The sequence below is a fragment of the Adiantum capillus-veneris genome, chromosome 17 (genome assembly GCF_014529385.1).
Source record: "Adiantum capillus-veneris isolate H3 chromosome 17, ASM1452938v2, whole genome shotgun sequence".
Taxonomy (NCBI): Eukaryota; Viridiplantae; Streptophyta; class Polypodiopsida; order Polypodiales; family Pteridaceae; genus Adiantum; species Adiantum capillus-veneris.
The window spans coordinates 151,351,339-151,495,517 of NC_140947.1; the positions used below are offsets into that span (position 1 = coordinate 151,351,339).

The 144,179-nt window shown below is 41.7% G+C and overlaps 1 protein-coding gene across 1 annotated transcript; it reads left to right on the top strand.

Moving 5' to 3' along the window:
* The first annotated feature begins 44,846 nt into the window (after nt 1-44,846).
* On the top strand, nt 44,847-107,315 carry LOC147438330 (clathrin heavy chain 1). The gene is made up of 30 exons (XM_086487622.1): nt 44,847-45,116; nt 45,471-45,675; nt 46,579-46,667; nt 46,772-46,850; nt 47,177-47,304; nt 47,387-47,485; nt 47,592-47,700; nt 62,657-62,736; nt 62,813-63,040; nt 63,143-63,208; nt 99,540-99,656; nt 99,747-99,944; nt 100,048-100,164; nt 100,328-100,387; nt 100,493-100,579; nt 100,684-100,767; nt 100,846-100,980; nt 102,674-102,736; nt 102,818-102,922; nt 102,999-103,111; nt 103,246-103,498; nt 103,584-103,720; nt 103,816-104,094; nt 104,175-105,177; nt 105,265-105,750; nt 105,844-106,014; nt 106,205-106,390; nt 106,483-106,605; nt 106,698-106,808; nt 107,102-107,315. Exons 1-30 carry the CDS (start codon nt 45,072-45,074, stop codon nt 107,255-107,257), a joined length of 5,112 nt encoding a protein of 1,703 aa, XP_086343748.1. The 5' UTR covers nt 44,847-45,071; the 3' UTR covers nt 107,258-107,315.
* Nucleotides 107,316-144,179: the final 36,864 nt, after the last annotated feature.

A 144,179-nucleotide genomic window follows, 5' to 3' on the forward strand; every position in this document is an offset into this window, starting at 1 on the left:
GTATTCTCTGGTTAACATAATTGGAATCTTGTTTTCCTAGTATCATAGTACTACCTTGGAAAGGTGCATTTATCATTGGTGGGAGGGTGGATTTCGAAGGGTTATATTGTTGTCCAGAAAGTTGATCCAAATTTTTATGTTGTATATTAAGTTACGAACGAGGAAAGGGATTTCAATTTACAGAGTAGGGGTCAAACCTGGGAACGTGGGATATGAGTAGTTGGTAATAGCCCTCATCTGAAGAGAACACATTGACGATTGTGCTCAGCCATGCCCAAGAAAAAATCATCGATGACCTGAACCAAGGGTGAATTAGAGAACTCTTGCCAGTTGGCCCTAGAATGTTTGAGTCAATTTAGCTTGATGACTTTGAATCTAAAGGTCAATTTGATAAGGAAGTATTTCTTGGCTTTAAGGGATCCATGTAGATGTCGCACATTTTTCCATTGGATGCATACTAACATAGCCAAGTGAGGGAACCATGTATTTTCTCATTTGCTATGCTAATTGTTACCGTATACATGTGGTAGTGATGTGTGTGAACACACTAGGACCGCCAGGGCATTTTTTCCCTCTTTAGGAGGTTTTTTCCCTCGTGCATTGTATATACGCCCATCACTCTAGGGCTATCCATCTTTCTATTGCACACTAAGTAACACACTCTCTATTGTGTGCCTTGAGCTTCCTTCGTCTTCTCCAAGATGCGTGTGTTTCTCTGCAACCCTAATTCCAACAATTGGTATCAGAGCAGGTCACGTCCTCCCGGGCTTAGTCGCCAGCTGCTCCAGCACACGCCTGCTCACTTTCTCCGATTTCAGTGAGCTTTGGCAAGCGTTCGCACGTCGAAAAATGTTTTGGGCGAGCTCGAAGAGCACGGTCTGCTCAGAATTTTGATTTGGGCTCATTTCGGCCTCCGTTTCCACTACAGGTAGTACTGCACAGGCTATTTCGTCATTTTGTGCAGAATTTCTGTCAGTGCCGTTTTCTGCATAACAGGTGCCTTACAGTCTTCTACGGTTTGTGCTATATAGCACAGGTTGTTCCCGCTCCGTTTCTCCTATTTTCGGGCAGTTTTCACATCAGGTGCAACATTTACCATGGCTGACAACAACAACACAGATGTGTTCAAGATGTTTGCTGCTGAGGACAGGTTGGATGGGGACAACTACCCTATGTGGGCTTATATGATGCAACATGTTCTTGTGTCATAGGGTGTCTGGAACATTGTGCAGGGCATTGATGTACGTCCTGGTTCTGAGGATGTAGGCGATGTTGAGGATGTTGCAGGTCTTGCTGCAAGGATTGCAGCTGTTAGAGTTGTTTTGCCTACGGTAGAACAAGCTCGTTGGGATGTTAAGGATGCGCAGGCTCATGCATTGATTGCGTTGTCTGTGAAGCGCACCATTGTTCCTCACATCCGTTCAGCAAAATCTGCGAAACAGGCTTGGGATATTTTAGCAGGTCTTTATGCAAGCCGCAATGAGGCTAAAATTGCTTTGCTGCGTAAAGAGCTCGAGTCGAAGATTATGCATGAGGAAGATGATATGGACACTTTCCTTGCTAGTTTCAAGGATATCAATGAGCAGCTTATTTCTGCAGATGAAGTCATTTCAGACAGTTCCCTTGTGCAGACTGTTCTTGATGCCTTACCAGATTCCTACCAGACTTTTGCTAGTACTTGGAGACTGATGACCCAAGGAAATCCAGAAGTTGTCAAGTTTGATGCATTATGCACATTGCTGTTGCAAGAGTCACTGTCCAGAAAAAACAGGACTAGACAGCGTGCAGTTGAACAGGATTTTATTGCTTCTCAAAGAAAGGGTGGTAACAACAATGCAGCCACTTCTTATGGTTCTGCTGCGAGTGGCAAAAATTATGTTCCTAATGCTTCTGCTGGCAGTACTTCGTCTGGCAATTCTGGTGATAAGGGTAAAAAGAAGATGAGTTGCCATTATTGTAAAGCCAATGATCACTTGATCAAGTCGTGTCCTAAGTTGAAGGCCAAAGAGGCTAAGAAGAAAGAGGGTGGTTCCACTGCAAATGCTGGTTCCACTACAAATGCAGCCATTGTTGAGTCTTCTGTGAAAGGAGACTATGTTGCTGATGTTGATGCAGAATGGGCTTTTAGCGCAGAGTGCACTTACAATCCTGTTGTCCATGATGCATGCTTGTCAGTTGCTGCAGATTCACATGTGTGGTATTTCGACAGTGGTGCTACAAAGCACATTACCTCACATCGTGAATTGTTTACCTCTCTCGAGTCTGTCCCTCATGGGAATTCAGTCACTTGTGACAACAACACCTCTTATCCAGTTCAGGGAGTTGGAAAGATTGTGCTCACTGCTGCTAATGGCAGTTCCTTCACACTTGTTGATGCACTTTATGTACCTGGGATCAAGAAGAATCTCTTGTCTGTATCCGCACTTGGTAGACTTGGACTTGTAGTCAAATTTGTGGATGACAGATGTACAGTTCATGATCTAAGTTTTGGTGATGAAATTGTTGCATCTGGGCTTTTGTGGCGTGGGCTGTATAAGCTCACTTTGTATGACAAGTGTGGACAAAATTTTGCAAATGTTGTTGCAGATTCAAGGGCTATTTCAGATGCAAAACTTTGGCATGCACGTTTTGGTCATCTGAATTTTGCCAGTTTGCTGCGTTTGCAAAAATCTGATATGGTTGCTTCTTTGCCGCCTCTTGAAGCACCTGTCAAACATGTTTGTGAAGGGTGTATTTTGGGTAAGATGCAGCATTCTAAATTTCCAAAGGATGGTTCAGTTCGGGCCACATGCAGGTAGCAACTTGTGCCTAGTGATGTTTGTGGGCCCATGCAAACTCCGTCCTTGGGCAATTACCTGTACTTCGTGACTTTCATTGATGATTACTCCAGGCATGCATGGGTATTTCCGATTAAAGCGAAGTCCGAAGTTTTTATGTGCTTCAAACAATTTCTGGCTATGGCTGAAAATGTCTCGAAATGTACTATGGGCACCCTCCGTTCCGATCGAGGGAGGGTGCCCATAGTATATGTCTCATGAATTTAATGCATTTCTGGCTAGTCGTGGGATAAAACACCAATGTACAGTGCCTTAGACACCTCAGCAAAATGGTGTTGCTGAGAGGAAAAACAGGTCACTGACGGAAATGGCACAATGTAAGGTCAAAAGTCAAGCTTTGCCGCATTCTTTTTGGCTTGAGGCCATCATGTGTGCCACTTACGTACTTAACAGGTGTCCTACGAAAGCTTTGCAGTCTATTACTCCATATGAAGCATGGCATGATAAAAAGCCTTCTATTGAGCACATGCGTGTTTTTGGCTGTTTGGCATATGCTTTGGTGCCACAAGTGCAGCGCAGAAAATTGGACGATAAGGCTGTCAAATGTATTTTTGTTGGTTATAGTGCTGAAAGCAAAGGATACAGGTTGTATCATCCGCAAACAAAACGTATTTTGGTTTCACGGGATGTAGTGTTTGTGGAAGATTCTATTCAGCCCTTGTTGTCATGTACTAGAGACAGTAATGTAAGCTCACAGGACATTTATGACACTTTGTTGCCTCTTTTCAGTGGTGGAAATACGAATGTAAGTTCTAATGAGGAAAATGTACATCCTATGGGGGTTTCTCAAAATGTTTTAGATCAACCTATTACTGATGCAGATGTACATGATGTACTTGATGAGGAAAGAGCTGAAAATGAGCAGGCTAGAGGTATGCCAAAATGGCTGGTGCACACTTTGCGTGATAGTAAATTGGATGCACCTTTGTCTAGTCGTACTCGTTCAGGCTCTCGCCATGCATCTTATGCATCAGATTGTTATGCTTTGGCTGTGTCTAGTTTACATGATGTTGAGGAGCCTTTGTCTTTTGACGAAGCACAGAATTCAGAAAATTGGATGGATGCCATGCAATCAGAATATGATGCACTTATAGAGAATGACACATGGACTTTATGTGATTTGCCTCCTGGCAAAAAGGCCATTGGTACAAAGTGGGTTTACAAGTTGAAACGCAAGCCAGATGGTGAGATTGATCGCCATAAGGCTCGACTTGTTGCAAAGGGTTATGCACAGCAAAAAGGCATAGATTATGATGAAACTTTTGCTCCCACTTTTCGTATGACTACTGTGCATTGGCAGCTCATTTTGGTTGGGATGTACATCAATCAGACATTGTTACTGCTTTCTTGAATGGTGACATATTTGAGGAAGTTTATGTAACGCAGCCTCGCGGTTTTGTCATAAAAGGACAAGAGGACAAAGTGTGCAAATGTAACAAGGCTTTGTATGGGTTGAAGCAATCTCCTCATGCTTGGTATGAGAAAGCTAACACTCATTTGGTCAAACAAGGCTTTCGTAGCAGTCCAACAAAGAGCACATTGTATGTAAAGCGTGAGGGTGATGTATTTCTTATCGTGGTTCTTTATGTTGATGATTTGCTGATCACTGGACCAAATGAGAGACATATTGCTGAATTTAAGGCTGATTTGAATGCTACTTCCAAGATGAAAGATTTGGGGCTGTTGCATCATTACTTGGGTATACAGTTTAAGCAGTGTGATGGTGGTATTGCCTTGTGTCAGAAAAGTTACATAGAGACATTGCTATGTAAGTTTGGACTTGAGGATTGCAAACCTATTGCCACTCCCATGGAAACAAGTTTGAAGTTGAGTTTACATGATGCTGGCGATCCTGCTGATGTCACTCTTTACTAAACTGTTGTTGGCTGCCTCATTTATGTATGCAACACGAGGCGGGATATTCAGTTTGCAGTCTCACAGGTCAAGAGATTTATGCATAGCCCAGGGTCTAAGCATTGGCAGGCTGTCAAGAGGATTGTCCGCTACCTTAGTGGCACTTTACATCTTGGCTTGTTTTATCCCAAGGGGGGGATCATTGCCGCCAGACTTACATGCTTTTTCGGACTCAGATTGGGCTGGTTGTTTTGACACGCGAGTGTCCACAAGTGGTTTTTGTTTCATGCTTGGCAATCCATGTATATCATGGTTGAGCAAGAAGCAACCTACTGTGGCTACTTCGAGTTGTTAGGCTGAGTACAGTGCAGTCTTCACAGCTACGGTTGAGTGTGTATGGCTCAGACGCCTTATGGTTGATTTGGGTGTTGGACAGGACACTGCCAACACTATCTACACTGACAGTCAGAGCGCATTGGCAGTTGCAAGGAACCCAGTTTTTCATGCTCGCACAAAGCACATTGAGGTGCATTATCACTATGTCAGGGAGAGGCTCTCATCAGGAGAGATCAGCTTGGCTTATGTGCCAACACAGGACAACCTTGCAGATCTTTTCACAAAGGCATTGTCTCGTGAGAAGCTTGAAGCTTTCCGCAAAGCTATGGGCTTACTCCCCTTTGTGGACTGATCCTGTCCTCAGGGCATGGCACTTCCCTTTACTCATGTGCCAGCTCTCGTTCACCGCATCACTCCAGGGGGGATTTGTTACCATATACATGTGGTAGTGATGTGTGTGAACACACTAGGACCGCCGGGGCATTTTTTCCCGCTTTAGGAGGTTTTTTCCCCCGTGCATTGTATATACGCCCATCACTCTAGGGCTATCCATATTTCTATTGCACACTAAGTAACACACTCTCTATTGTGTGCCTTGAGCTTCCTTCGTCTTCTCCAAGTTGTGTGTGTTTCTCTGCAACCCTAATTCCAACAGTAATAGATAGCTCAATACAATTGAGAAAAACTATATGGCCACCAAAAGAGAGGAGTTCCACATGATATATGCTATGAATAAATTCAAGCATTATCTTTTAGTAAACAAGTTCATATCTTTTGCGGATCACCAAGCCCTTCTTTATCTAGTGAACAAAAGCATTATCTTTTAGTAAACAAGTTCATATCTTTTGCGGATCACCAAGCCCTTCGTTATCTAGTGAACAAACCCTTCTTTATCTAGTGAATAAGCCCTACAAATGAGATGGATTGTTAGATGACTCATCATTTTTCTTGAGTTTGAATTTTCTTTTTTTTTCAAGAAAGGAACAAATCATGTGAGAGCTGACCACTTATCAAGAGCCAATGGATGAAAAAGTGATACTAGGGGATGATGATGATTTACCATATTCTTCTCTATGTAGATGGTCGAAACGAATACACACATTAATGACCATTGCACAATTTGATTTGCGTATTTCTTTATTCATTACACCCAAATTGATAGGAAAGATTGCTATGCATCAAGTACTAGCAGGAAGGCTATATAGAATAATGCATGAAGGAATTCTCCTTTTTTGCATAGAACCCCATGAATAGTTCAATTATTTTGAGCAACCTCAAAAGACTATTGTGGATCTTCATTATGCCAAAGACCAACCTATGGAAAGGTCAGATGGTTAGGAGTGTATTGGACTTCTATAATACAAGATGCAGTAGCATTTATAGACACCTGCAAGCATCATAAAAAATGAGCTCTATACCACATGTTACTCTATTCAAAGTAATGTTGACATCCTTCTGAAGTAAACATAAAGTAGAATTTCTATCAAATAGGACATTCTCAAGAAAAATGAATAAAAAATGTTGAAGAGAAATTGAAGAAACCCAAAGCTAACCTTAAACAATAAGAGCTTTTTTTTTTTGCTAAAAATGGTCAAAAAACCCAAAAAGTGAGAAATTTTTCAATGCCAATTTATGGCTGTGATTGAGTAATTGAAGCCAAGCTTGGTTTTTTTAGTGATTTTCAGTCATTTTATTTATACTACTAAAAGTCCAAAATAAATAAGTAATAAAGCAAAAAGATTGGAATCAAATTTTGACTTCAAACACTAAATTTTCAAATCCGATGAAATGGATAGAAAAAGTTTGGATCAATTTGGGTGACATCATTGAATTACAAGTATCAAATTTACATTTCCTTTATTACTATAACTTGATTTTTGATATATATATATATATATATTCCATCTAGAGTACAAAAAATTGATGAGAACTAGAATGACCTTTGAGTTGGAATCAAAGGTTTATGCCTTCCTTGTCGGTGAAAATAGTGGACCTACTTGCCAATGATGCTCTCAACTCCTTACTCGTGGGCCAATCCTCAAGTTTCAATATCTTAATGGCAAAAAATAGATTGAACTTATCTTGAAAAGTCTTCTTTGTTTCTTCAAAATCTTAAAATCCAACATGGTATTACTAATTTCTATTCAGCTACAAAAATCTGTTAGAAAAGCTCATTGGCTTGACTACTTTCAAGGGAGCTTTTCTTACTCTACCTTGCACTAAAATTTGTTCATCATTTAAGTCTTGGAAAGAAGAAGTCCCTTTTGTAGGAAAGATGAGGTAGAAACAAGTGAAAGGGTGACGCTGGCTTGCTAAAACAATAGAAAAGTGATAAAATCATTAGGTTGAGTTTAACTAAAATTATATAAGGTGAAGCATTGTTTGAGAATGTCTCTTTTATTAAGCAACTGAGTTTCCTCCTTGCAAAGAAGCAAACCGGAATTACTAGCAAAAATTTTGAAATTTGCAAGATCTTTGAACTAAGTTCTTACATGTTTCAACTTTTTTTCCCCCTTTACCATGGTTTTCTCATTAATGTGTGTGTGTGTGTGTGTGTGTGTGTGTGTGTGTGTGTGTGTGTGTGTGTGTGTGTGCGCCCGCGCACATAGAATTTACTAGAATTATGTAAGGTGAAGCTTCACTTTAGCATTCTAAAAGAATAGAATGCAACACAAGTCAAGCCATGTGAGGATGTGAAATGAAAGGTGCAATAAAAAGTTCCATTTATTATTTTTAAATAGAAGTAACATTTAAGGTAAGTCCAATCATCTTTGAAAACATTAAAAGTATGCATAGTTCAACTCTCCTCTAAGGCTTCTTTTAGAAATCCAAAAAGTTCTAACATTGCCTCATTTTGTTTTTTAGCATTGCTACCTCCATTTACTCTTGCACAATCAAATTATTTGCATGTTTTGGGTGTGGCCCTTCACATACTATTTTTAGTCATAACGTAAGCACCATTTTAAACTTTGAGAGTAGTTTTGGATAGAGCACAACATTAATAGGCTATAAAGTCTATTAGTTATTGAAACTTATGTGCTAAAAAATTAGTTCAACTATAAAAATTTATTTTTAATATGACATCCTAATGATGGATTGGAGATGCTAGGTAGGTTTTGCATGGTCTTGCCTTTCCATATAGAAAGTTTGGTTTTGATTGGATCACTTTGGCTTGGTGAAATACTTGTGTTTACCTTGTAGCCATAGTCTAGTTTTCATGATTTGGGGCTCACTTGAGCTTGGCACCAATCTTGTGACTCGTTTTTTTGAGAGCTTGATACCCTCTTGTAGCCTCCATGCACTAGTTGGGTTGGGTACGTCCTTCACATTGATCATTTTTGTAAAGTTAGGATCGATAGATTTATCTAACATTCATCATGCAATAATAATGATTATAGAGAGTGATTAACTAGATATTAACCCAATGCTCAATGAACTAGAGTGTAGACAAATGTAGCTTGATTAATCAACACACAAGAGTGATTACACGGCTTATTATATAGGCATAGCATGTAGTGCATATACCTCTCCCAAGGTAAATTGGCTCTGCTTGAAAGGATAAGATACTATATTGGCCCTTGAACCTTCTCCTTGACCCTTGACCTTTCTACTTGGCTCTTCAAATGACTCTTGAGGCATCACATGCAAACACATGGTTTGTCACATGGCTCTACACACATGGCAATCCACATGGAGAGGGGGAATCCACTTGTGGGTTTTGTTGCACTAATCACACACACTCCTCTCCTCAAAACTCACTAGGGGTAGGCACACATGGTCATAAAACCTCCCTTGAAACAAAATAGGATATGGAACACAAAATCCCACAAACACAAGGTGAGATACACAAATCCTCCCTTACAGCACAAATTAGGGAAGTGAAAATGATAATGCTTCACATCATTATAGACTATGCTAGCTTGATTGTCGACATCTGTATCACCATAATGTTTAGCAGCAAGGTTGATTTTAGCTTTTCCCTGGTCTTTGTAGCCTTCTTTATAGTTTCTTTTGTTGTTGTTGTTGTTGAAAAACTTGACTTGTCTGTCATTGAGCCTACAATATTTGGTGGCATGGCTCTTTTGACCACATGCTGCTTTACAAGGGTTTATTTCTCCTATTTTTGGAGCTCCTTTTGATGTCACTACATAAGCTCCATTGGAGTCGCTTGTATCTCCTTTTATTTTCTTCTTGTGTTGTTTAATATCCCCTAGAGGCCTTGGACACTCGCACATTGCACATTCTAACCTTAGGTATATAAGGTAGTGTGTAAATGAAATTAGGGTTCTCGGCCTCATTTGTTGAGAGCACCTCCACTGAGAGCTCATGTGGTGTGTGGCTATGGAGTCCTTGAGCTTCTCCTTGCTCGTGTGACTTAATTAATTCTAATCAATGCTCTAAATTCTCTTTCACTGTGCCTATTTCACTCTCTATTGATGGTCTTTGATGCTTTGATTAACCAAACCTTACCTAATTAGTGATTAATTGCCCTCTGATCTTATGTGATTGCCCTCAAAATATTCTTTGTGTGTGCATGTAGGTTTGATTGGAGCATGGATGCTTGATAGATCTATGTGTGTGCGCTTGTGATTAGTGATGTTGTGCATCATTGGAATCATTTAAGTGTGTGATTGAGTTTATTTAGGTGAGGAGAAGTGGATGTGGAGATTGCCAATCTCTTGGCTTAGCTCCTCCATAGGCCGAGAAGCTCACCTCATAGAGTTAACCATTTGTGTTACCGTGATTAGCTCACTAAACTTGTATGAGTGTTTCCATGTCCTAGTCGGGTAGCTCATCACTCTGGATCGGCATTTGTATGTTGGTCATTGGAGTTATGCTATGATGGATACCCCCACCATTCGACGCCGTTGCAAGGAATCGATGGCCTACGCTAGTGTAATCTTGGAATAGTCCAATAGGTTCCATCACTAATTTCTTGACTAATTTGATTTTTATGTTTGTTGATTTGTGAATTTTGGATGTGTTTACAAATGGGAACATGTTCAATATCCCCTAACTTGATACCATATCTCTCTAATTGTATGCATACACACTCCAATTTGTCACTAACCCCTTTCTAATTTCATCAAATTTTGCTAATTTACACACTGATTTCCTACTAATTGGACTAAAATTTGGTGTTTATGCTTTTGATATTTGCTTGATGAATTGGATCCTAGCAATGTCAATTTGTGCTAATCACCTATTGATTTTAAAATGCAAGATTAGGGCTTTAGAGCGTCAATGGAATCAACCTATGCATCGATAGTTGAAAATTATGTGGTGCCATTGGAATCAAGATATGTGTGATATGCAAGGTTATAGTTAATTTTATGATTATGGGCTTTTGATTTGTGTGTTTGCATGTCGTTGTAAAGCCAAATTTTTCTTAGAATTGGACGCACATAAATTGGCGATGTCACTTCATCATTTGCATGTTGATTGGTCAAATATGTGCTTGAATGGTTCAATTACAACTGTGTGCACTAAGATTACGTGTGTGTGCGCTCTAATTTATGTGTGTATGTATGCCTAATTTTAGATATGTGTGCCTTGATAATCAATGTGTAATTAGGGATTTGGAAAATTGATTGTTGATTTGTGGTATGGTTGTGTGCTTGATGTGCAAATTTGACAAGATTAACACGTGTGTGTGCACCTAGAAATTGGTTAAAAACTATCAATTATTTGTGTGTGCATCGCGTGCATAAAAGTTTATTAATGTGCATGCTTATTTGGATTTTTGATTGCAAAACTGATGTGTGAGATGCTTAATTGATGTGTTTTTGGGCTCAAAACAAGGAGTTTACATACTCTGGTGACACAAATTTTTGAGCTGATTTTGTCAATAGTAGTTGCCTAGTCTTGGTTTTCGTTGGTGAAATTAATTGATTGACAAATTGATGTACACATTGATATTTTATTCGATTGTACCATTCTTTTATGTGTGTGGAAATTTTTTTAAATGGTATTTTTTGATAATTTTTGCACCAATTTCTAATTAATCTTGCAAAAATTTGATACTTTATGATCTTGATGAGTTGTTTTCAATGCATAATTATAGCATGATTTGGAGCACTTTTGTGCCGTAATTGAGTGAGTTTTGTGCATTTTGGTACTTTCAGCAATCAATTTGATGATTTTGTTGTAATTGGCATTTTTTTATAAAAACTACTATTTTTGGTTTGCTTCTACGTGTTTGATGTGTGCAAATGTGATTGTTGATTTTTTTTTTACGTCTTTAATTAATTTATTTATTAATTTTTGGGTTTTTTTTTTAAATGGCTACTTTTGGGCTCATTTTAGCATTTTTGAATATTCTAAAAATTAAAACTAAAAATCCGTTACTTTGATGAGCACATATTTTGTCTTTTGACAGGTTTTGGCAAGAGATTTGACGCCTTCATGGATCCAACCGGCCAAATTTGCAAAAGCTCGACGGATTTGGAGTTTCTCTCGATGCAAGCCAACAAATTTTTACGAGCTTTAGTGTACGCTCCAGCAAGGAAGGTTTCTACGATCATTGCGAACTCAATGGTAAGTTTTTTTACTCCGGCTAGAAAATTTATTTTTTGGCTTGTCCGTGGTAAGAAACTCCTCTAGTTTCAATACAAAGGTCAAAAATCAAAACCCCCCTCTCTCTTCGCTTATTATCCCTCTCTCTTTCCCATCCACTCTCTCTCTCTCTCTCGTTTTGGAGCGATCATAATCTATATATATATATATATATATATATATATATATATATATATATATCTTTCTCCTCTTTCTCTCATCACTTACAATCTCTCTCTATTCTCTCTCCCCTCCCACTTGCTCACACACAACTAGTGCATTAAAATATATACCCTTTTATTGTTGGCTTAAAGCCACACACACTGTTAGGTGCAGTGGAGGCTAGGGAGGATGATGGCAAGGTGCCATGGCGAGAGGGAAGGCAGCAGAACGAGAGAAAGAGAGAGAGAGAGAGAGAGAGAGAGTCCGACACAATATTTTTAAAAAGCACACTATATTATATTTTGTGTTGAAGCCTTACATATATAAGAATTTGGCCATGCAAACTAGCTCTGCTAATTACGTGCGTTTGGGGCATTTCCCACGAGTTAACACCAAAAATTGAACGAGGGTTTGAACCCAACAATCCCCCCCTCAAGCCCGAACTAGACAAGCCACTCTCATGATACCTCGAGTTTTTGGTGTACTCGTCAACCGTGAGTTCAGGTTCCATGGCGAGAGGGAAGATAGCAGAACGAGAGAAAGAGAGGGAGGATGATGGCAAGGTGCCATGGCGAGAGGGAAGGCAGCAGAACGAGAGAAAGAGAGAGAGAGAGAGAGAGTCCGACACAATATTTTTAAAAAGCACACTATATTATATTTTGTGTTGAAGCCTTACATATATAAGAATTTGGCCATGCAAACTAGCTCTGCTAATTACGTGCGTTTGGGGCATTTCCCACGAGTTAACACCAAAAATTGAACGAGGGTTTGAACCCAACAATCCCCCCCTCAAGCCCGAACTAGACAAGCCACTCTCATGATACCTCGAGTTTTTGGTGTACTCATCAACCGTGAGTTCAGGTTCTCTTAGAACCAAGGATTTTGGTGTATTCATAACTTGGTGCTATGATAATAAAACCCCCCTTTGAACAAATAGGGGGTAGGTTGAAAAATTAGCTACCAATAATTGGAGTTTTTGGTTCACTGTGCCAAACCTTGGGTTTAAGGTGTACCCAGTAACCTCATGAGAAGCAAAACAAAATAGGACTTGAACAAAAAAATGATATTTTGGGAGGTCTTACCACTCATGTGCGGCAGTGTCTATAGCCCGTACAATTTATTTGACTAGGAAAAACATGAAAGGAGTTGATCCAAAAAGTATCATTGTCAACAGAAAAAAATGGAGATTCGGTGTCTCCCTCAATCACATGAATTTGATTTTTACCCTTTTAAAAGCATCTATTTGAAGGATGATTTGTTTTACCACAGTGAGCACAAGGATTCTTCTTGAAATAGTCCTTTGCCCGATGATTGTTGCACCCAAAAATGGCACAAGATCTGGTACTAATGGATGGTCGATATGAAGCTAGAAGAACTAATGGGGGATATTGCATAGGAGACAATATATGCACTAGGAATAATGGGAGAATTGGTACGGGATACCCTTATTTCTTCTTCCTGCAATGAATTGATGATACCATCCAAGGAGGGCAACGGATCTTTCTCCTTTAAAACGGTAACAATCTGATGAAATTTATCAGGTAAACTTTTTAACAAAACAGTTATGAGATCTTCTTCTGGCATTGGGGCTTCGACATAAACAAGTTGAGTTTTAATATTCTTTAGTCGGTTAACTAAAGATGTAATGTTTTCATCAGCATGCATAGCAAGAGACTACAACTCCGTCTTTAGACTCATCATTGAATACTTAGCTTTAGCACCAAAAAACTTCTCTACTTGTATCCATGCAGCGTTGGCAAATTGCATGTCATCCAGATAATGAATGAAATCATCTTCGAGAGATGTCAGAATAATAGCTAATGCTTGCTCGTCCTTGCATTGTTGCTTGGTAGATAGTGCTATGGTAACTGCAGCGGATGTACTTGCTTCATTGGTTGATAAAGGCTTCACAACACTCCACAGGTGCTTCCACATCAAATAACCCTTCACTTTGATTTGCCAGGTGTGGAAGCCAGATCCGTTGAATTTATCCTCTTTGGATGCCATGCTTGATACATTTTTTTTGGCTATAATCACTTTCGTTGAAGTCATAAAATGATGTCGAATTCTTGTTGCTCGCTACTATTGTTCATAAGTTGCAAACTTTATGTTGTCCTTCGAAGAGCCGATAATAGTTGAAAACAATCAAAAAATGTAGTTGAATATCCCTTTTGCAGCAAGTTAATCTCTGTACAAGCTTTTCACTAGGTTGAGGATTTCCAGCCTTGCAAATTTTACTCGTACCGACTTCAACCCTTGGCAAGTAGCAACGTTTTGAAAAGCTCCCGCCAACGCACTCCACACAACTACTATGCCATGCGTTTTGAAATACCTGCAGGGGCTGCATTTTGAGAAGCACACTGCCAAGACACCGTCTTGAGATGCTGCCAGGTCCCCTGCGTCTTGAGATGATGTCATCTGCATGCGTCTTGAGATGCTGCAAGATGCTACCTTTGCGCCTATGGCCTCTGCCCGCCTAGGAACAATTGCTTCTTGAGATGCCTGCGTCTTCACCGCTTGTAGACAATTACCCGGCCGCCTAAAGCTCTAAAGCTTTGTGAGGACGTGAGCATCTTGAGAAGTACCACCGCCTGTGGCTCTGATACCAGTGTTAGGTGTAGTGGAGGCTAGGGAGGATGATGGCGAGGTGCCATGGCAAGGGAGAAGGCAGCAGAACGAGAGAGAGAGAGAGAGAGAGAGAGAGAGAGAGAGAGAGAGAGAGAGAGAGAGAGAGAGAGAGAGAGAGAGAGTCCGTCACAATATAAAAAGAAAAACACGCTATATTATATTTTGGGTTGAAGCCTTACATATATAAGGATTTGGTCGTGCAAACTGGCTCTCCTAACTGCATGCCTTTGGGGCGTTTCCCACGGGCTGACACCAAAAACTGAACGAGGGCTTGAACCCAACACACACACACGTGTTCCCGCTTTCACTTTCTCGCTCTACCCCGCCTACGCTTTGACCTGGACCCGCCACCCAGCTTCGCCCAATCAGTTTCCCTCTGCATGACTCAATCAACGTTGCTGACGTGCACAATGCCCACAATCTTTGCCAATAGCCTACACCTCCTCACATTGCCATCCCCAGGTAAACGCTTCCATTTTAATTTTCATTTTTACTGTTTCTTTAGTGCTTTCATTTTCTTATTTAATTTAACTTGAATTTCATTTTAATTTTCTTTGACCTCATTCATTTCATTTTTTATTGATTTACTTTTCATTTTTTGTTTTATTTTTCTTCTATTTATTCAAAAACAAAAACAAAACAAAAAATTCATTAAAAAAAAGAAAATATTAATTCCCAAAAACTAAATAAAAACCAAAAGAAACAAAAAATAAATAAAAATCCAAAGAAACAAAAAAAACAAAATAGAAAAATTATCAAAAAGTAGAAAAAATTTAAATAATTTTTAGGAAAAAATAAAAGAAAATTCACAAAAAATTAAATACACTTAGATTTTTTTATAAAAAAATCAAGTAAAAGCTCAAGAAAAACTCACAAAAATCATAGAAAATTTTAGAAAATCATAAAAATATCCAAAATTTTAGAAAAAGGTGTAAATAAACATCGATGTATCCATGAGCAAAAAACAAAAGAAAAGCAAGAAAAAATCATGATTGAGCCGAGCCGTGAGCTGATAGAGAATTCATGAACGGGAAAATAAAAAAACTCATTAAAACCCAATAAGCCAAAAAAATCCCTCAAAATCCTCATACCAAAATAATTTTTCAGTAAAACCCAACCTTTGGTACATTTTTTAGGAGCAAAAATTGTGAATCAGGGGTGAGTTTTGAGCTTCTTTTGGAGAAAAATGGCAAAGTTTTAGTATCAACACTCATAAGAGCTTCAAATTTTGACCAAGAAATCTTGAAAAATCTTCAAAATTGGGTCATAATCCCTTCGTCTATGAAATGTCTTTATTCTAGCCCAATTTTGGAAAGAGCGTCACATTTCAATCAACGAACACTAGAGTGATCATGCATGCTACAACTTTGGAAAGAGCGTCACATTTCAATCAAAGAACACTGGAGTGATCGTGCATGCTACAACTTTGCGAGTGCAATCCTTGTGCATTGAGGCTTAGTTCATTCTAATCTAGACCAAGGACTGGATGAACAGGGGGCATTGATTAAAGCATTAAAAACCCAACTTTTCATCATTTCAAAAGGTTGCAGTCAATTCTAACTTATTTGAGGTAAAATCAACCAGCTCTTGTGAGTCTAAAAAGCATTCAACTGCAAAAATTGTCTAGGCCCAAGCAATCTATTTAAACTCAAGGAGGAGAATATCCCATGGAGCAACATCAAAATCTGCTAGGAAAAATAGAGACTGAGCATAGCGAGGACTCGATTTAGCAAAGAATTCAAGTAAAGCAGAACCAATTAGTAGTAGCAACAACATGGAGAATAGTGCATTAAAGATGATCCTACAAGTCTATAGCTACCATGAAGACAAAGTTTTGTTTGCTAATTTAGAAGGCCATAGGTATTTGATGTGTAGTAAAAGCAGTATAGAGCCAAAATCTTATTGATCGGAGCAAAGCCACATCCAAAACACTCCCAGATGTTTAAAATTTTTTGTGGGGCTAAGTATTGCAAGCCCAAAAATGAGATGCAAATATATGCTCATAAAATTGACCCAAATGGTTATCCAGATATTTATACAAGTCAATAACCATACGTCTGGTACATATGCAATCAACATCTTTGTACATGGACTACATTGGTCGAGTCTACAATCGAGAGCCATAATTAGAAAACCCAACAAATCAACCAATAGAAGCAAGCCTCATCGAAGAACAAAGCCAAAGGCAGCATAGAGGTCAACATTGAGCAGTCTATAGTTTGATGCTAAGTATAATGAAGGAGGAAACTGACAACTTGGCCAACACATAAGTGAAAACTTCTCAACAGGAGCTTTTTATGGACAAGCTGATTGAAGTTCCATTAATTATGGTGTACTGATCAAATTATGGAAGAAAAGGTGGACATTTCCCTAAGAATCGTCTTAAGAACCCCGACAACAAGGACATAGCACCTGCAATCGGAAATGTGAATTTTATTAAAAGTGCATCTAGCCCATCATTTTTAGTGCAATCAAATGCTTCCACATTCCCATTAGAAACATTAGGAAAAGCTTTGCAGTTTCAAAATATGCATAAAGATGCACATGTATTTGAAAGGTTTAATTTGGAACCACTAGACAACAAATTCATGCGTGAATTTAGCTAGAGCACTTTGCTACCACCAAAGATCACAAAAGAGTGTTAGGTTTGCAAATTATCCTGCATCCATTACCAGTAGTGTGCCATAATCTATGAGTAAGGGATACATCAAAGCGAATTTTTTAGCATTGTATGGCACACATAATTTGTAACAAGTCTGGGCACCCTCCTATTGTATATGGTTAATTACGATTGGGATAGCTAGCTAATGGTTAATTATGTGTTGTCTATTTGATTTTACTCTAATAGTGAGTTGATGATGATTTGTAGATTGAAATTTTGGGAGTTGAGAAGGAGGCACTGACAAATAATAACCCTCTCAGTCATTTTACCTTTGCACATTATTTTAGACTTTTATTCAATAAGCCACTATGGCTACTTGTAAATAGAATAGTGAGAACTCACCCTTAGGCAATAATTGATGTGCTCCACTCAAGTGCTAAAGTGAACTAGATGTAAAAGAGGGGCCTCCAATTTTGGCACTTAAAACTCAAATAATAAATTAACTACCAAACTTCACAAGAAGGGGTGTCGTGGAGTTTGGGCCTATGATTTTAGGCCTTTCTTGTGTAGATGCTCTCAATTTTTCCTTCCCTCTCTCATATGCTATGTTGTGTTATTCTGTGTACTCCCTAATTATGTCTACATCTCTTACACTCTCTCCTTGTCAATCTATTCTCTTGTGTGTGTTTGAATTTAAAATCCCATCATTCAGAATCATATACTGAGAGACTTAAATACTGTTTGCAAAACGTATTGTGTAAAGAACAAAATAAAGAAGAATTTCTTGATACATATAAAATTCATTACAAGATACTTTGATACATGACAAAGTAGGAGTTTTAGTCGGAACTCGTATCAGAGAAGAGAGGGGATCTTTACCTACCAACCAACCACAAGTACAATTAATTAGAACTAATTTGTACTAAATGGGTGACAGATATCCAAAACAATCCCCACTACTTGTTATCGTTGTCACATCTCAGACCCCAACCATACTCCTAAATATATATTATGTTTTCTTTAGCTGTCTATGTAAGTATGGTCTATTACAGTCTTTGAAAAATTTGTTTGGTTTACATGGTTTGGAGGTAGGGTCCCTAATTGCTATTGGCTTGGTTTTCTTTTGCCTACTATGTGCCATTGCTAGCTTGTCCCAAATTTGTTGTAGCTTAAATACGTCTCGAGTGATGCTCGTCCTAGCTGTCTGCCTGTAACCCTATTTATCAACAATAAATTAGATATATGTGGTTAATATCCTTATGTAATAGTCCTACCTCTTGCCCTCACTTTGTGAGTATTTTAGTATATGTGTATGCATCCCTCATTTGTTACATTCTATGGTATATTCACTTGTTTTTACCATCCAAAGTCAACATGTTCTTTGTTTACTTATGATATTTCTTTATAAATTTCTTAATTTATAAAAAAGTCGGCAGCATTTTGTTTGTAATATCACTCTTTTTTTCAAAAAAAACCCAAAGTAATCATTGACTTTCTTCCTTACAGGAGGTTGTCACAACTAATGCTTCATATTTTTTCCAACATTTATATTTATAATTTTCACTTAACATAATTCTTTAGGGGGTTTTTTTAATTTCAAACCTTTCTTTAAAAAAACACTTACTATAAAAAAACAGCCATGTTTAAGTACATGATCCCAACTTATTGTAAGTAGAGCTCATGTACCACAATACCTAGTTATTACTTGCCGTCATCATCTGTGCTATCTCTCCTTTATATACTTCTTGTCCAAGGTATTGAAATTCTGTCACATCTAAACCATCAAATGATATAGGTATTAGCTTTATGATGATAATGACTACTACATTTTCTCATTATCATCTATGCTTTTCTTTAATGTTGTATTATGCGTATGATTGTATAACTACTTTTGTATGTACATATGCATTAGTGAGCATTTTCCATGTGCGTTTTGTGTATTTTTATTGTGTATATGCATTTGTTTGTTTTCACAAACCGTTTTTATAATCATGCATGTGCATGTACGTGTTTATATGTGTGAGTTTATGTTTACATAATCTTATGAACAGATCGGCGTTTCAACCCCTTTCTAATCTGACAATGTAATACTAGTGACATACTTGGAACAATGCCTATCAATTTAGCTTCTTTAATCCCTTTGTGGGTGTGTTCATGTGTCAAAATAACGCCCTCCCGTCTATATATACCTGTGTGTGCAGTTCTGAGAAAAGAAAACGACATCACTTATTTGATGTATTATGCTGTGGAGATCTAACACCCTTTGTGTGTGTGTAACTATGTATGTAAACGCCTCCCCTTGTGTTACAAGACTGGGCACCCTCCTGTTGTAGTGGTTAGCTGCAATTGGGATAGCTGGCGTAATGGTTAATTATGTGCTGTCTATTTATTTTTTAATTGAGTTGATGATGATTTTGTAGAGTGGAATGCGGGGAGTTGATGAAGAGGCGCTGGCAATTACTCTTGGCCATTTTATAATTGCACAGTATTTTAGAATCTCATTTCAATAAGCCACTATGGCTCTGTAAATATTTGTAGTTAGAACTCCCCTTATGGGTCATGCAAGAACTAATGAGCTTCACTCATTTACAAAAGTGAAGTGGTTGTAAAAAGAGGGGCCTCAATTTTTGGCACCTTAAACTCAAAAATAATATATTAAATACCAACTCCACAAGAGAGGTGCCGTGGAGTTTTGGGTTAGATTTAGGCCTTTCTCTTGCAGATTCTCCTCTCTACTCTCTTATGCTATGGTTATTTTGTTGTGTACTCTCTAATATAATCTCCATCCCTTACACATCTCTTACACTCTCTTACAAGCATGTCTATGTCAATTCTATGTTCACTCTGTGTGTGTGTGTGTGTGTGTGTGTGTGTGTGTGTGTGTGTGTGTGCTTGGAAATTTGAAGAAGAGGTGGACAGGTTGATGGTGATGCTTGGGAGTTTGTGTTGAATAGTTTAAGCGGTTGATCTCCCCCTCTTCTCCCAACAGTGGTATCAGAGCTAACAGGCTCGAGTTAATTGGCAACACATTTCAACTTCAAGAAAGGAGATTCTCGAATCGACAATCTCAAAAATTGCATTTTATCAAATTTGCAATACAAAGACTCAAGGAATTGTGGAAATTCAAAGCTAAGTCGGTCAAATTTGCAAAACAAATCTGGCTTGGTCACTAATCGACGGTGAATTGGGGACTATTTGGCAAGCGGCTTTCAACTTCGGGTGAATCGGTGGCTAATCGGCAAGAAGAAAGTAAAGTCTTGGAGGGTCGGAAGGATTCAATCCAGTAACTGGTTGTTATGGAGCACGGTATCGCAAAGCATAAATAGGGAGGAAAGAAAGAAGGGCGATTGGGCAAGCGGGCAAGATTAACTTTCCAACAAAATTTCATTGGCTTCTAGCAACTGCCAAGACTGCGTGGGAAGCAGCACTTGTAGTCGAAAAGCTACTCTGTCGACCTGCTCGAAATCGGCCGAAGTTAGCATCAACAAGAACGCCTTGCCCGTGGGAGTGATTTTGCCTCCTGGCACGTGCTCAGTGGAGGACCACATCGGCCTGCAGGTCGCCATCATGTCTAGCGCGTTGTCGACCTCGCTGTCTGCACTGCCCATTGAAGCTTTTCACACCTTTTTTTTTCTCTAAAGTAAAGGTCATGCATGAAATCGATTGCCCACTAGATATCCAAAGCCGCCCATTATAGCTACCAAATTTTTTAAAACCAAAAACCTTCAAAGGCTTTTCACTTGCTACCTCGGCCGCCCATTGCAGACCTTCAATGCCTTGTTAAATCAAGCTCCAAAGCATTTTCCTTGCTGCCTTGGCCGCCCATTGCAGGTTTTGGTTTTACAAAAAAAGAAAAAAAAAAGAAAAAAAAAAAGGGAGGCAAAACACCCATTTATTTAAGCCGTCGATCACCCCTTTCTCCCAACAGAAAATTGATCAGTTATTTTCGGAAAGCCGTCCGCCCCACTCTTTGCCCTTTCAATGATCACAGTTATAATTTCAAAAGGGTGAACTCTTCAATTGACGTACACATACCAACCAAAATAACGTTCGATGACCTTTGGTTTTTCCTTTCACGGAAGCCGGTTCTACTCATTCAAGCTACGGTAAAACCTTACTTTACATTACCAACTGTGACTGCCATTAAGTTTGGGAATACAGGAGATCGGGCGCCACAAAATTCGACCGGCTCACAGACGCACAGTCGGACTATCCATTTTTTTGGCAATTTCCTAGCAGATCGCCATTCCAGGCTGGACGCCACCGCTATTTCTCAGCTAAGTACATTACATTTCTGTTATTTATTTTACTCTTTTATTCTACATATTGCATCTGTGAATATCACCAAATAGCCTTTTTAAGTATTACCATTTAAATATTTATTAAAATATATAATAATTTTATTAAAAAAGGAGAAAAAAATGTATATAAAAACCACGCAATCAGGGCACACCTTCCTCGAGCACCCACGATTGCAGAACAACTTCAAAATTTGCAACAATCACTCACATATGAACGCATGCAAAGGCAAGAACTTAAAGATAATTATTGCATTCTGCACGCACCGAATCTGCACCGGCACCCAAGAAAAACAAAATTAGCAGAAAAGCCTTCACTTTCAAGGATTTTGATGGCACTAAAGATGCTAGCACGGTTCTAGCATGGGTTAGTCAACTAGATTACTATTTTCATGATGAAGACTTTTCCGAGCATGAAATGGTAAAATGTGCATCAAATCATCTCACTAGTAGCGCTGCATTGTGGTGGAACGCCACCAAACAACATGGAAGAAGACCACGGTACCTGGCATGCATTTAAAAAAGTGTTTTTACCCCAATTTTTGCCCACACAGTACAAAGCTAAAGCACGACAATGGGACTTAATTCGACAGGGTCTAAATGAAGATGTACAGGGTTAGACTGACCGTTTTTGGGATTGTTTAATTCAATTGCAAGCTATTGAACATGTTAGTCGCAGGAAATTGAAGCGAAAGTACATATCATGCTTGGCACTACAAATTGGTGTTGAGGTCGATATGTTCGAACCAGATTCTCTGTCCAAGGCTATTAATTTGGCTCTCAACGCAGAAAAGAAGAAAGGTGGACAATCCTCTCACACTGATCAACCTGCTAACACTAACCGCAACAAGAGACCTCCTTCCTCTACTAACTGACAGAAACAAACACCAAAGCCGTACTTTTTTCAAGAGACGTAGATTCGAAAATTCTCCTACTACTCCTACAAGCAACAACAACACCAACACCCAGCAAGGCAACCAAAATTCTTTCAACCAACGTTCTCCTTCAACTTCTAATGGTAACAAAAAAGTGAAATGTTTTAGATGCTTTCAGTACGGTCACTATGCAGATAAGTGCCCAACTGGTCATGCTAAGGGCAATGGTCAATCCAATGGCCATTCCAATGGAGTCAACAGAAATTCAAGTCAGAAACCCTTCAACAACAACCGCCCCAATGGAGCTACTCTTAACCTCATCGAAGATGCTACTCCCGACGACAATGAAGTGGAAGCTAATTACGGTGAGGGATATGATCTTGATTATGATAACGATGACAACCCATCCTCGGGTACTCTAATATCTCTTCACACTTTGTTTAAAGTGCAAGGCACTGTTAAGGGTGAAAGTGTCACCATTCTGTTAGATGATGGTAGTAGCCATGATTTCATTTCCACACGATTGGCACAACAACTATCTCTCTCTGAAATCTCATCACCTCACAAGGTCAAAACTATTTTTAATAATCAACATTTTAATTGTAAAACCCAAGTCACCGTTGAAGTTTGCATTGGTGAATTCACACAAGCACGTACATTTTTGGTAGCACCATTGCATGGTCTTGATATGATTTTGGGAATGCCATTTCGTCATGAATTTGACACGTTGATTAATTATAAAACACGTACAATGTCTCTCACTCATAATAATAAAAATTTCTCCATCCAAGCAACACTGGCACATCAAAAATTTCCACTCCTCTCTTACACTCAAGCAAAAAGAGCAATTCGAAAACAGGGGAAAACATATCTAGTATTGGTAAATCAAATTTCTGTTGAAACTGAAACTTCGCGTAACTCCGCACACGATGAATTTCTCTCACAATTTAAAGATTGTTTCATGCATGATCTGCCACCTGGAATTCCACCATCACACCCAGAAGACCACAAAATTGACATTATACCATGTGTGAACCTCCTTGTAGAGCACCTTATCGTGTAAATCCAACCGCACACAGGGAGATACAAACTCAAATTACTGATTTACTTGACCGAGGCCTAATTCGACCTAGTAGTTCACCATACGGAGCTCCAGTACTTCTTGTCAAGAAGAAAAATGGAACCTTTCGTATGTGTATCGACTATAGAGCTTTAAACAAGATCACCATTAAGAATAGGTTTCCTATTTCTAGAGTGGATGATCTATTAGACAAACTGAAAGGGGCAAACATCTTTAGCAAAATTGACCTTAAATCAGGGTACCATCAAGTTAAAATCTTTGAACATGATGTCTACAAAACTGCTTTTAGAACACAAACTCGACACTATGAATTCCTTGTCATGCCATTTGGTTTGACAAATGCACCAGCCACCTTCACACGCATGATGAATAGAATTTTCATTGACCATCAAGATTTTTTTATTTTTTGATGACATTTTTGTATTCAGTAAATATGAAGAAGAGCTTAAACAACATTTAACACGTGTATTTGATTTGCTTGCACAAAATCACTTGTATTTGAATCCAAAAAAGAGTTCATTTTTCCAATCTGCAATTGAATATTTGGGACATATTGTATCGGATAAAGGAATACATGTCGATCCAAAGAAAATTGAAGCCATTCAGTCATGGCCTAGACCCAAAAACTTGCATGAGCTACGTTTTTTTATCGGTATTTGTAGCTATTACAGGAAATTTGCTCGTAATTTTGCTTACAAATCACATTGCACTTGTATTGCAATTGCCTGATTTTGAAAGATCATTCTTTGTGGTAGTCACTGATGCTAGTAGAAAAGGTATCGATGTAGTCCTTATGGAAGATAACCATCCAATTGCCTTTGAAAGTCGTAAATTCAAACCATCTGAAACAAAGTTCAGTACTTATGATAAAGAGTTAACTGCTGTGGTACATGCATTGAAAATTTGGAAACACTATGTAATGGGTACTGACTTGATCATTAAAACTGATCAACAAAGTATCAAATATTTACTTTCTCAGCCCTTAATAGATGATAGATATATTAAGTGGCCCGCTTATATTCAAAGTTTTCAGGCCAACATGCAATACCAACCTGGTAAAGAAAACGTTGTAGCTGATGCTTTGAGTAGAAGACCCTCACTTAATCATCTATCAACCATTACGGGAACTTCATTTGATACTATGCCTGACACTTATGCACATGATGATGACTTCAAAATGACATGGTTGCATATGCTTGATAATTCTGTGCACACATTCCTCGAATACACTATTCAAGAAAACTTCCTTTATTTCAAACAAAAATTGTGTGTAACTAAACCTTTCCGTACATTAATTATTGAAGAATTGCACAAACCACCTTATGCTGGACATAGAGGATTTGCTGCAACTTTTCAAAATTTATGTCATGATTTCTATTGGCCTACTATGAGAATGGATGTTAAACAGTATGTTTCAACTTGTTTGATTTGTCAAAAAATCAAAGCAGCTATAAGTAAGAAATTGGGACTTTTACACCCTCTCTCCATTCCTGAAAGGCCTTGGAAACACATTTCAATGGATTTTGTTACTGGTTTCCTGCTCAAAATGCACAAACATGACATGATATGGACTATTATAGACCGTTTCTCTAAACAAGCATATTTCATTCCTTGTAAGGAAACACTTACAGCACATCAAGCTGCACTTTTGTTTCTTAAGACTGTTTTCCCACATCATGGTTTGCCTAAAGTGATTATTTCTGATCAAGATTCAAAATTTTGTAGTGCTTTTTGGACCACTGTGTTTGAAAATCTTGGCACTACACTTGACTTCACTTCTGCATTTCATCTTGAATCTAATGGTCTAACCGAAGTCACCAACCGCACTATTATTGACTTGTTAAAGGCTTATGTTTCTTCTCAACCTAAGAAATGGGATGATTACTTGCATATTTTACAATTTGCATACAACAACACCACTCACACTGCCACAGGTAAATCTCCATTTGAAATTGTATATGGTCACTCTCTTCCTACTCCTGCTTCACGTCTTTCTAATCTTGTGCCTGTCGCTGATAATTTCACTACTGACTTTCATGACATTTATGCAAGTGTGCATTCTGCCATTAAACACTCACAAGAAATTTACACCAAGCATGCTAACAAACACCGCAAAGCATACCAATTCAAAGAAGGTGATCATGTTTTACTTAGCATCGAAAAACGAAGGATCAAAAGTGTTGATACCAATGTCTTTGTTAAGCTTGCTCCTCGTTTTTATGGACCTTTTAAAATTTCAGATGTCATTAATGATGTTTCTTTTCGTTTAGAACTACCTGCACATTGGCATATTCACAATGCCTTTCACATTAGTCTTTTACGCCCATTCCGAGGACCCCTACCTACACACCACATTTTTGAAGACCCACCTTCACTTGTAGACAAAGAAGAACCGTTACCTTTTGACTTTCAAGGGCCACCCTAGAGAGGATGCCAAATGGATGCCTGAAAAGTTTTTTCGCAACTTCCTCGACCTTCTCCACAGTTTCCATCACTCACGGTCCAGTTGATTCTCTATTGAGCAACTGAGGACAGTTGCTAACCCTGGTGGGAGGGATGTTACGAAACTGAGCACCCTCCTGTTGTAGTGGTTAGCTGCAATTGGGATAGCTGGCGTAATGGTTAATTATGTGATTTTTAGTTATTTTCTAATTGAATTGATGATGATTTTGTAGAGTGGAATGCGGGGAGTTGATGAAGAGGCGCCAGCAATTACTCTTGGCCATTTTATAATTGCACAGTATTTTAAAATCTCATTTCAATAAGCCACTATGGCTCTGTAAATATTTGTAGTGGGAACTCCCCTTATGGGTCATGCAAGAACTAATGAGCTTCACTCATTTACAAAAGTGAAGTGGTTGTAAAAAGAGGGGCCTCAATTTTTGGCACCTTAAACTCAAAAATAATATATTGAATACCAACTCCACAAGAGAGGTGCCGTGGAGTTTGGGGCTAGATTTAGGCCTTTCTCTTGCAGATTCTCCTCTCTACTCTCTTACGCTATGGTTATTTTGTTGTGTACTCTCTAATATAATCTCCATCCCTTACACATCTCTTACACTCTCTTACAAGCATGTCTATGTCAATTCTATGTTCACTGTGTGTGTGTGTGTGCGTGTGCTTGGAAATTGGAAGAAGAAGTGGACAGGCTGATGGTGATGCTTGGGAGTTTGTGTTGAATAGTTTAAGCGGTTGATCTCCCCCTCTTCTCCCAACACCTTGTGCTTCTACAAGTGTGTGTACTGTTTTTGAGAGAGAAAGAAAAAAACTCGATTACCTCTCGTATTATGCCGTTATCTGCTTGCTCGGAGGCTCAAAGTGCTACGTTGATTGTTGTGCGCGTGCTCCGTATGCCGTTGGGTGAGAGGGGAGTTGCCCAGCAAGCAATAGGAGCTTTCATTAGGTTGAGAGAGAAGTTACACTGCAAGCCCAAGGGGGCCTTTGGTAGGGTGAGAGGAAGATTGCGCATTATGTTGAAGGGCTACTCGCAAGGTGAGCGAGAGAGAGAAGCTGCATGGTTTGCTGTAGCTAACGGTAGTCCGTGTGCTTATCAGGTGTTAATACATAGTAAGCTTGTGTGTTTCACAGAGCCTTTGTAAAGTAAAGCCTTGCGTTCAAGCTTATGCACATCACGTTATTTATAAAAGGTCTTGTAGATGGTGCATTAATTGAGCATGTGCAAGTACTATTGGGAAAGTATAGCCACCCACCGGGTGCTACTAAAAATACCCCCCTTAGCCATTTAGGATTATCTCTTTTCCCCGTTTATGAAAAAAAAAAAATATCTTTAACACATGGCCAACTGCAGTCCGTGCGTTATAAGGTGTTGTTAGAGGGCTTTTGTGCTTCTCAAGGTCTATGCAATACACAATCTGGAACTTGCGCTATCAGTTGCAAATAGAGTGCCTGTGTGTTTCTCAAAGCCAAGTCAATACAGTTTGCACTCTATCTCCATTCGCATATCGTTACTTATAAAAAATCTTGTAATCGGTGCATTAACTAAGCATGTGCAAGTAGTTCTCTTGGGCAAGTGTATCCACCCATTGGGTGTTGCTAAAAATACCCCTTTAACCATTTAGGACTTCCATCAATTATTCAAAAACTAATATCTTTAACAATGGGGATTTATTTATTCAAAGGTTTTGTACATTTTTTGGTGACTTCCACTAAAAATACAAAATAAAAACCATTCCATGCGGGAAATGTTTACAAAAAAAGCCATACAGCTTGTTTTTTTTTTTTTAAACTTCAATTGTGTCTTGCTTGGAGTCATATTCCATCTCCAATTCCGTCCATCACTCATCCGCTAATGAAGTAGTTGCATGTGCCATGGTAAAGGGTTAGTAGATCTCTAGTGGCATGTCGTCAACACTTGTGCAATTTTATTTAATTTTTAGATATATCAATGGTTTTATATATTTTGTGTGCATGTGCATGTGTGTGCGTGTGATATCAAAGGGTGCTACCTGTATGTGACATATGTTCGATATACTATGTGTGTGTGTGTGTGTGTGTGTGTGTGTGTGTGTGTGTGTGTGTGTGTGTGTGTGTGTGTGTTTTGATAGATCATTCTATTGATGCTAGTGGAAAATGTATCGATGCAGTTCTTATGCAAGATAACCATCCACTCGTATTTGAAAGTCGTAAATTTAAACCGTCTAAAGCAAATTTTAGTACATATGACAAAGAGTTGAGAGTTGTTGTACATGCCTTGAAAACTTGGAAACATTATTTAATGGGTGCTGATTTAATCATCAATACTGATCAACAAAGTATCAAGTACTTATTGTCTCAACCCTTAATAGATGATGGATATATTAAGTGGGCTACCTTCATTCAAAGTTTTCGACCCAACATTCAATACCAACCTGGTAAGAAAAATGTTGTACCTGATGCTTTGAGTCGAAGACCCTCTCTTAATAATCTATCAACCATTACGGGTACTTCATTTGATTCAATTCCTGAAACTTATGCACAAGATGATGATTTCAAAACCACATGGTTGCATATGATTGACAATTCTGTGCACACGTTTTTGGAGAAATACATTATTCAAGAAAACTTTGTTTATTTCAAACAGAAATTGTGTGTAACTAAACCTTTTTGTACATTAATCATTGAAGAATTGCACAAACCACCCTATGCTAAACATAGAGGATTTGCTGTTACTTTTTAAAACTTATGTTGTGATTTCTATTGGCCTGCTATGAAAAATGATGTTAAACAGTATGTTTCAACTTGTTTGATTTGTCAAAAGATCAAAGCAGCAACATGTAAGAAATTGGGACTTTTACACCCTCTCCCTAATCTTGAAAACTTTTCAATGGATTTTGTTACTGAATTGTCACTCACTACTCACAAGCATGATATGATTTGGACTGTTATTGTCCGTTTTTCCTAAACAAGCATACTTGATTCCTTGTAAGAAAACACTCATAGCACATCAAGATGCACTTCTATTTCTTAAAGTTGTCTTTCCACATCATGGTTTGCTTAAAGTCATAATATCTAATCAAAATTCCAATTTTTGTAGTGCTTTTTGGACTACTATTTTTGAAAATCTTGGAACTACACTTGACTTTACTTCCACACTCCATCCTGAATCTAATGGTCAAACCAAAGTCACTAATTGCACTATCATTGATGTGCTAAAAGCCTATGTTTCTTCTCAACCCAAGAAATGGGACGATTACCTGCACATTCTACAATTTGCATATAACAACACCACTCACACTACCACAAGTAAATCTCCATTTGAAATTGTGTATGGTTATTTTCTACCTACTCTTGCTTCACGTCTTTCTAATGTTGTGCCTGTCGTTGATGATTTTACTGATTTTTATGATATTTATGCAAGTGTGCATTATGCCATTAAACATTCACAATAACTTTACATTAAGCATGCCAACAAGCATTGCAAGGCACACCATTTCAAGGAAAGTGATTATGTTATGCTTTGCATTGAAAAATGAAGGATCAAAAGTGTTGATACTAATGTTTTTGTTAAACTTGCTCCTCGTTTTTATGGTTCATTCAAATTTTTTGTTGTGATCAATGATGTTTCATTTTGTTTAGACTTACCTTTACATTGGCACATTCACAATGCATACCACATTAGTCTTTTAAGACCTTTTAGAGGATCTCTATCTATACATTACATTTACGAGGATCCACCTTCACTTGTGGACCAAGAAAAACAACTCATCCCTACACAAATAGTTGATCACGAGACCACCGCCACATGCACTAGCATGGTTTATCACCACTATCTTTTGACTTTCAAAGGCCACCCTAGAGAAGATGCCAAATGGATGCCTGAAAGTTTTTATGCAGCTTCCCAGACCTTCTCCACACTTTCCATCACTCATGGTCCATTCGATTCTCTATTGAGAAACTGAGGATAATTGCTATCCCTGGTGGGAGGGGCACCCTCCTATTGTATGTGGTTAATTGTAATTGGCATAGCTGGCTTAATGATTAATTATGTGTTGTCTATTTTATTTTACTCATAGTGAGCTGTAGATTAAAATTTTGGGAGTTGAGAAGGAGGCATCGAAAAATAATAACCCTCACGATCATTTTACCTTTGCACAGTTGTTTGGACTTTTATTCAATAAGCCACTATGGCTGCTTGTAAATAGCTCTAGTGAGAACTCACCCTTAGGGACATACAATAAGTGATGTGCTCCACTCAAGTACTAAAGTGGACTAGATTTCACTCTATCCTTGTCAATCTATTCTCTTGTGTCTGTGTGTGCTATCATAGTCTAGGTGTGTGTGTGTGTGTACTTGGATTTGGGAGAGATGTGACATGTTGATGGTGAAGTCTATGATGAATTGTTAAATTGTCCAAACAATTGATCTCCCCTCCATTCCAACATAATTTGTATGCACATTATGTAGACTAAGAAGGAAAATTGTACAAAAAGAATCGGCCAATAATTGAGAGGTCTACATACTAGCTCATAAGATTATGCACTATGCTACATTAGGGAGGACGATTTATCTCTAAGGAAAGAATCCTTTATTTCCCCATCCTCTCTAAAGCTAAACCATGTCCCCGAGTGAATCCAAAAATGTGTCCCAAGCCAAACTATCACCCATCAGAAGTCAAGCTTCAACATTATTATTTGACAAGTACATAATGTGACCAAGATGGGCGTAGATATAGACAAGAGTTTGTAATCTATGATGCTTTATGTCATGAATCCACATAAGCTCATGTCATAGGAGACCCATGAGATAGGCAGTATTAGGTTAAAGATAATCCTATTTACATCACCTGGGGAGACATATGTCATGTTTCATGAAGATACATAGGAACTACGCTTAAGGTTTGCAGATGCCAAACATCGACAAAGCAACACACAACATACCTTCATAGGCCCAAAAAATGAGATCAAATCAAAGCCAAACAATCTTGAGCCCAACTCATGGAGAAAGAATTAGTGATCACACTAGGAAGGGGGGAACTGTACATCCATCAAGCTCGGCTCTTGTACCTAAAAAATGTACCAAACGACATTGTCTTGGGAATGCCACTAGCCCAGAAAGTTCTCGAGACATGGAGCTCAAATGAGATGTAGTCTTCAAAGATAAATAAGAATGAAGAGAGCCAAAAATTGTCACTGGTGGAAGACAACACAAATTTCTCAAATATAGTACAAGCGAAAATAGATACCAAACTAGAGCTTATTGAATATGTTCAACTCCACCCAACAAAAACCCAGATGAGCTTAAATCAGATCATGTATTAGCACATGGAGTTAAAACACAATAGGTAGCAGCCATAAGAGCTACTATGAAGGAATTATCATCAAGACAAGAAGTAAAGATGATGGAGGCTAGAAGAAACCGGGAAGCCCAAAGGTCTACCACTCATTACCAAATGAGTCAATGAATATAAGTCCCTATGGAACACAAAGTCTTGAATCACCTTCCCAAGAGACCTAGCTTGATCACCATGAGACCACAATAGAAGTGGGAAAGGAATCTTCAATAGAACCGCCAATGAAGATTTCTGTAGTCCTCAATAGTGCAAATAGAGCAAGTGTCAGATGCATTGCTCTACTGGATAAAGAATCAAAGTGCAATACGATTTCAAAAAACATCCAAGAGATTACTCCATGCAAGCAAGATAGCAAATCGATGTTAGGTATGGCTACGAATCATCGAAAAAATGATTGCTACTCTTAGCATTCAAAAGCATGAAGAGCAAGTAAAATTTCAAGTGATGCTTTTGAAAGAAATGCCTGAAATGTCATCCATGGTTGGACCAACTGTTAACCGATGACAAACGCCTTATCACATTGTTTTGAGTCATGGGCCGGGCTTGTCGGTTCTATAGGTGCTTGGGTGATCGCCGATGAAAGGCGCACCCCATATCTCATTTGATAGTATTTTTACTTTGATTGGTCAGTGTGGATGCCCATGTGTGAATGGGCCAAACCCATATAAAAGGGCCATTGTGACCTAGATCCCTCATTCTGAAGAGTGCATGCTAAAGAAGAGTGCTCTTGCCTTATCTCCATATCCTTTCCCATTGTGTGCTCACGAGTGTGTGTATGTGTGTGTATCCTTGAGAGAGAGAGAGAGAGAGAGAGAGTGAGAGAGAGAGAGAGAGCACTAGGGTGTAAAAAACACTCTTTGGCATAATTAGAGTCGGGTTGTTGAGCTGTGTAATGAGCAAGCATTAGTTCCAAAGATTCAAGTCTTGGTAAACTCTATGCTCAAGCTGGAAGAGTTGAGCTTATCTAAGTCATGTGGCTCGTACCGGAAGAGGTGAACATAAGAGTCAAAGTCTATCAACTTAATAAAGGTGGAGCGGTGTGAGTCCTACACTCATGCACAATGCAAAGTAAGATGAGAGCACATATCCTTGACAGTGAAAACCTTCCTAAAGGGGTGCCAGCTCGTAAAGCCACGTTGTATGCTTTTATAGCTACACTTACTTTTCGAATAACCCTTCAAATATCTTTCTTGCACATCATATTGGTTTCCATGCATTTTTGTGTATGCATGTGGTATGTCCCATCGTTGAACATATAAATTTGACACTCATTTTTGCATCCACCTATGCATCTTGAATGGACTACGAAGGCAAACAAATTTTCCACATTGCTACCTTTATATCTGCTACCATCACATTCCTATATACATCAACCAATAATCCCTTCAATACTTTGTTAATACTTCCCCGTGCTAATAAGTACCCAAATAATGCACGTATCCCAAAGGTACTCTTTTTCTAATTGGTCTTTTCTGTACCATCTTATTTCTATATACATCATCCAATAATCCATTCTTTCTTAATACTTCCCATGCTAATCAGTACCCAAATGATGCATGTATCCCAAAGGCTTTTTTTTTCCCAATGGGTTTTCTCCCTTTGGTCGTCTAAGTATCATACGCTGATTTAGATTCTCACTTCTCTACTTCTCTTATAATAATCTTAATAAATAAAGAGCAAACCTCACCATTATACTGCTACAACGGACAATGCAACATCATCATCAACTCACACAGAAGATGTCCACAAAGTTTGGACATTCAAAATGCTATAGTGGATTGAACCTCACCACCAGATTCATCAACCAATAAAGACAATATAGCCTAGTGACAACTAATCTACAACCCTTCAACCTCCATAAACACTTCTCAACAGTGCTCGAGGACGGGCACTAAAATCGAAAGGGGGGCATGTTAACTAAGTCAACATCAATTAATAGGATCTACTAAAGGCCCAAGCCTAGCAACTGCAAATCAAGGATGTATACAAAGAAGCATTGGAGTTACATATTTTCCCAATGTGGTTGTGTAATGTAATTTTTTGATTTATTTCGAGCCATTGCAACAATTGACATGTGTTACAGGCTCAATAAGAGTTCCAACTTGTAAAGAACATGTCGATTAGTGTGGCTAGGTTGCAAATACAATAAGTGTGGAGCCGTAAAGGCCTTGAATGCTCGGAAATTACACATTTAACTCTATGTATATAAGGCAGTGTGTAAATGGAATTAGGGTTCTCAACCTCGTTTGTTGAGAGCACCCCTAGTGAGAGCTCATGTGGTGTGTAGATATGGAGTTCTTGAGCTTCTCCTTGATTGATTAATACTAATCAATGCTATTGATTCTCTCTCATTATTCTTCTTTCACTCTCCTTGCTCGTGTGACTTGATTAATACTAATCAATGTTCTTAGTTCTCCTTGAGCTTTTCCTTGCTCATGTGAGTTGATTAATATTGATCAATGCTCTCAATTCTCTTTCACTATGCCTCTTTCACTCTCACTTGATTGTTTTTTACATTTTCATTAACTATATCTTAGCTAACTAGTGGTTAATCACTCTCTAATCTTGTGTGATTGCCCTCTATTCTTTGTGTATGCATGTAGGTTTGATTGGAGCATCGATGTTTGATGGGTCTATGTGTTTGCCCTTATGATTAGTGCATTGCATGATGGAACTGGTGACGTTGTGCATCATTGAAATCATTAATGTGTGTGATTGAGTTGATTTAAGTGAAGAGAAGTGGATGTGGAGATTGCCAATCTTGTGGCTTAGCTCCTCCATAGGCCGAGAAGCTCACCTTTTAGAGTTAACTGTTTGTGCTGTCATGATTAGCTCACTAATCTTGTGTGAGTATTTCTATGCCATAGCCAGGTAGCTCATCACTTTGGATTGACATTTATATGTTGGTCATTGGATTTTATGCTACAATGAACGCCCCCAATATTTGGTGCCTTCAAATGTTGGGGGTGTCCACCCAGCATAGCTTCGATGACCAATATATAGATGTCCATCCGAAGTGATGAGCTACCCGGCTAGGACATGGAAACACTCACACAAGATTAGTGAGCTAATCACGACAACAAGAACGATTAACTCTATGAGGTGAGCTTCTCGACCTATGGATAAGCTAAGCCACAAAATTGGAAATCTCCACATCCACTTCTCCTCACAAACATCAAATCAATCACACACACTAATGATTCCAATGATGCACAACATCACTAATTCCATCATGCAACACACTAATCGCAAGTGCACACACATAGCTATCAAAGTATCCAAGCTCCAATCAAACCTACACAAAAGATTAGAGAGAGATTAACCACTAATTAGTTTAGATTTAGTTAATAAAAGCAGTAAAGATAATCGATAGAGAGTGAAAGAGGCATAGTGAAATAGAATTAAGAGCATTGATTAGTATTAATCAAGTTACATGAGCAATGAGAAGCTCAAAATCTCCATAACTACACACCACATGAGCTCTTACTGGAGATGCTCTCAACAAATGAATCTAAGAACCTTAATTTATGTACACGTTGTCTTATATACTTAGGTTAGGGTTAAAATGTGCAATGTTCATGCGCCAAGGTCTTTAGGGCTCCATACTCACTGTATATACAACTTAGGCACACTAACCAACATGTTTTTTACATCTTAGAACTCTCATTGAGCATGTAATACATCACAAATATTACAATGGCTTGAAATAAATCGAGAAATTACATTACACAGCCATATTGAGAAAACGTCTGACTCCAATTTTTAGTTCTTCTTTGTATTCATCCTTGATCTGCAGTCGTTAGGCTTGGGCCTTTAGCAGACCTTGTTAACTGGTGTCGGCTTAGTTAACAAAAGGCACTATTTATAAATGCTAAGTATGTTGAGATTTTAGTATGGTGAAATAGGATTTACCTTTCATCATAACCTTTTGGTTATTGACTTGCTTGTGGTGTATGGCCTTCCATCCATGACCACATGAAGGATAGAGGCCTCCCTCACTTCTATTGCTCGTATCCTTGCTTCTTTGAATCAGAGCAAGGTGTCATCAATGGAACTTAAGAATAGAGGAAGGCCAAGTATTAAGTCACCCCAATCTTGGTTTGGGGGCCTAACAACTGGCATCAGAGCCTTAGGTTTGAAGTTTGGATTTTCAACATCGTGTGCTCTTCTTGAGGTTGAATGCATGAATTCATAGATTAACACTTTTATCCCATTTGTTTCGTAGTTCAAATTTATGGACACTAGCTATTTAACCATCTTTCAAGTAATGTACCACACTGCTCACCAGTCACCAAGATTCGACCTTTGAGAGAAAGCGCTTCTCATTATTGATAAGCTTTCTGCACCTTGCACAAAATTTGACCCACGTAACACCTGGTTGTATGCAAGTTGTTGGGCTCGTGGGTCGACCTTTGCCAAGTATGAGCTTTTTCCTAGAGTCACTAGAGTGTGAGTGAATGAGAGAGAAGGAAAAATTAACCCACGTGTAATGGTGCAAGGCTCTAGAGCTACTTAAATCTCTTTTCGTGAACTAAAAAACCCATTCCAAGTTTGCATTACATGTCTCTTGTCATTGTTAGCTTGTGATGGGTTAGCAAACTACTCAAGATTGTGTTTATCAGTCCAACTTCATCTATCTTCAAACCTAATTCGCTTGAATAACAATCTAGCCTACAAACAATCACTTTCTTCATTATCTTTATCTTCCATCCACCCTAGCTAGCACGATCCCATTCCGATCAATTGGTATCAAACCTATGGTGTGCTAGCTAAGTTTTTTGTTGTTCTTTTGCGTATTAGTGATTTGCATCCCTCACTAATTAATCCATAATCTAGCTATGTGTGGGCATCTCCTTGGCACATCCAAGGGGCCACTACCCTTCATGACTATGTAGGCTTGATTAGGGAGAGGATTAGTATCCAATTATGCGTTTGCGTTTAGGTTGTTTTATGTCGATTTTTTAGTGACTTGCACATTCAATTAGTCTTTCCCTTCTGGCATTCATCGAGCATTAATCATCTCATCTCAAAGCTCTCCATAGAGTCCTCGATTGTCCCATTCCAACATCGTGAGCTCCCTCAAGCTCATCATAATTTTTATGCTATAACTAGGTGTGTGTGCTCATTTTGTATGTGTACATCTCCATGTAGAGCTGAGTTTATATATATTGTTCATGGAGCCCTCACACAATCAAGTGTGGAAGACCACATGGTCTAGCTCACTGTATTGCGAGTCAATCCCCAAGGGGTGCGGGATCAAGCCTCATCAAGCCTATTTTAAGTGGGCAACGTGGGCGTAATTGAGCGACGCGGTAAATTGCAGCTCAATGACCGGTCAGGTCCATTAGGGATCCTTCCCACGCCGTGCATACACACACACACACACACACACACACACACACATTTATGAGCCTCATGCGGACTTGAACCCCGAAACTCAATGCAACTTTTACCTATTTGGCTCCACAAGCGGCTGCTCTCGCAAGCCTTCCAGCTTGCAGCTCGCCTTCAAAGCCCACCATCCCTAGGGGGCACTCCCACAACCTCCTCCAAGTACCTAGAGGCTTGTTCCCACCCACTCTTAACACGAGCATCCTAAAGGGGCTCCAAAAGGGGACAATTCCTGCGGGGGAAAAAAGCAACAAATCTTGCAAAGCTTCAAAAGTCTTTGCACCCCAAGGCTTAAAGTAGCTCACCTTAAGAAGGAGAAACGTCTCGTCTCTCACTCAAAGCATGCCAACCAAAAAATCAAGACGATGCCGCCTCGAATCTCAGATACATGCATAGGGTAAACCAAGCCACTACGGGCTCCTCTGGCAATCACTAATGAACCACAGTGTATCTGGAAAGATTGCTCTCTAAGCAGTATTTGACAACCAAATTCTACTAACTGTCTCACTAAAATCAAGCTATGTCTCAATTGAGGAACATAGCGCACATGTTGTAGCGTGTATGACACACCACCGGGCAATGACAAACAAACGTCTTGTACACCCTCTATGTCATAGGCCAAACCGTCAGCAAAGTGCACGCATCCAAGTCTCCCACTAGAAAAGGTGCTAAACCAATCACAATGCGGTGGGACGTGGAAAGCAACATGTCTATCTAGTAACCATTGTGGAGAAAGTGTGTTGTCCATAGACATATATGCAAGAGGTACACTGGAGGCAAGCATGACATCATCGTCACTGGCATAGACTGCCACTAGAACTGCCTCTTTAACATGTGTGAAAGTCGTATCTACATCACGCATATATCTCCAATGTTGTCTCATACATCTGAAACAACGGTGCCTAATGTGTCATGTGTGACCACAATGCCAAAAGCGCAAGTATCGGCAACTGCGAGACCGCCGTCTCTCATTGTCACACATGTCTGCAACCATAAGTGTATGGCAAAAAACTATGGCGAGAAAACCTAGGAGAAATCTACTAAGTCTCCCTTGTAAACTGAGCAAAACCTCAAGTACAATCTCAACCATAAACCATGACAAACTGGCAACAAAGTGGGAGATAACTCGACCACTACACAATCATAGAAAACATGATCAAACGCATCAAAATTGATACTCACATATGCATAAAAGAACTCCACAATATGCAAACTGCAAGCATATAATATGAGACAAACTACTCAACCGAGCGTAAAGCACATAACCATCTACGCAAGTAGAGAGCAAACTAGCTCACAACGCATCCCACAAGAGAAACTACCTACAAAAGTCTACAAAAAACCTGTGAAACTTGTGACTGCCAAAGTCTGTAGCCACACTAGCATACACAATCCTCACTCCTGCGAGTGTAACATTTAATGGCATAGTAACTTGTGTGTAGCGGAAAATTGTATAAACATAGTGAGCATTTCATTAGAATAGATTCCTAATGAACATAGCAAGAGTGCTTGGATGGAGAGAGCAACAAAAAGCATAACACCTAATTAGATAGGCATGAACAATACTTCAAAAGAGAGAGAAATTAAGCTATTAACAACAGTTGAGGATCGGATTTACATGGAGCCTGTCCCCCCTCCAAAAGGCTTTGTATTATAGGTTTCCCCCATCAAAGGAGACATTTTACAATACAATACTTTGTGTTCCTTCAATAACTTGCTAGTGCAATGAAGACGGAAGCTTCAAGCACCATGCACACACTTATAAAAGACAACATCAATTCCCTCACGGTCTCACACCCGACCTCGCACACTTTCGAAGATGGTGAGAGCTAGCGGGGTACGAGAGTAGATTGAGAAAAAGAAGGAGTAGTCTTACGATAAAGAAGGATATCTCCTCACATAATCACTCATAAAAGCTTAGCATAGCTTAGTAATTAGCATGGTAGAGGAGATGAGCATGCATTGAAGCTTGGCTCTTCGTTGGATTTGCATCACAAAGCCAAGAGTTGTTGGTGTAGGCCTCCCTTCTCACAAGCTTGGAGTAGATGATGAGCTTGCTTGAGAAGGAGAGAGAGAGAGTCTTCTTGCTTCACACATGAGATTGTGTGAGTGTGTGTGTGTGTGTGTGTGTGTGTGTGTGTGTGATAATGCCTTGCCAAAATCAACCCCCTCTCTCTCTTGGTCGACCCCTCTTGCATTTTACTCATGCTGACACCCCATTGGACCATGCAAAGCTTAGCCAATGATAATTGAGAAGCATAAGTGATAGCCTTTTGACACGTGTCCCCTTTCCCCTTTTGTGAGAGATTTAGGTATTTAATTAATGCAATTAAACTCTCATTGGATCCGTTTTTCTTCTGGCCAATAGGAATCAGGCAAGCCATTGGGTTGCTTAATGCTCATTGGACCCCTTGGGAGACTATCCAATAGTCTTCTAGAAAGCTTAATTCTTATTGGTTCTTTTATCAAGTGTTTTTAAATGAATTAAACTAGATTTACTCTAGCCTAATTCTCATTGGTCCACCTCTATGGCCATCCAATAGGATTTAAATGCATCTTGGGGGCAACTGGGCTAAGGAGCTGACATGTGTCCCCTATTCCCTTTGTGTAAAGGGAGCCTGTGAGTGTGTGTTTCTCTCTCATCCCCTACTAAAAGGGCTCGCCCCCTCCTATGTAAGGATCTAGGAAGACATTGTGTACACTTACAAAGCATCCAATATCCCTAAGGTTTGACCATTGGACTTTACATTGAATTTTGGAACCTTAGCATTTTGGAAGTCTTAATGGGCTGAACCTTAGGGTCTTTGAAGCCCATTGTTGCACATTGCTGTTTTGCAAATGCCCCCCCCTTTGGATCCCTTTTTTCCCTCCTTGGGATCCCTACCATGGCCGGTCTGCCAACTTAACCAATATTCTAGCTTTTTCTCCCCTGGTACTTCCCCATATTAAATGATCAGTTTAACATGAGAATATCATTTAGGAGAAATAGATATTAGATATTATGACAACGAGAGTGGGTACAAGAACACCAAACTGTGTCCAAGTTGACAAAACCTGTCAAAGTGGGAGTCCAACTTGACCACTAAAGTCTCCGAAAGAGGACTCAAAACCATAAATCATAACACTACTCAATGCCAATGAGTAGAAATGCCACAAAATGGCTCCACAATCTTACATACAATGGCAATTCATACTCGACGTACATCCACAAAGTGACTGTGCTAAACAAGCACTAGAAGAGTTGCAATCCGGAAACCTGATCGATGCGAAAACAATGCTCTCAAGAGAGCTCACCGGCACTCAAAAGTGCTCGCCAAATTGCATGTATAATGGGCATCAACCATGTGCCATAACCATATGCAAACCCATTCGCAAGGGCCACGAATCCAAGCGTAAAATCACTACCAAAGTATCATGTGAACACCTACGAAAGAAGCTCCACTTGTGTGCTTCAAAAATTGTGTATCTCAAGAGACCGCTTAGATGGTGTGTAAACGCCTCCGTGCTTCGTTGCCCAAATCTACCAAAAACCCTCAAATCGCAAGCTCTGCACAAGCTGAAATTGCATCTTCAGCTCAAAATTTATGCACCTGCCGTGCATCAAACTTGCACATGCAAAAACAAAAAACCAGCAATTTTGTATACAGTCAGTCTAAGCTGAATTTCAGCAAAACGATGAGAAATTCGCAAAAAGTTTCTTCTGCAAAGTTGTAGACCATGTCGAAACGGATGTGTGATAGGTTGTGCTTCATTCCTTAGCAGTTTTAATGGCTTTCCATAAATTGTTTGACCATTATTCTTCTACCTTTAGAACTCAGGGGTTTATTACATATAAAACCTATATATTGTATGTACTCAAGGACTATTTGTAAAACCCATTAGCTATGAATTTTTTGCCAATAAAAGGGACCATTTATCTATACAATCATTAAATTTTTTTAAGGATCATTTTTAAACACCCTTTTGTATGTAAAAATGTGATTTTTTTTTTATTTTTTTTTGTGACCCCTTCCCCCCTCCCCATCGAGCTCTCAAATAGGTGCCGTTGGATTGACCTATATTTATCTGTGGTATTTGCAACCACAGGTTCGTCGATTTGAGTTTTTGATCAATCAAGATTTGTGGTCGTTTGTCAAGTTATATGTTCGACTCGTTAATTGTGTGTGGTTGAGTTTTTACCTCCATGTTTCTTTATGGTTCTAATTCCATAAGGATGGGGAACAGGGTATCCCAGTGTCAGCTCAACAGGACAAAGCCGCCTATAAGTTTGTCGAAACTAATAATTTGAAAAACAACCACATGTATGTATCTCAAAAATTATTTAGCATGCTACTTTCTTGGATAAAGAATGCTTAGGTGCCCATCAATCTGAGCTCCATACTATTTAGCAATGTAATGATCCAAACCAAAAAAGTGAAAAACTAGAATCTATGCAAAGCATGGTAAGTTTGGCAGTTTCTTTACTAGGCAATTTGCATCCCAACACATGTGAATGACACAAAATGATTTAGCCAAGATTAGTGGGGTAGCAACAACTGAAGACGAGATGACGGTTTTGGAAAATCAGTAAGGGCAAACTATGGAACAAACAGCTCTGGTCATTGTGGGGACAAAGTGGGACATTGTCCAGTCAGAAGCTACGACATCAAAGGCAACATTAAAAAGACAAAAAAGCACACAAGATTTCTGGTTGCGAGCAAGTAGCATTCTTTGTAAAAAATAGTTCGGAGAAAAATAGTAGCATCTAGAACTACCCATACCACTTCAAAGTCGGTTGCTTGTTAAACTCTAGGGACATCATCAGAAAAAGTGATTGTAGTGCGAGGGACCCCACTAGAAGCCACGATTGAAACCCCAAAGAAGACTAATCGAGCTACAACATCTGAACAACCTATTGTAGTCAGCTCTTCCATAAGGGAGACGTCGCTTGACGGGTTACAAGTTTTACAAAAAAATCCATGGTGGGCAATCTAGTGATAAAGACATCTAGAAAATTAAGAGTTCCCAACTAGACACGTGTCATTACATATGAGATGGATCAGACGACAAGGATACAATGAAAGATGGATGTGTGGCCACCATTTAGATACCATCGAGCATGCGATAGGTCAAATGATGGAAGCGAGCACAAAACTCCATCCACCATCTGGAGGCTGAACTTCAAAAGGAGAGGATCACATCTGAAGAGCAAAGACAAGAAAATCTACACGTCAAGGACATTTTGATCAATCTGGAAGTGCGACAGGAAGAAGACAGAGAGACGAATAAGGCACAACAACAAATAGAGAAAGCTCTTGGTGAAGATAAAAGCCAATCAACCAGAGCTAATAATGCTTAGAGGTTACTACTAAATCAGAAGATAGCTCCACTAAGCAGTTTGAAGGAGATGCGCAATGTACTAGAAGGCCATTCTTGATAAGTATATCTACTAGTATCTAGTCGATATATCTAATCAAGATGGAAACTTAACTATGAACTATGAAGACCTCCAAAACCTAGTCAATACCATCAAGATAGATCTTAAGGAAAAGGTTGAAGTGTTCATAGCAACATCGGTTAATTAGGCGCTAATGGAACGTTTTACTCAGAATATGGATGATGAGGATGACGATAATGCTTAGCTAGGCTAGGACAAGGATACTAGACAACCAATAAGAAGGACAATGACGACCTACCTCCTCCAACACCAACGTCATCTAGTAGTGGAAATTCAACGAGTGCCACACAAGGAGCAAAGGGAACTGGTGACCAATCTGTGAATAAAAGCCTACATTAGGGTGATTAGAACTAATTTGCCCAAATTGGTCAACAAACAAATCGACCAACAACAGGATAATAGCAAGCTGGAGCTCTCAATGGGGTTGATAAGGTCAAAGCTATAATGATTGAGATGGAATCAAAAGAGGATCCAGAGTATTTTACCCAGTTCCTTAGTCTAAACATTAAGTTACAGGGGGGAAGGCCCTTGAGAGCTATAATTCTCTACATGATGATGATGCATGCTCGGATATGGAGAGAATTCAAATGTTGTATGTTGGGGCTAAAAGGATGATCAATCAATGGAAGCTAATTAGCTACCATGAACATGCCACCTGCAAGCTTCTCTCTCACCCTAATACCATCCAATTGTTAGCAAGAGTGAAAGAATATGTGCTAATTTCAGATGATGTGCCCTCAAGCACAACAACTCACAACAATGAATATCCAGAGTTTGGGGTTGCAATTGCTTTTGGGGAACCGTCCTTCATACCAATCAATGAAAGACATCATATTGGAAATGCAGGCACTGATAATGAAAATGTCAATTGCTAGAAGAATACTAGATCAAAAGGTAAGGATGTTACTGGAAAACAATATCCAACAACAGAGAACCCAAAACCAGGATGAGCCTTTGGGAATAGGAGATGGCTTTAAAAAGTCTATTTCACCTATTTCAAATCCTACAAAAGATGACGATGTAGGAGAATCAGAGAGTTCAAACTTTATAGAGTTAGTTCCTAATTGTCCAATCCTTATGTATGCCTAACCTATGAAGGATGATGAACTTCCCAAATTTTACCCTTCACTATATCCAAAATACAAGGAGCCAACAGATTAGCAAAGGTATCTCACAATTGTAGATCCGATCAAGGAATGGTGTGAACAAAGTATGGCTGTATGGGTTGCTTGGAAGAATGTTCTTAACGAGACTAAGCAAAAGACTGCGATGTTAGAGCTGAAGGATGATTTAATCAACTTCAAAGGCATGATGACGCAATGGAGAAACCAGATCCACACATTGAATAGGTGCACCAATGAGCTACTCAGATTGTCTGTTGAAGCGTCTAAGATTATAGAAAAGGTTGGTCAACAAAGTAGTCTCTAAACTACATTTCAGAGAAATGATCGAAACTTTGATTGAACTCAAATCAAGACTAACCAACCACATTCGGATGGCTAGATTCACATAGCTTCAATTTATTGTAAGCTGGCCATAGCTAGAATTACGAGGGGAAAGAGAACTCCCTACGATGCGGAGACGAAAACTTGGAACGTGCTAACACCATACGAATTCAAGATGGTGACTGATTGGAGGGAACAACTGGAGCATGAATCCATCTATCGACTCATTCGAAAGGAGAATGCTGGGTTGTTTGTGATACCAAGCAAGAGCAGACAATGGTTGAGGCCAAGTACTTTTTGGATATGAGACAATTTGCATGTTTGTTTGAGAGGTAGTTTAGTGAGTTCTTGGGGAAGTTGGTTTGGTCAGAGAGATGTGCATCTTGGTACCTTCCCTTGGCTTTTGAGGTGGATGAGGAGTGGGTCCCTCTTGCCTCTCTTATAGTATGGCTGTGTTGTTGATTTGTGTCCTTTTTATGGGGCACATCATCAAGAAATGTTAGAGTGGATGTGCATGATTTTGGAGGCATTTTGTGAAATGCTACATGAGGTTTTCTTACAATGGATGCTTTTATATCAATATACACATAATTGGACTTTGTGGTTTTTGCTACATTGCCTGAGGTGGACAGAGATATGGGTAGATTTGTGTGGACTTGATCACAATCTAGATAGCCACATTTCATCACTTGATTAGAGTATCTTTATCCCTAGATGTATCTCATGGTTTGTTTGGTATTTCGCTCCATGATCTCATTGTGTATCTTTCATGTTTTCCCCATATATCTTGTACATAGACCTATACTCGATTTTATGTAATGCAAATGGTAAAAATCCCACATTTATTGCAAAGAGAGAGAAGAAGAAGAAGAGAGTTTTAACGTTGTAGGAAACTATCCCAAGAGACCTTAAAGATCTAGGCGACGAGGAGTTGAACTCAAGACCTGTTATATAAGAGGGAATTGGCATTACCAATCTACCACACTTGAGAGAGAGAGAGAGAGAGAGAGAGACTTAGGAGAAGAGTCATGCTAGTGTTGTAGCAACATTCCCAAGAGACCTCATAGATTTATCCAATGAATCTTGAACTCAAGGCCTATAATTGCAGATGGAAGCGTGATAACCAATCTACCACACTTAGGTGAAAGAAAGATTATTCTATTTTCCTCTTCATATTCTCACACACACGCACGCACGCGCGCGCACACACACACACACACATCCATGAGAAGAGAAGTTTAACACGTTAGGAACATTCCCAAGAGACCTCTTAGATCTATTAGACGAGTCTTGAACGAGAGAGAGAGAGAGAGAGAGAGAGAGAGAGAGAGAGATACCTGACACCTCACAAAAGCTTTTAAAGTTTACAATGCTGAAAATTCTGTCTATCTATCTACACCATTTGGTGCACAAACATTTTCTTTAATTTATTTTCGCATGCACATTTTTACGGCATGCAATATTTTTTCTTACAGAAGAAAATGGAAAATATGAATGAAATGAAATGAAACCAAGATTAAAGTGGGATGCAAAGACTGACTTCTCCAAGTTTTTGTGCTCGATCTCACATACATCTTCATCAGCGGGGGACGGAGCACAGGCCGCTTCAGCGACGTTCCTCCCAGGCTACTGTTCCCTTCCTCCGATCTGTGCCAGTATTTTGCGGTGGATCTGTGCGCGTGGCAACTTCGCGAGTCATGACATTGTGGCACAGTTAGGTGTTTGCTTACCCCTTTTGCTGGTCTGCGGAGATCGGGTTTCGTTTCTGACCGTGAATCACAATGGCGGCTGCCAATGCTCCAATCGCAATGAAAGAGTTCCTGACGGTAAATGAGTCTTACCTGCGTGTGTGATTTCGCCCCATTTAGTTGTGTATTTTTCTTGGTCACTTTGGTACGACATCTTCCAAGTATCCTTCTCGGGGCCAGTTTAGAGGTGTCTATCTGCGTTATGGTAGATCTAGGAGTTCACATGCGTATTGGAGAAGTCATATCTCTGAAATCGAGGCTCAGAAAACTGTTTGGCAATCTCTGCTCAGCGGTTGTTAAACTCTACTTATTAATGCAGAAAGTGGATCCAACTGGTTGTGGGCTCAAGCTCATTGGATCTGTTCTGAATCATAAGGCTGTGATTTGGGATAGATTCTTCAGGCGATATTTATTTTTTGTGATTTTGTGCAGCTGCCCAGCTTGGGCATAAATCAGCAATTCGTTACTTTCACACATGTAACTATGGAATCAGAGAAGTTTATCTGTGTGCGAGAAACCTCTCCTCAGAATAGTGTGGTCATCATTGATATGAACATGCCCATGCAACCTCTTCGGCGGCCTATCACTGCAGACTCTGCTTTGATGAATCCAAACAATAGAATTCTTGCCCTCAAAGGTATTTTGTCAAAATGTTTTGTTAAATTTACTGATTCAGAATTGTTGCAACTGCATGACAAGGAAGGGTGGTGGTTATAATAGCCATTAGGATGGGGTTTTGGGTCCCTCCTCAAAAGAAAAGAGTGACTTTAACTTTATCGAGATGTATATACAATTTGCGAGGTAGAAGGATCTTATGAAGAGTCTTGATTGACGGGGATGTTGACCAAAATGTAGTGCCTTTTATCTTTAAGTATTGCCTTGGATGGTTGGCAAGAGGTTCTTGTTCCTCTTGTCAGAGAATACATTCAACTGTTACGATAAAAGTCAATGCAAAGCTCAATGCTAAAAACTTAAAGCCCATTCATTTATGGACCTCAATAGGTAGAATGGCTTAAAAGCAGAGTGCTCACTAATTAGGTGACTTATCCTTGCCACAAAACGTTGTGTTAACTTCTGCTTTTGGAATCATTTTGATGCTTTACAGCATAAATTTACTTATGTATGAACCGCAGAGGCAAATGACAGGTGCTGTACACCCATGGCAGTTGCTAAAACATCCTAGGGAAATTATGTTTTTAATCTTTGCTTTGCGTGTGATTTAAAATCAACCTTCGTTTCTGTGATTGGCAAGATTATGTTAATGAGGCTTCCAGAATGAGTTGAGGTTAATACCCAAAACTGCCGTTGCCAGTTTTTTGTGGGATATTTTTAACTGAGGTTGACTATTGAAAAAGTACAAAAGTCTTCTGGATGGATGGACAGAATCTGGAAGTTTTATCACATAAGCAAATTAGCCATGCAATGGGAAATTGAGATTGATTTTTCACTAGAGGAAGAGAATTCGAATTTTGTGAATTGAGAAGCTGATACTGTCATATACAGCTTAATAGTGTTTTTTGTGCTTTTATTCTTTTCACAGCACAAGTGCCATCAACCACTCAGGATCATTTGCAAATATTTAATATCGAGTTAAAGGCCAAAATCAAATCATTTCAAATGCCGGAGCAGGTTTGAAGCTTTGCACGTAACCTTGTCTTGAGCGGGATTCATGCTGAGCTCTTAAGGGCTCCTGGCTTAAGCGTGTGTGTTCTAATAGGTTGAAGCTGTTTTAGGTTGTGTTTTGGAAATGGGTGACACCAAAGATGCTTGGGCTGGTGACTCAAGCTGCGGCTTATCACTGGAATCTTGAAGGTATGCGCCTCGTAACTGCAGTTGCTCTGGTCCAAGAACTTTCTGTACGCACAGTGCATAATCTTCAACATTTATTTAAGTGCACACAGAGTAATAGAAAAGGGTTGTGCCAATGGGACAGCCGCTTGCTTCAAGGGAGCTTGAAATTTTCAGTGTGACATTCCATTAGGTGCTGCATTTGAGATGTGAAATGTTAGTACATTGTTTGTTCAGGGTTGGATTCTTTCTGGTGCCTTGCTATCATATACGATTGCTCTTTTGAATAAGAATAACCTTTTTTTGCATCTTGATAATGAAATGGCTTTCTTTGCACACTTTATTTTCAGGCGAGGCTGATCCAATTCGGGTGTTTGATCGAACTGCCAATTTGGCGGGAAATCAAATAATTAATTACAGATGTGATCCAACCGAGAAGTGGCTAGTACTTGTTGGTATTGCACCTGGAGCACCAGAGGTACGTGATCTCACTTTTGTGTGAGAAACTGGACAGGTTGGCTATGGCTGAATGCTTTACCTGCTACTGTTTTTTGCAACAGCGCCCTCAGCTTGTCAAGGGAAACATGCAACTCTTTTCTGTTGATCAGCAACGAAGTCAGGCTTTGGAAGCACATGCAGCTTGCTTTACCACTTTCAAGGTGAATTGAAGGCTTGAACCAGTATATAACAGAAAAATGATGTGCTGATGTTAATAATGAATCTTTTCTGTACTAGGTCTTTAATAATGAATCTTTTCTGTACTAGGTCTCTGGCAATGACACAATTTCCACTTTGATCTCTTTTGCGACCAAGTCCATATCTGGGGGTCAGCTTACATCGAAACTCCATGTCATAGAGCTCGGTGCACAACCAGGTGTCTCCTCCAAAGACTTCATGAGAGCTGCTTTGTATCTTTCAGTCTATTCTTGTTTGCCCGTCTGTGGCTTGGAAGATGGGATCTTATCATTTTTAGTTTTATAATTTTTCTGCAGTTTTGAAGCTGCCATGTTTTCATGGTGTGCACTATTGCACTATGCTTGGTAGTGAAAATTTGGGCATGGTAGATTTGTCGCAGCTATGTTCAGCCTAGCATTCATTCAAGTTTGTCAGCTAGTGATAAGAATTTGTTCCTTTAAAAGAAGTGTTGAGTCTGATTTCTATGATTAAGTCTTTGAGATGTCTTATCCTTGTGTTAGTTTAGAGTCGAGTATTTGTCTCAAGTTTTAGTCAAGTAAGCTGCTTCAATTATTTTGCTTTTTTTTTCTTCTTTAAAACCATTTTTAAGTGAATAAGGGTTTGTTTTATCTAGTTTTTTTTAGTAGCAAATAAAGTGATTTAGTTTTTTTTTTCCTTGTTTTCTTGTGTCCGTTGCTTTTGTAGTTTTGTGAGTGTTTTATCGCCTCGTATAATTCGTGAGTTTAGACTATTCTAAACTTCTGAAGGTACATTCTTATAGCTATTATCCGCAAAGGGGGAAGAGATATTGTCAGTTAAAGTTTACTAGTACCAAAGATACCTCAAATCTGGAGGCTTGTTGGGTTTTGCAAAGAGAAAAGGGAAGCCCTCTTAGAAGTTGAAAGGTCAGTGGGAGAAGATTTGGAGTTTCTTCTTGGGAGAGTTCAACAAACAATTAAGGAGGTTTTAGAACATTTGCCTCTTATGAAAGGGACACATATTCTTTACTGGTTTGAGTTTCAAGAGTGTGTGTTTGTCTTTTGCTCCAAGTTTTTTGGTGGTGGATCTATGAAGAGGAGGTTTGGGTTGTTTAAATATTGGTAGAGTTAAGCCAACAACCATCGACAATTGAAGATCTAGAGAGGTTTTTGTTTGGGGATTAGCAAGTTTGGCCGGTGAGAGGAGCAAAAGGTTTGTTAATGGTGGGGTCTAGAGGGGTGCTTAGAGAGAATGTTGAGAGGCTCGAAGATAAAGCAAAGAAATCACTTCAAAAGAAAATAGGTTAGTCGTTTGTATATGATATCTGAACACTCCAAACCATTGATGGGAGGAGAATCTATAAGGCATTGTTTTGTTGATGAGATGAAAGAGGAGAGAAGAAAAAAACACAATGTTATGAGTGAGGGCCAAGGGGTTGTTTAGAGTTCTTTATCAAGAGAAAGAAGGCACGCTTAATGGTAAGCTTGCCTTGTGAAGGTTTGGCATGAATTCTCAATGTAGGTCGTCTTGGAGAAGAATTGAAATTATTAAATGGTAGATAATGAGATCTTGTCTGAGATATGTGATGTAAAAAATGCCAACACGTTGGTTTTTTGAACTTGTTCTTGTAGTATTTTCTCTATCCTTTTCAATTGTGGAGCACTTGTGGTTTAATCAGCTATTTCTTGATTTGACAAGCAATGTTTAATCAACTTTAATACTTCAAAACAATCGAACAAATTGAAATGAGGAAGTGAAGGGAGATGGAGAAGATAGCGGAACAAGATACTCCTTGTCACAAATGGGAGCGGAGCGTACACGAATAATCAATAACTTGAAAACAAATAGAATATTGACCAAAAAAGAAGGGAGAAGATCGACAGAGTATTGGGGACCAGAAGATGGGCTAATCTTGTCTCAAACTGTTGACGTGTCAAGTCATTGAGAACGGACCCATCGGCCGAGGGGCCTAAACCTTAAAAAGAAGCAACAAAAGAACTAAAAAGTTCCACCAACTTTTGGGACCTCGTCCGATGGGGCCCAGAGGACATAAAGGCATAATAAAACCAACACACACACACATGTTGACTTGCACAGAGATTGATGACGTGGCAAACTATAAGGATCTTCGCAATCTGCGTGGATTGTTGATGTGGCAAACTATATGGATTTCCCCGTTTCACGTTGACAGTGATGATATGGCAGCTTGTATGGATTTTCGTAATTCACGTCGGCTGATCTTCAACGCCAACTTTTGGGCCAATTGCTTTTGAGTTTGATTACTTTTCATGTAAATTGCTTTTTGGCCTAGGGTCTTTAAATATGAGGCTAGGGCTCATTCTCTAGCACTCTTCTGGGAGAAGGTACAGAGCGTGGAGTACCGACTTGTATTGTGTTGATGCAATATAAAGAAATACCGTAAGGGGCGCCAAGGTTTGGGACCAATACTCTTGGGGGTGAAATTAAGCCTCTATGTGTCCAGTGTGCTCTCTCGCTCTCTTTCAGTTCAATTGTTATTATTGAAGTGCTAAAAGTTTGTTCTTTTCTACTGGCACGTGGTGCATGTCACTACAGTTCAGGTGTTATTGAAGTGCTAAAAGTTGTTCAGTCTGTTCTTTTCTACTGGCACGTGGTGTGCGTCTTGTGATTGATCTCCCCCTTAGAGAATCTTTACTCAGGGAGAATCTTTTACAAACACAAGAATTGGAGAAACCTCTCTGATCCAAATCTTAGCCTTTGATCCAAATCTTAGACTCGATGGTTGTTTCCTTCCCGTTAGGGAAATTCGAGAGACGAGCTCTCAATTCCAATTTCTTTCGTGTCTGTAATCAAAGCGTAGACCATTCCGGATTCCGTTTTTGGAATCCCCAAGCGTAGGTTGAAGCCTCCTTGCTCCTTTTCCGCGATGGAGTACTTACAAAAAGCACAAACGCAAAAGCAACAACTCGCAGAGTGTATTCACAAGCTCTACCTGCCGCTCCTTGTATGGAAAAGCAACCTCCGTACACGATCTTCATGTGATCACTTGTAGTTTCGTAGCGACAGTCTCTTTGCTGCTAGCACTAGCAATTTTGGGATGAGAGAGGGCGCTAGGGTTGCTTTTATAGGCTTTGGAGGGTGGTAGGGATAGTCGGCGGTCTCCCAACAATAGCAGTGGCTAGGGGTGCTGGAATAGCAAGGAGACGAGAGAAAAAGCTGGCGATAGCTTCTAGAGAGAGGAGAGAGATTGCTGTGCTTTATGCTGTTTTTGGCAGATTTTGGGGGCGCCCTCCATTTGTCATTCTTTATTTTAATGAGGGGCTGCCCACTTAATACGACCACTTATTAAAAAGTGTGAATCTGTTAAAAAAACCCATCATGTGACGCATGGGGAATACCCATTCCCTGATCCCTCCCACTGAACTTACAAAAGAAGTCCTCCACGATGCTTAATGTCACCCATCATATGACACATCAGAGTTGTCCGTTCTTTATGGCTTTTATCAATTCCAGTAACTTTAAGAGTTCAAGTGTACACATTAATATCCTAATTTCGTTAAATATAGAGTACTCAAAAAATGGTCCTTTTAGCAACACTCTTGCACAAGAGGGTCAATGACCTTGAACCGCTAGTTTGAGGTATTTCTTTATTGCCCGATAGCAAGGCCACACTTTTGAAGCCTCTTCTCTTTGAAACTTGAAGGGTTCTTTATACGAGAGGGTCCCTTTCCCCTTCGTTTCTCTCTCTCTCTCTCTCTCTCTCTCTCTCTCTCTCTTCATGCAAGACCCAAGCTTCCTATCACAACTTGGATGTCGTGGCATGACTCTTGACTAGGAAAGAGAGAGAGAGGAGATAGAGGCAACCAAATCTACCACTGAAAAAGTAGAGCACTTGTTGGTCTAGCTACTTGGTAAATGAGCTGTGATTTTGGCTGATTTTGTGTCGTAAATCATAGGTTGCCAACTTTGCACTCGGGTGGTGTCAAGTGTGTGTGATGACATAGCATGTGCCTTAAGTGTGTCGTAAATCATAGGTTGCCAACTTTGCACTTGGGTGGTGTCAAGTGTGTGTGATGACATAGCATGTGCCTTAAGTGGACATTGTTGGATAAATGGAAAATGAAGTAAAGAGGCCGAACCAGAAACCAAGAACCTACATAAATTGGTCATGTGGCACTCAACGCAAACTACGTTGCAAAACGCTGGCGGCCATGTGATAGTTCGTACGACTGTTTTTGTAGGAATTGTGTGAGGTTTCGAAGCCTTTGTTATTGGTGATGAAAGCATATTTCGGGCTCCCAGTTTAGGGGCCCCATCTATCATATTTAAGAAGCCTTGGGGGTGGGTTGTTGCAAATCAGCCTGGAGTCTTGATGCAGACTACACCTCGTGGCTTTGAACTTTGTGATTATCAATCAAGAAAGAAATACCGAAAGGGATGCTAGGCTATGGGGCCAATGCATGTGGAAGCGGAACTGTGCGGCTTCGTGACAATTCTCTCTCTCTCTCTCTCTCTCTCTCTCTCTCTCTCTCTCTCTCTCTCTCGTCAATTGCCATTGATTTCTCACCTTGGTGTCCAAGCTCGTAACAGTGCTATCAGAGCTCAAACGATTTTTCTAAGGAGGATCCGATCCGTTTTTTGCAGCACTTGGGTTCTAACTTCTGACAATGAATCCGACATCTCACCTACTACAATTTGTCAAAGGTCGTAGCGGAAGATGCCATGAAGATAAGAATTGGCTCGTGATCTAGTGGACACCTCGACTCCGATCTAGAACGCGAGAATTCTCTCTTCCAATCCTACACACAGAAGAGGTGTGCTCTCGGGTTCCTTCTCGTAAATCAGCCCCGTCTACGATGTTTATGGGCTGAAAACAGAGAAAAACAACAGCTTGTCGCGATGGAAATGCTCTCCATAGGCACTTCTTCATGATGGAAATCGCCTACTGGATCCGAACAACGTCTCGAACACTCGAGGCAGCCATGGGAATCTTCTCCGACGTCATCATCATGGCTGAAAATCTGCAACAGCTTCTCCTTGCTACTAGCGTTGGCTTTTTCTTTCCGAGTGAAAGAGAGAGAGGACGCTTTTATTACTCCTGGCAGTTGGCGAGAATAGGGAGGGTCTTGCCGGCAAGGATAGGGGAGGGGAAGGGGCGCCAAAGAGAGGGGGAGAGAGATCGCTGAAGAGAGGGAGAGAGATCATGCGCTGAAATATAGAAAAAAAGGGCACTGATTTGGCTCCATGTTTTGTTTAAAGGGTGGTTGCCCACTTATTAAGTGGCGACCGGATGAAACCGGCCCTTATGGCGATAGACTTTGACTTTCACCACAAAGGAACTTCACGAATAAACCTATGACGGGAATTAACACTTCAAAGCACAACAGCTGGGAAGCTAGAATGCTCCGAGCCTACGCGACAACCTGTCAGTATTTCTTTATTCCTTTAGAGGGTAAAGTCACAAAACTAGAGCCTTGGGGATCGTCACCTGTGTCCAACTAGATTACATATGTTCTGGGAAAATTTCGGCAGCATAACGGCCCCAAAACTCGCCTTGAACAAAACCCCCTGTTGGAACTTGCTTCCAAGGACTTAAACCCTCTGTTTTCAGCCCAAAAACAGCAATTACAGCTCGCTGTATTTACTGGTTTTCACCTTGTTTTCAGCCCTAAACAGTTTCGGAACTGTCCTCTAGCAGTGGGGCACTGTTCCCAATGCTTCTGGCATCCATACGGCTGCAAAACAGCAAAAAAACAGTGCATAACCAGCGCTGAAAATGTGTCAGAAGACCGGCACCACATGCCAATAGAAAAGAAAAGACTGAACAGACTTTTAGCAGTTTAATAACAATTGAAATGAAAGAGAGAGACGACACGCGACACGGAGTGGCGGAATTCCACCCCAAAGAGTATTGGCCTCAAACCTTGGCGCCCCTTTCGGTATTTCTTTATATTGCATCAAGTTTCAACACAATACAAGCCGGTACTCCAGACTTTGCACCTTCTTCAAGAAGCATGCCAGAGAATGAGCCCTTAGCACATATTTAAAGGCCCTAGGCCCCAAAAGCAGTTTACGGTGAAAAGCCTTCAAACTCAAAAGCATCTGGTCCAAAAGCAATGCCAAAAAGCTGCCAGCATAAGTCGTGGAATTCCGTACAGCAGTCAGTGCAAAATGCGGAAATCCGTACAACCTGCCACGTCATCATATCAGTGTAATTTTTGGAATTTCCGTCCAGCTGCCACGTCATCAGCTGCGACGCAATTCTGTGTGTGTGTGGGTCCTCCTTTATTTTAATCCTTTGTCACCTGGGGCCCCATCGGACGGGGTCCCCATAAGTTGGTAGGACTTCTTCTTCTGTTACTTGTTCTTCTTAGGGTTTAGGCCCCTTGGCCGACATCTGTAAGTTGGCTCCATTCCTCAGGGCTTTGACACGTGAGCGGTTTGTGACAAAATGCTCTTGTAAGGTGAGGTTAATACCCTCACCGGTGTTTGCTTTTGGAGTAGCAGCTAGCTACTCCTGTTCCTGCTCAAAGAGGCTCTTGCCTCGGCACAGAAGCATAAGACCACACAACTGTACATAGGTCACATGAAGAGCCCTCTTGTGGGGCATCACGTTACTGCACGTAGAGGGTTCTCAATGAAGCATCCCCCTAGCATAAATTGAGCACCTCCTCTTTTGCGCTTGACCAGTAATGCATCTGGCACAAATAGATGCAAAAGGGGAAGTGTTTCATATGGCTGCCCAAACCTGTGTATCACTGAAAACGGTAGCAAAACAGCTCTGTAAACACACATCCAATGTCTTCCAATGCTGAAAATGAGCTCCTTGGTCCTAGGTAAAGTCATGGGAAGCTCAAAAATACAGAGAAATGATTGAAAATCAGAGTTATTAGCCTCCAAAACTGCTCCAAAAAGTCAATTACGAGTTTTGTTCTCCGAGACTTGGTAAATTGGCCAAAAAGTGTCACTTGGCACTCATGCATGCAATTTCCCCGCATTGGGCTTCCTGCTTAAAAATCTCTCAATTGGTTTCTCGGTTGACTTTGTAGCAGAGTAATAAAATGTTTCCCTTGTGATTCTGAAGCTAATGACGTGAACAGATTTTGTGGCCCAAAATAGCAGTTCCCTAAATTTTAGGAAATGCTTCCATTGGACCCATTGGACTCTCACTCGTCATTTGACCATCTTTCACCATTGGGACCACGTCCAAAAATGCAATGTAGCCCAGCTTTGGGTGATTTTCTCTGGGTGACCCCACCTTGTCATTGTGCTTCTATGGAGTTAATTTCCTAGTATCCACCAACTTATTAAGTGCAGCGAGGGGACCTAGACGACTTTGAACTGAGCCTAGACAGTGGACACCCTTTTACTACTGGAATTCGAGTGCCAACGAACTTTCCATCTGTGGGTGAAACTATTGTTTCACACTGGCCGTACAATGTTCGACCATTTGCAACTTCGAAAAGGGGGTCCCAAAAATTAAACAAAAATCATCAGAAAGAAATCAATAACTCGAGTTAGCAATTGCCACGTCCTCGTGACACCAGCCTATTTAAAAATGGTATGAACCTGCTCAAAAACTCAATAAAACCTTATAAGCTGAAAACAATGCTTGCACAATCACAACCTCGACGTCCGTGGATGCAGTCTCATGCACAGATGCAATGCTAACTATCACAAAATGATGACATGACAACAAGCTGTACAGAGGACGATGATGTGACAGTAGGTTGTACGACACAATCTGGAGTTTACGTTGATAGGTACCACGTGGCAGCAATACAGATTTTTGCATAATACGTTGACATGCTGACGTGGCTGCTGTACTGAATTTCGTAATTTGCTTTGACTGCTTTTTATGACAGATTTTGGGACCAGTTGCTTTTGGGATAGTTCGCTTTTGAGTGTACTACTCTTGGGGCTTTGCTTTTGGGGCATTCCTTGTAAGAATAAATAGACCCAACGGGCCTCACTCTGTAGAGCATATGGACGCAGAGTCTGGGAGCAGAGGACTTTCAGGAGTTGTACTTTGCTCAAGCATTAATATAAAAATAAATATCGAAAGAGGCGCCAGCTTTTGGGGTCAATACCTCTGGGCACGGAACTATGCCGAGTGTGTCGATTGATAAAAAGAAAAGTAAATTGTGTTTTTGTCTTTGACAAGTGTCCTCACACTTGTAACAAGTGTGTTGAAACTTGTTTTTCTTCTAGAATTCTCCTTTTAGATTCTTCTAGCCCTTGACTAGAACCTTCTAGAACATTCTAGAATCGACGAATAATTGATAACAAAAACATCAATATCGGAATCAAATGAAAGCTCTTTTCGAGTAGAATACATAATGCTCAAGCATTTTCAAAACATCACTCAATGCAAATAATCATGTATGTTTTACTGTGTGTGTGTGCACGTGCACGCGCCATTCTATCCGTTTGTGTCACAAATTGCTTACGTATCAAACCATTGAAGACCGACAGGGTTAAACCCTAACAGAAGCAGAAGAAGACGAAGTTCTCACGAACTTACAAATCCTGGTTGAGTGGTCCAAATAACAAGTTGGGTTGGGATCAATAATCCTAATCCCCAATAACTTATGGGGACCCATTTGATGGGGCCTAAAGTAAAGCACCCACACACACACAAATAACTTTGCGTAGAAGATGCTGATGTGATTGTTGTACGAACGCTCAAATATCGGGTTGACATGTTGATGATGTGGTAGTTGTACAGACGTTCGCAGTTTGCGTTGATTGCATGGCGGTTGAACGGATTTTTGTGAAACACGTTGGCAGATTTCTGCGTTGGCTATTGGGACTAGGTGCTTTTGGATAAGATGCTTTTCATGTAGATTGCTTTTGGATGGCCAAGGGCGTCCAAATATGTGTCAAGGGCTCACTCTATGGCATGCTTCTATGTGGAGATGCAAAGTAGTGCCGTCAGAGTTGTACCATGTTGAAGCAATATAAAGAAATATTGAAAGGGACGCCACAGTTTGGGGCCAATGCTCTCTTGGGGTGAAATTCCGCCACTCCGTGTCTTATGTGCAATGTATCTCTTTTAGTTTAGTTGTTTTGAAGCATCTAAAGTCTGTTCGGTCTCTACGCCGTTTCTTGCTCCAAGAAACGGAACGGAGTTTCTTGGGATTTTCGAACCGGAAGAAACGAAGTTTCTTGAGTCAAAAAGAAAATTCCGAAAAGAAATTGAGGGTAGATGTCTAATGTTTTAGGACTCAGATTCTTGAGCGTCAATAGTTCCATTAGGTGACTATGTTGGGCTTGGCTTAATGGATTGCTTATCTTTATGTTTATGAACCCCATCCTTTTGTATTGCGGTGATTTTTGGGTTTGAAGTCTAGACGTGTTATGGCATTGAGTAGTATCATGTACGATTGTCTTTTTATGACATTGAAAACCGTCTTGAATTGAATGTCTCTTGAGTCTTGGTTTGAACATTGCATACCTTCAAAGTTCAAAGTGATCATTGGTAGACCGCAGCTTTAAGGTTTTAAGTTTTTGTCATATAAAATGTGAAGTTCTGTATAATATGATCAATGTTTTATTTTTCTAGGCTTCTTGTTTTAAGTATTAAATTGGGTTTTTTAAATAAATAAAACAACCTCGGTTCTTAACCGTTTCGACCTTAGTTGAAACTCCAAAACTCTGGTTTTTCCGTTTCCGTTTGTCACAAATACGGAAGCGTAGCTGCTCACTCAGATAAATATCATGCGGAATTTAAGAGAGACAGTTCATCATGACGAGTAGGGAGAGAGAGAGGGAGAGAGAGAGAATTGACACAGTATTGGGGACCAGAAGATGGGCTGGTCCCCCCCGTCAAGAGTTCTTTATTCAGGGAGAGTCGTATACAAGCACAAGAACCCGAGGAAACCCCTCCGTTCTGTAGTCTTAGACCCGAAGGTCGTTCTTTCCCATAAAGGGCTTGGGCACAAGACCGTTCCTTCCCGTAAGGGCTTAGGCGCGAAGCCGTTCCTTCTCGTAAAGGACTTAGGCACGAGGCCGTACTTCCCGTAAAGGACTTAGGCATGAGGTCGTACTTCCCTTGCTGGGTACTTAGGCATCAGTTCACTTCCCTGGCTGGGAACTCCGTCGTCAATTTCCTTACCTTGCTAGGAACTCGGTCATCTCTCCTGCATCATCCAAACACAAGGACTTCATCATAAACAAAGCTGAAAATCGTTACCTATCACTTCTCGGACGTGGAGGAGAGTTTCTGTCGCGATAGATTTCTTCTGGAACTTGTTCTTCGCGATGAAAGCTTGCTGAAATTGCAGGACAGCAGGGTAGGAATTAAAATCCTCTTGCAACTGAATTCTGGCGACGAGATCTCTTCACGTGAGCAGTAGGGCAGTGTGAGGGTGCTTCTGCGATCTCTTCCATGGCTGAAATCTGCTAGCGCTGGTTGCTTTTTGCTCCTCCTGCGAATTCTACCTCCCAGAGATGGGAGCGCTGGCTGCTTTTATAAGCCCTGTAGGTCGGCCAGAATAGGGAGGGTCGGCTGCTTTTCTGCCAGAATAGTGGGCGTTGGCTTTTTCTTGCAGGTTTAGGAGGCGTTGGCCTTTTCTGCTTTTTGGAGAACGTCCTGCAGCAATTTTAGTACTTGGCTGCCCACTTATTAAGTGGGCGGCCGATCACTTAATAAACTTATTAAAAGTTAGTCCGTTCACTTAAAATTGACTTGCCGGTCAATGTGAACCTGTTTAAACTCAGTTTAAACCTTATAAACTTATTCCAATGCTTGCACTTATTCCTTCCAGGCGTCCCCGGATATGAACTCAAGCATTCTCTCGCGGAAAAACATCTGCTTCTCGTCTTGCTTTTTACCAAAGCTTCTTAGAACCCATCTTTATCCATGTGCTTGCGTTCTTACGCGTATTTTCTTACTCAGTTCGGATTTCCTCCTTAGACCCTTAGTGTGTCCCCTTACCGATGAACCTGTCACCCATCTTGTGACTCATCAGGGACCACCATTACCCGGTCTTCTCCCACCGAACTAACAGGCCAACTCCTTCACGGTGCTTCTTGTCACCCATCATATGACACACCAGAGTTGTCTGTTTCCTGATGGCTTTTCTTACAGATCTCTGATTCCTTAACTTATTAGTTAACTTGTGCACATTTCTTATTAAAGTCCTAATTCTAGAAAATAGAAATTAGAAACAAAATAGTCAAATTAGTTTCACCATTTTTCTCGTTTCCGTTTCGGATTGTCACTATGCTCTCTTCCAATAAGGTAAGTGTTAGAGACTTGGGCACCCCAAGTTAAAAATCTAGCACGACACACGAGAAAATCACTTAAATACTTGACAACTTTAGAATTTGAGTCGACATGGCCCGATGTAGTTCCGTGCCCAGAGGTGGTGGCCCCAAAATCTTGCGTTCCTTTCGGGTATTTATTTTTATATTAATGCTTGAGCAAAGTACAACACTCGAGGGGTCCTCTCCTCTCAGACTCTGCATCCAGATGCTGTGCAGAGTGAGGCCCCTTGGGTCCTTTTATTCTTACAAGGGATGCCCCAAAAGCATAGCCCCAAAAGGAGTAAACTCAAAAGCAAATTATCCCAAAAGCAACTTGGTCCAAAAACTGAGAGGAAAAGCATCAGCGCAAGTTGCGGAAATCCATACAAGTTGGTACGTCAGCACTGTCAACGCAAATCATGGAAGTCTGTACTGTCTGTCCGTACACTCTGCCACGTCAGCCTGCTGTCACGGCGAATTGCGGAAGGCCACTTTAACATCCGTACTGCCACGTCACCATCTGTTGTGGGTGGTCATGCCACGTTACCATTTTGTGACACCTTCCTCTTGAAAGAATTGTAATCGCCCTTGATTACGCCTACAAAATCAGACATAAGCCATAAACGAGTTCAGTAGACACTTAAGTATCGATGACTAGACGACACAAATCCAACACTTGTAGTATAAAGACGATAGTCACATCATATCACATTCACATCACATTACATAGATGCCAGGATCGTGATTCCTGGCGACGTATTTAGCAGTCGCATCTAGATTCGCACCGGACCTCACTGATGTCGATTTAACTAATCCCATATCACGATCACGTCCATGGATTCCGTTCTGATCTAGGACCATGATTCCTGGCAACGTATTTAGCAATCGTATCTAGATCTATCCCATATCTTACTGATGTCAGATTGACTAATCCCATATTGCGATCATGTCCATAGATTTCTCCACTCAAGCACTGTGGTTTGCCGCCATTGTGCATGCACCTCGTCGAAGGAGGTCTGACTCATAAATTTTACAAATTTCGGGTCCTTCGCAAAATTTAGCATCATCTTTGTTGCATCGCCGATCAATCGTCGACGCTCCATCTCTTCGATCTCGGCCTGAGTAGGCCGAGGCGGGCTGTACTCCTTGCGTGAATCTTCGTTGTGATCTCTTCCCGCATCGCCGAATGCCGAGGAAGTCGATTGATCTCCGTCTGAAGCCATAAGTGCCGCGTAAAAAAGAATCTACCGCGACACCACAATAAATCACTTCAAAACAGTTCACAATTTACAATTTATTTGACACTGGCCCGATGGAGTTCCGTGCCTAGAGATGTTGGCCCCAAAGACTGGTGCCCCTTTCGGTATTTCTTTTTGTATTAAGGTATTTCTTTTTGTATTAATCTGTCGCAAAGTACAAGCGAGTGGGAGGCTCTCACTCTCAGACTCTGCGTCCAGATGCTCTGAGAAGTGAGAGCCCAAACCACTAATAATAGGTTTACAAGGGATGCTAAAAGCACAGCCCCAAAAGCTGGTCAAATCAAAAGCTTTTAAAAATAAAGCAAAAGAGCTCTCTCTCTCTCTCTCTCTCTCTCTCTCTCTCTCTCTCTCTCTCTCTCGTTTAGTGGAAAATAAAGCAATTCCCAAAAAGCCCCAGCGTAGAATAAAGCAGGTTGAATTGCGTAGGAGAAAATTGACAAAAATCTGTACGTTGCTGCCACGTCATCAATTTTGCAATTCACGGAAACATCCGTACGACAGTGCCACGTCGGCATTCAGCGGACTTTCCGGTTTTCTGCAGCCAGCCAACCAGGGAGTGTGTTGCATATGCTTTGCTTTGTTGCTCCCCGTGTCCAGGGCCATGCTTGACACATCACGCGGGGTGTGTGTGGTTTCTCTTGCCCAAATAGTTGCCACGTCATTGATTTGTGACACCCCTTTCGGTATTTCTTTATATTGCTTCAACAAGGTACAAAGTCTGGGGCTTTGCTCTACTTCCTTGCAAGGTGGAATGCCAGAGAGAGCCCCTTACATATTTAAAGGCCCTTGGCCCCCAAAAGCAAGTGCTATGAAAAGCTACACCTTCGAAAAGCAACGAGTCCAAACTCTCGTGTGTCACAAGATGGGCACCATGTGCCAATAGAAAAGAACAGACTGAATAGACTTTTAGCACTTCAATAACAACTCAACTGAAAGAGAGAGACGACACGCGACACGGAGTTGCGAAATTCCACCCTAGAGAGTATTGGCGCCAAACCTTGGCGCCCCTTTGGGTATTTCTTTATATTGCATTAACTCAGTACAAGCCGGTACTCTAGAGAATCAACCCTTAGCATGCCAGAGAATGATCCCTTAGCACATATTTAAAGGCCCTCGGCCTATGAAAAGCAGCTTACATGAAAAGCCTACAAACTCAAAAGTTATCTGGTCCAAAAGCAATGCCAAAAAGCTGCCAGCATAAATCACGGAATTCTGTAGAGCAGTCAACGCAAAACGCAAAAATCCGTACAATCTGCCAGGTCATCATGTCAGCGCAATTTTTGAAATATCCGTACAGTTGCCACATCATGAGCTGCCACGCAAGACTTTTAGTGTGTGTGTGTGGGTCCTGCTTTATTTTAATCCTTTGTCACTTGGGGCCCCATCTGACGGGGTCCCCATAAGTTGGTAGGACTTCTTCTTGTGTTACTTGTTCTTCTTAGGGTTTAGGCCCCTCAGCCGACATCTGCAAGTTGGCTCCCTTCTTTAGAACTTTGACACGTCAGCAGTTTGCGACATGGCGCCAAAAGCTGGCAGTGTAAATTGCTGAAATCCGTATTGTTGTCAACGCAAAACGCAGGCATCTCCATACAGCCTACCCACGTCAGCATCGACGCAAATTTGAGTTTTCTTCTTTAGGATTTAGGCCCCTCGGCCATAAATTGGTCTATACCTTGCACTTACTTTCCTTTAAGGGTGAAACTGGGCTTATCCTGGATTCATCTAGGTATATAAGGTTCTTAGATTTTAGGCCTCTCGGCCATGTCTTCTAAGCTTGGCCAAGGTTAGGATTTTAAAGTCCTCACCCCCTTTTGTCTTCAGTGGTTGCCAGGTCAGACAAATTGTGGCGTACATTCCATCAGATTTTATGGGCCGCCTTGTACATACTTGGGTCCCTTGCTTTGGGGTGTGTTCGGGTCCGCCCTATCTCCTCCCATCGGTCCAAGGTCATGCCACGCCATGGAGTTGTGACATATTACAAACCCCCCCCCCCCCCCCAACCCAAAACTCACGAGAAAGTTATTGGTTATATTACATCTGCAGAAGCACTTACTTCATGCATAAATGCAATGACCATCCCCATTACACAATACATTCTCTAGCATGCATCAATACAAAATCCGGTTTAACAATTTGATGCTATCTAGTCATCTCATCCTTTCCAGATCCATTGATGTTCTAAAAAAGGATCTTCTCTATCATCATGGCCAAGTCTAAGCAATCTCTCACAGATGGCTTTGATGCACTAAGACCACATATCTAGTCTATCTCATCCTAGCTGAAACTTTTGATGCACTGGAGTCAAGTAAATGCTTCACAAATGCCACAAAATGCCATTGCAATGCAAATGTTTGATGCACAACTCACAGATACATTAATGTAAACATGAATTCATAAAGCTCTTCCACGTTTGTACGGTTTTATCTGGAAGACTTTTCAAAACCAAGGAAAAGTCTTACTCACTTGAAGCTGTGCCCTTGAGATGTAAAGAGAAGATTTTTTCTTGCTTAAATAAAATGCATTGACAGGATTTGTAGCTTTTAGGATAATCAAAATTCTGAGGATTTAGAAAACGTGTCTTTTTAATATCTAATGCTTGTAATTTTGCATTGAAGCTCAAAATTATTCTTTGAAGTTTTCAACCTTATTCTCTTAGATTAATCTTCCTCAATCCTTCATTATACCCAGGGAAACCGGGATTCAGCAAGAAACAAGCAGATTTGTTTTTTCCACCAGATTTTGCTGATGATTTTCCAGTGTCAATGCAGGTGGGTTCTTTCTATGACGTAAATTTGATGGAACTATATATTTGCTACTTTTTCTAATACAAGTTGTGGGTTGTAGGTTTCTCAAAAGTACAGTTTGATATATGTCATCACAAAGCTGGGCCTCTTGTTTGTTTACGACCTGGAAACTGCAACTGCAGTCTACAGAAATCGAATCAGCCCTGATCCAGTCTTCCTCACAGTAGATTCTCCTTCATCAGGAGGTTTTTATGCCATCAACAGGCGAGGTCAAGTTCTGCTAGCCACTGTGAACGAGGCCACCATTGTGCCATTTGTCAGTGGGCAGGTGCTGTATTCTCCTCCGCATTCAATGAGATGATGTCTGTGGAAATAATTTGATGCATGTGCTGTCGTCTCATTTAGAAAAGCCTGTTTGTGATCTCTGCAGCTGAATAATCTTGAACTTGCAGTCAACCTTGCTAAGAGAGGAAACCTACCTGGTGCAGAGAATTTGGTAAGTTGATTTTGGCTCAAGAGAGTCCATACTTTTCCACTGTTATTTTGTAGAGCACGTGCACCATTTTTTTTTGCCAGGATATAAGTGTTCTTCTTTGTAGTAAAGTTTCAATGGGAACTACCACAGCCCCAGGCACCTATTTGTCAAATCTGTCGATGTGCGTGGGGCTGTGGTAGTTCTGTCCAGGCTATTCATTATAAGGGTGGTAAGTTGCACAAAATTTTCGGCAGTAGTTAAGGTAAGGTTACAGGTGGCATATTGCAAGGTCTTAAAGAGGCAAGCCTTTAGTTTGTTGATTGCCTTAAGCAGTTTGTTTGTTGCTGATTTATTGATGTGCTTTAACTGATCTGATGCTAATTTTGTTCAATTGACACTTCTGTACGAGTAGCAGAATAGTGTTTGATTTATGTTTATATATATAGTGTTTGATTTATGCCTACATGTTTAACCGACTGTACTGTGCAAGAGAGGGTATGCAACTACAACCTGCTTGAACATGCACGTCCTACTAGAGGCTGTCACGAGACTGTGACAACCACTATATATATTTGCTCGTTTCTTTCCCTTGATTTTTATTTAGTTTTTGGGATCCTCTTGTTAAAATCACAAATGCTCGGACATTGCGTGGCTAGTGTGAAATGGGCGGCCGTTGGCCGAGAGTTTCACCCACAGGAGTCAAGTTCCAGGCAACCACAAGATGGTTGGGCCGATCGGCATTGGAATCTGACTAGTAAAGAAGAGGCTAGGCTCAATTAAAGTCATTTAGGCCCCTCGGCAAGGCTTTTTAAGTTGGTGGGTACTAGGAATTAAACCAAAAGGAGCAAGCTGGACACATGGCAGTAGGAGAGCAACTTGCAGGTCAAAACTCACTCCAGAAGGTCTCAAGGCAGGCTGGGAAAGCTGATTTTTCAGTTATGTGGTGGATTTTCAGGTTCTGCAGCGTTAATGGAAATCTTGCCTCCTCCCTTGTCTCACAGCAAATGATTTTCTCTCGCGCATCTCTCCCCCCTTTGCACATATGGTAATGCGCCTAATGGGTACACTGAAGATGCTTGGTACTGCAAGGAGGAGGAGGAGGAGGCTGTGGGCTGATCTGCTATCGCTGAGGACGGCGATGGCTGAATAATTTGAAAATGCTGGTCCTGCAAGGTGATCTGAAAACGCTGCTGATACGCAAGGGCTGATCGCTGAATTCAGGGTGCTTAGGGCTGAAAAACGCTGGTGGGAGAGGCTGAGGGAAAACGTGAAGGCTGGCTGAAAATGCTGATTGTTGTTGGGGTGTTGTAGATACTACTTCGTCTTCTGCCTCTTTTGCCTTCTCTAGCGCCCAAAAAAGGGCTTCTTTTGTAGGTCTTTTAGCCATTTGCCCTACCTACTTTTAATAAATGTTATGTCAAAGTCACTTATTAAGTAATGATTTCGGTGAGTGTTCATATGCCTATATGCTTAAGTGACTTAATTGTGCCAGTGAGGGTATGCAACTAAGACCGGCTTGGACATGCACGTCTTGCTAGAGGCTCACAAGGGTGCCAGGCTAGGTCCTAAGCTAAGATTGACGCTAGACTGTAGCAAAAGCATGTCCATGTGACGCAAGTGCAATGCGCACGTGCCAACTAGGCGGTTATTCAGCCCGATAAAAGTGGGACAGCTCTTCGGAATTTACAGGTTTTCTCAAAAGTTTAATTGGATAAAGAAATATCGAAAAGAGCGCCAACCTTTGGGGCGGAAGCGGTGTCACTGTCTGCTTGGTAGCAGTCTAGCTGCCAAGCTGAGGTTTGTTTGAAGTGTTAGTTCCAATCCGAGGTTAATTTGAGTATTTGCTCCGCAAGTTCAAGGGTTTATGACTGGGTTGCTAGACGAGGATGCGTTTAGGACACAATTGGTTGGTGTTGTGAATGTGTTCACTCGATTGGTGCAGAACCCCAAGTTTATGGAGTTTTTGCAAGCTCCATCAATGTCACAGCAGGCAAGGCAGCTCACTCAGCCAGTAGGGCCCGTCGAGGCTCAAGCTCAGGTACCTTATGCGTCCCAATAGGGCAGGGAGCGTTCGCATGTTGTGGAGTTAGTTGGGGATCCAAGACAAACTCTTTCTGTCCACGAATAGATGGTTAGGACCCGAATTTCACAAGCTTTGCCAGTGTAGCTAACCACCACCTTTCAGATTCCAAATGTTGCATTAAATGGATAGGGGCCCAGTTTCTCCAACAATTTGATAGTGCCTACTCAGGGGGAAATTTTCCAGAAGCCTTCAAGGTCAGGAAAGCCGCCACTTTCTTGAAAGGTAATGTGTGTACATGGTGGACGACACTATTGATGCAAGGACGGACGCCCGCTATATGGTTTTTTACTTCAAGCAAATGTTTGCATTTGCGTGGTTGTCGAACGAAATTGAAGCCGATGTCATGATAGATTGGCACCAACTCATTGCGGCTACTTGCAAGAGCTAGAGGTGTACAATCGGGAGTTCTGTAGAGCATTGCTCTAAGTAGGTTAGTGCCATTGAGAGAGGAGATTGAGAAGTATTGTTGTGGGTTGCCTAGAGGGCTTAGGAACTATTGTACAAAGAACAAAGTGGCTACCCATACTCAACTTATGAAAGTTGCCAACATTGGCCATGCCTTGTTGAAGGGAGAAGACAATGGGTTTCAGGGCAACGTGAAAGGAGGCCAGCCCAAGAGAAATTCAGCAAAGAAGCCCGTTGCAAAAGCGGCTCTTGAAGCTTCACATGGGTGAGAAAAGGCAAATAAAGGCAAGGACTCATTCGAGACGTGTGAAGGACATGCCAAGAAAAGAAAGGAAGCCTTTTGTGCCCAAGTTGTTTCAAGAGAAGAAGGCTTTAATGGATGAGAACAATGCTTTAGATGCAGATTGTCCCCAGAGGAGGCCAATTGACTTCGAGGATAAAGAGGACAAAAAGAGAAGAAGCCCAAAGCCACGATCGGGTTAGTGCCAGATTTGGTGGGTGATAGACTAAACTGAGATGCCAGTGAGGTATGGAGGGCGTGGGGTAAAGTCAGGGATCAGACAACACTTATCTTCATCTTCTTTGATCCAGGTGCTAAAGCAAACTTTATCTCGCTAGAATTGGCCATCGAATTGGGCATCAAAGCTGAAGAGATGGGGTACACAGTAGAGGAGCATGGCTTGGCCACTCAAAGTGCGTTACTCGTATCATTGGAAAGCTGCGTCTGCATATTCAGACATATATAGACACATAGGAATTTTATATCATGCCATTGTAAGGGTGCGATGCCCTGTTAAAATTCTCGTGGATGTTCCGTCTACTAGATGTCTTAAACAAAAAGATTACCTTCAACATACGGACAAAACTTACATCCTTGATGTAAAGCTTAAAGGGGAGTTTGTCCATATTGTATCTGCTTTGGCTATCACTTTTAGAATTAAGAATTATCTTTTTGCGTACCTGATTTTTGCACGTGATGTTTGAGATACTTGTCAGTCAAATTTATTTGTGCTAGATAAAGAAGGTCAGCATTTTTGCGAGAGTTTAGTGATTGTTTTTTTGATTTATTACCATCTCGATTGCTGCCGGTAGAGACCTGAGGATCACGTGATAGATTTGGTGCCAGGTTGTAGCCCACCAAATAGGCCTCGCTACATGGTTAGTGCGGCCGAGTAGAAAGAGAGAATGGGCCAAGTAGAGGGGATGTTAGAAAAATGGTTGATTCAACCTAGTTCTTTACCCTTTTACTCCCCAGTGCTTCTAATGCAGAAGAAGGATGCTGTTGGCGCATGTGTATTGACTACCGTGCGTTGAATAAGAATACCATAAAGAACATGTATTCTATCTCAAGGATGGATGATATTCTTGACCGACTAGAGGGTGCGGCAATTCAAGGTTGCATCCGTACGTATTTATTGTACCTTTCCGTATGGTATGGTACCGTACGGTTTAGTACGGTCAGCGAGCTTCAATTATGGCGAAAATCTAGCGTTCAGGGGTGGACAAATAATGCGAGCTGGTTTAGGCCTTGTGTGTGGTCTTGAGAGCAGTGTGAGTGATGTCTCCCAAAAGTACCTCTCTCTCTCTCTCTCTCTCGTGAGAGCAATGTGAGTGATGTCTTTCAAAAGTACCTCTCTAGAGAGAGAGATAGAGAGAGAGAGAGAGATAGAGAGATTTTATTATCGTCCTCGGAGGTCAAATATGACCTATGGGACCAAAGTTACATGTGATGTAGTATGTGTATGGCTGATGAGTGACTCTCGATGCTCCAAAATTGTAGTGATGAGAGTCGCAATGGAGAGCCCACACTTTGGCTGGGAGAGGAAAGTGTGTAGGTCTAAGTTATGGCTGAAAATGTGAGAGAAGCAAGTTCGGATGTGATCAAAAGCTGAGCACTCTAGTAGTGTGTGGTACTCAGACTCTCGAACTTGCAGTGAGCATAATGTGCACAATCGATTTGACTCTTCTCCATTGCCCCAACGCCCTATCTCGCATCGAAGGAAATGGGAGCTAAGCCGAATTGCTGCGATAGTGCGTATCGCGGACAAGGGAATAGGCTCAAGCATGTAAGTGTGAGTACGGTTTCCTCTCTCAGCGAAGAACATGGTTTTGTAGTTGGGGGCAATATAGGTGGTGTAATGTATGAAGCGTGACCCACCGGATTTCTCCCAAGCCGTAATACATTGGCGTTGTAGAAAAGCTTCTTTCACTTGAGAGTCAATTGAAGCATCATGTAGCAAGTGTAATGCATCCCATCTCCCAAACCACATCTTTATGTCTTGCATCCATCCCGTGCTCAAGATCTTGCTTTTATGCATCTTTTGAACTTTTTTGCTTGCTTCCCATGCAATTGTAGGAAGTCGATGTGAGGGGTTTTGACGCATCTTTATCATGTACTCCACAACCCTTTCCATGCCCATAACCTTCGTTGGAAGAGATCCCGACTCAAGAAGTAGGAGCATATATGGTGTTTGTGTCTTAACTTGGAGAAAGTTTGTAAGAAAACGCTTTTGGACATTCTCAAACTCTTTCCAAGTAGACTTTGAGATGCTCCCGTCCCACACTTCAACTCCATAAAGAAGAACCGGTGTCACCAATGCATCAAAAAGATACTTCTTGAGAACCGAACACTTGATGTTTCCCGCATTACACATGTTCTCAAATGCATAATATGCTCTCTTTCTCGCTTCCAAACGACGCATAGCACATTCATGCCACTTGTGATTGGATGGAACCTCAAGGCCAAGGTACTTAAAGCTCTCAACAACTTCAAGTGTCTCGTTGTTGTACACAATGCATGGCTTCTCCTTATGGTTGGTTTTCACAAGCATAACCTTTGTTTTGGATTCATTTACAATCAGCCCACTATGCAAGCAAAAGTTCTCAAGGACAATTATAAGCTTTTGTGCATCTTCTAAAGTGTGTGCTAGAAGCACTACATCATCCGCATACAACAAAAGCATGATTACCGCATTGCAAATAGTGACTTCTTCAATGCCTTCTTCTTGCATAAAGTCAAGTATCATTTGTTCCAATTGATCGATGCATAGACCAAAGAGAGTTGGTGACAATGGACATCCTTGTTTACCCCAATAGTGCTTACAAAAATTTCTGAAATTTCTCTTCCCATGCGCAATTGACAAATCACCTTCTCATAGATTCGAGAAACTGCAAGCATAAACTCACTTGGCACTTGGAGTTCTTCCATCCTTCTCCACAAATTGTTACGTGGAATCATATCAAAGGCTTTCTTAAAGTCCACAAAACAACAATACAATCGCTTGCCTTTCAACCGACTTTCCTCCATGAGAACACGAAGAGTGACAAGATGATCAATGGTGCTATGGCATCGACGAAAACCCGCTTGTCCCTTTGCACGCTTGTCATTCTCTTTAGCCTAATCACTCAATTTCATCTCCATTATGCACGCAAACAACTTTGCCATAAGAGACCCAATCATTATAGTCCGGTAGTTGCTTACATTCTTTACATCCTCTCCTTTATGCAAAGGCTTAACCCAATTAGTACTCCAATCATAAGGCATACCATGTTGAAGTGCAAGGTTGAACATATCACACATCCACTCATGGGTAAAATCTCCCGTCCATTTGACCATCTCCGGCTTGATACCTTGAAGATCTCCCGCTTTGCGAGTGGCCAACTTTTCAAGCCCACTATATACATCCTCAATAGTAAAAAAAGACGGCATACATAGAAGTGAACCATAAAATGGCATTTTTTCAGTATTTGCTTGCTCATATAATTGCCTACAATGTGTGTACATATCCACTAGGCTCAAGTTACCAAAATTCTCAACCCGCTTGCCTCTCAAGTTTCTCCAAAATCTTCCACATGCATGTGTCTTTTCTTGGACTTGAAATTCTTGTTGCTTTACTTCCCATCTTCTTCTCTTCTTTTGAATCAATGCCTTGTATGTATGCAAATGACTTTGATAGTTGTCTTTGTCCATAGTTGCATCAAGCTTTATCAAGGACTTTTGAGCATCTTGACATTCTTTATCAAACCACCTTTTGCGTGATCTATCTTTGTTGATACCATGGAGATGCTTTATGGCAAAGCATTCTTCCGCACAAGAACAAATAGCTTTCTTGAAAGCTTCCCATTTAGTTTCCAATTGTGCATCACATTGAAGCTTTGTCATCCATAATTTTTGCTCAACCATTTCAATGTACATTGGTGCCCGTTTGAAATCCATACATAGTGATAACTTCTCTTTCCTTTGGCTGAGATTATCATGCTTAGTTGCTTCTCCACATGAAAGGTCAATACATAAGGTGCGATGGTCGGATTCCGGGGTCCATTGACCAAACATAAAACTCTTTATGCGATACATGATGGCTTCAGAGAGCAGCATATAGTCAATCACACTATCCTCATTATGTCTCCTACATGTAAATCCATTGGTTCCACTCCACAAAGATACACCATTGGCAATGAGCATACCCGTGCTATTACACATGTGTAAAAGTAACTTTCCATAGTGATCCGGCTCTTTCTCATCCATTGAAGTACGATCATACAAGTGAACTTCCTTCAACTCCCTTGAAATGTATGGCATATCAAATTGTTGAGTATCATGTTGCAATGTTTTTGTGCGAGCATTCATATCCCCAAATACAATAACATCACCTTCCCCTTTGAAATAAGCAATGTCCTCTTCCAAATCAGAAAATGGTTGATCTCTATCCATGCAAGCATAAAAGAGAGAATCATGATGAGGAATGTAGCAACCGGCTACAAAAATGGGTGCTCTTTTTGGTGTCATAATTTTCAGCCATACATAACGTTTGTACTTGTCATCTTTCACAATTGATACAAAATCTTCCAATCCTTTCTTAACCATACATGCTAACCCTCCTTGTCCTCTTCGTTGCTTGAGATTCTTTGACCACATCAATGAATGTACATTGTAATCCTCCAAGTCGTTAATCCTTTGTGGATCATGCTCCCAAGTTTCAAGAAGAAGTACAACATTGGCTTTGCTTGTTAGTTCATCAATGCCAACCCCCGCATTCCATGGGTATCCATTACAATTCCAAAAGCATATTTTCAATTGTAACTCGGTCTCATAGGTTACGCATCCCTATTTGCTTGAGAGACTTGCCTCCTCCTTGGGCACATTTTCTTCATGAGAGATCTTCTTGTTTTTATTATTCTTTTCCTCATATGCCTTGCGACACATATTTTGTTGCTTAATAGTGCGATCTTCACATACAAAACATTTTGTATCCCTCAAATAGATCCAACTATTATCAAGGATAATCTTTCGCTCGGTCTCATCCGGCATGGTGCATACAATTGGCCGTTCTCCCGAGCGAAGAGCTCCTTGCTTCCCCACTCTATGTGCTCCATAGACCATAACTCCGGACATGCCAAAGTGGGTTTTGAAGAAATCTTCAATAACAATGGCAAGAGAAGGAGGTGTCTCTAACTTCTCTTCGGGAATTCCACGAATAACAATGTTCTTGGAACGTCGCTCCCGTTCCTTCAACTCCTCCACATCCACATTCTCAACATTCTTTGTTTGAACCATAGCTTGCATGAGTGAGGAATTAGAAACCACATTGCTACCACATACATCAGCCCAAGACTTGTTTGTGCATGCATTTTTCATGTCGCATACATCCCGGCTCATAGTGTCAAATTTCTCCTCTTTCAATACATGGTCATGCTCTACTTTGCTCATCCGCTCCTTCAAAGCATTCAAGTCCACAAGAGAGCGTTTACATTCCTTGACTTGCTCTTCAAGTTGCATCAAACGTGTTGTTTGCATCTCAAGTGTCCTCTTGAGATTCTCATTCTCAACCACAAGTACCCTTAGTGTGCCATTCTCCATTGCAAGTGCTCGTAAGTCTTCGCCTTGTTTGTTTACGGTCTCTTGCAATGATACCAAGTACGCCATGATCATGGTTTCCGATGTCGTTGGTTGGGTGGTTGTGTTGCTATCTCCACACTTAGGAGATTTTGGATCATTTTCCACAATGGTTGTGGACCCTGTTGAAGAAGAACCCTTGCGAGTGCCGGAAGACATTGTATGTAAAATAGGAGATGAGAATCAATTTTGTTGAACCTGTTCACTTCGGAAATGTTGCTACAGAAACGCCTTCCATAACTCTGAAAATTTATGTCTTTACATCAATGCATAGAGGACTTCGTGCTCTTCGATTGAGGCTGTAGATCACCCAAATCGGAGTTCGGATGAAGAAGTTATGATCAAAAGAGTGGACTGTTGTCTACTAGGTCAAAAAACGGCTGCGTTTTTTGAGAGAGAGAGAGAGAGAGAGAGAGAGAGAGAGAGAGAGAGAGAGAGAGAGAGAGAGAGAGAGAATGAAATGAAATGTTATATTAACGTCTTGGAAAGGCCAAAATGACCTATGAGACCAAAAAGTTACAATTGGTGAATCTGATACCATGTCTGAGTATGAAAAGTACAAAGAACTAAGACTAAAAACACTTAAATACTAAGGAAATGAATCTGAAGCTGATCCGGAATTGAAACAAGGTAGAGGGAGGGGGTGGGTGGGTGGTGGGTTCAAATGAAATCTCTCACCGGTCACTGTCGAATCTCATCAACATCCTCCATGGTTAGTACTCTGGTTGGGTGTCTTGCATGTTGAGCTAGAGTCATCTGGATCTTCTGCTGCAGCCTTCATGGATGGTGGGAGACCCCTTGAGGTCGTGGGCGTCTGGTTCTGCCTAGCTCAATGGCTTGATCAATCAACGTACCTCTAGTGTGTGGGCTTTGAGATCTGTGTGATGATTGCTCCTCTGTCTTTCCCCTGGCTGGTGTAAAGAAATCTGTGATCTGTCTCTGAGATTGTCTCTCAGCAAGCTCTCCCTACGTCTTCTCAGCTCTAGTAGAAACAATCAGAGACATCTCTGATCCTCGTATCTCATGACTCTAGAAAATGGTCCGAAACCCTCTCTAAACCGACAGTGGAAGCGGCCTCGTATCTCATAGTACGCCGGGCAATGACGTGAATTGCAGCTCTGTCTCTTGCTCTAAGCGACATAGGTGACATATCCTGGCCCGGCTCGGATAATCTCATGTGGCATCGAGGCCTCAGCTTGAATCATCCAAGCGATCATAGAGACCAAAGGCCTCTCCATATATCTCCATCCATCTGTGATGCCATATCTCCCATGATGGTCTACTGAGGGTCCCCATACATGAACTCTGTAGAGCATAGCTGAAGTCACTATGAGTGTCAAAAAGCCAGAGCTTTGTTCGCGGTTCCGGAAATTGAACCTGCGAACACATCCTCTCGAATCCTCCCAAGGTTGCATAGGCTCTTGTGAGTCTAGTCTCTGATGCTCTCCTCAGTGAAAACATAGGTCCACTGAAAACTACCCTAAGATAGGTATATGCATCTGTGTACTCCACAGTCTCCTGGCCATAGGTAAATGTGGGTGCTGACCTCCTGACCCACTGTGATGTGGTGTTGAACACCAGAACCTTGGTTTTCCCAAGGTTGAGAGACAATCCATTGTCACCAGCAAATGTGTGCAAAGCATCTAAATGACGTTGCATCCCCTCTGGAGAGTCAGAAATCAACACAATATTATCAGCATATAGTAACAACAGAATCTGTGTCCTTGCTAGCTGAGCCCCTTTGTCTCCCTGACGCTCTACATAGTTTGAAAACTCATCCACATACATCCCAAAAAGAGTCGGAGATAAGGGGCATCCCTGCTTCACTCCAATAGTGGACCATGTCAGACATTCCCGCAGTAGTGCGTACTTGCCCCATCATTGTCTTGTATAAAGCCAAAATACCCCATATCAGCTGCATAGGCACACCCATGTCTTGTAGTCTGCGTATAAGTCTTACCCTCGACACTGTGTCAAAAGCTTTACGGAAATCCACAAAGCTACAATAGATCCTCTTGCCATGGTGTCTACCCTCCTCAATAATAGCTGTGAGTGTCAGAATCTGGTCAAGAGTGGAGAAACCTCTCCTGAATCCTACCTGCGTTGGTGCTCATATGCCCTATCGCTCTGCCCATCTACTCAATTCTTGCTCAAGAATGGATGCATATAGCCTAGCCAATGTGTGGCCAACCATGATGATGCGATAATTCCCGGGAATCATGGGATCTTTCGACTTGAAAATAGGCACAATCGAAGACATACTCCAAGTCTCAGGAAAGCCTTCATATATGGCTCGATTAAACATCACAGCAAGAAGCTTTGCAAGCATATCTTTGGCATGGATGAAGTGCTCTGCTACCAGACCATCATGATCATGTGCTCTCCCTGTCTTCATCATGTCAATGTCTTTCCTTACCCTCTCGGCAGTAAAGAAAGTACATGTCAAGGCATGTCTCTAGTGGGTTCAACAAAGGTGGTTGCCCTGATGCTGTGTAGAGAGATGTGGCATACCCCGCCATGTCTATGTGGAGGTGACGGCTGGTGGTGGTGAATGCTCATGAAATAGCCTCCATGCTTCGCTCGAGTCTTGACTCAAAAATAGCTGATACAGATCTTGCTCTAGCTGAGATAGATAAGCCCTTTTCTTTTGTCGCACTAGGCGGCGAAAGTTAACTCGTGACTGTCTATGTGTGGTAATACCCATGAGCTCTTCCCTTCGTAATTTGATCCTCGTCTCTCTACACTCTTCATCATACCAGCTGTTCTGGGGCATTCTCGCACATCGTCTCCATGTAGGCTGGCTGTGGGGGTATGCCTCTGATGCTGCATCATGGAGCGTCTGTGAATATCTGAGTGAGTTCATCTAGTGGCTGTCCTGACTCCTGAGTGCATAGTTGCCTGTAAATCTCATCCATATACACAGAATCCGTCTCCCTCACGAAGGTATACCGAGTGTGTGTGGGGACCTCTCCTAATGGAGCTGTGCTGAACTGAAACGTAAGAGTGAAAGACAAGATAGCATGATCAACTACTACTCCAACTGGCTAGTGCCCACCATGAAATCTTGAAAGAATGGAATGAGACTTGGTTGGGCCATAAGATAATCCACTGTACTAGCACCATGTCGATGTGGAAAGCATGTAAAATCTCCAACTGTAGAAAATCTTTGTAGGCCATTCAAAATGGCCAGTCTATGTGCAGTTCCCATATCTATCAAGTATGTGCTATACTCAATGTACTCCTCATCTTGTGATAGTCTGGATAGGCCCATCTCTGTAACGTCTAGCTCCCTAAGCATCACCTCGGAAGTATCATAAAATACTGTCTAGTGATGGGGAGTCCTAGTATTGAAGTCCTAGCATTGAAGTCCCCTAGTATGATAATGTCACCATCCTTGGGAAACTCCCATATGTCATTATCCAAAATAGCAAAGGGGGATTGTCCTCTAGGTGATGCATATACTGACGTATTAGGAGGAAAGTAACAAATAGCCTATCTTTGCCCTTAGCCTCACCCACATGTACCTAGCCTGCTTATCCCTGCACGCTATATATATCAATGGCTGCAACTCCTCCCTGAATAAAACCGCCACTCCCCTTAAGCCTCGTCCTCGATGCTCCGATCTGGTCTCCTGTCTGCAAAGGTCTCTCTCATCTATACCCGCTCACATGTGGCATTGATTGCCCTGGGGATTGATGTGTCTCAGAATAGAAAATGATGTCTCCCTCAGTTAAACTATCCTCAAAGGCACCTACATCAAGACGGAGTGACCCATTACAATTCCAGGTTGCCATCTTTAGTATGGTTGTCACCAGCGTGTGACTACTATCTATCCTTTTTGTTGATTTCTTTCTTATTATCTATTTACTTTCACTTTTTGGAAACACCCCTCGGGAAATCTAACTGCCCTGCATTGCATAGCTAGTGTGGAACTGTCCAGAGGGAGTCCAGGCCTGAGGGCAAGAGAGCACTAAGGTTGGACAAGGACTATGGTTAGCCAAGTGGGGTCATTGACTAGCCAAAGTGGAATCCTTTGCTACAGAGGCTACATTTCAGTTCTGGATGTGGCCGCAGTGTACAAAGAGGGTCGGATGACCTAGAAAGATACAATGGCAGCATCTCCTAAAATTTAGGGAACTGCTATTTTGGGACCTGAAAATGTCTTCGCGTCATTACGTGCAGTTTGACATGGGGATCATTTTGTTACTCTGTGGCCAAGTCAACAGAGGCTGCAGGTGAGATATTTTTAGACCCGAGGGTCTAAAGCGGGAAAATGCACAAATGAGTGACACTTGGCACTCTGAGGCCAGTTTACTACTTATAGAGAAGGCAAAAACGTGATTTATAGCTGGGAGGCTCATTTTGCAAGTCTCTGTCACAGGTTAAGAGCTATGGAGTGCTTGCTTTCCCTCTTATGCACAGTGCGGTGCCAGGAGTGATGCCCTGCACGCTACGCACTGCCCTCTCTCTCCCCTTTGGCAGTATGTTATGCCCCTCTAGTGGGCTTTTCATTTGACCAATGTACAGTTGTGTGGGTTCATGCGCGATTGCCGAGGCAAGAGCCTCTTGCACAGGTACTGGATTAGCTAGCGGCTAATCCCCCCGCAGGTACAGGTGAATTCGGAGAGGTTTCACGCCAGAAATCTCGTCCGATTCAAAGGGCAAGTAGCCCTACAGGTGCGGGAGCTCGAGGACTTGCTAGGGATGCGACCGGCACGCGGAACGGAGCCCGAAACAGTGAATTACAGCCTGCTGTGTATTTTTGCAGGTTTAGGGTTTTGGCCCTAAACGGACCCTAATACCCCCAGGAGGTTCGGGGACGCAAGGGGACCGCTGTACAGGCGATCTGGCGCATTTTCAGGGCTGAAAACAGAGAATTCAGCGTGCTGCAGATTCTCGCCAGGTTTTGCAAAGTGCCCGTATGCGTCGGGAAAGTCAGTCAATGCGTGGGAATACTGACCGTGAAGGGTTCTAGTACAGTTATGCTGCCGAAATCGGGCTGGAACAGTGGAAATTCAGCCGAGTTTGTGCGGGGCAGCTTGTAGGAACCACAGCGTTTATTCCCTCTTTTGAACAATAAAGAAATACCGAAAGGGGCGCCTAAGTTAGGGGCCAATCTGGTGTCCGTCTACTCATACAGGTGCAATCTAGCAGCCTGTATCCCTCTCCCCTTTGTTGTGTCTTGAAAGTACAGGTAAAATAGACGACTAATAATGGGTGAAAGCTAAATCAAGGTTTAAAGTAAAGTCTACCGCCCTTTTTGGATTGAACAGGCCGGTTTCATGGTTCCATCGACGGGATAAAATCACTTTTTCCCATAGAAGTGAGCCTTGGTCAGTTTTGGACTTGAACACACAGGGGATCATAGACCAGACACAGGGAATTGCAATTATGGCTGACAGACCAGATGATGTGACTGAAGAGGTTTCCTCTTCACAGGGTCAACAGACACATGAAGTGGGTGAGTCGTCAAGACCACCACAGACAGATGACGATATATTCAGGACCCAGTTGGCTACTGCTGTGGCTATGTTCACACAAGTAATGCAGAATCCGAGGTTTTTAGCCTTTCTGCAACCTCCTGTTCCGTCTCAGCAAGTTGGGTCACTGGATCATATTCAAAAGCCTGTTAAGGCTCGAGTACAGGTGATTCATACCGCACAGTCAATGGAAACACCTGTACACTTGACGGAGAACATGCAGTCTCCACAACCTGTGCCTAAGGTGCAAGAACAGGTGGCTGAGATGCCAGTTTTTCAAGCTGTACCAATTCAGCCCGCCACCTTTCAGCAGCCTATAGCTGGTTCTAATGGGCAGGGAAGCAACCTACAGGCTATGCAACAGGTCTTCCCACCACCTTCAGTACACCCTGGCTATTTTGGAGGTGGATCGGTATTTCAGAGCATGGCTGGTCATGCACCTGGAAATCAGTTTTATACGCCAGGAACAGTGTTTGCGGGTGCTCAAACGATGATGCCTAACCCCATGTACAGTGTCATGGGTATGCAACCAGGGTTTCAAAGCACTCAGGGACAATTTGGGATGCCACAAGCAAATTTTGGTATGGCTGGAATTACAAATCAGCAGCCAAATATGGCATTTCCAGGTCAAGTTAATAGCGGCCAAGGAACACAGATGAACCTTAATAGTGTTCCCATGTTTCAGTCACTTCCATATGACAATTTAACGCCGCTGGAGAGGCCAACTCCGTACAAAGAAGGTGGCAAAGGAGTGTCATTCACGACCTTTACAGGGTTTGATGACAGGAAGAAGGCTCTTTCATTCCTCCAGCAGTTTGATAAGGCCTATGCAGGGGGAAACTTTACAGAGGCTTCAAAGGTCCGCAAGGCAACCACTTTCTTGACAGGGAATGCGGGACAATGGTGGACAACTTTATTGCTTCAAGGGCAAGCTCCGTCCACATGGATTTACTTCAAGCAGATTTTTGCAGCAGCATGGTTATCTGATGATTTCGAAGCAGATGTCATGACAGAATGGCACCAGCTAAATGCTGCCACTTGCAGAAATCTGGATGATTACAATCGGAAGTTTTGGAAAGCTCTACTTCCAGTAACTTCCTATAGGTTTGTGCCATTGACAGAACAGATTGAAAAATACTGTTGTGGCCTACCTAAAGGATTGAGAAAGTACTGTACGAAGACAAAAGTCACTACTTTGACGCAGCTCATCGAGGTAGCAAACACTGGCAATGGTTTGCTCAAGGGAGAAGATTGTGAATTTAACACTGGCGTCAAGGCAGGATCAGGCAAGAAAAATTCAGCCAAGAAGCACGTTCCCAATGAGGCTCCTAAAGGGACTCAGGAGTCAGCCAACGCAGGGAAAGACAAAGCTACGGCTGAATCAGAAAAAGGACCAGCAAAGAAATGGAAAAGACGTTTTCCTCGCAAGTCAGAAGAGCAAAAGAAGGTCCTGAGGACAGAGAACAAATGCTTTATATGTGAGCAGCCTGGCCACATTGCTTACAACTGTCCTACAAAGAAAAGGCCAGCTGATTCTGAAGACAAGGAGGACAGGAAGGGAAAGAAGCCCATGGCTGGTCTAGTGCCAGATATGGTGGGCGACAAGCCAAATTCAGATGCAAGTGAGCTTTGCAGAGCATGGGGAAAGGTTAGGGATCAAACAGTGCTTATCTTCTTTGATCCAGGTGCCAAAGCCAACTTTATTTCCCCAGAATTGGCTTCAAAGTTGGGAATCAGACCTGAAGAGATGGGGTATACAGCAGAGGCAGGTTTGGCATGTCCTGGCCATACAGAGGCTGTGACACCCATCATTGGAAAGTTGCGTCTACATATCCAGTCCTATGTAGATGCTGAAGAATTTTACATCATGCCACTGGACGGATGTGATGTGTTGTTAGGTATTCCTTGGTTGTTTCGTGTACAGGGAATCATGGATGCCTACAACAAAAAGATCACTGTACAGAGCAGGGGAAAGACTCACATTCTGGATGTAAAGCTTAAAGGGGAGTCTATTCCTACTGTATCAGCTTCTGCTATTACTTCTGTAATGAAAAAGCATCTTTCTGCGTACTTGGTTTTTGCACGTGAAGTGTCAGATTGTGATGAATCAAATTTATCTGTGCTAGATAAAGAAAGGTCAATGTTTTTACAACAGTATAGTGACTGTTTTTCCGATTCATTACCGTCTCAATTACCGCCAGAGAGACCCGAGGACCATGCGATAGATTTGGTGCCAGGCAGTAGCCCACCAAATAAGCCTCCATACAAGGTTAGTGCGGCTCAGCAGAAAGAGATAATGGGCCAAGTACAGGAGCTGTTAGAAAAGGGGCTGATTCAGCCCAGTTCATCTCCGTTCTGTTCTCCAGTGTTGTTGGTGCAGAAAAAGGATGGCTCATGGCGTATGTGCATCGACTACCGTGCACTGAACAAGAATACCATCAAGAATAGGTTTCCTATACCTAGAATTGATGATATTATGGACAAATTAGAAGGAGCAGCTATGTTTAGCAGGATAGATCTAAAGAGTGGGTATCATCAGATCCGCATTAGATCAGAGGATGTGCACAAGACTGCTTTTAGAACAACGTTTGGCCTTTACGAATTTTTAGTGATGCCCTTTGGTCTCACAAATGCTCCTGCTACGTTTAATAGGATGATGGACAGAATTTTCTGTCCACACCAGCAGTTTGTTGGTACATTCTTTGATGACATGATAGTCTACTCAAAGAATGAAGAGGAGCATAGGCATCACTTGGCCATTGTGTTCAAAGAGCTACGCAGTCATAGGTTGCTCATCAATGCAAAGAAAAGTGAGTTTTTTCTGGAAGAGATTCACTTTCTGGGACACATTGTCTCAAAGGATGGTGTCAGAATGGATCCTGCAAAAGTTGAAGCGATCAAGTCATGGCCAAATTTGAAGACGGTGCATGATGTCCGAAGCTTTTTGGGACTATGCTCCTATTACAGACGGTTTATCCGAAATTTCGCTGAGATTGCTTCACCTTTACATGCTCTTCAAAAGAAGGCAGTCACCTTTAGATGGACACAGAAAGAGATTTCAGCTTTTAATCTCTTAAAGGAAAAGATGACTTCAGATCCAGTCATTGTCTTGCCAGATCTTAGGAAGTCATTTGTGGTCCAATGTGATGCCTGCGGTAGTAGCATTGGTGCTGTGCTAATGCAAGATGGCAGGGTAGTAGCCTATGAGAGTAGAATTTTGCAAGGGCCAGAGATGACCATGCAGGTCTATGAGAAAGAGTTACTGGCTGTGATTCATGCGCTCTTAAGTTGGAAACACTACCTGCTAGGTGCAGACTTTGTTGTCCAAACGGACCATCAGACCTTGCGATACTTCTTGACACAGACAAAGTTATCTGAGAAGCATATGCGATGGGCAAATATCTTGTCCATGTTCCATTTTCAGATTGTGCATGTGGAAGGCAAGAAGAACGTTGTGGCTGATGCCTTGTCTAGGAAGCCACAAATTTCAGCTGTGTCAATTCCTTATCATCATGAACTTGATGATATGAGAGAACAGTATGCAAATGATGAAGATTTTGCAAGGGTCTTCGAGCAACTAATGGATGGACAACGTCATGAACACTATCTTCTTAAAGACGGGTTCATGATGATGCATGGCAGATTGTGTGTCACAAAGCCATTGCGACGCAAAGTTATGGAAGAGAGTCATGTCCCACCGTATGCAGGGCATCGTGGTATCGATGCTACAGTTAAAGCGGTAGAGACATTCTTCTATTGGCCTACATTGAGAAGGGATGTGGATGCCTTTGTGCAAGAATGCCTAATATGCCAAAAGGTCAAGTTTGACAGGCAAAAGGCACCAGGGTTATTGCAACCACTACCTATTCCAGATAAACCATGGGAAAGTATTGCTATGGATTTTATCTTTGATCTTCCGAGAACGCAGACAGGAAATGATGGTATTTGGACCATTATTTGCAGATTCAGCAAACAGGCTCATTTTATTCCTGTCAGGAAGAAGATAAAGCCAGATCAGATGGCACGCTTGTTTATGAGCAATATTTTCAAGTATCATGGCATGCCACAGTCGATTATTAGCGACCGTGATCCACGCATGACTAGTTTGTTCTGGAAAGGCTTGTTTGAGAATATGGGTACCACGCTCAAATTCTCTTCGTCATTTCATCCTCAAACAGATGGGCAGTCAGAAGAGGCAAATTCTACTGTCCTAGATCTGCTGAAGTGCTATGTGTCAGAGCATAAAGGAAAGTGGGAGCAGTATTTGCCATTGGTGGAGTATGCATACAATAATACAGTGCATTCATCAACTGGCAAGGCACCTTTTGAGATAGTTGAAGGTGGCAAGAAAATTCCTCCCATACTGCATACAAAGGATAAGATATTTGAAGCAGATAAGTATGTTCAAGACATGGATGAAATGTACAAGAAGGTCAAAGTGGCCTTAGAAAGAACTCAGGCAAAGCAAAAGAAAGCAGCTGATCGTCACCGTCGTGAAGTGGTATATTCACTTGGTGATTGGGTGCTGCTACGGTTTGAAAAGGCAAGGTTAAAGAAGATGAAGGGCAAGGAAAGACTGTTTCCAAAGCTCAGCATGCGTTACTATGGGCCTTTTCAAGTGTGCGACATAATCAGTGATGTTGCATATAGGCTGAAATTGCCTGACAGTTGGAAGATTCACAATGCGTTTCATGTGAGTCTTCTCAGACCCTATGTGGGTGATGTGCCAGAAGATATACCAGCTGAAGATCAGCCGGAAGTCGAGGAACTTGACGAAATCTTGGTCCCTGAACAGATTTTGGCACACAAAGAAAGGAAAGTGAAAGGCAAGGTTGCTAGGCGTTACTTGGTAAAGTTCAGAAACTATCCACCAATGGATGCTAAGTGGATGGAAGAAGGTGAACTTGCAGAGTCACCAACTGTGTTATCACTCTACCTGGAAGCCTTCGATTTGCAACCTACCTTGACCCCTTGAGTTTCAAAGCTACATGGATTGTCAGTGTGACAATGGCTTCTGAAACAAATGATGTACATGGTATTTAAAGTGAGCTCAAATGAAATACTTGTTACATGAATGTTAGAGCTGTACAGATTGTCAGTTTGGCAATTGCTCTTATGGAATGTCCAAAAGTTTGATTAGTGCTATAGAAGTGAGTATTTCTTGTCAGTTTGTCAAGGATACAGTGATTGCTTCTATTGAAGAGTACATGTGTAACTGCATTCTTAAACTGTCGGTTTGGATATGCTCGAAAGTGTTACGGGATCCAACGTGTACTATAAGACAGTGGCAAAATGTGCAGCTACCATTTTGTCATTGGAAAGTTAGTGACTCAAAGCAATGGCAGAGTGCGAAGCTACCACTATGTCATTGGGACAGGGTTCACACGCAGGCAATACATGAGTCGACGAGGTGTTGAATACACCAGGGTTGACAATGAGCATGTATGTGTCGTATATGTGTCGACAGGTGTTGACAGTAAGCATGTACGACATAGATGCAAACGAGGACGTTTGAGATTTCAGGAGGGGGGTATGTCACCAGCGTGTGACTACTATCTATCCTTTTTGTTGATTTCTTTCTTATTATCTATTTACTTTCACTTTTTGGAAACACCCCTCGGGAAATCTAACTGCCCTGCATTGCATAGCTAGTGTGGAACTGTCCAGAGGGAGTCCAGGCCTGAGGGCAAGAGAGCACTAAGGTTGGACAAGGACTATGGTTAGCCAAGTGGGGTCATTGACTAGCCAAAGTGGAATCCTTTGCTACAGAGGCTACATTTCAGTTCTGGATGTGGCCGCAGTGTACAAAGAGGGTCGGATGACCTAGAAAGATACAATGGCAGCATCTCCTAAAATTTAGGGAACTGCTATTTTGGGACCTGAAAATGTCTTCGCGTCATTACGTGCAGTTTGACATGGGGATCATTTTGTTACTCTGTGGCCAAGTCAACAGAGGCTGCAGGTGAGATATTTTTAGACCCGAGGGTCTAAAGCGGGAAAATGCACAAATGAGTGACACTTGGCACTCTGAGGCCAGTTTACTACTTATAGAGAAGGCAAAAACGTGATTTATAGCTGGGAGGCTCATTTTGCAAGTCTCTGTCACAGGTTAAGAGCTATGGAGTGCTTGCTTTCCCTCTTATGCACAGTGCGGTGCCAGGAGTGATGCCCTGCACGCTACGCACTGCCCTCTCTCTCCCCTTTGGCAGTATGTTATGCCCCTCTAGTGGGCTTTTCATTTGACCAATGTACAGTTGTGTGGGTTCATGCGCGATTGCCGAGGCAAGAGCCTCTTGCACAGGTACTGGATTAGCTAGCGGCTAATCCCCCCGCAGGTACAGGTGAATTCGGAGAGGTTTCACGCCAGAAATCTCGTCCGATTCAAAGGGCAAGTAGCCCTACAGGTGCGGGAGCTCGAGGACTTGCTAGGGATGCGACCGGCACGCGGAACGGAGCCCGAAACAGTGAATTACAGCCTGCTGTGTATTTTTGCAGGTTTAGGGTTTTGGCCCTAAACGGACCCTAATACCCCCAGGAGGTTCGGGGACGCAAGGGGACCGCTGTACAGGCGATCTGGCGCATTTTCAGGGCTGAAAACAGAGAATTCAGCGTGCTGCAGATTCTCGCCAGGTTTTGCAAAGTGCCCGTATGCGTCGGGAAAGTCGGTCAATGCGTGGGAATACTGACCGTGAAGGGTTCTAGTACAGTTATGCTGCCGAAATCGGGCTGGAACAGTGGAAATTCAGCCGAGTTTGTGCGGGGCAGCTTGTAGGAACCACAGCGTTTATTCCCTCTTTTGAACAATAAAGAAATACCGAAAGGGGCGCCTAAGTTAGGGGCCAATCTGGTGTCCGTCTACTCATACAGGTGCAATCTAGCAGCCTGTATCCCTCTCCCCTTTGTTGTGTCTTGAAAGTACAGGTAAAATAGACGACTAATAATGGGTGAAAGCTAAATCAAGGTTTAAAGTAAAGTCTACCGCCCTTTTTGGATTGAACAGGCCGGTTTCAATGGTCCCATAGGTTTCACACCGTCATGCAGAGCGTCGCTCCAATATCACCACCCTTCCATCCTGGTAAAAAGCAATTTTCCCTTTTCCCTTGCCGCTCTAATTTCCGGCATTACCTCTTGCATATGAGCAATGTGCGAGAGGGTGAGGTCATCTCCAAGAAAGATGCCCGTCTTCTTTAGAGTCGGTCTCTTCTTCAAGAAGTCCTTCGCTTCCATGGAGGGGAAACGGAGTTTGAGTGCCCTTTCCTTCGAGGTTTCCCCCTTGCTCCCACTTTTCTTATTGCCCACTCTCTAAGCCCTCGTATGCATCTGCTCATTAATCTCCACCATAGTCATGAGTTCTTTGACCTCTTCATTCACATTATCTTGGTCTTTGAGGCCACATATCCTTATGTGTAAGGCCCGCGCACGTCTCTTTTGCTCCTCTTCTAGTGTTAGGTTAATGATGGTTGGTGTGGGGGTTATTTCCTTGCCATTTCCTTTCTTGACAATCTCGATCCATTTCTCGGCCTCTTCTGGTTTTTGTTGGGTCTTTGTGACGACATCTACCCCACGAGGTCTTCATTTCTGTTTGTTGCTCCTCACCTTCTTTGATGGCCCGCACTTGTTCTTTAATCGTGTTAAGCTCTTCAACTACTGAGGGTTGAAGCACTCCCTCTTCGAGGACATTTTGCGATGGCACCTCTGCAAGCTCTTTCTTGAGTAGTGCGATTTTCTCATCTTGGGCCTCCACATGATCCTCAAGTGTATGTATCGTGCTTTCCTGTGCCGACACATGCTCGTCAAGTGCCTTTATAGTACCTACGACATGGCGATTAATCTTGTTGAAGGACTCGCTCATTTCTTTCTTGCATTTTTGAATGGCATCCTCCATAGGATCATCCTTGCCATTTTGTTTCCTCATGATCGAAAGCCGCAAAAGGAGAGGGAGCCGAAGCGAATGAAGTGAGAAGAAGATAAAGGGAAAGGGAAGAGGGGGAAAAGTCACTTGGGTGGATATCCACTGCAAAAGCATGCACTCACATAATTGAAGCGAGGCATTAGCAAGGGGAGCGCGAGGGGGCGGCCCAACAAGGGGAGCGTGAGGGGGGCGGGGCATTAGCAAGGGGAGCGAGAGGGGGGGCAGGGCTACAGAGGGGGGAGTGCGAGAGGGCAGGGCAACAGGGCCGGGTGCGAGGGGGCCGGGCCTGCAGAGAGAGAGAGAGAGAGAGGGGGGGGGGGCGGGAGGGGTGGGTCTGCAGACTCCAGAGAGGGGGGGGGGGGGGGGGGGGGGAGGGGCGGGTCTGCAGACTCCAGAGAGAGGGGGGCGGGCCTGCAGAAGAGAGAGAGAGAGAGAGAGAGAGAGAGAGAGAGAGAGAGAGAGAGAGAGAGAGAGAGAGAGAGAGAGAGAGAGAGAGAGAGAGAAGAAGAAGATCATCCTACTTGTCAGTGTTGTTCGATACAAGTGGAAGAGATGCTCCACCATTGTTGATCTGCCCACATGTACATTATGTATGGCGTGTTGTCACGTGACACATGTAACAGACTTGGCACACTCCAAGTCAAGAATCAACCGCGACAGCACCAAATAACCACTTCAAAACAAGTCACAAATCACAATAGATGTACACTGGCCCGGCGGAGTTCCGTGCCTAGAGATATTGGCCCCAAAGACTGGCGCCCCTTTCGGTATTTCTTTTTATATTAATCAATCATCAAAGTACAAGAGAGCGGTTAGGGTTTCACTCTCAGACTCTACGTCCAGATGCTCTGAGAAGTGAGGCCCTCACCACTAATTTAAAGGTTACAAGGGATGCCGAAAAGCAGAGCCTTAAAAGCTTGTAAAATAAAAAGCAGTAGTTCTCTCTCTCTCTTAGAGAGCAAAATTCGCGTCGCTCATCATTTTCCTTTTTTTTTTTTTTTCGAGCTTCCGCGATTTCTAGAAATTAGGGTTTTTGGCAGAAATTAGGTTTGCAGGAATTTTAGGGTTTCTGTTGTACGTCATGTCATCACTTTGTGACATAACCCCCTCTTGAAAACATTGTAATCGACCGCGATTACGCCTGCAAAACCGACAAAAGCCATAAACCGTCTTAGCAGACACTGACTGTTAGTACCTACGTACTAGAAACACACATCTAGCACATGTACAAAATCGACAGTCACATCACACGACATCACAGGACATCACCAGACATCACAGGACATCACATGACATTCAACATTCCTTCGGATCTTAGACCATGATTTATCGGCAATGTAGCTAGCAATCACATCTAGGTCCAATCGAGACCTCATCGATGTCCGATTGACTAACCCCTATTGCAACCATGTCTATTCGAGATCAAGTAGACCAAAATGCAGGAGTCATTTCGTCTATCAGTTCCTGCACTCACAAGAAGTCAAGAACAAATCAGTATCATAATCAGGAATTCCATTTCATAAAGTCATCCAGCAGAATACTGTCAGCTCTTAGTATCCCTGAAGCTCAAAGAGACATCAATGACTTTAGTATCAAAATCAAGGCAGCTGTTGACAAAGGAGTGGAGTAACTCTCCTCTTGTGCATCCCACTGCACCAGATCTCCGGCCAAGCTGAATTCTGGGTTCCGTTGGAGTAGACTATGCTAAACCAAAGCATCGAGGTAAAGTTTCACAATCCGAGGAGTATCTGCTAGGTCCTCCTCGTCCATCCACTTCGCATCAAATGCAGGAAAGTTCTTGAATTTAACCAAGAACCGCCTTCGGACTTTACCTTTCTTCGTATCCGTATGTGCCAAAATCTGTTCAAGAACAAGGGTCTCCTCGTTTTCTTCCACTGCGGGTTGAGCATCAGGCTCCCCATCATCAGGCACATCACCCTTAACAGGTGTCAAGAGACTCACATGCAATGCATTATGAATCCTCCAAGTATTTGGCAGTTTCAATCGGAAGGAGACATCATTTATCTTGTTAGTAATCTGGAAAGGTCCGTAGTATCGCATACTAAGCTTTGGAAAAAGCCTCTCCTTTCTCTTTTTCTTTCATAGGCGTGCCTTCTCAAAAGTAAGAGCACCCAATTATCCTCCTTCAGTTTCAAGTCGCGACGATGGCGATCCACTGCCTTTTTCTGTCGTTCTTGAGACTCTTGCAAAGTCTCGCGAACCTCGGCAAAAGCGGTATCCAAATCTCGCGAATATTCATCTGCTTCAAATGTCTAATCTTTCGTGCTCAGGAAGGATGGAACCTGGGTCTTCCCCGTCGAAGAGTGTATCGTGTTATTGTAGGCAAATTCCACCAAAGGTAAGTTCTTTTCCCATTAAGTCTTCTGATCCGAGATACAAGACTTCAATAAATCTAAAATCACTGAATTGGCAATCTCAAATTGTCCGTCAGTCTGCAAGTGGAACGATGACGAGAACTGCAACCGCGTGCCAATGTTCTCCCAAATTGCCTTCCAAAACAAACTCAGAAATCCGGGGTCTCTGTCGGAGACAATCGTCTCAGGCGTGCCATGTAATCGGAAAATCATCGTGATCATTCTGTGTTCTCGGGAGATCAAAAATGAAATCCATTTCAATATTTTCCAAGGGGGCGGGTGGGTATGGGTAAAAGGGTGTAACAATCCCTGTGCCTTATGCCTGTCAAACTTGACCTTCTGGCATACTGCGCACAACTCTTCCACGTCCTTTTTGAGTCACGGCCAAAAGAAGTATCTCTCTACCCCTTTCATGGTGGTAGCAATGCCGCGGTGACCCGTAAAAGGTGGACAGTGGCATTCAGTCATAACCTTATCCCTCAACGGCTGTGTAACGCACAACATAGTCTTTCTCATCAAGTAGCCTTCCCGAAGGGAGTATCCCGTTGCTGTCTCCCCATCCCGTATCCGTGTGAAAATATCTGCCAAATCTGTATCTGTGGCATACTGAGGGACCATATCCTCGAAGCTCATATGATGTATCGCGGAAATAGCCAGAACCAACGGTTTCCCAGACATAGCATCTGCCACCAGATTCTTCTGTCCTTGCTCACATGGACAATCTGGAAGTGGAACTGTGACGAGATGTTCGCCCACGGCATCTGCTTTTCCGAAAGCTGCTTCTGTGACAAGAAGTAGCGCAAACTCTGATGGTCTGTAAAGACAGTAAAATCCGCTCCGAGTAGGTAATGCCGCCATTGAGTAAGAGCATGGATAACCGCCAAAAGCTCTTTCTCATAGATCTGTGCTGTCATCTTCGGCCTAGAGAACAAACGGCTCTTGTAAGCTATGACATGGCCTTCTTGCATCAAGACCGCACCCAGACTACGACCACAAGCATCACAATATACTTCAAATGACTTCTGCAAGTCCGACAAAGTCAAAATAGGTCCTGTAGTCAATTTCGCTTTCAATGTCCGAAAGGCAGTCACCTCTGTGGGTCCCCACGAAAAAGGTACTCCTTTCTGGGTGAAGGTATGCAAAGAGAAAGTTTGCAGAGGTTGCTATGATATGCACCATAGTATTGTGGATTCAGGTTCTAGGTTCTGTGTGGTCCATGTGACCACTACTTTGGCTGCTGTTTGGTATGAGCTTTTGCATACCGTGTGCAGCCAATGGGATTCTTCAGCATGCCTCTCTAGGGTAGTAGAGAGGAGACGACATCAGTTTCTTCGACTATGGGCGCGTACTACAGTTCTTTTCAGTACGGATAGAGGCACGATCACGTGGCATTATGCCCCTCCGCAGTGGTTTATTCATCATTCTCCTCTGTTTCCACCTTGATGTACATACAACCCTGCCACTGATCATCCAAAGTTTGTGCTTCTTCTAGCAGACAGGCTCTCTTGAGCATCTTTAGAGGTCTCTCGGGGGGGAGAGAGAGGGGGGAGGGAGGGAGGGAGAGAGAAATGAAATGAAATGTTATATTAACGTCTTCAAAAGGCCAAAGTGACCTATGAGACCAAAAAATTACAATGTGGTGGATCTGATACAAAGTCAGAGTAACAAAATGACAAAACAAATATACTATGGAATCGTGGACTGCTAGGTGTGAACGGGGCAGAGCAGCTAGCTGGGGTAGCTAAATCACAAGAGATCAAGCATCGGTCGTTGGCGGATCTCATCAATCTCCTCCATGGTCAGTAGTCTGGTTGGGCGTCGTGCATGTCGGGCCAAAGTGATCCGAATCCTCTGATGCAGCCTCCGTCGATGTTGTGTAGTCTCCCGCAATCGTGGGCGTCTGGATCTCCTCAGCTCGATTGCTCGGTCGATCAATGTGCCTCTGGTGAGGCGACGAGCTCTTTTGTGGTAGTAGCTCCTCCGGGTGTCCAGTGTTTGCTCTAAAGAAGTCTGTGATGTGTCTCTGAGATTGGCTAGCCTCTCCTCTCACCAGGCTCTCTCTGTGTCGGCGCAGCTCGAGTAGAAACAAACCCAAGCATATCTGATCCTCGTACTGCATGACTCTGGAGAGTGGTCCAAAGCCCTCTCTAAACAAGCAGTGGAAGCGGCCTCGTATCTCGTAGTAGACGGGGCAGCTTCATGTGTAGTGCAACTCTGTCTCTGGCTCCATGCCACACAGGGGGCATGTCGTGGCCTCCACTGGTACTCCACTGTATCTCCCAGTCTCGATCCGTAGTTGAGGTGAAGATGTGCGTATCTGGCCAATAGCACATCGTATCCCATGAGACAAGTGAGTGTCCATGTATCTGGACCTCGTCACAAAATCGTCCTCTGTAAGTTGGAGAAGACGCTCTTTGTAGAAAGCCACCTTCGTGCCCAACTCTTGTGCTGGCTGTATCCATGTCCTCCCGATGTCTAGCTGAGGCACGTCCTGTCGGATGAGCTTGGTGATCTCGGTGAAACCGGCCTGTTAACTTCAAAAAGGGCGGTAGACTTTAGACTTAAACCTTATTTGCTTTCACCCACTTAGTTCGTCGCCCACTTTACCTGTACTTTCAAGACACAACAAAGGGGAGAGGGATACAGGCTGCTAGATTGCCCCTTTCGGTATTTCTTTATTGTTTAATAGAGGGAATAAATGCCGTGGGTCCCTACAAGCTGCCCCGCACAAGCTTGGCTGAATTTCAACTTTTCCGGCACGATTTCGGCAGCATAATTGTATTAGGACCCTTCACAGTCAGTATTCCCATGCATTGAATGACTTTCCCGACGCATATGGGCACTTTGCAAAACCTGGCGAGAATCTGCAGCACGCTGAATTCTCTGTTTTCAGCCCCCGAAAATGCGCCAGATCACCTGTACAGCGGTCCTCTCGCGTCCCCGAACCTCTTGGGGGTATTAGGGACCGTTTAGGGCCAAAACCCTAAACCTGCAAAAATACACAGCAGGCTGTAATTTACTGTTTCGGGCTCCGTTTCGCGTGCCGGTCGCATCCGTAGCAAGTCCTCGAGCTCCCGCACTTGTAGGGCTACTTGCCCTTTGAATCGGACGAGATTTCTAGCGTGAAACCTCTCGGAATTCACCTGTACCTGCGGGGGATTAGCCGCTAGCTAATCCGGTACCTCTGCAAGAGGCTCTTGCCTCGGCAATCGCGCATGAAACCCACACAACTGTACATTGGTCAATTGAAAAGCCCACTAGAGGGGCATAACATACTGCCATAGGGGAGAGAGAGGGCAGTGCGTAGCGTGCAGGGCATCACTCCTGGCACCGCACTGTACATAGGAGGGAAAGGAAGCACTCCATAGCTCTTAACCTGTGACAAAATTTGCAAATGAGCTTCTCCTCCCTTCAAATTCAGCGCCACTTCTTCATGCATGAGGAAAGTGCACAAAAATGTGCCACTTGGCACATTTACAGCCTATTTCCCGTTTCGGGGTTGCCGCCTAAAAATATCCCAACTGGTTGCCCAGTTGACTTCACGAGAGAGTAAGAAAATGTTTCCCTTGTCATTCCGGAGGTAATGATGCAAACACATTTTCAGGTCCCAAAATAGCAGTTCCCTAAATTTTAGGAGATGCTGCCATTGTATCTTTCTAGGTCATCTGACCCCCTATGTACACTGCAGCCACACCCAGAACTGAAATGTAGCCTCTGTAGCAAAGGATTCCACTTTGGCTAGTCAATGACCCCACTTTGGCTAACCACAGTCCTTGTCCAACCTTAGTGCTCTCTTACCCTCACACCTGGACTCCCTATGCACAATTCCACACTAGCTATGCAATGCAAGGTAGTTAGATTTTCCGAGGGGTGTTTCCAAAAAGTGAAAGTAAATAAATAATAAGAAATAAATCAACAAAAAGGATAGATAGTAGTCACACGCTGGTCTTGGCGGATGAGCTTGGTGATCTCTGACTGTGTAAGAGTGAGAGATGGTGCATCCAATGAGTAATGGAATGGTGGCAGCTTGTCTATGCTAAACCTAGTGCCTGAAACCATGATGTCATCTCCCCATACCGGCATGTTGTATCTCCTTGTATGGCTAACTGTCGAGAGGATTCAAGTGCTATGCGAGCATATCTGTTTCTAGGAAGTTCCCATGTGCGGTTTATGAAGGAGACTGATATGGTGAGTGCCTCCACCACTAGTGGGGGGGCCGCTAGCTCTGCTCGGATAATGGCTCGTGGTACTGATGCCTTGGCTCTAATGATCCGCGAGATCATAGAGACGAGAGGTTTCTGCATGTTACCCCATCCGTCTGTGCGACCCGGCCTCCCGTGGTGATCCAGTGATGGTCCCCATATCTCGGTTCCATAGAGCAATGCTGAAGCCACCAAGGTGTCAAAGAGCCAGAGCTTCGTCCGGGGCTCTTGAAATTGAGCCTGCGAACACATCCTCTCCAATCTACCCACGTACTCCACAGTCTCCTGGCCGTATGTGAATGTAGGTGCTAACCTTCTGATCCACCGTGGGGTGGTATTAAACACCATAACCTTGGTTTTACCAAGGGCTACAGACAAACCACTTGGGGATTTGGAGATCAACACTATGTCATCAGCATATAACAAAAGTGGAATCCATGTCCCTGCCAACTGAGCACCTTTATCCCCATCGTTGTCAATGTGGTCAGAAATCTCATCCACATACATACCGAAAAGAGTAGGAGAGAGCGGGCAACCCTGCTTCACCCCAATAGTGGAGTGAACCAGTGTAGAAAGTCCCATCGGGTGCGTACATGCCCTACTACTGATCTGTACAATGCCATGGTTTCCCAAATGAGTTCTGTGGGTACTCCCATTTCTTGTAGTTTGCGCATCATTCTAGCTTTGGATACGGTGTCGAAAGCTTTGCGGAAGTCCACAAAGCTACAATAGATCCGTCTCCCATGAGATCTGCCTTCCTCGATGATGGCCTTGAGTGTCAGGATATGGTTAAGAGTAGAGAAGCCTCTCTTGAATCCTGCTTGCCCATTTGCACGTATTCCCTCCCCCTCTGCCCATCTACTCAGCTGTTGGTCTAGAATGGATGCATACAACTGTGCCAGTGTGTGCCCAATCATAATAGTGCGATAATTCCCAGGCTCCATGGGGTCTCTCGATTTGAAGATAGGTACGATCGTAGATAGGCTTCAAGTGTCCGGTAGGCCCTCACACATGGCACGGTTAAACATAACTGCTAGAAGCTCTGCTAGTAGGTCTTTGGCATGCATGAAATGCTCAGCGACTAGGCCGTCATGATCATATGCTCTCCCAGTCTTCATCCTGTCAATAGCTTTCTTCACCATCTCAGCGGTGAAAAAGACACATGCGTGTGGGCATGGATCGGGGGGGTTGGGGAGGGGCGGCTGTCCAGGTACTGTGTACAAAGATGATGCGTACTGACCCCAGGTCTCTGCGGAGGAAATAGCAAGGGGGTAGGACTGCTCATGAAAAAGCCGCCACGCCTCACGCGAGTCCTGACTCAAGAATAGCTGATATAGATCCTGCTCGAGTCGAGCCAAAAAAGCCCTCTTCTTCCGCCGCACCAGGCGTCGGAAGTCAATCTTTGATTGTCTGTGAGTGAGCTCCATGTCTGTGTGGGAAGCATGTAAAACCTCCCGCAACAGGAAATCTCTGTAGGCCGTTCAAGTTGGCCCATCCATGTGCAGTGCCCATGTCTATCAGGTGTCGCCCATACTCAGTATATTCCACATCGTGTGATAGTCTGGAAAGGCTCGTCTCTGCAACATCTAGCTCTCTTAGCATCTCCTCTGAAGTATCATAAAACACTGCCTGGTGATGGGCGGTCCTAGCATTGAAGTCCCCTAGGATGATAATATCACCATCCCTAGAGAACTCCCATATGTCATCATCCAAAATAGAGAAAGGGGATTGTCCTCTGGGTGATGCATAAACTGATGTACTCAGGGGAAAGTAGCAAATAGCTAGATAGAGGTACGTGCCTGTCTCTGCTTCCAGTCTCACCCACATGTACCTAGCCTGCTTGTCCCTGCGGGCTATGTGTATCAGTGCTTGCAGATCCTCTCTAAATAACACTGCCACTCCCCCCGAGCCCCGCCCTCTGTGCTCTGAGCGTGTCTACTGTCTGTAGGCTGTCTCCCACCTGTATCCACTGATGTGTGGCATGGATTGCCCAGGGGCCTAGTGTGTCTCAGAGTAAAAGATTATGTATTTTCCAGTAAAGCTATCCTTAAAAGCTCCCACATCAAGACGCATAGATCCATTGCAGTTCCAGGCAGCTACTTTGAGTGTGGTCCCATAAGTCTCGCACCGTCATGTGGAGCGTCGCTCTAGTATTATTACTTTTTCGTCCCGGTAAAAAGGGATCTTGCCTTTTCCCCTTGCCGCTCTAATCTCCAACATTACTTCCTGCATATGAGCGATCTGCGAGAGGGTGAGATCATTGCCGAGAAAGATGCCTGTCTCTTTAAGAGTTGGTCTTTTCTATAAGGACTTCTTCGCTTCCATGGAGGGAAAACGGAGGATGAGTCCTCTTTCTTTTGAGGTTTCTCCACTGCTTCCATTTTTCTTTATGTTGCCCACTCTCCATGTCCTTGTGTGCGTCGGCTCATGAATCCCCATCAAGGCTGTGAGTTCTTTCACTTCTTCGTCCACATTGCCTTTTGTCTCTAAGACCGCAAAGTCTCACATGTAAAGCGCGCACCCTTCTCCTTTTCTCCTCCTCAAGTGTCTGATTAATGATGATGTTGGGTGTGGACGTGGGCGTTATCTCCTTGCCTTTCCCTTTCTTGGCCACCTTGATCCATTTCGCGCCTTCTATTGAGTTTTGGTAAGAACATCCACCCAAGAAGTCGTCATTTCTTTGTGCCGTTGTTCTCCCTCTTTGATGGCCCGTACTTGCTCCTTGATCGTGTTGATTTCTTCGATTATTGAGGGTTGCAGTTCGCCCTCTTCTAGTGTGTTTCTTGATCGTGCTTCGGAGAGATCTTTCTTGAGTGACGCGATCTCTTCCACTTGGGTCGTCACTCGGTCTTCCAGCGTGCTTATCTTGCTCTCTTCCAGCGTCCTTCGAGCATGGTTATTGCACCCCAGAGATTGCGGTTCATCTTGGTAATGATCTCCGTCATTTCCTCTTTGCATTTTTGAATTGCATCCTCTAGGGGGTCGGCTTTATCGTTCATCTTCCTCATGCTTGATCGCCGTTCGCAAGGGGGGAACCCTACGCGTAGAGTAAGGGGGAGGGACATCCTACGCGTAGCATGTTGGGGGGGGGGGGGGGGGGGCGGCTTGCAGAGGGAGTGCGAGGGGAGGCGGTACAGCGGCTCAACAGGCAGGCAAAGCGGCGCGCGCGCAGGAGCAGGCGGGCGTAGCAGGGTTGCAGGTGGGCACAGCGGCGCGCGAGCAGGGCGAGGGGTGCGCGGAGAGAGAGAGAGAGAGAGAGAGAGAGAGAGAGAGAGAGAGAGAGAGAGAGAGAGAGAGAGAGAGAGAGAGAGAGAAATGAAATGAAATGTTATATTAACTTCTTCAAAAGGGCATAATGACCTATGAGACCCGAAAGTTACAAAGTGGTGGATCTGATACAAAGTCAGAGTAACAAAATAACCTACCAACAGTACAAAACAAAGATATATACTATGGGGTCCTAAGTTGGTCGATGTGAGCCAAGCAACAAACTAAGGAAAAAATGGGCGGCTAGTTGGGATAGGTGAATCACAAGAGATCTATCATCGGTCGTTGGCGAATCTCATCAATTTCCTCCATGGTTAGTAGTCTGACCGGGCGTCGTGCATGCTTGGCCAGCGTGCTCCGAATTTTCTGTCCTAGCCTCCGTCGATGCTGTGTAGTTCTTTGCAGTGGCGGGCGCTTGGATTTTCCCAATTCAATTGCTCGGTCAATCAGTGTGCCTCTGGTGTGAGACGAGGGGGAGCTCTATTGTGGGAGTGGCTCTTGCGGCTGTCCCGTGTCTACTCTGAAAAAGTTTGTGATCCGTCTTTGAGACTTGCTAGCCTCTCCATTCATCAGGCTATCTCTGTGTCTGCGCAGCTCGAGCAAGAACAAACCCAGACATCTCTGATCTTCGTATCCCATGACTCTTGAGAGTGGTCCAAAACCCTCTCTGAACAAGCAGTGGAATCGGCCTCGTATCTCGTAGTAGACGGGGCAGCGGCATGTATAGTGTAGCTCTGTCTCAGGTTCCATGTTACACAAGGGGCATGTCCTGTCTTCTGTTGGTACTCGTCTGTATCTCCCAGTTTCGATCTGCAAATGGTGAGAGTATGTGCGTAACTTGCCAATAGCACATCGTATCCCATGATACAAGTGGGTATCCATGTATTTGGGTCTGGTCACAAAACCATCTGTCGTAAGCTGGAGAAGGTGGTCTCTGTAGAAAGCCATCTTCTTGCCCAATTCCTGTGCTGGATGTATCCATGTCCTCCTGGTGTCTAGCTGGGTCTGGTCTTGGCGGATGAGCTTGGCGATCTCTGACTGTGTAAGAGTGAGAGATGGTGCATCCAATGAGTAATGGAATGGTGGCCGCTTGTCGATGCTGAACCCATGTGCTTGAAACCATGATGTCATCTCCCCATACCAGCATGTTGTATCTCCTTGTATGGCTAACTGTCGAGAGGATTCAAGTGCTATGCGAGCATATCTGTTTCTAGGAAGTTTCCATGTGCGGTTTATGAAGGGGACTGATTTGGTGAGCGCCTCCACCACTAGTGGGGGGGCCGCTAGCTCTGCTCGGATAATGGCTCGCGGTACTGATGCCTTGGCTCTAATGAGCCGCGAGATCATAGAGACGACAGGTTTCTCCATGTTCCCCCAACCGTCTGTGCGACCCGGCCTCCCGTGGTGATCCAGTGAAGGTCCCCATATCTCGGTTCCATAAAGCAATGCTGAAGCCACCAAGGTGTCAAAGAGCCAGAGCTTCGTCCGGGGCTCGTGAAACTGAACCTGCGAACACATCCTTTCCAATCTACCCAATGCTGCGTGGGCTCTAGTAAGTCTGGTCTCAGCTGCTCTTCTGAGTGAGAATGCAGGTCCGCTAAAAACCACTCCAAGGTAAGTGTAAGCGTCTGTGTACTCCACAATCTCCCGGCCGTATGTGAATGTAGGTGCTGACCTCCTGATCCACTGTGGGGTGGTATTCAACACCATAACCTTGGTTTTACCCAGGTTGACAGACAAACCACTTTCGTGGGCAAACGTATGCAAAGCATCCAATTGGCGTTGCATTCCCTCTGGGGATTCGGAGATCAACACTATGTCATCAGCATATAACAAAAGTGGAATCCATGTCCTTGCCAACTGAGCACCTTTATCTCCATCGGTGTCAATTTAGTCAGAAATCTCATCCACATACATATCGAAAAGAGTAGGAGAGAGCGGGCAGCCCTGCTTCACCCCAATAGTGGAGTGAACCGGTGTAGATAGTCCTTCCGGGGTGCGTACATACCCTACTACTGAGCTGTATAATGCCATGGTCCCCCAAATGAGTTCTGTGGGTACTCCCATTTCCTGTAGTCTCCGCATCAGTGTAGCTCTGGGTACTGTGTCGAAAGCTTTGCGGAAATCCACAAAGGTACAATAGATCCGTCTCCCATGAGATGTGCCTTCCTCGATGATGGCCCTGAGGGTCAGGATATGGTCAAGAGTAGAGAAGCCTCTCCTGAATCCTTCTTGCCCAGTTGCAGTATTCCCTCCCTCTCTGCCCATCTACTCAGCTGTTGCTCAAGAATGGATGCATACAACCGTGCCAGTGTTTGCCCAATCATAATAGTGCGATAATTCCCAGGCTCCATGGGGTCTCTTGATTTGAAGATAGGTATGATCGTAGATAGGCTCCAAGTGTCCGGTAGGCCCTCACACATGGCACGGTTAAACATAACTGCTAGAAGCTCTGCTAGTAGGTCTTTGGCATGGATGAAATGCTCAGCGACTAGGCCGTCATGATCATATGCTCTCCCAGTCTTCATCCTGTCAATAGCTTTCTTCACCATCTCAGCGGTGAAAAAGACATGTGGGCATGGATCGGGGGGGGGGGGGGGGGGGGGGGCCGGGGGGGGGGCGGCTGGCCAGGTACTGTGTACAAAGATGATGCGTACTGATCCCAGGTCTGTGCAGAGGAAATAGTAGGGGGGGAGACTGCTCATGAAAGAGCCGCCACGCCTCACGCGAGTCCTGACTCAAGAATAGCTGATATAGATCTTGCTCGAGTCGAGCCAAAAAAACCCTCTTCTTCCGTCGCACCAGGCGTCGGAAGTCAATCTGTGACTGTCTGTGAGTGACGTCCCCCAAGAGCACCTCCTTCTGAAGTCTGGCTCTAGTCTGGCGGCATTCCTCATCGTAGCAGCTGTTCTGAGGCATGCTCCCTGATCGGCGGCTCTGCTCAGGCTTGGTGTGTGGGTATGCTTCTGCTGCTGCCTCATGTAATGTTTGTGTCGGTATAGTAGTTAGCCCCTCCAGAGGTCGCCCCGGGTCCTCAGTGCATAGGCGTCTGTAGATTCCGTCCATGTATACAGAATCCGTCTCCCGTGTGAATGTGTAGCGAGTGGGGGCTGCTACCCGTGGCCTGTGTGCTACACTGAACTGGAAGGAGATGGTCATCGACACCAAAGCATGATCCACTGCCACCCCGACCGGTCTGGGCCCAACTGTGAGATCCTGGATACTAGAGATGAGATTCAGCTGTGCCATGACATAGTCCACAGTGCTGGCTCCATGTCTGTGTGGGAAGCATGTAAAACCTCCCGCAGCAGGAAATCTCTGTAGGCCGTTCAAGATGGCCAATCCATGTGCAGTGCCCATGTATATCAGGTGTCGCCCATACTCAGTATATTCCACATCGTGTGAGAGTCTGGAAAGGCCCGTCTCTACTACATCTAGCTCTCTTAGCATCTCCTCTGAAGTATCATAAAACACTGCCTGGTGATGGGCAGTCCTAGCATTGAAGTCCCCTAGGATGATAATGTCACCATCCCTAGAGAAATCCCATATATCATCATCCAAAATAGAGAAAGGGGACTGTCCTCTAGGTGATACATAAACTGATGTACTCTCGGGGGGGGGGGGGGGGGGGGGGGAGAGAGAGAGAGAGAGAGAGAGAGAGAGAGAGAGAGAGAGATATGAAATGTTATATTTAATGTCTTCAAGAGGCCAAAGTGACCTATGAGACCAAAAAGTACAAAATTAATAGTGTCCGAGTAAAAAGAAGTACAAAGAACTGCAAGATTGAATTTGGAACGAAATAGGTGGGGAGGGGTGATGGGGGTTAGTTGATACAAAACTGAAACAAAGGTGGATCAAATGAGATACAAATCTTCAGATGAGATCTTTCATGGGTCGCTGCTAAATCTCATCAATATCCTCCGTGGTCAATATTCTGATTGGTTGTCTCGCATGTCGAGCTAGGATGGTCTGGATTCTCTGCTGCCACTTCCGTCAATGGTGTGAGGTCCCCCGTGGTCGTGGGCACCTAGATCTACCTCGCTCAATTTCTGAGATGAGATGAGATGTTAACATGTTCAAATGGCTAAAGTAACCTATGAGACCAAGAAGTTACAAGTGGTGAATCTGATACAATGTCGTGAGTACAAAGAAAGTACAAGAACTGAAATAGGGGGGGGAGGGGAAGCTGATACAATGGGTGATACAAATCAACAGAGGTAGGTGGATCAAACTCAGAGGAGATCCCTCATCGGTCGTTGTTGAGTCTCATGAATGTCCTCCATGGTCAGTACTTTGACTGCACATCCTGCATGTTGAGCTAGAGTGATCCGGATCCTCTGCTGCAGCCTTGATTGTGGAAGAAGCCTTGATTGTCGCAATCATTGCTAGGCTTTAATGTGGCTTCCTCCTAGTTCTCTTGTGTAAAGATAAGGATAATAGAATGGTTAGTGAGGTCAGTAATAAGTGAGCGGCACCGTGGCCTTTTCCCCAACACTTTCTTGTTCTGTTTCGCATTTTGGCACTGAAAGAGTTTTTCTTAAAAAATACTTCTTTGTGAACGTGTATTATTTGCTCATGGGTCGGTGCTTGTATGCTTTGTTTCTATGCGTCCCCTGTCCTAGTTTTTTAGCCTTGCGAAGAGAGATATAGATACGCCCAGTCTTAGACAAATGTGCGACAGTTTACTGAGCTAGAGCTAACTATCGATTCATTTTCTCATCGTTTGTCTATGAAGGTTGTGCAAAGGTTCCATGAATTGTTTTCTCAAATGAAGTATAAAGAGGCTGCCGAGCTTGCAGCAGAGTCTCCACAAGGCATTCTCCGAACCCCAGATACTGTGGCTAAATTCCAGGTAGAGAAATAGACGTTTCTTCCTCAACACTGCTGGCAATTGAACAATTGGAGAAAGTAGACTCATTACCAAGCTGTTAATGTCTAGCAGAGTGTACCTGTGCAACCTGGGCAGACTCCCCCTCTGCTACAATATTTTGGGACCCTCCTAACAAAGGGAAAACTAAACGCTTTTGAATCATTGGAACTTTCTCGTCTCGTTGTCAACCAAAATAAGAAGAACCTGCTAGAAAATTGGCTTGCAGAGGATAAGCTGGAGTGCAGCGAAGAGCTTGGAGATCTTGTAAAAGTAAGAACCCCTCCCTCTTCAAATAATCCAAAAAAAAGAACAAAACAATGGGAAAGCCTTCTTTCTGCTTGAAATATTATGCCAACATAATCGTTCTCTGCAGACAGTGGACAATGACATGGCTTTAAAAATTTATATCAAGGCTCGGGCTACTCCCAAGGTTGTCGCAGCATTTGCTGAGAGACGAGAGTTTGACAAGATTCTGGTTTATTCAAAACAGGTATATGAATAACAGGAAATTATTTGTTTAAACAGAGTTTGAAAGTATCGGTTTATTCAAAGCAAGATAGTTGCTTAGACCACTTCATCCAAAGCAACGAAGTGGTCAAGACATTTGTCTTGATGCAGGATTTGAGCTGAGTCCTAAATTATGTGCTCTTCAGGTTGGCTACACTCCTGATTACCTGTTTTTACTGCAAACTATACTGAGAACAGATCCTCAGGTACCTTGTGGTCCGGTCTTTGTCAAATGTGCAGATAGTTTTGGCAGTTCTTTCTCCAAGTTTATTTTCTCATGTAGTCATACTGATGCCTGGCATGTGCTACAGGGTGCTGTTAATTTTGCATTGATGATGTCCCAAATGGATGGTGGCTGCCCTGTTGATTATAATGTCATTACAGATCTTTTCCTTCAGGTACATCTATAGTTTTCGCATTATTCTGTTGTCAGGGGTGTTACAATGTGAAATGAATTGTTTGTGCTTAAAAACCATTCACCACTGAAGGGCTTTTCATGCAGCGTAATCTGATAAGGGAGGCAACATCCTTCTTGTTGGATGTACTAAAGCCCAATTTACCCGAGCACGCCTTGTTACAAACCAAGGTATTATATGTAGTTAGCATCTAGTGGAGTTTGTTGAAGGAGAAAGCAAGAGTGGACTAATAATTTGAATTCTACCAGGTTCTGGAAATCAACCTTGTTACTTTTCCCAACGTTGCGGATGCAATTCTAGCCAATGGAATGTTTACACACTATGATCGACCGCGCATTGCACAACTGTGTGAAAAGGCGGGATTGTACATGCGTGCCCTTCAGGTACTTCTTGTTTTAGTGATTCGCGAATCATAGGCTTGGGCATTTTACAACATTTGTGCTTAATGTGAGTCGACCAGCGGAGTAGGTCTACCAATGGCTGCTTAAATCTGGATAGATATGGAAAAGAAAAAATATATCCTTCTTTGGACATAGAGTTGTATTGCTCATTTAGAAGTGGGTTATGTATAAGTTTTTAATCTCTTGTTTGGTTATTCGGTTTTTGGGATGTGCTTGTTGTTTGTGCTAGGTATTATGTCTAATCTGCCATGGTCTTTGGAGCCACTCAGCTCACAGATTGTCAACCTTTGTTTAGATTGCATGCTCGCACCTGTTGTGTGTCTGTGGGAGCATGTATTGATGCCTAGTTCCACAGCCTCTAGTGATGTTAATGGGACTGTTGCGGTATATGGCTGGTATGATGCATGATGGAGCTGATAACTATGTTGTCTTGTGGATGACTTGTTATGAGTTCATAACTTGCACTTCCAAATGTGGGCTTCTTCTGGATTTATCTAGGTAAATGCGCATTCTTTGTTTTTGAAGCAAATTGTTTGTGAAATCTGTCCCAACCATTGCGATAGTTATCCTTTTTTGCACCTGGATATATCTAGTAGATAAATGTGCATTCTTTGTGTTTGAAACAATTGTTTGTGCGAAACCTCTCTCAATTATCAAGATGGTTATTTTATCTTGTTTTTGATTTGTAGGAGTGACTTGGGCTTCTTCTTGATTTATCTAAATAAATGTGTACTATTTGTTTTTGAAGGAAATTGTTTGTGCGAAATCTATCGCAAACATCAAGATGGTTATTTTGATTTTGATTGCTACAAGTGATTTTTTGTGTAACATGTTACATTTTTTGTGATGTGCATGCCGAAGTCTTCTGTGTCATCAGATTTCGCATTTCTGCAATTGACAGGCTAAGGTTAATGTCTCCTATATTTGTGTACTGCAAGATGGACTTACGATTAACTGGCTGCTTTCTGACTGTACAGTTGTTTGGCATGGTATAGGACTTCTTTTTTCGCGGCGCAGGGGGTTGGGTTGGGGGGGGGGGGGGTGGGGTGCTATTTCCTGTGGCCAAGGAGTTCAGGACTGGCATGAGTAACGAGAAATTTTCTGCATGTGATAGACTACCTTTACGGGCTGGAAAAGCAACTTTTAGCTCCTATTGAAATGAGATGCTTCTTAGACCATTATCCTCCATAGTGGTAGATCCTTCTAGTTACAGTTCAGGATTTGTTTTCTATGCGCTTAGAAATATTTTGAATTTGGCAGAGGTATGGCTATCGTTTAGATGTCTAATTGGAACAGGACCACGCTAAGCTCTGAAGAGAGGAACCAGGCTGTTGATTAAATGTTCCTTTTCTTTTTTGTGATTTGTTTTTCAAATTTTTTGACCTATTTAGCTCTTAGGGAGACATCATGGATCATTTGACCTCAGGCACGCCCTATTATTTTCTGGTGTTGAGGTGAGCTGTCCGTTTTACGAGAGATCAAGATCTATTTAGCTCTGAGATATTTGTACTGGTTTCTTGACCTATGTAGCTGTCAAGGGGGAGGGCACTTTCCGTTTGACCTAAGGCCCATCCTTGTGTTCTCTGTCCCTGGATGTGAACTCTCACACCTGTTAAACTTTAATGGGTCTTCATTGCTCTTGCTGGTGTAACCCATGCTAATACCTGTGTTGCAGCACTACACAGAGCTAACAGACATCAAGAGAGTCATCATCAACACACATGCAATTGAGCCACAGGTGAGGTCTAGTTGCATTTTTGAAGTTGACAAAGGGAAAGCTCTAGATTAAACCACTGTGCTAATGTTGTAATGGGAACAGTCTCTGGTGGAGTTTTTTGGAACATTATCAAGGGATTGGGCACTTGAGTGCATGAAAGAGCTTCTGTTGGTCAATATGCGAGGCAATTTGCAGATTATTGTGCAGGTAAGGATGCATGCCTTACGTGTTGGCTAGTTTTGTCTGTTGTATGAATCTGCTGAAATACTTACGTTTGCAACAGGTTGCCAAAGAATACTCAGAACAGTTGGGGGTTGATTCCTGTGTCAAACTATTTGAGCAATTCAAGTCCTACGAGGGGTTGTACTTTTTCCTTGGGGCATACCTAAGCTCAAGGTAGCTGTTTTCTCCATTGTAGCGATGATCAACCTTTTATGATTTGTTTGCTTTGCCTGTTCCTGTCTTCTATTTGTTGTGGAGGCTTTTTTGTTTAATCCTGTAGTCTGATCTCATTTTCTCAAAATATCCAGCGAGGATCCTGAGATACATTTCAAGTATATTGAGGCTGCTGCTAAGACTGGGCAAATTAAGGAGGTTGAAAGGGTAACGCGGGAGTCCAACTTCTATGATGCTGAGAAGACTAAGAACTTTCTTATGGAAGCAAAGCTGCCTGATGCACGCCCACTCATCAATGTTTGTGATCGATTTGGTTTTGTTCCTGATCTGACACATTACCTGTACTCAAACAACATGCTTCGCTATATCGAAGGTTATGTGCAGAAGGCAAGTTCTGATTGCAAATCACATTCTTTTTTTTGTTCGCTTAGACTTAATGGCTTTAAGAAGTTGAGTTTGACAATGCTTTCAGGTCAATCCAAGCAATGCCCCTCTTGTTGTGGGGCAGCTGCTAGATGATGACTGTCCGGATGACTTCATCAAGGGACTTATCCTTTCTGTGCGCTCTTTACTTCCAGTTGAGGGTCTTGTTGAAGAGTGCGAAAAAAGGTATTCTGTATGTTTAACCTTGAGATCTTCTTGAATTTGCTTATTATTGTCAATGTCTTGTCTTATCCTTCGCTTTTCTTGGTGATTGTTGACAGAAATCGGTTGAAACTGCTTACACAGTTTTTAGAGCATCTTGTAAGCGAGGGAAGCCAAGATGTCCATGTCCATAATGCGCTTGGAAAAATTATTATTGATTCAAACAACAACCCTGAGCATTTTCTTACTACAAATCCATACTATGATTCCCGAGTTGTGGGCAAATACTGTGAGAAGAGAGATCCAACTCTTGCAGTTGTTGCATACAGACGAGGGCAATGTGATGATGAGCTGGTGAATGTTACAAACAAAAACTCACTTTTTAAGCTTCAAGCAAGGTACTTTTCCTTTGTCTTGTGGTGTATCACATTTTTAACTCTTTCTTAGTCTAGTGACACCTCGTTTGTATCGTTTTCAGGTACATCGTTGAAAGGATGGAGCCAGATTTGTGGGCTAAAGTGCTGGATCCAGAAAATCCATATAGGCGACAGCTTATTGATCAGGTTGTGTCTACAGCTTTGCCAGAAAGTAAGAACCCAGAACAAGTCTCAGCAACAGTTAAAGCTTTCATGACAGCGGATTTGCCTCATGAGCTTATTGAGCTTCTTGAAAAAATAGTACTTCAGAATTCTGCATTCAGTGGCAATCCAAATTTGCAAAACTTGCTCATTTTGACGGCCATAAAGGCTGATAGGTCTCGAGTAATGGATTATGTGAACCGTTTGGATAACTTTGATGGGCCTGCAGTGGGAGAGATAGCTGTTGGCTCAGAGTTGTATGAGGAGGCTTTTGCGATCTTCAAGAAGTTCAACTTGAATGTGCAAGCTGTTAATGTGCTTCTAGATAATATTCGCAGCATTGAAAGAGCTGTTGAATTTGCCTCTCGTGTCGAGGAGGATGAGGTGTGGAGTCAGGTTGCCAAAGCTCAGCTGAAGGAGGGGCTTGTTAGTGATGCCATCGAGTCCTTCATTCGGGCAAATGATGCAACAGAATTCTTAGACGTGATTCGGGCTGCGGGTCAAGCTGGGGTGTTTGAGGACCTTGTGAAGTATTTGCTGATGGTGAGAAGGAAGGTGAAGGAGCCTAAGGTTGATTCTGAACTCATTTATGCTTATGCCAAAATAGACAGGTTAGGGGACATTGAGGAGTTCATTCTACAACCAAACGTTGCCAATTTGCAAACTGTGGGTGACCGTCTTTTTGATGAAGCCCTTTATGAGGCAGCAAAAATAATCTTCACTCACATTTCCAACTGGCCTCGACTGGCCAGTACTTTAGTAAAACTCCACCAATTCCAAGGTGCAGTTGATGCAGCACGCAAGGCGAACAGCTCAAAGACTTGGAAGGAGGTTTGCTTTGCGTGTGTTGATGCCGAAGAATTTAGGCTAGCGCAGATTTGTGGTTTAAACATCATCATCCAGGTATTTTTCAACTGTGCAAACTTGCTGTAGCATATCATTTCTGCCATTTGTCTTGTCTATACCCGTCACCCTCGTGTTCTTTCGCAGGTTGATGACCTGGAGGAAGTGAGCGATTATTATCAAAACAGAGGTCGTTTTGATGAGCTCATTACCCTGATGGAGAGTGGTCTTGGCTTGGAAAGGGCCCACATGGGTATCTTTACTGAGCTTGGGAGCCTTTACGCACGCTATCGGGCAGAGAAGCTGATGGAACATTTAAAACTTTTCTCTACCCGAATAAATATTCCTAAGCTAATCCGTGTCTGTGATGAGCAACAACACTGGAAGGAGCTGACATATCTTTACATACAATATGACGAGTTTGACAATGCTGCTACCACTATAATGAACCATTCTCCTGAGGCTTGGGATCACATGCAGTTCAAGGATGTGGCTGTGAAGGTGGCTAATGTGGAGCTGTATTACAAGGCAGTGCACTTTTACCTTCAAGAGCATCCTGATCTAATCAATGATCTTTTGAATGTTTTGGCTCCGAGAGTCGACCATACTAGAGTTGTCGACATTATGAGAAAGGTATGATTGTCCTTTGGATCTGTGGGTGTGGGGTTAACTGGTGGATAGTTCAGTATCATTGACTGATCATCCGTCTTGTTTGCATGTTTTCAGGCTGGACATTTACCGCTTGTGAAGCCTTACATGGTGGCTGTCCAAAGTACGAATAATGCTGCTGTTAATGATGCTTTGAATGCATTATACATTGAAGAAGAGGACTATGAGCGGCTGAGAGAGTCGATTGACATGCATGACAATTTTGATCAGATTTCGTTGGCCCAGAAGGTTTAATTTTGATTTTTGACAGCTTCACTGTTTACTTTGTCAGGTCATCCATGTTTTTTACTGTAGCTGTTAAAGTAGAATTAGCTAGTCGTTATCTGTCAAGGGTGTTGTTGAACTCTGAAGGTTATTCACTGTGCTCCCTTTCACAAGAGAATGTTAGGATAGGATAAATATGTGTATCTCGTAACAGGTAGAGAAACACGAGCTTCTTGAGTTCCGGCGGATTGCTGCTCTTATTTACAAGAAAGCTGGAAGGTGGAGGCAGTCAGTTGCTTTGTCAAAGAAGGACAACCTGTACAAAGATGCTATGGAGACATGCTCACAATCTGGGGATCGTGACCTTGCGGAGGAGCTTTTAACTTTCTTTGTAGAACAGGTGCAGAGTCCGGAGCTCTCTTTATCTCTGATAATACGAAAGTTTGAGGAGAAAGAGTTGAAATGTGTCTTTGACACTTCATTGTTTTGCAGGGAAAGAAAGAGTGCTTTGCATCCTGTCTGTTTACTTGTTATGATTTGATTCGAGCTGATGTTGCCCTGGAGCTTGCATGGATGAACAACATTCTTGATTTTGTGTTCCCATATTTCATGCAGGTCAGTGTCCAGGGTGATCTGTTTGTGGAGCAGAGGGCTTATGGGGTGTGATTGTTAGCTGATAAGTTTGTTTTCTTGTGTTTCTGGGGCAGTTCTTGAGAGAATATACAAGTAAAGTTGATGACCTCGTCAAGGATAAACTGAAAGCCCAAGAAGAGGAAAAATCCAAGGAAGCTGAGGAGAAGGAGCTGGTTGCTCAGCAGGCATCTCTCTCTCTCTCTCTCTCTCTCTCTCTCTCCACACACACATGTACATGGTTTTGTCTCATAGGCCGAGCTCGGCCTCTAGAAGACGTCAATAAAGCTCTCTCTCTCTCTCTCTCTCTCTCTCTCTCTCTCTCTCAAATTTCAACTCCAAATTCCAACTCTCACTTTGTCACTCTCCTCAACTCTCATTCTCACTCTCACCCTCACTTTCGTCTTCACGTGTTATCATGTTCCGGCTGTTTGTGCAGGATATGTTTGCACTTTTGACGAAGTTATGGATGTTTGTGCAGAATATGTATGCTCAATTATTGCCACTTGCACTACCTGCTCCACCGATGCCTGGTATGGGTGGTGGGTATGATCCCGGATTTGTTGGAGGAATGCCAGGGATGCCTGGGATGCCTGGCATGCCGGCGTATGGAATGCCACCCATGGCTGGATATTGATTTTGTACCATTCAACATCTCTATGGGTTTTAAGGAGGCGGCGAAAAATGCACTCACCGATGTGTTCTTTCCAGCCATTGGACAGCTGCCATGTGATTATCGCTTATGCCAGAAGGGACTGTGCAGTTGGTGTCAGCATTCATGATGTGAGTGATCATTATTATTTTTTGTAGATGGTGCTAGATTCCCCGATCCAATTATTTGTTGGAATAAGCCATGGAGTCATGGCTAATATCCCAGAAACATCCTTACGAGGATTCTGCGGCATGAGTTCTTGCTACAACAATGAAGAGTTTGTACATGCATATTAAACAGCGGAGGTTTGTAACTTGTGATATGAAGCAAGAGGTGGGTCTGATCGTTAATGTCCAGCTTCTTCTGCAGTCGAAGTAATGCCATTTATATAGGTGCCTTAGTAGGCTGTGCTTCTTTCCTTCTGAGGAGCGTGCAGATATTTGTGGCTACGGTTTGTCAATAGTCATGTATGAATGTGCAAATGAACAGAATGCTAGAGTGCTGTTGGTTTGGTTGATGTTGTTATGTACGGAGAGACACAACAGAAAGAAAACCATTTGCCAGTGTTGTAGCTCGCCTCCTTAAGTTGAGCCACCTCACTTTTTACGCTTCACCTGGTTAGGTTTACTATGTGAGCGGACAAGGGTAAGGTTAAAAAGTTTGAAGGTGGGAAAGCCGTTGATTGATTTCAAAAGGTATCTCTCGCACATAGACATAGATGAATATACATGTTCTCGGTCTATATATGTATATGTAACATGCATGTAAATAATGAACGTGCACGTGCACTTGTGTGTGTGTGTGTCTGTGTGTGTGTAGGTGATGGTGGTGCGAGTCCTCTTCCTGTCGCTGTTGCTTTTTTTCAACCTTCGTACATTACGGTACTTTTTGAATTAAAGTAACCTTGTAAATTTAACTTTTTTCACCTTCACTGTTGCAATAACTTAGCAAGGTGTACAAAGTCTTTCCCTGTGAGTGTTGGTCTGGAGGTGAGTTTCTTTCGCCTTTGCAGTGTAATTGTATGATCGGTTTTTTCTTTAGTTGCTTGGAAGAGTGTGTGCCTTCAGGTGAGTGCAAGTCTGTGTGTGGCTTCTCCTGCACCTTCAGATCAGCGCATTTCTGTGCTTGGAAAACAAAACTAATGGAGAATTAAAGCTCAAATGATATGCGTTTTGCCAAAGAATATTTTTTGAGGGATGGGTTTAGTTATAACCCATGTTTGAGGCTCAAATTCCTTTTGGTTTTGTTATGAAATATGTTTTTTTGGGGGTTTATGATGGAAATGTCCCTGTTCTATATCACCTGGATGGCATGCTCTCCTGTGGCCTCGCACTAAAGATTATCAAAGTTTGTTTAACATTAGTGTCTTGCTTGGGCGGAGGTTGTAGAATATCGGTTTATGGCAACAATATAGGCGGATACATTTGCCTCTGTTGTGGGCTGTACAATCAGGAAAGCTGGTATCCTTATTTCAACTCAAACAGATACTCTACTACACTGCATTTTGGGATACAGACGTGCCTACTCCAATGATGTTAAATAAGTTCTGTTGAATAAGTTCATACGTCACTCTAGATGGTATGCTACCAACATGTTATCCACACCATGAGTTGGAACTTTTGGTCAGCCTTTGTGCTTTATTGCACTCAGAATTATATTTCATGATCTTGTGATCCTTGTTCATAGCATTGCCTCTCCTGTTTATGTTCATATCTTTATTACTTGGCTTGGTACACATTTCAAATGCAAGACCTGATTGATGATTATGAAAAATGGTACACGGATTGTAATTGAGAGCATATGCAAGTTTCCTGTTAAGAGGTCTTTGAAATAGCTGATAATTGGGTACGTACGCATTTGGATTCAAATTACTTTTGTCATGCAAAAGGCTTTTTGACAGTTCATGATCGGGAAGTAAATTCGTTTAATGGCAAGCATGGGCTAGTCGTCACGTTTTCATGGATGAAGAATTTTAGTTGAAATAGTTTTTGAAAGGAGAGTGTTATTCTTGACATTGAGTGTCTATGAAACATGCTTAGCCTTCAGTTTTTAGTACAATTTCGGGGTTATTGTACATTGTGCATGATGAGCAAAGCTTGGAAATTGTTGCAAAACACACATGGAGCGGAGAGTAGAGATGAAGAGGAAACCTCTGAGTGGAGAGTAGAGATGAAGAGGATACCACTGAGTAGAGCAAGCGGGAGAGAGATGAGTCAGAGAATTGAGCATGGAAATTTTTTTTTATCGTATTAATACATTATAAATTTGGTTTTGTTGGGGATCGCTTTGGTTTGGTGGTCTTTTAGACTAGTGACTGCAAATGTTTACCTCTGGGCTTATCCTTGGGGCTTTGTTGGATAGCTAGGTTTGGTAAAGACTTGTGGATTTCCTATTGTGCATATTGACTTTGGCTTGGATCTAAAGGGTTGAATGGGATTGTTCAGGTTGCTCTGCCTTGGCCTCTTTACTTCGATTAGCCTTTTGACATATTAATAATATGTTGTTTAGAGTTGTGTTGTTTACCAATTTTATATGAATAAATTTTTTTTAATGAATCAAAAGAAGAAAAGACAAATCTGTTTAAGGCAGAATTTGAAGTAGTTTGATGATGAAAAACCTATCTGGTCTTGAAGTTTAAGTTAAAAACCTATCCTACTTTAAAATTTGAGGATGAAAAACCTATTGGACCTAAAATTTAAGAGACAAAAGTATTTGATTTCAGACTTATCATCAAACTTATTTGACGAAAATTTATTTTTTCTCAAAAGAACGGATTTTTCTCAAAAGAATGCACATTGAATGTTGGATGCTCATCAACAGGTGATGGCGTTTTGATGAAAACCAAGATGGTTCACAAAAGCCAAAAGAAGAAAAGTTATTGGAAACATTGAGGAAGTTATTGTATCTTGGTCTCCTACTTTATTCACACAACTTCGTTTCCATTTGGAACTCTTAAGGTTTGCACTAAAATAGGATAGTAGTTAGTCTAATTATGTTTAAGTGTTGACATAAATAACAATCGATACTCTTTGATACTTGTTATACGTATCCAAGGCTACCAAAATATCTTGTTCTGTTTACATGGATGTAGGTGAGGATCCTATGTGACCTTGAATATGAGGAGCGAGTTCATCTGTAAATGTGGCTATTTATTGTTGTGATGTATATAGTAGTTTGAGTGAGCATTCATTCTAACTAAAGAATACACAAATACTTCAAATACAAAAATCTTTTCAAGCATATACTTTCTTGTTGTTTAGAGCCGATTGTCTTTTAACGAGTTACCATAGGTAGAGCGAGATTTCTCGAGCAAACTAAAACCCGAGCAAGAGAGAACCAAAAGCGAGTGCACGAAAGAAGACTACATGTCTTGAACTCTATTGACACAATTGACATCACAATTGGCTTTGGGTGAGAGTTCTGACGTTTTTGAATGGTGGGGTAATTGGGGTTGGATCCTTGCAATGCAAAATAGAGGGGGGAGGAATTGCACGTGGAGAAGGGGCTTCCTACTACCTCTTGCGCCCTCTAAGCAACACAGCATAGGCCGTAGGACGAGGAGGGAAAGAGGAGAGTGATGGGGAAGCTGTACAAAGCACATGACAATGGCAACGTTAATGTGGGTCTCTGGAATCTGTGGGTGCTCTAGCGTGCTTTTGGGTTGTATTTTAGGGCATCACCTCCTACACCAAGGACCACACCCCAGTGTGCAGTCCACTATGAACAACGTTGGGGATTTTTTTTTTCAAAACTTGACAATATTTCTCACGGGTCCTATGTTTTTTAATCGTTAGATTTCAAACTTGCCTTTAACAAAATAAAAAAATTTACAGGAAGGACGTGCAGTCCAATAGTAGTCGTGTGTTAAGCTAAAAACCCCTTTCTCAAAGGAGTGGTGGAACGCTCCCGTCAAAAAGGGTAACTTTTCCTACTTTAAGTGTAGCTACAAACATAGGGCCCATGGAAAATAGCTATAGAGAAAAAAAATTAGTATTAGAACGCAAGGGTAGATGCACACTAACAAAAACAAAACGGTTTTGAAAAATTTTCTAATACAAAAGAGCTCTTCATTCTCTTAGTTTTTCTATTTTGTTCAACATCATAACATTGACACATAGCTAGGTTTGGTATGTGCGCAAGATTGCTACCTCTACTAATAGGGCGAGTAATTCACAAGAAGACGTCATTCCTCCCACTATTATTAAAACATTGTGAAGTATGGCAACATCACGTGCTTCTATTGTCTTGTCTTTGCTCAACTAGCTAGGCGTGAAATTCAAGGCAAAGGGAATATTATCCTTTGTAGTCCCCACACACCAATGTGCCTAGCTAAGTTTGCAAACTATAGGCAATCCAATAGAATCTATAGATGTAGAATTTTTTTGGAGAAACTAAGGAAAAAGGACTTTTCCCCAAAGGAAAACTTTCTAATATCCATTAGAGAACGAGATATGGTCTGGATGTAGTGTGGATGTTCGTGTAGGAAAGGAAATATCAAATTCTGTAGTTGATCCATTAGGAGTACCTATTGATGGAAAAGGTTGGGCAATTTTAGCTCATATGCGGTCAAAAGACGCATATATGGCTAGAGTGTTAGTCTCTCACCTATCTATGTGTGACTGCGAAGCTCCCACAATCTTAGGATGGTGCTATCTAAGTGCGTCTATCGCACCAGTTGATATTGTGAAATGTGGTGAATAAAATGGAGTCACTTTGCATATCTCCTTTGTTTCATGCTAGAGCTCGAGTTGGAGGAAGAGGCATCTGTACTATGTAATTCTAAACTTCTTATGTTTTTGTCACTTCCGAAGGTCATGGCTGCTAATAAAAAGGGTCCAATGTTTACTGTCTTTTTGCATATACACCGTGAATACACACGGTAATTGGCCTCCACATCATTGTCACCATCATTGCACCTGTTTGTGAGAACCAAAGTAACGCAAACTTCATCAACCCTAGATATCATTCCAAAACCACAATAGTGCTATCACCCACTGTCGAGTTCTTCAAAGCTCACTATGTTGAGATTGTGTTATCACGATCATTGTGGGAATGAGTGGAATGAGTGGATGAGCATACATCGAGGCAAGTCGTCGACCCGCTGTTGTGCTGCTTTCAGTGTTATGTTGGAGTCTCTCTCTCTCTCTCTCTCTCTCTCTCTCTCTCTCTATCATTAGTCACCCCTTTTGAGAAGTTTCTACTCACATGTACACATTGGCATCCATTGTATATAATAAAGTGGTCATTGGTCTCTATCATTAGTCACCCCTTTTGAGAAGTTTCTACTCACATGCACGCATTACACATTGGCATCCATTATATATAATAAACTGGCCATTGGTCTTGAGAGAGAGAGAGAGAGAGAGAGAGAGAGAGAGAGAGAGAGAGAGAGAGAGAGAGAAGCTTGATCAACTTTAACAAGAAGCCTTGCAACCGCCGAAGCAATCACAGGAGCAGGCCAACACTTTGGATGCAGCAAATCCACCTCTCCTCCTCCTCCTCCTCCATCTCCGCCTCCACAGCCACCACCGTCGCTACCTTCTCCCCAGCTCATATGCATGTTGACTTCTGAGCCTCGTTGGCGCCCACCACGTACACACACACACTCACACAACAAACACACACACATGTAGTTGCATCTGCAATCGAACATCAATGGAGTACATCGCAATGCTCCATTTACTAAGCAACGTCTACGTAAAGGATGTACGGGCCATGGCTTGACCAGTAGGGGAGTTTTTTTTCCACACATAGAGATCACGCTACAGGACTGGGACAGGAGGCGCGACAGGAAATTTTCGGCTAGGCCAGAAGGGGGTCTGTTTCCAGGGTTCTTTTGGCAACCGTTGTGATACTAACGGTTGCGGCTGCTGGCCAGCTTGGACTCCGTAACTGCCATGATTGACGGGCGCTCCGTCAAGTTGGCGCGGTTCTCTCTCTCTCTCTCTCTCTAACACACCACTCTCCTCGATCTTTACGGTCTCTTAGGATAGTTTCCTATGAAGTTAAAACTTCTTGTTCTTATCCTCTTCCCCCCCCCCCCCCCCCCCCCCCCCTCTCTCTCTCTCTCTCTCTCTCTCTCTCTCTCTCTCTCTCTCCGCACACCGGCGTACACGTATGAAGGCAGTCCAAGGCCCTGTTCAGTTGAACTGGTTCCCTCCCTCCCTCTCTCTCTCTCTCTTCTCTCTCTCTCTCTCTCTCTCTCTTTTCCCCCAAAGGCTGCATTAGAGACATTCATGTCTTACATAACACCGAAGAAAATTGGCGGCTTGGCCTACGTCTGGAGTGTTCTTGACGAGTACAACCTCTTCGAGAGGGATAATGACAAGTCAAGGGATGCCAGCCTTCTTGAACATTTCTTTGGTTTCAATGGCCTGCAGCTGCTTAAGGATGGATTTTTTGATGTCTTGAGCATTGAGGACTAAGCTATCAAGGCTTACCTACTCCTTGCCGTTAGTGTAAGTAGAAGACACAAGGGGAGGGGTCTTGTGTGTATGGTGCTTGATGAGAATTTGGCACTTGGGGTTGCTGGATTTGCGCTAGAACTCCACGGCTGATGCAGACCTCACATCGAAGGCGTTGAACTCAATCTTCACCTTGCTTAGATGCTTATCTAAAATTTATAGGTAAATCTCAAAATTTTAGGTGGGATCACACTTAACCTAGGTTTTCTGAGCATTAACTATAATTGAATCATCTTATGTCCTGTGCAAACCGAAGCTCTCTCACAAATCTTGCCCACTCTCAAGGTACTCTTTTCCTTTTACACGGACCAAGTGCTCCACAAAACTAAGGAAACAAAATTCACAGTTTAGACATTTTATTGGGTCAAAGTAATTTCAATCAAAATTGTGTTGATGGATTGGACATAATTTATTTATCTTTTTAAAAATAAAATATTTTAGCATCTTCAAAATTGAGAATCTCGCATTTTAAAAATTATATTTTTATATATTTTAGTGTCTTTAAATTTAGGATTAGTAAAGCATTTTAGTGTTTCAGATGATTTAGAACCCCAATAACCCATCTTGAGTGAGCTTGCAAAAAAAAAAGATTAGGGACATAAGCATTTATGGACCAGAGCATGGCCACAAGCTTATTTATATGAATCTGCTGCGGCAGACATGGCAATGATGCTTCCGAGTGTTAAGCGTAATTTCTACCTTAAAGGGGCAAAGACGAGCAATGCCGGTGGTATGCAAGTCCTTGCCTAGAGATTATTAAAGCAATGATCTATTGCCTTGGATGCTAGAAATTTGGTCAGCCTCACCCATTCATCGATGGCAGAAATGGGTTTACAAAGTCGATGACAAAAATTGGTTTGCAAAGTCAATGTAAGATGACGTTTTTTGGGATTCTACAAAATCAAATAAGCAGATGTGTGCAATTCATTAATGATGGCTTACATGACATTAAGCATCGGGTTGTCACACCATGTTTTTGGGGTTGCAAAAAATACATCGCATCCGGTTTGAGCCCCATGGGGGTTGTGGAGGATTATGTTTGGTTTGGTATTTACTTTGCTACACTATCCTCTATAGAGTCACTATTGAGGTCTTGATCTTTGCTTTTCTAGTTTATATACTCGCTCGGCTACTTGTTTGCTCCGAAGTACTCGCTCGAGGATTGGGATTTCTCTCTTTTAACCATTTCTTTTGTGTCTAAGAAGTCTATTTAAAACTACATCAAACACACACACACACACACACACACACACACACACACACATGCACACGCATGCACAATGCCAGATTCTGAACAATTGATGCATCTATGCGTGCATGCATACAGATCAATGAGTACTATTCACACATATAGTCTACTTTTGTACTACTGCCACATAACATGGGGACGTCCTAAGTCTATAAACTTTCAAGTAGTTGGGGTGTCTGAGGGACTTGCTACTAAATTCGGTCGTTATATATATCAAAATTCACCGGGTAGCAGTTCCTTTTCTCTCCTCTGCCGAAGCTGTTGGGGGGATTCATCCGATTCGGCTATGAAATGAGATCATGACCAACAGATAGCGATATCGATTATAGATAAGTTTTGAAATCCATTTAAACAGGTGAGTCCTCTTGAAGAGACTCACTTAGCTTGTTACTGTTTCACTTTGCACTTCGTTTGTATTATGCACATTTGTTTGCTCTTAGTGGGGGCTATGGCAAGAGGAAAAGAAATGTTGTGGTGTTGATTAGCATCTATCTTTCTAAAGTGTGAGGGTTTGATAATTGATGTGGCTTGGTTATGCTGAGAGAATGAAAATTTGTTTGCTGTTGGTTCAAAATGATGCTAGATATGGTAATTTTGGGCTTCGTTAAGCTCCAAATAGATGAGGTTTACTTTACAGATCAAGGGCTGACTACTGGCCTCTAAGGGCTGATGGTATTGTGGTTTCCTTGAGGGCTCACAGAGGTCTTGACATGATTGCAAGTAAAGGATATACTCACCCATGTATGACTTTTGCGTAATTTAATGTTCTATAGGGATTATTTGGACTAATTCTTTGCAGTTTGTTTGCGCTTACTACTCATTTGATCTATGCCGGTATAGATGGTGACTAGGAGAATATTTAACATCTGAGTGCTTATGTGAGTAAAGTATGGGATCGATACTGCTTAAGGATATACTATGTGGCTTTTTTTCTAGTCACTTACATGACGATGATGCCTACATGGGTTTTTCCTGGGCTGAAGCTTCACTATACTTACATTTGCATCTACCACTGCTTACTGTAGGTGACTCCTCCTGGCCTTTTTTTTTAATAATTTGGTTTATGAAGTCTTTACTTCACTAGTAGTATAGGATTTTAGCTCTTTGACTTACGCTCTAGTAAGTCCATCTACTAGTCGGACACAAGTTGGGATGAAAAATCATGCGCTTCTATTTACCGCTTGATAAGTACATTGCTGATGGGTCACATAAATTTTGCAATGTGATTTTTGACATGAATCGATACTGGTTGTAGAGTCTAAATTTTGAAACAGAGACTTTTTGATGGGTGTCATATGCCTATCATTTTTTGCCTGCCTTTTGCTTTGACTTACTAATGTCCTAGTGATGTAATGCATAGAAGACATCCCATCACTTTTGAACAATATTCTATTCAATTCATTTTTTGCTGCATTTTGGTGACGTGGAAAACAATTCGAATGCCCAACATCATGTGCATACAATAACTTGCTAATGAGTTGTTTTCTTATTGCTACGGATGCAGGTGAGGGCTATTTCCTTGAGATGTGTGTAGAAATGGACTGTTGCTATCCAAAAATACTAGGCAAATGGTTTGACACACGGTCTTAATTGGTTGTCATAGGGAGGGTCACTATAACCTGGTTTGACTAAGATTTGGTTGTACAATATTATTTAAACAACAAATGGTATTTGTACACGACCCCTGCACTTTGCTAGTGTTTGTTGGTCTCTGAACGCATAATGTTCAATCGTGATATAGTTAATATAAGTAATTTGAACATACATAATTAGCACAAATGATGGATTAAGTTAGTCTACCTGAGAGTGTGGCCGTGAAAATTTTGGTTTTCGGCGAGTGATTTTTATTTCCGGCGAGTGGTTTTCCTTCACACACGATGGCTTCTCATCATAATGGGGGCCTTACGAATGTGCATTTTTACCACAAAAAAATTACAAGGGGTAAATTAGGCTCCATACTTAACAGGACATTGGCTTTAGAAACTTTCTTGAATCTTTGTTGTATGTTGGTTCCACTGCCTATAAATCCTTGATTGGTTGGTTGGTGCTATGTGGTCCTTCATAGACTAAGGTTTTGGTTTCCTGCTCACGGCTATCATGGTCTTTGACTTTGCCGGTTTAAGGATTGCAGGTCCAACCTACTGGACTAATTCTATACATACTTTCTTTTGGGATCACAAACATTTTAAGTTGACAGCTTGCATGAGGGTAGACCACGACCCGAAGAAACATACAAGGATTTTAGAACAAATTAGATTTTACCTAAAAGATCTGTCTCCAAAAAATGCCCTAGCTGTTAGAACTAGACCTTTTTTGGCTAGTAGACGGGCCAATATTGTGTTACATGTACCACAAGTAATCCATGACTTACTAACAGATTTTTTCTATTGGAGACCCTTGCTCTCTTGCAAGGCTTGGAACTATCTTCTTAGACCTTCTCTGTGGCTACCTCTCTTGTCCTCAGATGTATTGGAAGTTTGGATGCTTCTTAATTAATATATGATTCGGCTCTAACTTTAGATAAAAAGATATCTATCTTAAACATGCTATCCTTTAATGATTGGGTAAAGATTCTGGCTACCTTGGACACATATTTCGAAGACGGGGTGAATATGATTTCACAGTACATAGCCCAATTGCCTATACTTTCTATACAATATCAACAAAAGAGCTTGCCTTATTTTCTTCTTCAGGAGCAGACTTATCTAGGTTTTTGAAAAAAATATGTGGGCTCAATCCATCTTTTATCAATACCCTTGCCTCCCCAACTGTCCTCAAAATAGACGGAATATTTTGCAGAGATAGTGCATCACATGAGGTTGTCAAGGAATTTCAACATAATCTTTGTTCCCTAAGTGACTCTAACCTTTTAGAAATGGTACCCAAAGTATCCAAGGTTTTCCCTTTCCTAGGTGTTAGATACATTGAAATTGAATCCTTTGGTGTGGACCATCAGCTTTGGGTTCTACCTAACAAAGCTTTTCTGGCACCTATTCTTAGTGAAACTTGGGTGTATTTGGCTAATCTCTTTGCCGCCACAATTGAGGATTGTACACTAAGAATTCTAAAAGGGGCCAGTTCTTAGACAAAGGAGGACTCATTAAAGCCCCCTTTAACCTTAACTTGATAGACCACTTCAAGTGCTCCTCTAATATAGGTCTATACATACAAACAAAAGGAAACATGGAGTTTGCTAAAAGTAATCCTGATTTCTACACAGAATCAATTTGGAACGTTTTTCAACTTTATATTAAACGTGCTTGTAAATTTCTCGACCCTAAAGCTTCATGCGAATTCAGCATTATGTGGTTTGACCATGCTATCTGGTTTGTTATCCTCAATCATTTGGACCGTCTCTTTCTTGAAAAACTGGTGGACTTTCATCTGTCCCTCATCTGCTCTTGGCTAGGTGGCCAGGCTAAACAATTAGTAATTGCACAAATTGCTTTCAACATTTTTGTGGGCTTATGCTATATATCCTCAAAGAATTGAAAGCCGATGAACCAGGGACATGTTTAACTACCTATGCAAATTACAAAGGTGTTAAGATTATCACCAGTCTTCTCAAGCCTTGTATTGATGATGATGACTTCCCCTCACTAAGAAGACCCAACTCTCTTGCCACCCCCAATTCTTTCACTTCATTCCTGACACCCAACTCCTCCTCTAATTTTACTAGAGGAATCTTGTAGCTTCACTAGGGAAAGAGGAAGGAACACTCCTATCAGGCACCTTCTTGACTTATGATCACTTATGATTGTGTAGGTTGTGGTTGGCCCTTGTGGAAGATTGTCTCTCACCAAAAAGACATCTTGCAAAGAGTATATTTACGAACATTGTCGCTTTGAAAATGACCTTTTGGATTGGGTACACCCTAAAACACTTTTTTGTGAATGTTTTGACTTATTGTTTGGAAACCATGAGATACTTGATAATGTTCTTATTTTTTTATCAACAACCTATTAAAAATGTGGTTTACAATAATGATTTTTTACGACACAACAGCACTGTGCTTGATTGTGCTTGTGATAAATTTATCCCATACTGCAAAGATTTTGATACTTATGGCTTACATGTGTGCACTTGTAATTTGGATCTTATTGAAAATACCACAGTCCAAAAAATCCTTGCTAAGGGACTTAATCACATACCCACTTTTTCTAAAAACCCATATCTAGCTTTAACAGCTTTGCTTAACTGTTTAACGGACCTTGTAAGTACTCTCCAACTGGAGAAGATAGTCCTACTGGACTTAGTTAAATTGGTTGAAAAATGCTTCTTTCAAAAGATCTCACATATACCTTTTCAATGGCTGTCTACTGGCAGCTCTTGGATTGCACCACAACTACCTGTTGTTTTTCAAAAACTTTTTCAGGACGACTGGTTTATTGTAGGATGATAAAAGCTCCAATTGTTGCACTCTTATATGCAAAAACTTGGCTTGGAATGCAACTCACTCTTGAATTTCTAGGTAGAAATTCACACCACTTAATACATCCCCTTATGAGGTTACCTATAATATACCAAACATCTAGAAATATGGGGTATGTTATTCAAGATACCAAACTTCCAGTACTTTTCCCCACCTATAAGTTACACAAGCATAAATTTAGATGGATATTTGATGCCTTGAATAGTATTTTTTCTAACATTACCAAAGAAATTACCCTCTGCCTTGACCTTGTTCTTTCAGAATCTGAAAATATATGTGCTTCTAAACAAAAAAGCTGCTCTAACTTTCTACACATACACTATAATCCCTTCTGGTTGGTAAAAAATGCCACTGAGGTTACTCTAAACCTCCCTAAAAAAAAATTTCATCTCTTCACGATAGATATTACTCAGTGCTATGAGAATATACCTTTGGAAGGAGATTTAGGACTGAAAGATGTTCTATCTGAGATGATTAAGCTTGCCTTCAAGAATGCTAGGAAAATGGGTTTCTTCTACATTTCACTCTTTAGGAAACCTAGATGGATTAAAAAACACAATCTTCTCATCCCCTTCACTTCGATGATAAAAATTTAAAAACATATCTTGGGTACTTGATAACTATACCATTCTCTTAGGAGGACAATGCTTTAATCAAAGCCAGGGCATTCCCATGGGATTTTCCTGCTCACTTGTAATGTGGAATCTATACTTAGCCTTCTTTGAACACAAATGGTTTCTCAAAACCATGAGTGACAAAAGTAATTATCGTAAACTTTCACTTTTTGATCATACTTACAGATATATGGATGACTTATTAAGCCTCAACAATAGATTATTCTTAGAGGAAATTAATCATGTATATCCCAAATGTTTAAAAATTGAACCAACCTTTAAACATGGGCTTACTTCATCAACCGGCTTCTTTACCACTACTATCCAATTCCTTAACTTTACGATTGAACTACATAACCCTTGTGTAGGAGAATATGACCAAAAGTTTACTTGGGAAAGAGACCTTTTAGATATCCCACCTTTTGAATTCTTAAACAAGAACAGTAATCGACCACATAAAGCTGCTCTTAGTACTTGTATTAGCCTACTATACCTAATAGTATACTCCTCTTCTAACTACTTCTTTGCTTGGGAAGATATTAAGATACTTATACACAAATTTTTCCTTAACGAATTCAAAAGAAAGGACATAATTAACAGAATTACACAATCCCTTTCTCAAAATGATTGGCATGCCTTACATTTCAACTACAATAACCTCATCTATTTGATTAGGTAGTAGGCTCATTCACAATGGGCCTACTATCGAACCATTGTGTATGGTGCCTGGGACAGGGCGGGTACACACACACACACACACACATACGTGTACTTATCCAATAGTTAAATTATGGAAAATTCTTTTTCCTATTTACCTTGGTTAATATTCTTAGGTTGTACCCTAAAAATATTATATGGGTTGTTTTTTTTTTGGGGGGGGCAACCCTCTTCCTTCTATCTTCTCATGGACCCACCCCTAAGGATATTATGTGAGGATCGTGGATTTCATTGCTACCCTAACCTTCACGCCCTCGCTCTCTCTGTCCCCCTTGATTGTACTACACACCACAGCCTACTGCTAACTCCTACACACACACACACACACACACACACACACACACACACACACACACACACACACACACACACTTTCTCCCTTTCAACTCCCAGTACGCGAGCAGGGTGGCCATAGAGGCGGCTTGGGAACTTGTAGCCACTAAATACTCTAATCATGGGGCATCTTCTCACCTGGAGATAATCAGATGAGCTATAAAAGGTGAGGGTGCTTTGGCCCCTCACTTAGTCTATGGGTACTTTTCTCTTTGCGTGTGTATTTCAAAGTAAGGTGTGAGGGCTTTGACACTGTGCAGCTATGGAGGTTGTTGAACTACCGTCTCAGGTTGGTATTCTCCTTGTTAATGGTACCTTGATGACATACAATAATGTTTTTTACCTTCCTGTCACTACGATGAGTTTAGGTTGTTTTCTGCTATTTGCGCAGCTATCGCCTGGCTTGACCTGGTTTTTTTGGATATTCTGCTACGACTGCATACTGTGCATGAACTGATTGTTTTAAGGGTGGATGGTTAAAGACTATGGCTTGCAGTACCCATTTTTTCTGATACAAGTGGTGATGATCATTGAGGGGACTAATGGTTTTCGAACCCATACTGATCATGCTAATTACTTATGTTTTTCTGTCTTTTTTATGATAGGAAGTTGGTTTTTTCATATAGTGGGTTATGACCCAAAAACAATTGTTAACTTGTATAATGCCTTAATGATTGTGGTTGAGGCTTCTGGAAACCCATGCATAATCATAGTCCTGGTGCTAGATAATGCCATGTTCAAACATCAAAATAAAGGGAATTTTTTGGTACTTGGTACTACCGTAAGTTTGGTCTGTCTTGATACTGTGCAGCTCAAAGTTTGGGTTTTTGTTTCCCCTTCACACTAGCTAAAATGGTAATGGTAAAGTTGGCCCCGAAGGACCAATATTACGTGAAACAAGCTGTGGGGAATATGGTTTGCATACTTTGGGATAAAATGTTGATACCAGGTTCATATCAGGGTATTTTTCCGCTTAAAAATGCCATTTTTAAAAGTGGTTTACTAGTGGGTAATTAGTTTTAAGCTAGGTAGAATAGATTTAGCAGATTTCTCTCTTATTTATCACAATACATACCAATACAAATTGAGGTAAGTCGGAGTCTCTATGCCCATGTGGGCCTGCAAGTTTTGGTTTTTTGCTTGATGACATAGCCTAAATTGATGCTTTAACCCAACAATGAACTTTTTTGGGTACATATCTCAAGTTGTTAATTAGGTTACTTTATGCTTTATGGTACTTGTGAAAAGAGGAATTAGGGTATGACAATATGGCAAAGCAATATTTGAAAAACTAACCTATTGGCAAAAAGAGGGATTAAGACACTTGGATCAAAAGGGGTGATGGCCTTTTGATCAAAATGATATATATGTTAAATATCTATTTAAGGTCTTATAAAAATTGGGCTATCTAGAAACCATACATATAATTACTTCCAATAAATGGGATAATAAACTTTTTTTACAAATAAAAACTAAAGAACTGGAAGACATAAACACTTTGGGATAGTTGTTTTGAATTCAAAAGAGTTGTAAGTTGGACATGGATAACAAATGATAGTCCGTTAACACCTGTAATACACATCTAAGGCTAACAAATTTGTTGTTGTGTTTGGATGAATGCATGTGAGGACTCTATCCTTTCTTGGAATTTTTTTTGGCTTAAGGCTATTGTTTGTCGATAATACACTTGCTACTACCACTTGGGAAGTAATTCTTTATTGGATCACCATCATTGTATAGAATGTGGCTTCATTCTCATATGCCATGTACAAAGATAATTCTAAGAGTGAGTTGTTTTTGTATCATATTTTGCCTTTTCTCTAAAGCCAGCTATCTTTTGAATGTAAAAGTTCATTTATGTCTTATTATATAAGTTAAAATCACTACACACACACACACACACACACACACACACACAGAGTACTGGTAGTACTAGTACTGGTACTACTACTGCTATATTGCTATACTATACTGGTAGTACTGATATTGTATTGGTACTGTATATATTGGTAAGTTTATTGATACTTATTGGTACTACTAGACTATATTGGGACTGATATTGGTGTTGTACTGGTATTGATACTGGTACTGAAATACACACACAGACACACACAAGGTACTGGTACTGGTACTACTACTAGTGGTAGTGATACTGCTATACTGCTATACTAGACTAGTAGTACTAGTGGTTTACTGGTACTGGTACTTACTGGTACTACTAGACTATACTAGTACTTATACTGACACTATACACTACTGGTACTGATACTGCTATACTGCTATATTGCTATACTAGTACTGGTAATACTGAAGTTGTACTGGTATTGTATATACTGGTACTAGTACTACGCACGCATGTGCACGCGCGCGCCCACACACACACACACACACACACACACACACATATGGCTGTTTATAACGTGTTGTTATTTTCCTAGTATATTTCTGCTGGGGTTGTTGGCATGGGATACCTTAGTGAATAAATTCCTTAAATTCACTACGTAATTTTTGTAAGGTAGTACCTTAATGGTACCTAACCATTAGATACTAAATGGGCTATGGATGGGTTACCCGGCTCTGTAAATGATGTCATCTTCTTCTTAATAGCGAGGTGGCTCCCTCCTGACAGGTCTGCGATACTGAGCTCTTAAGTGCTCTCTCTCTCTCTCTCTCTCCCCCCCCCCCCCCCCCCCCCCCCCCCCTCTTTCTCTCTTTGTACATGGCGGTGCTATTACACCATCCCCCTCTTGAAGACGAGCCCACCATATGGCTAAGAAGGAAGGTTGCTCACCACCTTCTCCAAGCCCTATAAAAAGCTGAGGTTTACATGCTCACTTAGCATTGGTGGTGTTTATATTTGGGAGAAGTGTCTGTCCATTAGGACTGTGAGGACTTTACGTGCAAAGGGGTAGTGTTAAGTGTCAGATCTATGGCAAACGGCAATGATAAGTAGTCTATTGTGGAGCTGAATGCTCCAACTCAATCTCAGGTGACTTTTGGCATTGAAATGGACTTCTGTCCAAAATGTTTGATGGTTGTGAGTATTCCTCATGCATATGCTCGTAGAGGCACTTGAAAAGTTTCTTCTGCTGAAATTTATCTCATGAGAGCTTGTAAAGCACAAGGGGCTTCCTATGGTTTTTTCCCCCTTGTAAATGATTTCATTTCTGGATATATGATTAGTTTGACCTTTCTTATTATTTATCTTTGAAAGCAATCTAGTTGGATGACATCTATAACATGTGGGATACCCATGCATCACCTGCATACGATGCCATGTTTTTGTGTCAGGATCATGTAGAGTCTTCTTTCCTTGGCTTAGACATCTCCCTAAAGTGGGGCTCATGGATGGCTTTGTTTCCAATGATGTTGGCCATATATGGTGAGTGTTTAGCCTACATAATCATGCATGGCCCCTACACTTCATAACCAAGGTCTATCCAAAAACATGATGTAGGGACCTTGGACATCCATTACTAGAAAATTGGTTTTGAACTTCCTGCAATCGAATTTGATATAAAGATTTTCAAATAAACCTTTAGCTTGCACAATTTGATGATCTGTGATCCTTATTCTAGAAGGTGTAGAATTCATTTCAGCGATCCCCTATTTCTATCTAATATGATTTCCTTGTATATTTACTATAGCCATTTCATCTTGAATGACTCTTGATAGTGTGCTCCCAATGTTGTCTCACCTTCTAGTCAGTTTGAATGATTGGTACTTGATCATCCTTAATATCAAGCCAAGCCACTACCATTGCTTTAAATCTATTCCATCACCATTTCTTTATGAACTTGGCATCCTTGACAAGGTTCTTATGATATCACCCAAGTCAATAGTGAGCTTTTGGATCCTTTTGTACACCTTGACATAGATCTCATTTTGTTCATTTCTAGAGATCAAGTGTAAAGTGGAAGATCATCTTTTTGGATGACTCTCCTTATAGTGCCATGCTTGTGTTCTCTCCCTTCACTTCTTTGTTGCTGGATCCTTTGATGGGCAATCAAATTGTTTGTTCCAAACATTTTTTGCTACTGGAAAAAGTCTTTGAATGGATCTAGCCTCTCATCACTCATGAATATTTGGATTTCTCCACTCCAGATCCTGCATGATCTGAGCTACCAAGATCCTTTGCTCTTGCCACTCATCCACTTCCTTTGCTTTTCCTTTAGCTTTCCGTATTGCACTCTACCTCTCCCAATACTAGCGCTTTACACTCTGCTTGGGCTTTCTTATCGGCTCATTTGGGATCCCCTTGATGACAATGCCAAAGTTCTTCCATCTTTCCCTCAGTCACTTCAACTTCCATATTGTAACGACATTGTGCTAAAATGTCCCTATATTTCCCACACATGTAACAAGTGAAATTTTGTTTGGTGAAGCTAGCTCTACCTTGTCCTTGAGCAAATTTTTTTGGTATCTTACTCTACCATCCATACCATTGGTACTGGCTCTATTCTCTATATTCTCAACAAGCTTCCCTTGTTGAACAAGCTCAAGGTTGGTCAGTGCAATGAGGGGTACATATTTCCTCTCTGTGAAGTTATGTATTTTGATTTTGCAATTGTTCCACACATGAACAAATGCCTTACAATATATGTAGTGGATGCATTCATTAGATCTGGATTTCCATTGCATGCACCAAGTCTCTACTTTTCCAATTGAAGGTTTGGTCCCAAAAAATATGAAATTTGTTTCAAAATCTCTTCATTCTTTGTGTGTCTAGGCTCCTTTCTTCTTCACTCTAGATACCTCTTCCAAATGCTTGTTATCATAAGACAATTGGAACGTGATAAGGTCAGCCTCTCCCCGCTAGCACATAAGTCCATTGACAAGAGAGAATACCAATCGTACTCCACCCAATTGGGCTATGCTAGGGCAAGTAGAGCTGGGCATCTTTAACATTTGATATTCACAGTGACACATACATAACAAGGATGCAAAAAATTCTCTCTCTCTCTCTCTCTCTCTCTCTCTCTCTCTCTCTCTCTCTCTCTCTCTCTCTCTCTCTCTCTCTCTCTCTCTCTCTCTCCCCCCGGCAATTGTAAGATATCCGATTTTTGGTCTCTATTAAAAATAAGATAAATGATTTCTTGTATGTGCAAATAAATTTATTTTCATTTTTTCAGTCTAGAATACTTGTTGTGCAATGTTGTGATGTTTTAAAGAGGAAAGTGAGATCATTTCCAAGTTCTATTAAGTCAAACAGACACTCGGTTCAATTTTGGGAAAATTTGTTTTTCTTGCTTTTTTGCAAAAAGTAGGTCCAGATCCTTCTTCAATTGGGTCCCCGAGAGCTAAGGTTTTTTGGCTCAATTGCAAACAATAAGTACAATAAAAGCTCCAAGTGTGGGAGTTGGTTTAAGGAACATCTTTTTCAGCTATGCCATTAGGTTCAATGTCTGTTGGAGAGTTGAAGTGGTTTGAGCTTCAAGGGGGACTAGAGACTACCATGTCCCAAACTTCTAAATAGCATGGGAATATATGTTGATATCCAACCTAAACACCAAACTTGAATATTTGATAGATACATGACTAATCTGCAAGTTTGGATCAAAGAGAAGTTCTAAGAGGATGAGAGTCAGGTACAAAGATATGTCCTTTATGTCAACCTTCACTCACCTGCAAAAGTACCTAATTGAAAATCATTGCCCTAAGAAGGACCTTATGCTCAACCCAAGGTATGGCTTTTGTGAGAAAGTCATAGTCAACATTTCGAAGAAGTCGAGCGTTGACAATTGATCCTACGATGGAACACAAAATTAATCTAGCAAGATTTTTGGTTCTATCATTAAGTACAATCCCCACAATGTTATGAGTATTTGGGATTTTGCCCAAGCATCTCCAATTAGGATGTGCCCAAATAACTACTTTTATAAAGAAGACGTAACTAAGCGGCATGCTCATGTAAATTGCATTTATGAGTTACCATCAATAGACATTTCTTGTGGAGAGAAATGATAGAAAGATGAAGATATAAGCCTAGTGCCAAAATATAGGTTTTGAACTTTGAAAACCAGATGTGAGTAGTTACAAGGGTAGGAAATCAATTATGGTGTCCAAAAATTGGTATATTGGACCTTTATATATTTATGCACCTCTTTCAAAATAAATACATGATTTTTTTTCTTGTCATTTGCAATTTGAAAATTTTGATTTTTTGGGTCCTATTGAGATGTTTTGGATTAATAACCTTTGTGCTATAACTAGATGGAGGTGGAAGTCCAACTTTGTTTTATTACAAGTAGATGGAATGGAATCAAGAAGAAGAAGTTATTATCCACATATTATATTATACCAAACACATTCAGATCATGGTATTATTACGTTGCAGGGAACCTCGAGTTTACACCATCTGATAACAAGGCAACACTTGTAAGGAGCATCGAATGGGCTCATTCCAAGATGGGTAAGGAGATATAAGTCACAAATATATATCAATGTGCACGAACTACTCTTATGATGACACATAATCATGGTTAGTGAGAGTCATCCTTTCCTTAGTATTAGAAACAGGATGCTTCAATATTGCGATGCTTAATATATGGAGCCAAAAATGTATTAACAAGCTAAAAACACTCATTTAGCTTTGTACCCGTGAAGCTATTCTTTTGCCATTTTGCGAGATTATTTGTTCATAACTCTCACAAAGTAAAGCTATCGTTCAATGAATACAACAAGCCTCAATGTATGGTGGACTTTGCCACTATACATCACATATATGATTGGGTAATGGAGGACAAGTTTCTAAAAACATCCACCTTTTCTCGTCGATTGTTTCACTTGTCGAAATGACATAAACCACAATGCCCTAGGAATGCCAGTAACAAATATATCACTCACCCAAGAATGGTATGATGAATATGCATAATATTATATGTTCTAGTTATTCATTCAATCAATGGATGTGATCCTCCCAAAGACATACTTGAAGAGTGGGACCACTTCAAACCACTTGTTGAAGAGATGGATGGGATCCTCTCAATTCAAGAAAATAGATGGGATTCTCCCAAAGACATACTTGAAGAGTGGGACCACTTCAAACCTGTTGTTGAAGAGTGTCGTAATGGGATTGACTATGTGAACAACATAAGAGAAATTAACAAATATTGAAATCAAATTGTAGGCGATGTTTTTTTAAATTTTGATCCTTTTGTGATATGGAATTCAAATCAATTATTTGATTATTGTTAGTCTCTCTCCCTCTCCATTTCTTATTTCTCTTAGCTAGTATCCATGAAAAGAAAAAAATCCATCTCAAGGAAGTTGTAATAAAAAGAAACAAGAGTTTCTTAATGGACTAAAGAAACTGTTCTTAAATTGATATGTGGTAATTGAGTATGCCTCTTAGAGGAAATGGAATGGCTACTAATGTCAATGTGACAGTTGTACCTCAACCTACAAATTTCAATGGAGAAGGCAAACATTTAGGCAAGGTTCTCAAGGATTGGATTGAGAGCATGGATGATTACTTTGACTTGAATCATTTTTTTCGTTGAGAATAAGGACATCATCGCTCTCCTTCCTCTAGTGGAATAAGAGTCAAAAAGAGCAAAAATGCTATATATTCAATCACAAGCTTGCAACCATGCCTTCCATGCCATTGACAGGGGGTTATGGACCCGCTTCCAATCATCTTGGAGTAATGCCAACTTCTTGGAGCCTATGCTTCATGTTAAATTGCCTGGTTTAAAAATAACATTAAAATGTACAAAGTTGTCAAGCTTGTGCTTCCTAGTAAGGTTAGCAAAACCTTATGGTAGTCAAGAATTTCATTGTTAAACCCTTCCAAAAGTCTCTCTAGATCAATTAAAAGATGTCTTTCACATAGGAAAACTTAGACAATTGCTTGACTTGGTATAGTAGCTCCATTAACCTATCATCACATGTCTCCTCAACCTCTTCAAAATCAAGACCTTCAAAACTCTTTCTAGTAGTAGACTTTTCTACACAAGAAGCAAAAAAGAAATTGTCATACACGTGACAAAATTATTGGTCATACTCACCCTTAAAAAACAGTGATGAATTCAAAGGGATACTAACCTTCATTATTGGGGGAACTCTACCGAATGGGCCGAGACATAGCATGTGTTTGGTTGCCTTAACCAATTTGACTACATGAAGGGCCCGCAAGTATGAGGACTCTAGTCTACCTTTTATGGCTCGATGATTTGATTTTTTGGTTTTCTAACTATTTTTCAAGTGATGCTTACCATAGAATCAACCACAACTCTCCTCCTCAACGAGTTTTTCAATTGGAAAATAGCTTGTCTAGCTTTTCATATGCTTTGAAATAGGATGGATACAAAAGCGTCTGCCCTAGGATTCTAGGTGCACAGTCTTGGTTGTTCTTCTTGTGCACTTTTCTTGTGTATGAGGAGAGCGGCCGGGAGTGCCCTACCTGACTCCTAAAACAAAAAACTATCTCATCTATACTTGACATGGAGAATGGAATTGTGAGTGATGAAAATAGTTTTAAACTGGTATCTTGGTTGGCTTTTTAGGACCTGTATGAGATCAAGTAACAAAATCTGTTTTAAGTAAACATCGATTTTTTGTTGTTGTAGAAAAGTAGATTTTTTGATGTTTTGAAATGAAGGAAAGAAGGGGTGATACTCTTTAGTGATGGGAATGGGATCGTGCTAGCTAGGGTGGATGAAAGAGACACGTTGTGTACACAAGTGAGTGTGTGTAGGTTAGATTACCACTCAAGCAAATTAGGTTCCAAGATCAATTAACTTGGACCCATAAAAACAATCTTGAGTATTTGCTAGCCCATCAAAACCTCACCTTAAACAAGGGAGATGTAATGCAAAATGGAATGGTTTTTTTAATTCATGAAATGAGCTTTAAGTAGCTCTACAGCCTTGCACCGATACATGTGGGATAATTCCACTTTTTCTCTCCTTGATTCATACTCTAGTACTCTAGGACAAAGCTCACACCTTACAATCCTCCCCTTGAGGTCATCTCCAATCCAAGTGACCATCCCGATCCAAGAGACAAAAAACATCTCTAATCCAAGAGACACTCAACACCTCCATTCAAATAGATGTTTAAAATTGAGATCAAGCTAGTCCAAGCTATCTCCAAACAAATACAAATGAAGGGGAAAGGCAAAATAAAAGCTAGAGAATGTTGTCGTAGACTAGAAGGCTATTGCCGCCTTTTTTCTTTATCTTAACTTTTGTCTTCTTCTGCCAAATAGACTTTGGGCCTCGGATTTCTATTGGTGGTACCTCTATCCTTTTTGAAACACTTAGAAGGAAGGTGACCCTTCTTCCCGCAAATGCTACAGGACTTCGATGCTAGACAGTCCTTTGCTATGTGCCCTTCTTTTCCACACTTGAAACAAGTTTTGCTACTAGAGCTAACTGCAAAAGTTCTCCCCCTAAAGTAGCATTCCTCCCTTGCTTCTTCTCCTCGAACATTAAAGAGTTGATTACATCTTGGAAATCTGGTGTTGGATCCTTCTTCTCAATGATGGTCATTATCGGGTCAAAGCTAGATGGTAACTCTGTTAGAAGAACCGCGATTTTGTCCTCCTCTGGTACTACTTTGTTTACATAAGCTAGTTGTGTGCTCATGTTTTTGAGGCAATTGACCAAGCTTGCAATATATTTGTTATGTTCAATTTTTAATTTGTATAGATCCTTTTATAAGCTCACTTTGCTCTTCTTCTTCCTAGCTCCAAAGTTTTTTACTAGTGCTTCCCATGTAGCTAATGAGGTTTCACAATCATTAGTAAAGTGTACATAATTTTCATGTAGTGGAGTGATTATGATTCCTAATGCTTGCTCGTCCTTGGCTTGCTTTTGTGCACTCATAGCTCGTGTCAGTATGTGTGCACCATCATTAGATGTCAGACCAGTGATCATTTGTTCCTTGATTCTCCAGCACTTTTATATGCCATTCTAGCCAAAGAAGCTGAGTTACCTTGCTTCTTTTTGGCACTCTACCCACGTCACACTGAGCCTGCAGATCAGCAATGATATGTTCATATAGAAAATGGGCTTAGGGTTTGATAGGAGGAGGCTTCCTTAGAATGGCTGGCATGGAATCAAGTGCTGCAAGAGGTGCTAAAGAAGAGTGTGGCCACTAAGCTACAAAAATTTCAACTCTTAATGGGCCAATGGAAAGTCCAAATCAAAAGGCTCATTAATATCACCAACCATCTTCTTCAACTAATAGTTGAAGCCTCCAAGATTCTCAAAAAAACTTGGTCAATAAGGCAAGCTCTAAATGCTAGTTCACAAAAATGGTTGAGATTCTATTCAAAGCACGCATCAAATGCAAGCATCCATTTGCTCAGGGGTGGATGCACACTGCATCTTATTTCCATAAGATGGCCAGGGCCATACTAACAAAACAAAAACACACTTTGTATGATGCTAACACCAAGACATGGAATCCACTAACGCCTTATGAAGTGGAAATGAAGATAGCCCAAAAGAAGCAGTTGGAGCAAGAGTCCATACTCAAACTAATTCACAAAGACAATGCAGTTCCAAGTGCCTTCAAAGTACTTCACAAACCCCCCAGGAAGAAAGCAACCAACAAGAAGAAAGTCAAATGGACAGACACTAACTAAAATCAGCACGCCATTGGAAATTTTGGTAGTTATACCAGAATTCAAGAAAGGGAAGGAGAAATGTGGAAGGTGGGAACGACTCTTAGCAGGTGGCTGGTGGGTGACTGCACTAGAAGCTTCCAGAAGTAGTAACTAGAGAGTTACCATGATAATTGATAGTACACAATCAGTCAGATACCATTCGAGGATTATAAATAGGACCCACTATTCCATTTTGATCTCTCTCTCTCTCTCTCTCTCTCTCTCTCTCTCTCTCTCTCTCTCTCTCTCTCTCTCTCTCTCTCTCTCTCTCTCTCTCTCTTTCTCTCTCTCTCTCAATATCTCTGGATAGATCTATCTTGGGCTAGATCCTTTAGATCTCTAGACTCCATGTGACCCGATACTCTCTAATCTAGATCTAGCTCAAGCCTTGTAATGGCATCTTGAGCCATTGTTTGATGTATCGTGTGATCCATTGACTTGAATCTCTTTCAATGCTGCTTCTAATTGTACTATATTTGACTTTTGAGTAATGTAATTCACATTTTATTCATTATCAATGTCATTTCATTTCCAGTTCCAGTTCTGTCTTTCAATACTTTGAAGTCTGGTCTAAAGTTGTAAGTCTGATATCAACTAACTCTAATGACCACTCTGGAATAGCTGTCTGAACACATCAAACTCATTCCATGGATTAAACCAGCTAATAGTCAAGAATAAGGATTAACGAGTTACTTGATTGACTACATGGAGCCTCTATTTTCACAAATAATGACCTTAATTATGGATAATATCAAATACAAATCAAAGAGGAAAATATACTAAAGACATGATTCAACACTGAGTTTGAGCATTATGAATTTACAATTATGCTTTTTGGACTTAAAAATGCTCCAACAGCTTTCAAACGACTTATGATTGATGTATTTAGAGAATATGTTGATGATTTTTCTCTTCTTGTCTTCTTTGATGATATTTTCATATACTCAAAAATTAAGGAAAAAACACAAGCATCAAGTGCAAAAAGTACTTGAACTTCTATGATAAAATTAGATGCATGTTAAGTGTAGCAAATATACCTTTCTTGTTGGAAATTAGAATACTTGGGGATTCATTGTTTCCAAGGATGGCATCTCTATTGACCTATAAGTAAGATTGGAACTGTTGTAGCTTGGACTATTCCCGAGTTTGTCAAAGAAGTACGTGGATTGGCATGATGATATTGTACTTTTATTGAAGGTTACACTAAGATAGGATCACCATGAACTAACACTCTCAAGAAGACTAAGGTGTTTGCTTGGAATGATTGTGTCCAAGCTAGCTTTGAGAAACTCAAAGAAACTTTAGTAAATGCTATTGATTTTTGAGTCCCTTTAAAAATACATTACTTTATTTTTTGTCTATAATGCTTGTTGTGCAATCGTGGATGTTCTAAAGTGGAAGGCAAGGTCATTTTCATGTTCTGCCAGGTCAGCCAAACACTTGGTTCAATTTTGGAAACATTTTCTTTGCTTTGCTTTTTGTGCTTTTTGTGATTTTTTGTGTCATGGGATGTTCTAAAGTGGAAGGCAGGTTGTTTTCATGTTTTGCTAGGTCAGTCAAACACTTGGTTCAATTTTGGAAACATTTTCTTTGTCTTGCTTTTTGTGTTTTTCGTGATTTTTTGTGAAAAGTAGAGCCCAATCCTTCTTCTATTAAGTCCATGTAAGCTAGTAAAAATCACTTTTTGAGTGCTTTTTGTGATTTTTAATGCTTTTCAATGAAAAGTATGTTCGTTTTCTAGTTCAAGGTAGCCCACGTGAAGTCGTGGTCCAATATTTTTTTTAAAATCTTTTTTATGCTTTTTGCACTCTGTTTTTCTTTTCATTTTTTTGGCACTTCCAAAAGCAATGTGATTTTTTATATCATCTAACCCAAAAAAATATTATTTTTAGTCATCACATGTATGTAGAATGGCCGAATGGGATTAAACAGGATTTCAACAAAGAATATGCTAACTTTTTCTAGTCATCCCACCTATTCCCAACAATAGACCACAGCCTTTCAGTTCTTTCAACAATAGGTAAAGAAAAATGAAATCCAATGCAATACATGCACTCACTTGATGTATCATACAAATAATGTGTCTACCCTTGTCAATATAAATTCAGATTCTCCACCTAGACACAATTATACACAATCACAACCACAAGATACTTGTCTTATTTGTTTTAGTTGTTAAGCGCCGTGGACACAATGCTCCTAATTTTTTGTTTCAAACCTTTTGTGAAGAAGCTACCTACTAAAGCAAAAAATCCTATTACTTTTGGTGACTACATGCATACAAGTGTGGATGTAGCTAAGCAACAAGATTGGACTAAATCTCTCTTGAATGAAAGTAACATCGACACTAGGTAATCCTAAAATTGGAACTCTTTATTACATATCATTGGTTTGATTAATGACCATGAGTTACTCTTTTGCATGATGATGGAAGCTCTCATGATTTTCTTTCTCAATGGCATTGAGTATTTTTACAACAATGTTCAAAATCCATAGCAAGGCACAAGTTGTAAACAACAAATTACAAGCAAAGGTATGCAAGGAACCAAGCAAGGTTACGTGCCAAAAATGGTGCTTGAAACAAATCAAAAGTGTATTTGGATACTCAAACACAAATGTAAACAACAACAATCTCATCATGTTATAAAGAAATCTAAAGAACAAGATGGTGTGGAGATAGAAGGAGAAGCAACAACTAAAGGAACAACTTCAGAAAATAGCACCTAAGGCGGAAGCTTCAACACAAAACAAGGCTAAACTATCGGCAAAATTGCAACAACAATAGGTATGGAAGCCAAAGCATCAAGGTGCAACAAATCATGAACAACAAGGAGAGAGCCCTATCTTTATAGAATGTTCTTTTGAAGCAAAAAAGTTGAACAAGAGGCCTCAACATAAAAAACCCTTCAACAGTCAATGGCTCAAGATTGGCTTCTTGCACATCATTGTGTTTTGAACTACATTGACATCCGTAGTATGGTAGAGCCAAACAAGGCTTTACATAGATACAAGGATTTAGCCCATACAGAGTCAATGTCATCACAGAGGAGTTTAACTAGGAGGCGGAAGGAATTCTAAATGCAGAGCCACATTGGTCAAGAAGGATATAAATGGGCAATGCTTTTAGAACTAAAATTGTAGAATTTTTTGTGTTTGAATCTGAATCTTTTCAATTCTTCATTTATTCCCATAAGTCCAATATAGAGATATGGGGAAACATGATATATATGGGTCCCTAGGTGTGTGTAAATATGTACATAAGAGTGAAATTTTTCTTCTTGCTATTTCTAGTTGAAACAACATGTGAAAATCAAGTAATTCACTAAAAACTTAATTGTATGTTTTTTTTTAAAGTTTGTGATTTTTGGCATGGCATGCTATTTTTCTTTGATTTTTGAATAAAAGGTAAAATATTAGTAATAAATGTCTAGGAGTGTTTGATGGAAATCTAATTTGAAATGATTGATCACAACGTCAAGATGAATGTGGGAGAAAAATCTAGAGAAGTTGGGGACATGGCAACAAAAAGCCTATATCGGTCATTGAAGACACAACTACATAAACAAGCTAAACAGGTCAATGGGTATCCAAATCAAGTAATTTTGAGTAAATTGTAGATAGCATGACCTAGTAAGCCTATTGAGTAGGCCTAGGAAAAGAGTGTTCCAAAAATCCATAGTTCATATAGCCAAAAGGGCCAATTCCTAGCTCATTTGTACTTAGTGCTTGTGTGTGTGTGTGTGTGTGTGTGTGTGTGTGTGTGTGTGTGTGTGTGTGTGTGTGTGTGTGTGTGTGTTTTTCAATAACAATATAACATATACATCAAAGAATCCTTTCAGATTACAAAAGACACTAGAAACTATGTCAATAAAAAGGAGGTATAATTCCCATCCATAGTAGTACAAAATAGTCTTTATAGACCAGTGCTGAAATCAAGAGCCAGAAGGTATAATAGTTCGTATCTTCAAGCCAAGGAACTTTAAGAAAAACCATAGCTGAGAAGGTAACCCTCACGTGCACCCATGGAAACAACACAATATTTAGTTAGCATTGGTCTAAATGACACCTTATGAAGTCAAGATGGTGATAGAAAGAAGGGAGCAATCAAAGCTTGAGGCTATCTATAGAATCATCATGAAGGAGAATGCAACCTCAACACTATCCAAAACCAGATGGTGGTCAAGGATCCTAGACCACCAGTTGAGATTTTTTAGAGGTCTGAGGTTAAGAAGGCTCCAAACAAGTGGAATTGCAACCAAAAGCGATGAAGTCCTTGTATGCATTTTGTATATGAAAAATTCAAGAAAAGGGAGAAGGAATGTAGATGGTGGGACTAGCCTTCGTGGCAACGGCGAGGCCCCAAAGACATGGAAAACTCTGCGAGTTTCCATCATGAAGCAATTCGTGGCGAGCAACGCCAAGGATAAAGTGCTCACCAAATGGCGGAGTTTAAAGCTGCTCTTCAATGAGTCTATCCACAAATATGTTGACAAGTTTTGGGATTTACATCTCAAGGCTATTGTTTTTCAAAGGATAGACTTTGCTGAACAAAAGCAACAATTTTGTGTGGGATTACCTGGAGAAATGGCCAAGTATGTCAACTCCTAATGGCTTGGTTGTATCACCAAAGTCATCCACCACACTATGGTTGCATCTCGTATCAATTTCCAACAAGGGGCTAAAATGAATGCCAGGCCCATGGAAAACAAAGATCGAAATGATGCAAAGGGGAAGAACAATGCTCAAAGTTCTTCCAAAGGCAATTCCAACAACAACAACAACAACAGCAAGACCAAGGAGAAAGGAGTTTACAAAAGTAAAAACCAACTCTCTCTTGAAGCGCTAGAGGGTTTTTGTAAAAAGAACACAAATGCTTTAAGTGTGGGGAGCAAGGACATGGCTATCGTTCTTGCCTTAAAATAAATGCCCGGAATGAGACTTCTAGAGCTTCCACGGTAGAAGCTCCAAAAGAGGATGCTCATTGCAAAGGATCATCCCTTTCAATGCTTGGGGGAAGGTGAGGGAGCATGATGTTGTGTTTTAGGCCCGTGGCCGGTTATGGCCACGTGGGCGACCACCCACTTATTCTTTTGGTTCATATAGCAAATAAGGAGGAAAGAGAGATTACTGTCTCAAGCTCCACCAAATAACTTTGAGTACTTTGCATCCCCTTCCCCCTTCCTCTTATCCTCTCTTGCACACGCCGTCTCCGCTCCATCAATTGGTATCAGAGCTCAGGGCACTCGGCCCCGAGCCTCGGCTAACCCTGCACGCAGCGACCCTTGTCGGGATTTGGAGAGCTTTGGCAAGATCTGCAGAACAGAAAATTGGCAAATTGAGTGCAATAGGCAGTCCAAGGGCAGCCAGGCTTGACACCGGTAGGGAGCAGCTGAAATCGGGGCGAGAGTCGGGGAAGCTTGGAAGCAAAGCAATTGGGGGGCTACATCAAGGTGCTTGCAAGTGGGGAGCATCGAGGTGTTTGCAATCAGTTGTGAACATAACCAAGCCTTGCACTTTGGAGCACCTCGGGCATACAAAAGGCTTGCAATTGATGCAGGTAGCCAGAAATCGGGCAAGCATTGCACGCATGAGCAGTTCGACATTTCTTCAACCCAGGCGGTCGACGAGCGGCAAGTAGTGCTGGCAAGGCGCGTGTGCGCACACACACACACACACACACACCCTAGCTCATTCTCTGGCTCGTCATGTTCTGCAGCTCGTTAGACTGCTTGACCGACAGAGCCAGTAATCAAATTTTTTTAAAGACCACACATAACTTATGTGTGTGCAATGCTGCACTCCCACCGGTGACCTTGACCAATTCCCGACTCCTTTTCCTTGGCTCTTACAAAGCCCTTGAGTACCCCCCGCTCGACAACACCTCGACCCCGCTTACACCCGGGCAACTTGAGCTTGTGAAAGCGAGCGAGTGTGAGTGAAAGCAAAACAGTGAGAGAGAGCGAGCGAGTTTTGTGAGAGAGATTTTTCTCAAAAGAGAGCGAGCAAGTGAGATAGAGAGGTGCCTCATCACCTCGGCACCGGAGGCTTTCGTTTCGGTGGGGGAAGACGACATCAAACATCGACATTGTCATCACTCTCAAGACCCTGCTTACACCCGGGCAACTTGAGCTTGTGAAAGCGAGCGAGTAAGAGTGAAAGCAAAACAGTGAGAGAGAGCGAGCGAGTTTTGTGAGAGAGATTTTTCTTAAAAGAGAGCGAGCAAGTGAGATAGAGAGGTGCCTCATCACCTCAGCACCGGAGGCTTTCGTTTCGGTGGGGGAAGACGACATCAAACATCGACATTGTCATCACTCTCAAGACCCTGCTTACACCCGGGCAACTTGAGCTTGTGAAAGCGAGCGAGTAAGAGTGAAAGCGAGCGAGTGTGAGTGAAAGCAAAACAGTGAGAGAGAGCGAGCGAGTTTTGTGAGAGAGATTTTTCTCAAAAGAGAGCGAGCAAGTGAGATAGAGAGGTGCCTCATCACCTCGGCACCGGAGGCTTTCGTTTCGGTGGGGGAAGACGACATCAAACATCGACATTGTCATCACTCTCAAGCAGAGAGAGAGAGAGAGAGAGAGAGAGAGAGAGCTCCGGCTCCTTGACATCAGCGATATACCGCTCCGCAATGGCACATCGATTTTTGACACCGATTCTTGTGATTCGGCATCAGCTCGACATCACCTCCTATTACGGGTGGGTTTTGGACATCCAACCCGAAAGTGGTTTGACGCGGACGACATGTTTCCACAATCAACAGCTGTACTTGCCACACGCATGGGTGAAGTGCCTCTACCAAAGAGGAGTGACACCCGAAACTTGCACTAAGCGCATCGATCGCACTCTACGGCACGGTTTTTAGCTACACACCTTTGTCGGCTATTCGGCTAGCACATTTTCGCATGACATTGAAAATTAGCACATAGCAACATTGACACACATATCACAGGTTACAGGGGGCTTTTTAGTCCGTTTACACACAAATTCTCGAGGTTTACATATACAGCGTTTTCATAGGTGATTTGGCAATCTTTTCAACAACAGTTTCTCTGCAGACAGATGCATTGACAAATGCATTTTTGTGTGAGCACACCTAGTGCTACTGAGCTCTTTTGAGAGCACATATGCTCACAGGGATCACTTTTATTGCATGCAGTAGCTCTTGGTGCCTATTTGAGCGTGGTCACTCATGTACATTGAGTTGTAGACACTGTCCATTGTACTACATGTGGAGCCATTTTCTAGCTAGTTCGGCAGTTTTTCCTGGCCGTTTCTAAGACTCGGACTGGAAGAGCCCTTTATGAGACTATGGCTAATCCTTTTGTGTCTGCATTAGCCTTTGGAGGGTCGATAGTGTGAGGTTTTCTTTGAGATGGGGTATTCTCGAATGTTGAGATACCTTTGGTGATATAGGTAGCTGGAGTTCCCCTTTACGGTACCCTCGCCATAGGATATGTATCTGGAAAATTTTTTGTGCTTTTGATGTTGTTTATGCGTTTTTGAGTTGAGTTCTGACTCCTTATAGAAAGGAGACTTTGCCGGATTTTTCTCGCGAGTCCGTTTTACGGATTCTTGGCAGTTCTAGTTGTTCTTACACAGTGACTGTACTACATTTTGGTTGAGTTTTTACTCTATTCTAGGGGAAACTCTGCTGAAATTGTCCAAGGTAATTTGCCATAAAGTTTTTGGCTACATTCTCTTAATCATGGCTGCGAGTAGTGCTTCCAAAAGAGAAGAGTACTACATCAAAAAGTTGGATGGCCCAAACTTTGTCATTTGGCGGCAGCGTATGCAAGATGTTTTGATCAACAAAGGCTTGATTGCACCCTTGCGTGAAAAAGGTGAACATGTCTACATTGATGATGAGTGGGATGATTTGAATGAACGTGCTATGGAGACCATTCACATGCACCTTGGTGAATCCATTTACTTTACCATAATGGATAAGACCAACGCCGAAGATTTGTGGGATGCTCTATGTTAGGCTTGGGATGGCAACAATGCCTCAAACAAAGTTTAATTGATGAAGAAATTGATGCACATGAACATGAATGAAGCCAGTAATGTTAGTTCTCATTTAAACAAGTTCAACAACGTGTTTTCACAGCTTACTTCAAAAGGCCTCAATTTTGATGATGAAATGAAGGCTATTTTTTTGCTATGTTCGCTACCATCGTCATGGGATACTTTCAGTATATCCATAAGCAATTATGCACCCAATGGCAAGCTAGATTTCAATAGAGTTGCTGGTGCATTGCTCACTGAGGAGATTCGACATCAATCTCTTAATGCAAGTGGGCATGGTGATGCATATGTGGCTAGTGGTAATCGTGACAAACAAAAGCAACGTGGTCGTAGCCGCGGTAATTCACAGGATCACAGGCAAGGTGGTAGCAAGAATCGTGGCAAAGACATGTGAAATATAGAGTGTTACTACTACCATAAAAAGGGACACTTGAAGAAAGAATGCCACACAATGCAGCATGATAAGGGCAAAGAGAAAGCAAAGTCTGACAAATCTAAAAGCAGCATGAAGATTGAAAAGCTTAATGTGGTTGAGTATCCAACCATTGAAAAAGTTTCTAAAGTGTCAAAGAGCGGCGTCTTTAGTGTCTTTTAGAAGTTCTTAGCATTGGTAGAGAACCAATTGGATAAAAATCTTAAAGCTTTGTACAGTGACAATAGAGGCGAGTACATTTCCTCCGAGTTCAAGGACTTTTGCAGTAAAAGAGGCATTGGAAGACAATTTACCATGCCTTACACACCCACCCAGATTGGTGTGGCTGAGAGGATGAATAGAACCATTCAGGAAACGGATCACTTCTATGTTGTCTATGGCCAACTTACCTCAAGAATTTTGGGGAGAAGCTGTTATGATGTGGTTGCTTACTTGATTGATCAATCACCTAGTACACCATTGAAGTACAAGGTTCCATAGGAGATGTGGACGGGCAAAGAGCACAATTATGATGGATTACCTGTATTTGGGTGTGAGTCATTCTCGCATGTGCCAAAAGCGCTTAGACAAAAGATAGACCCCAAATCACACAAGTGCATCTTCATTGGATATGGTGTAGATGGAGAAATGGGATATCTTCTCTGGAACCCGGAATCTAAGAAGGTCATACGCAGCTCACAGGTGATATTCAACGAGTCCAAAAGGCAAAAAAGCCAGTGAAAGACATTGAATATCGCAGAGTACGATTTGAGGATGTCTCCTCACCGCTAGTCACACAGAATGTTGGACGTGCTAGTGATGTACCTTCCAATAGTACATACACACACACATGTTTCTCTAGACATAGCAGAATCTAGCAATCAGGCACTTTAGAGATCTACTCGTACATCTCGTGCACCTGAGCAGTTTGAGCCAGGATTGGACTACTTGCTAGTCACTGATTACGGGTAAACCCACTTGCTACAAAGAGGCCATTCAAATGGATGATAGCGTGAAGTGGAAAGAGGCTATGAAATCTAAGTAAGTCAATTTTAGCCAATGAAACTTGGGAATTGATAGAGTTACCTACATGTAAAGAGGCATTGCCATGCAAATGGGTGTACAAGAATAAGTATATCACAGTTGATCCCGAGCCTAAGTATAAGCCAAGATTGGTTGCTAAAGGGTTCAAGCAAACGAAAGGCGTGGATTTCAATGAAATATTTTCTCCAGTGGTCAATATGACTACATTACATCTTGTGAAACTACATTGCATTTTGTGCTTGGTCTAGTAGCCATCGAGGACTTGGAATTGGTCCAAATGGATGTGAAGATAGCATTTCTTCATGGGGATCTTGAAGAGGATGTTTACATGAAACAACCAAAAGGTTTTGCGACAAAGCCTGAGAAGCCAACACGGGAATAATGGGTTTGTAAACTTAAGAAAGTTTTGTATGGATTAAAGCAAGGCTCAAGGCAATGGTACATCAAGGTTGATAAGTACATTCAGTCCCAAGGTTACACACGGAGCCAAGAGGATCACTGCTTGTACACAAAGAGGTTGAACGATGGTTCCCTCATCATTTTGATTTTGTACGTGGATGACATGCTCATAGCCGGGAAGTCAAAAGATGAGATTGCACTTCTCAAGGATGCCTTAAGCAAGCAATTTTCTATGAAAGATTTGGGTGACAAGGTCTTGCAACGTGTTAATATGCAAGGGGGAAAACCATTGAGTACCCCAATGGCTGCATACAAAAAACTTAGCAAGCATGATTGTCCCAAATTGAATGCTGAAAAGGTAGAGATGACAAAGGTGCCATATTCTTTGGTAGTTGGTAGTCTCATGTTCACCATGGTTAGCACAAGCCAAACATTGCATATGCAATGGGAGTGGTCAGTAGGTTAATGGAAAATCCAAGTAGAAAGCATTGGAAAGCAGTGAAGCACATCTTAAGATATGTCAAGGGCTCATCTGACAAGTGATTACGCTTTGGAAACAGTGATGCATGCATAGTTGGATACACTAATTTGGATTATGCGGGATGTGTGGACACTAGGCGATCCACATCTGGCTACGTTTTCTTGTCTGCTGGAGCGGCAGTTTCTTGGAGGTCATGTATTCAATATTACACTTCTTCTTCCACCACTGAGGCATAGTATGTTGCAATTTCTAGTTTGAGTAAGGAAGTTGTGTGGTTATCTCGTCTAGTGGGAGATTTTGGTATCCACTAGACTCCACTGCTACATTGTGACAGTCAGAGTGCGATTGCGTTAGCAAAGAACCCCGTGTTTCACTTTAAGTCAAAACACATAGAGGTCAGGTATCATGTTCTATGGGATATTTTGGCTAGCAAACGCATTGAGTTAGTCAAAGTTCACACAGATGAAAACCCAGCTGATGCTCTAACAAAGAGCGTAGCCTTAGAGAGGTTCACACATTGCATAGAGATGATGGGTGTAGGGTGAAGCTACAGTCATGCTTCATAGTTTTGTACATTTGTACATAGTAGCTCCCACATTCTTTAGCCACTTGGGCCATGTTGGCTTTAAAGTGGGAGATTGTTGGGTTTTAAGCCCATGGCCGGTTATGGCCGCGGGCGACCGTCCACTTATTCTTTTTGCTCATATAGAAAATAAGAAGGAGAGAGATATAACTCTCTCAAGCTCCATCAAAGAACTCTGTGTACTTTGCATCCCCTTCCCCCTTCCTTTTACCCTCTTTTGCACACTCCACCTCCGCTCCAACTGTTAACTGAGTCAACGTCAGTTAACAGAAGTTTCTAAAGACCGCAGCCGTACGGATGCATATCAAGGATGAATACAAAGAAGCATTAAAGATTGGAGTTATACATTTTTCACGTTTCCCAAAATGATCAAGTATTGTAAATTCTCGATTTATTTCAAGCCATTGTAATATTTTAATGTGTTACGGGCTCAATGGGAGTTCCAAGCTGTAAAGAATAGGTCAGTTAGTGTGTCTAGGTGGAAAATGCAGTAAGTGGTGGAGCCCTAAAGGCCTTGGGCTCCTGGACATTGCATATCTCTACCCTAGGTATATAAAGCAGTGTGTAAAAGAAATTAGGGTTCTCAAGCTCATTTGTTGAGAGCACTCTTTGGTGAGAGCTCTTGAGGTGTGTGACTATGGAGTCCTTGAGCTTCTCCTTGCTCATGTGACTTGGTTGACACTAATCAATGCTTAATTCTCTTTCACTATGCCTCTCTCATACTTCTTATGATTGCCTATGATGCTTAGATTAGCTAGATCTTAACTAATTAGTGGTTAATCCCTCTCTAATCTTGTCTGATTGTCCTCTTTTGCTTGTGTGTGCATGTAGGTTTGATTGGAGTGTGGTGCTTGATAGATCTATGTGTGTGTGTGTGTGTGCTTGCGATTAGTGTGTTGCATGATAGGATTAGTGTTGTGTGCATCTTGCAATCGTTAGTGTGTGTGATTGGGTTGATTAGAGGTGAAGAAAAGTGGATGTGGAGTTTGCCTTTCATTGTGACTTAGCTCCTCCATAGGCCGAGAAGCTCACCTCATAGAGTCAACCATTCGTGTGCCATGATTAGCTTACTAATCGTGTGAGTGTTTCCACCCCCTAGCCGGGTAGCTCATCCCTCCAGATTGATAATTTTGTTGGTCATTTGGAGCTATACAACGATGGAACCCCCAAAATTTAGTGCCGTTGCCGGGGACAATGGCCTACGATAGTGTAATTGTGGCATAATCGGATGTGTTTCCTCACTAATTTCACTTGTATGTTTATGGTTTTGTGGATTTTGGATGTGTGTGCATGAAGCAATGTGTTCATACTTCCCTAATTTGTCATTGTATCTTGTCAATTGTGTGTTTACACACTCTAATTTTACACTAACCCCTTGCTAATTTCACTAATTTTGCTAACTTACACACTAATTTGCTATGAAGGATTGGAGCTTTCAACCGTTTAATTGATCTTCAATGGGAAGGTAATCAAGTTGGTATTCTCAACCTCCATAGAATCTAAAGATGTGTAGAATTGTGTAGAGACTCCACCATGATGCA

Excerpts from the sequence above, each read along its gene's own strand:
- LOC147438330 (XM_086487622.1), top strand. The coding sequence starts at position 45,072 with ATGGCGGCTGCCAATGCTCCAATCGCAATGAAAGAGTTCCTGACG. Across the intron at positions 46,851-47,176 it reads TTATCACTGGAATCTTGAAG|GCGAGGCTGATCCAATTCGG; the intron begins GTATGCGCCTCG and ends CTTTATTTTCAG. Across the intron at positions 106,015-106,204 it reads AGATTTCGTTGGCCCAGAAG|GTAGAGAAACACGAGCTTCT; the intron begins GTTTAATTTTGA and ends ATCTCGTAACAG.